Genomic DNA, 108929 nt, shown 5'->3' on the forward strand with positions numbered 1-108929 from the left:
TATAAAATACTTTATCAGAATTGACTCTTATAAGACAATGAAATTATGATTTTAATTGCAGTGGGTTTTTTTGTATGCTCCTTTTACTTTTTAAAATAACTTATTGAGAATTTCTTATATGCCAAAATCTTGATAAGTATTTTATATATGTTAATCCATTTAATCTTCATGAAACTATGATGCAGATATTATTTGCATTTTATAGTAGAGGAAAACCTATTACAATTTCTCAAAACTAATAAAAGATTCGACTAATATGATTCAAAATTAAACTTCTGATTCAGGACCTGAGCATCTTTACCACTGTGTTTTCCTGCCTCCCACACTGGTAAATCACAGTCAACCAAAGGCTTAGTGTGTTCAAAGTTCCTTAAATTCTCCCCAACATTTTATGGTGAACATTTTCAAAAAAAAAATGAAAAGTTGAAAGGGTTGTATAATGCACATGCATGTACTTAGAGTCAATATTTTACTACATTGGTTTCATTACAAATCTGTATAATTTATCTAGTATTTATCCATCTACCATTTCTGATGCATTTTAAAGTTAAGTTGCAGATATCAGTACTTGTCAGCCTTAAACACTTCAGCATGCTTATCATTAACCAAGATTGAATATGTTTACATTTTTAGTAAAATTTACATATGTGAAATGGAATGGACAAATCCTAAGCATACTATTTAAAGAGTTTTGAAAAACACACACATCTATGTGACCCGAAACCTCTTTGAAGATACAGAACACCATCACCCTCAGAAAGTCTGCTCATGCCCCTTCCTAGTTATTCCCTTACTCCCATTCCCAGAGGCAACAATAATTCTGATTTTTCCCCATAGGTTTGCCTGTTCTTAAATTTCATATAAATTGAATTATATAGTATATACTCTTTTGTGTAAGGCTTCTTTGACTCAACACAATGTTTTCGCTATTCGTCCATTCTGTTACTTGAATCAGTAGTTCATTCCTTTTCATTGCTGAGTAGTATTCCATTTTATGAATATAACATTTTCCCATTCTCCTATTGATAGATATCTGGGCTATTTCCAGTTTTTAGCTCTCTTCTGACATTTAATTAATATGTAGTCATAACTAGACTCTCTACACATTTAGTCTGCTTTTAATCTTTATGCTATTGTGCAGTGATTCAAAATAGGTTATCGAAGACTATGAACTTTACAAAATACCATTTCTCTATGTTTTTCACAATCCTGACTTTTATTCTTTCCTCAAATGCAGTCCTCTCTTGTAACTTAGTGTTCTAGAATTTGTTTCAGTGATATGAGAGAATACTAGTCATGTTGCTATATACACACCTAATAAACTTTCTGATTCATACATAAACCCCAGAACCAAAACAAATAAACAGAAAGTAAAACAAAATATATATATATATATCTTTGTGAGAAACTTAAATTATGTATTCTTAAATATTGTTTGAGCCCAAGGTACTTGGACACAAACTCTAAAAATAACTTGTATGACCTTTTCCACAAATATTGATCTTTATTTTCTCATTATAAGTTTTAACATAGAGTCATAGTTTGCTGACTCCCTCATTCTCATATCCTTTCATTCCTTAAGATCTTCCTTTAAATTGTATTCTACATTAGTTCTTTGTTTTGCATTCCTACTACCACACCCACATCTGAGGCCATTTTCCCTTACCTCTGGAGTACTATCATATCTCTCCCATTTTTATTCATATCCAGTCTTTCCCATGTCCACACTCTCATACCCAGCACCACTGATAAATCTTCCTAAAATCCTATTTCATCTTATTACGTACCAGCCAAAAATCCCGAGCAGCTCATCAGTACCTGTAAAGTTTTAGCTCCTAGCCTAACAAAGAGCTCCAGAATCCATCCTCGAATATGCTCTCCTTATTTCCTGTTTTTCTACATAAAACGATTGTTTCACTTACTTTTCACTAGACATGTCTTATGCATCTATTCTGATGCCCATGCTACTCTCACCATTTGGAACATTTTCTTCCTTGTCTTCTTTCTGCATCCTTTACGATCTCAGCTACAGCTTTATCTTCTTCATCAAGCTCTCCTTACTCCACCACCCCCCATCCTCTATAGTCAAGACGCCTCCTTTACCTGAAATAAAGTAGGGCATAAATAATAAATGTGTAATCCACAATGGTTTCTCTTTGGATTTCTTTAGCACTTGTCATCTATATCACTCATTTATCTTTTATTCTACACTGCTGTATATTATTTTTACATGTACTATATATCTCTTATCTCATCTATGTTATAGATTTCTTTAGTGATACATCTTTTTTACTTCTTTGTTTCTCCCACTATATCTACCCTAGAGCCTTACACATGGTAAGTGGTTAATACTTTTTTAGCTGAGTCACTTTTATAACTGAACTATAAAACAATTCTTGTTAAGACTTTCCCTTATGAGATGATCTCATAGGAAGTGTGTATATTCTTAAACTGTATAATCTCTCATACATAAATCATAAAAACATCAAATGCTCAAGAAATTTATATTTCTATCTTGTATTTTTTACAATGCTTGATATTATCACTGGTAGGTTGCAAAATGACCAAAAAGGGTTAATCAACCTGGAATAACTCATCTAAACTAACGAAAGATTTTCAACATGGATCTTGTCCTCCATTCATATCTTGTGAAGTACCCTGTTTTAGTTTCCTCAAAAATGTATTAAGTCCACATGTAAATTAAGAAATTTTGTCACAAAGATTTTAATAAATGCATACATAATTGGAAATAATCTTTTCTTAGAAATGTGCAATATTTTTTTAATATCGAGTTTATTCCTAAGAGTTATTACCATGAGCTTACTATTTATAATTTAGCTTTCTAGTTATAAATCACAAAGTTCCCACCTGGCTTGGAGTATATTTACATAAAAAAACAGCATAATATTAACCTACTAACATGACTCAAAAGAATATCCCCCATGAAATTCTCCTTCTCACCACTTCATTTAACTGTTGCTATTCATTGTAAAGTTATTAGTTTTCCCACACAATTGAAATGACTGAAACTGAGTGCCTCAGCCAAAACTGGAGTCTCACTGCCCTAGAGAGTCTGAGTTGTACAAATGATTATTTACACATGTTATATATAGCACATTGGTAAAGAAGGTATGCCAGGCAAGGTCAGTTGGTCAGTCCCTAAGACACTAATTATGCAAACTCAGCAAGATCTTCTTAGCCTACAGGGAGAGGTAGAATGTGTGTAAGAACACACTGTAGGATGCATGCCTGAGAGTTTGAATCAGGAATTATGATACATGATACTTTCACAAATTTCATTTAACACAGCAAACTTAACCTCTATAATAGAGAGTTTTTACCTATAAAATGGTATAGAATGACATTTGCCAAGCTGTATTTATAAGAACTTAGAATCTACTTTATGATATTTTGTTATAATATGCAACGAGAAATATTTAGCTTGGACATGATAAAGAGGTTTTAAAAGTAAAAATATTAACATATCAAAGCCAAGTTTTTATAGATAAACTCCACTTCATAGAGCTTAAAGAATAATTTTCTCTTTCAAAATGGATTAAGATTTTAGTCTCCTTCTATCTTTAGCACAGGGGTTAAAACTATATTTTTTCAACCATGAGTTGTGACCCATCAGTAGGCAGTGAAATCAATTTAGTGGGTCAATACCATCTATTTTTTTTTTATTGCAACAGAAGAGAATCAAATAGGAAATATAGGAGGCTCTTATGTGCTAACGGCAAGCATGATTTTCAGAAACTGGTTTCATTTGTTTTATATGTGTCTGTATATTCATTGTTAAAGTACATTTCTTAGTGTGGATCCTGGCCAAAAAAAAAAAAAGTAAAAACCACTCATTTAGAGAATTTCTCAAGAATCAGAATTTTTTTCTAGCATTATTTGACACTAATAAAAGGGCACAAGCTGACCATAACAATTTGGGGAATCTCTTAATTTTCTTCACAGTCACCAAAACTATCATAATTTATATTAGCATGCAAGGATAATTACCATTGGGCTTTGTTTCATTTTGTGGTAAGTCTACTTTTAAATTTATTTTTTTTGCACTTTTTAAAATATCAGGGCATGAAGGCATGCAGACACATAAATTGGACAACTATAACTTTTTCTCTAATGATAAAATGTACTACATAAAGACAACCTATGTAATAGTATTTGTAATATGCCACTAAAAAATCACTGAAGCAAAGTGACATTTTAAAATTCACAGTGGTAAAGAGAAAAGGAATTTTAGAAACAACTATTATTGCCTCTCCCAAACACTTAAACCATCTCATTTTTTAAACCCCTGTTCCCAAGTGATTTCACCTTGTCAATAAATTCAGCACTTAATTGGCAATAAGGTTTGCCTAGAGCAAATACAGAGTGACTAGATGAACCTAGGAGGAAAAAAGCAAGAAGAAAACTAAGAAGTATACTCGTCAGCCCTGGAAGGGGTATGTTTCAAGGACTGACAGAATAAATGTCGTCTTTTCGCCTTATAAGTAGGAAAAAAAAAAAAAAAGATGGCCATTTCATGGTAGGCAACAACCATGAAGAGAACCCAAAGCACCTGGAACTTCTCAACAGGCAGAGAAGGATCTTAAACAGCAGTGGTGGTAGGGTAAAGGCAATCACCCTGAGGATTAAGAGGGCATAGCTGGAGAATCTGGTTAGGAGGACCAGCCCACTTACTAAGACAAACTGAATACCTACGCAGCTGCCAACTTTAAACCAAAGATAGTACCCTGCATATGTTGTCCAAGGCCCAGAAGAGATTTATCCAGATTTTGAAATGATCTACCAGTAGTAGCTGAATCCCATGGGTAGAACAAGACAAGCTGGAATAAATTACACTCTCAAAGTGGGGTTGCCTCCGAAAAAGGAATGGAGAATTTTCCATCTGACCAGCTAGATCCAGGTATCTGATCTTTATGGACCTTTCACAGACCATAATCCACTCATCCTGGCTGCTTTCTATGCAAGAGTACTATCCTGAAGAACATCATTCATAGCTGAAACTAGGGATCCTAGATTTAGAGAACATGTGTACACTACCAATTAAGAAAAGCAGAATGACAGGGAAAATGTTCCTTTGAAGGATTTGGATCTAAGGAAGAGAGTATTATGGAATAGTTTATTGAGATAATTTGCTGTTTTTATTGGGGCAGGAAAATGAGACCTATTTGTGTTTTATATTTTGTTTTCTCTCCCTGATTTTAAGACAGTCATTCAGGTCTTCTTGTCTTGAACGAGATTAGGCAATCTTATTTGGCCAAAGCAGCAGTTTCCTGAAGAGAATATCTCTTCTTGCCTTTTGTTTTAGAAAGCCTAAAGTCAATGAGGGGATTCTCTGTTAGAGAAAAAGAAGAGAGGTGGTGTCTTTGAGGGATAAAGAGTTTGCAAAGGGTTCTTCCACTTCAAGAAAAATAGGAAAAAAATACGGAGAGAAAGAAAACCCACCATGACTAGGAAGAGGACAGAAGTCTGAAGTTTCAATGAAGTAGAATGGGAACCTAACTCACACTTCCCTCACAATTCCCCAGAGAGATAGCAAGATACAAGAAGAAAGACCTAGCCACAAGATAAGCCCAGAGAGGCTGATTCTTAGCTTCTGGCCTTAGCAAAGATTTCCATGTTCATGTATAGTATGGGCTTAGCAGAGACATCTGCCTCCAAGGGACCATTTAGGATTGCACAATCAGCACATGACTAGTAAGGAGTGTAGACTGAAAGACCCAGAGAAGCCTTCTTGAATATCCTGCTGCTTGTTTGGTGAGAGCTGGGAGGCACACTGGCCTCAATCTAATAACTGGTACTAACTTCACTATGAAGGGGAATTGGAGTCTGATTTAAAATTTACTTCAAGATGAAGGAAATATAACAGTTCTTCGCATGCCATCATATCTGATGCATCTATATACTTTGTAATGGTATAGATGAGTTTTTAAAAAAATCTGTTAAAATAGTAAATGGAATATAAAATTGTATATTTGTATCTGCATTTGAATCATTTTATTAAATTCCATACAGTGAACTAAAAATTTGAGCAGCTCTGTGGACTATATTTAAATAAAAGTTTTACAATACATAATATAGTCTCATCGATGTTTATGATGTACTGAGCTCATAAGTTTTACCACTCTGCATCACCAATGGCTTTTGCAAATACATAGTCTCTCCCTCCAAAACACATAACACCATCTTTCAAATAGAATTTCCATTTGTTCTTGCTTCGATGAATCTGCAGGGAGAAAAACAGTCTAAATTAATTAGTTTTAAAGTCAAAGGGTTATCTACATTTCTTTGCACATCACATGGGATTATTCTGACCCTGAATGGAAGTTTTTAAAAATAAGATCTCCTTAAGAGAGTTCATTCATTCGTTCAGCAAATATTTGAGGTTCCTGTGTGTATGATATAGTTTTCAACACTGGATATATATATCAATTTTAAAAAAGAAATGAATACTTTAAAAAAAAAAAACAGGAAAAATTGTCTTTGAAGAGTTTACATTTGAATAAGGATGGAGGAAACGGAAACCTGATAAATACATAAATTATGTAGAATATTAAAAGGAGATAACTGCTATAAAAAGAGAGCGAGGAATGGAAGATCACAAATACAGAGGTGGGGTTATGATTTTAAATATGAAAATTAGAGTGGGCCTGACTTATGAGGTAACATTTGAGCAAAGACTTGAAGAAGGCAAATGATAAACCCAGGAAGATACTGACTAGAAAGCATTCCAGGCAAAGGAACAGAAGCACAAAAGTCCTGAGAAGGGACATGCCTGGAATGCTCAAGCACAGCAAAAAATTCAATGTGTCTGCAAAGGAATAAAGAGAAGATGTAGTTAATATTATCACAAATTTTAAAAAGTACTTCATTTTGAAGAAAAAAGTCACTATAATAAAGCACTGAGCAAGGTCTGAAGATATTAGCTTATAATCTATTAGATTCTATTGGCTCTTCTTTGAACTCAATAAGTCAGCCTAGATAAAGATAAAATAAAAACCAGGAAATCCTACTACCACAAGAGGTAAGAAATTATAAAATAATACCTCTGGGTAAACCACAAGTGATTATGTATTTTAAAAACTGTATAAATGTGGAATCTGAAATCAAAGGTAAAAATTAAACCTAGTTGTTGACTGCAAATAGTCAAATCAAAAAAGAGAAGTCTATGACGAGTAGTCAGATGAATTTTGTAGAAGCATAAGAAAATACAAAGGATAAACCCCCTATTTTTGTGAAGAAAAAAGTCCTATTATGGAAAATTTCTTCTCAGAGTTTGAATCCCATATTTTCACTTGCATGTATCTTAAAAAGTCTCAACAGGAAGTAACAACAGAATCCTGAACTCAGCAAAGTTAATAAAATCAGACTAGAATTAGGAGAACAACAATAGCAACAACTCATCCCAGTAGCTTTATCAAGTTACTATATCAAGTGACTACATTTATTCTAAAATGCAAGGAAAATTCGATATTAGGAGTTTATTAATATAAAAACTATATTGCTAGACACAAGGGAACAAATAATATAATCACCTCCTATGATACTGGAAAAGCACTAGACAAAACTCACACATTTTTAATTTTTCAACTCAAAATAAGAATCAAAGACTATGTCCTACACATACATTCCTACCTCAGACCAAAAACCATTGACCTAGTGCTTAGTGAGAAAAATCCTAAAAGTGTTTGCACTAAGGTCAAGACATAGACAAGGATACCCACTGTTATCCAACTTTTCACTCCAGAGGTTCTAGCCAATGCAATTAGACAAGAGGAAGGTATAACTGATACCAGCCAAAGCAATTAGACAAGAAGTCGAGATATAAAAATTGAAAAGAATGAAATTTACAGATGCAATGACCACACTGTATGAAAAATATATGAAAAAAAAGTATGAAAAACCTAAGTTAATTTTTTAAGTGACTAAATAAGAATTCAGTATTGATACAAAATTAATATATAGAAATCTGTAGCCTTCATGTATATACATACAGTTAAGAGATATAGAGAAAGAGCCAACTTACCACAGCAACAAAAGATAAAATAGCTAGAAATAAATTTTAAAAATACTTGATTTACTGGCACTATTCAACACATTCTCCTGTTTGAAATATTTTCCTCACTTTGCTTCTAGAATACTCCTGGTTTTTCACCTAACTCTCTGGACACTCTTTAGTTTTCTTTATTGATTCCTCCTTAACTCTCTTATCTCTCAGTTTTAGAGTACAACAGGACTCTTCTTTCTGTCTATATTCACTTTCTTAGTAATCTTAACTAATCTCATGGCTTTAAATACCTTCTATATGCTGATGACACCCAAAATTTACATCTCCGGTTCACAACTCTCCCCTAAACTCCATATTTTCATTCAACTGCTTCAACATCTCTTCCTGAATGTCCAATAGATATTTCAACCAAGTTTAAAATTAGGACACTGGTCACCTCTCCTCCAAACCTCACAGTCTTCCTCATCTCAATGGGGAATGGCCATGCATTCTTCTAAGTGCTCAGGCCAAAAACCTTAGGGACATTCTTTATATCTCCTACTTAAAACCCATATTCAAATCCATCAGTAAATGTTAGTTCTATCTACAAAGCATTTTCATATTCCAACCACTTCTACTACCTCTACTACTACTACTACTCTTGTCTAAGCCACCATCCTCTCTCACCTGGATTAATGTGTCCCATAACTAGTTTCCCTGTTTTCACCCTTGTTCCCCTTCAGTCTATTATAAACATGGTAGCCAGAGTGGTCCCATTAAAAACATAAACCAGATGTCATTTCTCTGCTCAAAACTCTCCAATGACTTCCCATCCAAAAACTAAAGTACTTAAAATGAACTATAATATCCTGCTCTTCACTTCACTCATTGCTCTGACCTACTCACTGTTTCCTGAACACAAAGGTATTTGTCTACCTCAGGACTTACATATTTACTGTTCCCCTTATCTGAAATGCTTACATCCAAATACCCTCATGGCTCATTTTCTTACCTCCTTTTGAGCTTTACCCTATCATATTCTCAATAAGGCCTCCCCTGGACATTCTATCTAAAATTACAACCTACTCCTCAGCATTATTAAAATACCACATTCTATTAATTTAATGTGATCTCAATGAAAATACCAATGGGGTTGGTTTTGAAACAGACAAGTTGATTCTGAAGTCATTATGAAGAAATAAACAATAACATCCAGGAAAACTCTGAAAAAGAACATCTTGAAGAAGTACTAGCCCTACTAGATGTTAAAAACCTCAATAAGTAAGTCAAGGTAGTACAGGCCAAAGAACAAACCAATGGCATAAAACAGAAAATCAAGAAGTAGACCCAAATACATATAGAAATTTGGTAGATGATAAAGAAATCATTCTCTTATCAGTGCAGACAAGATAGACTTTTCAATAAATAATATTAGAAAAATTGGGTAACCGCCTAGGGAAAAAAGCTGGAACCATATGTCACATTCTAGACCAAGACAAAACAACAAATCGATCATTTATTCTAAAATATAAAGATTAATATTTTAGTCATGACAACACTACACATACCTAATAAAAGAAATAGACAAAAAAAAAAAGCCTTACATTTTAAAAAAGAAACCAAAGAAATCTTAGAAAAAAACATAGATGAATTCCTTCAAAATCTTGAGGCAAGAAAGAACTTTCTAGTCATAACTCAAATTTTAGAAGCAATAAAAATAAAGGCTGACAAATTCAATATCTTCATGAAAGACAGAAAAAGCACTGAAAGCAACTGAAGAAAAAGTATTTCTACACATACCAAGGGTAATTTTCCCCAAAATAATAGAGCTCTTAGAAATCAATAAATAAACCAATAATCCACTTTTTTTAAATAGACAAAGATTATGAACAAGCAATTCACATAAAAGTAAATATACTGTTACTCTCTTTAAAAAGACAAGGTGCAGAATACAGTGTCGTATATGCTACCTTTTAGGCTTGTACTTGAATCAAGAAACTCTATATTAAGAAACTAATATAACTGGTTATTTATACTCAAAGCAGGGACAGGGAGCTGATAGGAAGCACAAATGGTGATGGAGTGGGAACCAGACTTTTCATGGTATACCTTTATAGTGTTTTGTTGTTTTTAATGATATGTATACATTATCAATTTAAGAAAAACAAAACATTCACAAAGAGGGAGAGAGACAGAGATACTGTCCTACACACTTAACAATTATTCACTGTACTAACACCTAAGGGACAAAGCCAGCTATAAGCAAAAGTTTGTTAAACTGTCAAATGAAGATGCTACAACATTCAAATAGTTACACATTCAACTACAAACAGTGTCCTATTTATAGTATAAAATACTCCTATCTATAGTAAAAGGTTTTATTTCACCATTAATCTTCCCTATGATTACTTTAACCTTTATATTCTTAGACATTCCCTGGGCTTCTGAAATAACATGTCCATACACTTTAATTCTCACTCAGCATGTTAACCAGTGACCTTCATTTGACCTTTCCTGATAGCACATCTTAATACTTGCAGGTTTTCCCAAATTGTTAATTTATAAATTTTAAAGGTAAATTCCATATGCTAATCAAAGTCAAAAATGTACTTTAAAAAAAAAAGTGTCTCAAAGTTTAATGAGCATGCAAATCACCTGGGGGGGGTGGTCTTGTTAAAATGCACATTCTGATCCAGTAACCTGGGATAGGACTCAAAATTCCACATTTGTAACACTCTCCCAAGGAAACTGATACTACCAACCTTCAAAACACACTTAGTAAAGCTCTTTAAAGACTACTGAAAAGTCTTTCGGTTTACTTGAGTCCGACAATACTACTTGAAACAAGGTAAGCAATGACCAGAACTGGTAAGTTACTCTTTTATAAAAATTCACTATAACAGTGGTCCCTTCCACCCCACTTTGACCTTAAAGATACATTTTCTTTACTAGCTATCTTCTGACTTCATCCCTTATAAAAACTTTTCAATGGTTCTTCAATGCCCTGGTTTTCATTAAAATTCTTAGTGTTGTTCTTAAAATATTAACTAATTAGAGAGTACTCTCAGACAATTCGATTTGTTAACACTATACATGTAATATCACTTCTTCTACCTACACCTCAAGGTTGTTGTAAGAAGCAAAAGACAATGTATAAGAAAATACTTTGAAAAATACAAAGCACTATGTAATTAATTACAAGCTATTTCTGACAACAAAGTACAACAAAGGATATTCTATCCATAATGATCCAGAAAGTACTTTGTACTCTATGGAGCACACATATAATTTAGTGCCTTAAAATGTTTTCTTCACAGAAGGTAACACACTGTTTAAAAAAAGTAAAATAAGTTTCAAACTAAGAACGGTCCCTTTTCTATTACATGTTCCTTCCTATGCTTATGTTTACCAGAATCTAAATTGCCTTTTTCTATCTGTATATAATGTTACAGGGAAGAAAATAATCTTGTTTTTATAGAAAAATATTTATTTTTACAATTCAAAACACAATCCTCTGTTTCAGGTATATTGGAATTGTTACTGAAAAAAAGTCAAAGATGTAAATATGCATTAGTCATCGGGGAAATGCTAATCAAAAACTCAATGAGGTACTACTTCACACCCACTAGGGTGGCTAGAATCAAAAACCCAGATAATAAGTGTTAATGAGAACACAGAACAACCTAAACCATCATACACTGTTGGAGGGAATTAAAAATGATACAGCCACTTTGGAAAACAGTCTAGTAATTCAAACTATTATCACATGACCCAGAAGTTCCACTCCTAGGTATCCACCAAAAGAAATGAAAATATATGTTCAAATGAAAAGTTGTATACAAATGTTTATAGCATCATTCTCAAGAGCCAAAATGTGGAAACAACCCAAATGTCCATCAACAGATGAATGGAAAAACAAAATGTGGTATATCTACTCAAAAGACTAGTATTCAGCAATAAAAAGGAATGAAGACCTGTTACATGCTACAACATAGATGAAACTTTAAACACTGTATGAAGTAAAGAAGCCAGTCACAACAGACCACATATGACATGATTCCTTTCATAGGAAAATCCAGAATAGGAAAGTCTAAAGAGACAGAAAGTAGACTAGCGGTTCCTTAGGCCTGGGGATGGGGTTTCTTTTTGAGGTGATAGAAATAGCCTAAACTGACCATGTTATTGGTTACACATACCCATGAATATACTAAAAAACATTGAATTGCGTACTTTAAATAGGTAAATTGTGTAGTATATAAATTGCATCTCAAAACTTCTAAAATATAAATATGTAAATACACATGAATTAAGAATAAAAATTGACCATTCTACTACATAATCAGTTATAGTGTTCTTTTAAAAAGAAAAAAGTATTATATTTTAGTTGCTCAAGTTAAATTGCTACTAATTTCTAGGCTTGAAATTTGAGAGACACCTTCAACCCTCCCTTGTTGATCATTCTCTAATATCCAATTAATTGCCAAGTCCCACTGATTCTGCCATCATAACCTCTGACTCTTCCACAATCTACACTGCCATTCTTAGTCTGGTATCTGGTTACTTCATGTCTGCACTATCCTTGTTCTTACCATTTGCCTCTTCCAAATTAGAAAATACTGCCAGTTTTTAAACACAATCACAATTTTTCCAATAACATTCTTAGAAGGCTAATGTCCATCAAATCAAATCTGGATTTCTCCTTAGCAGGATTCTGGATTTTCCAATCTGCTCCCAACTCAGCCTCATTTCCTAATACATCCAAAGGAGAACACTTTAGTCAAGGCCGAGTTGTCCCTACACTGTTCCTTTTACATTCTACATGCATTCATTTCTCTGCCTTTTATCAGCCTATTCCACTCTGAATGCCACTCTCCACACTTATCTATATCTAGCAAATCATTCAAGACCTATTTCAAAACTCCACATCACCCACCAAAGATTTGTGGAGAACTCCAACTGAAAGTGATTTCTTGTATCTCAGCCATTTCTAGGACTTACTGTCCTGTGCCACATATCTTAGCCACTTATCTTAATATTTGATGTACCTGTCACAGATTTTAGCTTTTAGTTTATCTACCATCTTATTATACGCCACTCTATTATTCCACACAGAAATCTGGTTTCAATAATATTGTCACCTCCTTGAAACAAAGACTATCACTCTTTTTTTGTATCATTGAGACCACCAGCACAGTGTTAGATCCAAAATAACACCCGCAAAACTTACAGAATTAGCTATTTCAAGATTAATTTAACTATGAACTATAATTCTCCATATTTCCCATTATTTTACATGTAAAATTTCTACTATTAATGCAATTAATAAACCCAAAGTCTAAAAGGTGAATACAGTACCTTGTCATACTGACAGACGATTACATTATCTGTGTCAAACAGGTCTGGTGCATCCTGCTCACTAACATCATCTCCGGAATTTAAAGGGTCCTAATGATGAAAGATGGTTACATTAAGAAATTGAATCGTGCTTTGAATTTTTAAAAGATAGACATATGTAAATAAATGAAAAAGAAGAGACAGAATAGTAGTGTACTTAAAAGTCAAATAGCCTGAGTTTAAATCATAGCTCAGCCACTTAAAAACTACTGACCTTTGGCAAGTTACTAAAACTCCTCATGTCTCAGTTTTCTCATCTGAAAAATGAGGATAGTAACAAGACCCATAGGGCAGTGGGAATGTCAAATAACATAAGGCAATTAAGAATTAATATGGCATCTGGAACATATGTAAAGCTACCATAAATGACAGTTAATACTACTTACATGCTTCTTAATTACCATATTCCACAAATACTTCAGTGCATTTGTCAGAATTAGATCAGATATGTCTCTACTCTGACTGCCTTCTTTACCTCCACTCCCGTCCCCTAAACCTCCCATTATCTCTAGTTAAAACTAACAAATACAGTAGCTGAATCCTAAATTCTTAATAGCGGTTTAAATTACAGTTTAAAAGTTTAAATATTAGTGTACAAATAAGTCTCATTTTAAAACACAGAGTTAATCTTATTATTCCTCTTAACTCCAAAGTATATTAAAGTACAAATGTTATAAATTTACTAAAGAATTTGCAGTTCAAAAGTAATCTTCACCTCCTCCACAATGTCTATTTGAGGGTCTTCATTATCACTACTGTTGGCAGTTGAACCTCCATTTGATATACTGTCAGCTTCCTCAAGTACCTTCAGGTCTCCTCCATCAATAATCCCTAGAAATTCATTCTCATCCACATCTCTTGAACTTCCTATGTCATCATTGGAAGATGTATCACCAGTCCCATCTATTTGAATTATTTCATTAATATCATCATCAGTTCCCTGAATGCTTAAATCCATCTGAGAATTAGAATCCTAAAAAAAAAAAAAGAAATACAATAAAGTTTTTCAAGTAAAACAATGTGAATGAAGCACTGAATCACACATTACTTAAACATCTCACAAGTGATCACTTAAGATGTTTGTTTCCTGTAAGATGATGTTCCCTAATTTTGAATTTTAGAATACCCCGAGATTCCTAATAGGAATAATTTTTAAATTATAAAGTAAACCCACTTACAGTTACATGTTGACAGCAGATGAGTTCCCTGCTTTCAAATAATATTTACTAGTGTTTACATACCTTAAATTTGTATAGTACCCATTAGGTTTTAACTATTTCATATTATTTCAAACAGTAATTCGATGAAGTGAAAAGGACAAGTGACCTCATGCTCAATGGATAAATAAAAAATATAAAGGATTGTACTAGCTGAAATAAGCCAAATACAAAAAGACAAATATAAATCAAAATTGATATAACTGGAAAAAGCAGACAAACCCAAAATTATAGTTGAAGAATTCAACATTCCTTTCTCAGTAATCAATAGAAAAAGTAGACCGAAATTCTGTAAGGATGCAGAAGACCTGAACACAACTAATCAACTTAACCTAAGTGACATTCATAGAATGCTCCACCCAAAAATAGCCAAATGCACATTCTTTTCAAGTGCACACAGAATGTTCATCAAGATGGACCATATTCTGGACCACAAAACAAACCTTGGCAAATTTAACACAAACTATGTTCTATAAGCAGAGGAATTAAACCAAAAATCAATAATAGAAAGATCTGGAAAATCCCCAAATATTTAGAAATTAAAGAACACATTTCTAAATACCATGAGTCAAAAAGTCACAATGGAAATTAGATCATTTTAATTGAATGCAACCAAAACATAAAATTTCAAAACTTGTGAGATGTAGCAAAAGTAGTGCCTAAAGGGAAATCTACAGCATTACATTATAGTAGAAAAAAGCAAGTCTCAAATCAATGGTCTAAAATTCCACCTTAAGAAACTAGAAAGAGAAGACCAAATTAAGTTCATAGCGAACAAGGAAGTAATAAACATAAAATAAATAAATAAAGTTGAAAACAGAAAAAAAATTAAATCAATTAGACTCTTTGAAAAAGAGTTCATTCTTTGAAAAAAAAAATCAATACAATTGATAAGCCTCTAGCCAGACCAACAAAGGAAGAGAGGGAAAAAAAAAAGATAACATTAGGAATTAAAGAAGGGGTGTTGCCACAGATCCTGAAGACACTAGGAGGATAAGGAAATTGTCATTTGGGTTGCTATAACAAAATACCATAGACTGAGTAGCTTATAAACAATAGAAATTTACTTCTCATGAAGGCTAGGAAGTCCAAGATCAAAGTACCAGAAGATTTGATATCTGAGAACCCACTTTCTGCTTCATAGATGGTGCCTTCTCATTGTATCCTCACATGGCAGAGGACCTAGGGAGCACTGTAGGGTCTCTTTTATAGGGCCTCTAATCCCATTCATGAGGGCTCCAACCTCATGACTTAATCACCTCCCAAAAGCCTTGCCTCCTAATTACCATCAACTATGAGGGTTAGGATTTCAATATATGAATGAGGGGAGTGCATAAACATTCTGAGTGATATAAGTCAATAAAAAAATTAATTTTATGTTCATATAATAGCAATAAACAACTGGAAATTGACATTTTAAAACAGCACTATTTAAAGCAGCAAGAGAAAAGCAACTCATCATATACAAGAAGTCCTCAATAAGATAATAAGCAGATTTCTTAGTAGAAACATTGAACATCAAAAGGCAGTGGGATGATATAAAGTCTTGACAGAAAAGACTATCAACTGGGAATTCTATATCTGGCAAAATTGTCCTGCAAAATTAATTGAGAAATTAAAGGCATTCTCAGATGAAAGCTGAAGGAGTCATCACCACTAGACCTGCCCAATGATACTAAAGGGAGTCCTTTAATTTGAAATAAAGCTAGAGAGTAATTTGAAGCCATACAAAACTATAAAGTTCTCTAGTAAAGGTAAATACATGGACGAATATAAAAACCAGTATTATAATTTTAGTATGTAACTCTACATTTTATTCTATGAGGTTAAAAAGACAAATGCATAAAATAATTATTATAAATCTATATTAAGGTAATATGTAAAAGTATATTAAGGGGTATACAATATATAAGATAGAATTTGGGACATCGATAACAGAGTGGGGGAGGTAAAGCTGAAAGGAGTTTTAATATGAAATCTAAGTTGAGTTGATATCAGTTCAAATAGATTGTTATAACTTTAAGATGCTGTAAGTAATCCCCATGGTAACCATACAAAATAATCTATAGAACATACACAAAAGGAAATAAGGGAATCAAAATGTGTCACTATAAAAAATAAACTAAACACAAACGAAGGCGGTGAGAAGAAACGAGGGACAAAGAACCTAAAAGATGCACAGAAAACACATAACAAAATGGCAAGTGTAAGTCCTTCCTTATCAGTAATCATTATAAATGTAAATAGATTAAACCACCCAAGCAAAAGACACAAATTGACAGGATGGATAAAAAATGAGATCTAACTATATGCTGTCTACAAGAAACTCACTTTATATCCAAGGACACAATAGCCTCTAAAAAATCCATAGGTCAAAGAAGAAATTTAAAAAAAATCCAAAGAATAAAAATATTTCATCAAGATATAAAACATATCAAGACAAATGAAAACGAAAACACAAAAAACAAAACTTATGGCACGTAGCAAAAACAATGCTAAGAAAGAAATTTAGAACTGTAAACACTCATATTAAAAATGAAAAGGATTTCAAATTAACAACCTAAATTTACACCTTAAGAAACTAGAAAAGAACAAGTAAAGCCTAGAACTAGAAGAAAAGCAATAATAGCAATTAGGGCAGAGATAAACGAAGTAAAAATAGAAAAATAAGGAAAAAAAAAATCAACAAAACCGGGAGTTGGTTCTTTGAAAAAGTCAACAAAATTGATAAATTTTTGGCTAGACTGATGAAGAAAAAAAGAGATGACTCAAGTAACTAAAATCAGAAATGAAGAAACTTTACTACCAATTTTATAAACAAACAGATTTATAAGCGAATACTATGAATAATTATATACCAACACATTTGAAAACCTAGATGAAATAAACAAATTCCTAAAAAACACATAACCTAACAAGCCTGAATCACGAATAAATAGAAATTCTGTATAGACCTATAACCAGTAAGGGGATTGAGTCGGTAATCAAAAATATCTCAGCAAATAAACGTTCAGAACTAGATGGCTTCACTAGAATTCTACCAAATATTTAAAGAAAAATGAACACTGATTTAAAAAAAAAAATTCAACAAAACAATAACAGAATGCAACAGCACATTAAAAGGATTAAATACATGACTAAGAGGAATTTGTTCCTGAAATGCAAGGATGGTTCAACATGTGAAAAATAATGTAACAACACATTAACAAAATGAAGGGGGAAAAAAACACACAATCACCTCAACCAATACAGAAAAAGTATTTGACAAAATTCAACATCCTTACAAGATAAAAAGCACACTAAGACCATAAGGAAATTGCCTCAACATAATAAAGGCCATCTGTGAAAAGCTCTCAACAGCATATTCAAAATGGTGAAAAATTAAAAGTTTCTCCTCTAAGATCAGAAAAAAGGCAAGGATGCCCACTCTTACCACTTTTATTCAACATAGTACTGGATGTCCCAGCAAGGGCAATTAGGCAAGATAAAGAAATAAAAAACATCCAAATTAGAAAGGATGAGGTAAAATTACCTGTTTTGCAAATGACATGATCTTTTATGTACAAAGCCCTAGATTCCACAAAAAAAATTTTAGAACTAATGAATAAATTCGGCAAAGTTTCAGAATACAAATACACAAAAATCAGTTGCATTTCTATACATTAACAATTAATAACCTGAAAATAATTTTAAGAAAACAATTCCATTTGAGATAAAATAGAATAAAATACTTAGGAGAAAACATAACCAAGGAGGCAAAAGACTTGCTGACTGAACACTAAAACATTGCTAAAAGAAATTAAAGAAGACATAAACAAATGGGAAGACATTCTATGTCCATAGGTTAGAAAAATTTTGGTAAGATGTCAATACTACCTAAAGCTATCTAACAGATTCAGCGCTAAATCCTATCAAAATCCAAATGACATTGTTTATATAAGTAGGATAATCCACCTTAAAATTCATATGGAATTTCAAAAGAAGACACAAGTTGGAGGTCTCACATGACCTGATTTCAAAAATTACTAAAAAAAACTATATGAGTTAAAACAGCGTGGTATTGGCATAAAGAGAGACAATAGATTAATGAAATAGCCCCAAAATAAACCCCAAATATATGGACTAATGATTTTCAGCAAAAGTGATAAGACCATTCAACGAGAAAGAGACAGTAGTTTCAACAAATAGTGGTGCGGAAACTGAGAATCCACATGTAAAAACAATAAAGTTGGACCCTTAGTTGATATCACATATAGAAATTTACTCAAAATGGGTTAAAGACTTAACCATGAGAAAAAAATCATAGAAGAAAATCTTCATGACATTGGATTTGGGAATAATTTCTTAGATATGACACCAAAAGCACAGGCAAAAAACATTTGATAAAATGGGTTTCATCAAAATTAAAAACCTGTGTGCATCAAAGGGCACTATCAACAAGGTGAAAAGGCAAATCATAAAAGGGGAGAAATATTTGCAAATCATATATGTGATAAAGAGTTAACATCCAGAGTGTATAAAGAACTACAAACAATCTGATTGTAAAATGTGCTAAGGACTTGAATAGACATTTCTCTAAAATATACAAATGGCCAATAAGCACATGAAAAGATATTCAATATCACTAATCATTAGGGAACTGCAAATCAAAACAATAATTAGATACCACCTAACACCCATTAGGGCGGCAACTATCAAAGCAAAAAACAAAGTAGCAAGTGCTGGCAAGGATGTGGAGAGATTAGAACACTTGTGCATTGCTGGTGGGAATGTAAAATGGTGAAGCTGCTGTGAAAAACAATATGGTACTTCCTTAAAAAAGTAAAAATAGAATTGCCATATGACCTAGCAATTCCGCATCTGGCTGTATACACCAAATAATTGAAAGCAGGGATCAAAGAGATATTTGTACACCCCAGTTTATAGTAGCATTAGTCACAAGTGCCAAAAGGTATAAGTAACCCAAATGTCCATGAATGGAAAATGAATAAACAAAACATGGTAAATACATAAATAGAATGAAATATTTAACCTTAAAAAAGAAAATTCGGACTCACTACAACATGAAGATGGAAGACATTATTCTGTGTGAAAAAAGACACAAGAAGACAAATGCTGTCCAATTCTACTTATGTGAGATACCTAAAATAGTCAAATTTAGAGAGTCAAATTCATCAAGTAGAATGATGGCTGTCAGGGAAAAAGGGCGAGGGAGGAAAGGGGAGTTATTTATTAATGGGAATGGAGCTTCAATCTGGGAAAATGTTCTGGAGATGGATGATGGTGATAGTTACACAACGATGTGAATGCACTTACTGCTACAGAACTGTACAGTTAAAAATGGTTAAAATGGTAAATTTTTACAATAGAAAAAAAGGACAAAATCAATAGTGGTAACTGTCAGATGTGTAATAACACTGACACAGAGTGCTGGTAGCAGGAAAAATTGGCACACCTCTTTTGAAATATTTAGAACCATAGAAATTTTTACAGTTTTTCTCAATAATCCTACCTTTGAAATGTATTTTTAAAACTGTAAATGAAGCTTAAAAAAGGAATAAAGTTGTTCCTTATGGTGGTATTTTTAGTACTATTCATAATAGCACCCAAAACCATGAAATACTTAGATTAAAAAAAAAAAATTATCTGTATGTTGAGAACTATAAAACAATCAGAAAAGTCAAAGAACTAAATAAATTGACAATGCATTGTGAAGATATCCATTTTCTCCTTTTTGATCTATAGATCTAACACAACCCAAATCAGAGTCCCAGCAGCTTTTTTTGGTAAAAATTGACAAGCTCATTCAAACATTGATACAGAAAAGCAAGGGAATTTGAAAAACCAAAACAACTTTGAGAAAGAACAAAATTGACATACTCTCTGATGTTCAGACTTACCATAAAGCTACCATAATCAAGACAGTGTGGTACTAGTGCAAAGACACAGGAATTAATGAAACAGAGTGAAAGTCCACAAATAAACCTACACACATATGGTAAGTGATTTTCATTAAAAGTGCAGTGCTTTAGAAACTTACTATGCTTTAGACAATGCAAGTCCCTTCAACAAGTGATACTCAAACAAACAAACGCCCATCTGCAAAAAAAACAAAAACAAAAAATCCTAAATCCTAACCTTGCACTATATACAAAAATTACCTCAAAATGGACCATGGTATTAAATGTAAAATCTATAAAATTTTTAGAAGCATGAGATCTTTGCAACCTTTGGTTAGATAATATACATGAAGCAAAAATCAAGAGGAAAAAATAATAAATTAGACTTTATCAAAATCAAAAACTTCTCTCCAGAAGACAGTGAAGCAAGGATGTGAAACTACAAAACTTACACATGGCTAGTAGAAATGCAAATCCCACCATACACTGCTAGTGGAAATATGGCCACTTTGCAAATGAGTATGGCAGTTTCTTATAAGCCTACAGGTATCAAATGACCTAGAAATCACACTCCTAGGTATTTACTCAAAAGAAAATCTCAGTCCACAACAAAAACAACCTGCAGGTGACTGTTTTTAGGAGCTTTATTCACAAATGCCAAAATCTGCAAACAACCCAAATGTCCAAATGGTGAATGCATAACTGTGATACAACGAAATATACTGATATAAGCAACAACATGGATGAATCTCGAATGTATTATGCTAAAGGTATATATGATTCAATTTGTTAGACATTCTGGAAAAGCCAAGCCTATACCAAAAGTTAACAGAACAGTGAATGGACTGCCAGAGAACAGAGGTTGAGGGAGGGAATTGACTACAAATGGGCATGAGGGACTTTTTTGGAAAGTTCATACGGTTATTTGACTCCAACATCCTCTTCCAAGATGGTAATTTGACCAAAATAGCCAGCAGTTTTGCAGTAATATCCATCATTGATACTGTAGGACCATGAATAGAAAGATTTAAGTCTTTCATATGGCCAAACATCCACTACGTAGATCATCAATGAACTCCTCCAAGTCATTGAGAGGGTTTTAAATGTCTCCCAAATGATCAATTGAGCATTGTCCTTTGAAAAGGCTGAAAAATTCTGCATGAAAAAGAATTTAACATTTTGCCCACACTTTTTGACAGATGTCTTGAAAAAGACAATAATTCAATACCTTCGTACTAATGTATTTGAGTTTCATAGCAGCCAATGAGACTTCTTTTTGAATTATTGGCTGTATCTTAGCATTAATGCATGCCAATGTGCTGAAATAGATAGCAATGCTCTCTTTACTGAAACGGCAAAACCACATGTCGCCAAGCATCTCAGGAGCACCATCATTAATGTAGAGAGCACCAAATTCTGCTAAGGAAAAAAGAAACTTTTCATTATTACCAAGATGTTAATATCCATTTCCAAAAAGAAAAGTCTCATAACATAGGAAATTTTTGATGGTGCCAATGTGCAAATAATGATTAAAATCAGATGCTGGCTGCCCTGAGCAACACTAGTATTTTTATCTTGTAGAACGTTAAAGGAAAGTCACTGCTGATTCTTCTATTGATTCTGGCTGAATGTGAAGAAATGTCAACAGCTCTAGTGTGGACGGCATCATCTGACAAAGGCATTGCTTCAATTTTCTTTCTCTGTTCTAAAACAAACTAGCTCAATGATTTCCAAGATTCTCAGTATCACCATGGTCTTGTCAATTGTACATGGCTTCTGTAGCTGAATAGTAAATAAGCAAATGCATAGGATGCTGCAAAATAAAGCTTTGTTTGTCAAATCTAGCTTCCAACCTTCCCAATTTAAGCTATATTCTTAATGAAAGAACCATATTTTTCCAATGGCTGCTAAGGCCTAACGGAGCTTCATACCTATATGTGGGGATGAATATAAATCAAGAGAAACTGAAGCTATAACATAGTTTCTGTTCACATTATAAAACTAAACTATGTGAAATTCAGTTGTCTATAATCATGATATCAAGGCAAATCTCTAATTCTTAACAGAAATGTAACCCAGTTATCTACTATAACAGCATTAATGATTATATGTGACCTGACCATGCACGCTAGCATCCCATGCCACTCTACTCTTATTTGGCATGAAATATACCTTAACATATTATGACAAATACAAAAACTATGTTGTTAAGTTGGCTTTTTTCCTATAAAGAAAAACACCACATATCTGGTTTAAAACTCTCTGATTTAGAGATATTTAGGAGTGGCATATAGTGACTCAAAATATATTTGCCCAGTTAACTGCATTCTGAATTCAAATAACTATTGATATATATTATCTTTTAGAAGAATATCAGAATGGATTTGGAAGAAAATAAAAGCTCTTACTTGAAGTTATATATTCTCAATCCTCTGACTCTGTCCATTTTTCATTCATATACTGATTCTGAGCTAGATAAGTGGTTCTTAATCTTAACTACACATCACAATCACCTCAGAAAGCTCTTAAACACTAATGAGTGGACTCCACTCCAGAATGGGGTAGACCTGAACATTTTTTAATGCCTCAATGATTCTAATATTTAGCTAGAATTGAGAAGTACTGAGCCAAATAATCACAGAGACTGTTCTTCAAAAGCTTAAAGTCCAGTATATATTACTAGATACTAAGTATACAGATTAATGTACCCCTCAAAGCAAAAAGAACACTTTAGTGTATCTTAACTACATAACAGAAACATGCTTAAGGTGCTATAACACAGAAGAGATACATCCAATCTAGTAATGAAGGGGGAGGGGGAGGTAAAGAGGTATTAGAGTGAGATTTCTGAAGGAAGCGATAAATGGATAAGTAGGAATTAACCAGAGGAAAGGACAGTAGGGAGAAAATCCAGGCACCAAGCAGAGAGGATAACAGAAGCAAAAAGAGAGGTAGGAAACAAGGTTAACAGATTTGCTTACAGTCTGGTGTTCACATATTTAGGCATGAAATGAAGTACGAAACTGTGGTGGAGAAAGAGCATAGAGGTCCTTGCATGTCAGTGATGAGCTAAGCAGGCTGCATTTTGGATAAATCTCTGGTAGCCATGAGGAACAGAAATAATAGCTAACACGCAGTGTACTGCTGAGCACTTTGCGTTGATTATCTCATGTAATCCTCACACCACAACTCTGGTAGATATTAGTATCCTTATTTTACAGATGAGGAAACAGTAACTGTCCAAGTCACAGAGATAGAGAAGGGATTCAAAATAATTCTGATTCTTGAATCCTAAACCTTTAACCTTTAGAATGGATGGATTCGGAGGAATGGTTTGAGAAACAGTAAAATAAACTAGTTAGGTAACTATTATGTTATCCCAAATGAGAGGCAATTAGTGCACTGGCAGTAGGGATGAAGAGATACTTGGTTTTAAAAGTTATCAAAATCACATGATTCAGCCTTAAAAGGGAATGAAATTCTGACACATGCTACAACATAAAAGAACCTTAAAAATATTATGCTAAGTAGAATAAGTCAGTCCTAAAAAAACAAATATGGTATGATTCCACTTATGAGGTACCTAGAATAGTCAAATTCAGAGATAGAAAGTAGAAGTTACCAGGGACTAAATGGAGGGCGGTAGGGGGAAAGTTATTGTTTAATGAGTACAGAATTTCAGTTTGAAATGAAAATGTTCTGGAGGTGACAGTGGTGAGGGTCGTACAACAATGTGAATGTCCTTAATGCCACTGAACTGTACACCTAAAAATAGTTAAAATGTTAAATTTTATTATATATATTTGCCACATTTAAAAAATAATTTTTAAAATCACATGATATAAGGAGAATAAAGGGAAAGAAGAGCCAAATGCTAACTGTAGTCTTTAGCTTGGGACACCAGGAAGGCAGTGGCACCATGCACTATCTCTGATAAAAAACAAAGAATTACTGAGACATTCCAGTAGAACTGTCTAGAAGGCAAACAGACACAAAAATGAAGCCCAGAGGAGTAACAAGGTTGGAAGTGTAGTCAACAAACAGGTGGTTGTTAAAACCAAGATAATGCCTGAGACTACCCAGGGAAAACAAGGAGAGAAATGAGCTGAGGATAGACTCTTAGGAAACAGGAGGGGCAAAGAGGAGGAGCTCATGAAGATTAATGGATGCAGTAAGAAAGATAAATATTTAAAAGATAAGGCAGCAGAAATGACAATATTTGGAACTGGGGCAATGAAGATGGTTGGGGAGGGCATATAAGAGATAAAAAGAAATTAAAGAAGATATACTACCATACCCATTTCTCTGTTAATTCTATATTTGGAGTCCTAAGAAAGACATGAGTTTCTAGTTCCCTATGGCATTAAAAGATTAGAGAACAAAATTCCCACACTGAGAAAAAACTTAACATAGTCACCTACACTTTAAAATAGGAGAACATCAAAAATTGTCAGGAATATATTTTATGAAACAGTAAGAATGTTAAATTAACATAGAAACTTTAAGATCTCTGATAGTCTACACAGGAAAAGTAAACAATTATTGCTAATTGTAACTTGTTTTAAGCAATGAGAGCTTTTGAAAAGCTACTTATAAAAAAGATATAATTTTTTTGAAAATTATATCAGAATAAACTTTACTAGATTACGAACTATTTTATCCTAAAGTAATTTTTTAATTTTATAAATACTTTTGAATATTTGAATTTTTGTTTTAACCATAGATCTACTTTAACACTAACAAGTTGTATGAAAAGTTACTCATATATATCACATGTCCATAAAGCACAATAGCACTACTATACAGCTTCTTACGGTGCCAGAAGCTATTAAAAACTCTATATACATCTCTAATAATTCTAAAAATTATGAAGTTGATTTTATGCCAGGTTCACAGAAGATAATTTCAGAGAGAAATATTATATATCTTACTTATAAGTGGTAAATCTGGAATTTGAACCTATTTTGGCTCCAAAGCTTAAGTTCTCAACCACTATGCCCTAAACAATCCTTGATTAATCTCCCTTAATCTATTTCTCCATATCAGAACAAAGTACAAGTTGACATCTAATAAGTAACAGTAGAATAAGTCCTTGAATTATCAGTTTTTGAATCATCAAAAATCTGCAAAGTTCAGAGGCCAGAAGAAAAATGCCTCCAAAAGTTTTAAGTGATGAAAACAAAATACTTATTTTAAATGTAGTTATTTTACCTCAAAACCAAATGTTTTATAATGTGAGTTTAGCCTATACTTCTTACATTTTATATATTATGTAGAAAATGAAAAGAATAACTCTAAAAACATTTTAATCTGAATATACTAAAACTAAACTAGAAATAGACTTGCTAAAAGACTGAACGGGCTTCATCAAACACCTGAAATATTCTAATATAGGTTAAATAGTTTCTAATAGTCATTTTCTTTGTTGGCTATCCTTCACTATACCCTATAGCATTTCCCTTCTACCTAGGAAAATGTTAAGGTAGCACTTAACTATCCATTGCTACAGATTTGTGCAGCAGTTCTAGAGGACCACTAAACCACCAGCTACAGACACAAACCATTAATTGTACATGTCACTAAAAATTGTCTAAATAGAGTTAGCTGTAAGACATATTTGTAAAAAGAAAAAGTGAAATTTTTAATTTTACTATCCAAAATTCCCCATGAATCTTTCTGCCATCACTATTTCCTTGGAAATTAATAATTAAAATTTATTTTCAACATAGAAATTTAACTAGAAGCTATTTTTCAATGTTTGAATTCCAAAAGAAATTAACTAGTATTTTAGCAAACAAGGAGAAACAAGATATCTACTAGAAGATAATTCCTCAGGTAGGAAAAATTTTTATATGGGAGTTTAGGAAAATTAAGTAGAGCAAGAAAAAAATACTTTGGACCTCTTTCGTATATTAAGTGTGACAATGAATTAACCTCAAAATATTCATTTATTAGGATGGATTCTCACAATGTAAGGGAGAGGTAAAATGGATTACCTTAAAACAAATGCATTTTCTTTAAAAAAAATTCTAATTCATTAATTAAAATTAAAAATTTAGTCTACAACCATGCCACCCTGAACGAGCCCAATCCCGGCTCATCTCGGAAGCTAAGCAGGGTTGGGCCTGGTTAGCACTTGGACGGGAGACCACCTAGGAAGACCAGGTGCTATAGGCATAAAAAATAAAAAAATAAGGGATTGTAAAATGACAAGGTCCTTATAATCTGTGAGGTCAACCAAGGGTTGCCTCGCTTAAAAAAAAAAAAAAATTTAAAATGCTAACCATGAATACTTTATAACTGTTATAGTAAAAACAATCTTAAAAAATCTTGTAAAGGAAAATACAAAACATACACTTCTGAATAATCTTACACCTTAAAAAACTCAGGATGTCCATCACTGGCTACCGTTTATCCCCTAATACCATTAAATTAAACACAGAACTACCTTGTCCGAGACAGATAGGCTGCTTGGCTCCTCTACACGTCTTGGCTGCTTTACACAATCATATCCAAAAATCCTATTTTTAAGAACATGAAGCTGAACATCAGACATGTGCTGGTGCTGAGCCCCCTGAAGGCCTGGGGGCAGGGGCCCACCATGAAGATTTTGAGTCACGTTAGCTGAAACACGGAGCAAAGGCTCCCCGTTAGCAACTGTTTGAGAGACTTGTGGAGGAAAAACAACACCTGGAAGACTGATATACTGAGAGCCCTCTGGCTGACTCAGCAAAGCTTCAGACATTATTTTATGTTCATTTCCAGGAGTTACAAGTATATCACTGGTGGCATTTTCCAAAGGCTTCCTATCCATTGTCCCAGAATGAAGAATTGTGGGTTGTTGGAACACAGTTTCCATTCTCTGTGATTTTTCAGTAGTTGCTTGAAGAGAACATGGGTTCAATCGTGGAACACTGGTCTGTATTACTGAAGGTTGCCCAAGCTGTTGAAATACTTGAATTGGATGCTGAAGAATACTTGCTCTTCCAGAAGCCTGTGTCACCATAATTGGTACATTGACTTTATAAAGGTGACCTTTAAAAGGAGATATAAAAAAAAAAAGTCAAAACTGTAAGAATAGAATCCTAATCTCCTTTAAAATAAAATCTCACTCACAACAGGTCGGGGAAGAAATATATCTATATGTTAATAGTGGTTATCTCCAGGAGTTTCTTTTATCCTTCAGAGTTTTCGTATTTTCTACAATAAATATATATTACTTAATTTCCAAAATTAAATGTCTTGCTTTGACTCTAGCCTTTTCTCAATATTGCTTATATGGCACACTTTGAGATACATACAGGCCACCAATATTTACTCCATGAACCTTTCCCATTGTTTGATAAATTGCGGTGTTACCAACCCGAGTAGGGATTTTAATTAACAATCATGGAGAATATATTTCATATATTTAAAATAAAAGATACCATATAACCATTATAAGTCTGCCCAAAAAGAATTTAATAATTTCAAAAGTTACCAAATTTCTCCCCTTTCCCTTAATATAAAACTAAAAAGAAGAAATTTATCTTTTGAGCACTAGGTGCTTTTCTTAAAATTTGCAACAACCAAAGGAATAGGTAGGAGTCTCTTTCAAATCAAGAAAAATTACTTTGAAAAGCAGAACGTGGATAATCTCCAAACATTTTGGATATTCTTTCTATTATGCCGTATACTATCCAAAAGAAAGGAAGCAAAAGTTGATCAATTTTATCTTTAGTTTTTGTTGATTAGAACTAGCAGGAATGCAGATATGTTATTTTGTAGTTGTCAAGACTTACATAACTGACTTGAATTAGAGAAAACATATAAAGCATCTTATACAATGCTGGGAATGAAATACTAGACAAGCCAAGTACAGTTATCTTTCATGGTAGATTGCCTTCATAACAATAACTGCCATTTATTATTACTTTTAAAGTAAGCTTTATTAAAAGTTCCTATAACTTCAATAACTTCTGATATAAAGTTTATTAAAAATTATGAAAATTAACATCAAGCAGTCAATACCAATGCTAAAAACATTTTTAGGCTATACTCTTACCAGATGCAGTCTGTAGTGTCACATCTGCAGGAACATGAATAGGATAACCAGGAAAAGTAAAGTTTGCACTGGAGTTTGAGGCACCCTACATGACAAATTTATATGAGAAAGTTAGAAAAAAGCTTTACTTATATTTTTCCCTTATCTCGTGGGAGGTCAAAAAATATTTCAGGACAGCAATTTGATAACACAACATTACACCTGAGTTCTTTGAATAAAACGGCTTTTTTATATTTTATTTAAATTATCTCATTAAGGATAAAAGGAATTTTGTTCTATGGCTATTAGCAACGAAGCCATTAAGTCTTAAACAATATGAACACTGACTCATAAAACTTGCCTGGGCCACTGATATGTCAAATATAAGAACCACAGCTGTTATAGGAGATCTCTAGTTTGTATGTTGATCACGAATGGTATTTTAAAGTAGACAATACAATAGTGTATAATTTTTACTTTGGAATTATTAAAACTTAGGGTTTCAATTTTTTTTAAATACTAAATCAAAAGACAAAGAAACATTTGGCCTATCAGACCTGCAAAAATTTAAAAGATTAATAATACTCAATGTGGGTAAGGACATGATAAAAATCAATTCTCTCAGCCCACTGCTTGTATGAGCATATATGTTACAATTCTTTTGGAGGGCAATTTTTCAATATATACCATGCATGATCTTCGACCCAGAAATGCTACTTCTAGAAATTCATCCTGATTATCACACAAATACACAAAGACATATCTACAAATATAATCAATGGAATGTTATATTAGAAAAAAAAAACTAATAATAATTTGAATGTCCATCAATAAAAGATTGGTTAAACTCTGATACATCCACTAAGGCTAATCAATATTTAGCTGGCACTGAAAAGGTCCATTTATATTACTAAGTTGAAAAAAAAAGAAATTACAGAAACAGTATAGAGAATTCTACTTTTACCCTGAAAATTAATATCACTTCCATGAAAGAAATCTAGATGTAGATATATCAAACAATGATAACAGTTATCTTTGGGGTATAATACTGCAAGGCTCTTTTACTTCCTACTTTATAAATTTGTTTGTTTTTACTTTTTAAAGGTACATTATTTCTTTAATCAGGACAAAAGGTATTTTCAAGAATTTCAAAGACAGATATTTCTTCATTGGTCTCCTATCAAAAGCAGTACCATTCTTCCCAAAAATCCTGGAAGGGGTGTGGAGGTGTGGTTGTTTGTTTTTAAGAAGAAATGGAAATAAGTAGACCCTTTTACCCTAGAAAGGTAACTCGAGCAGAAAGAACATGAAAAACAGTTAGTAGATTATATACCATCAGTGCCACAGAAGAAAGGTAAAAAAGTGCTATTTTTCTCCACCCAAAAACTACTCAATTTTCAATATGTAAGTTTTAATTTTACTTTCTGCCCCCCAAAACCTAGGTGGGGAGAATCTATTCTTTAACCTTTCTTACACAAAAGTAAAAAATGACCAAAATATTCCATTTAAATCAAAATAACTATGATGTACCTCAACTCTGGGGGGAAAAAAATCAAGAAAAAAAACATGACATTGAAATAATAGGATCCAAATATATAACATTATACAGTGTATTAAAATGCCATACAATGTAACTTCAGAAATTTCCTAATGTTGGCAGTCTGGGCAGATGCTAACAACTGCTCTGGAAGATAGGAAAAGCTGGTAAAGAAAATGTCAATTCTAGAACTCCTGAGCTTTTGCAACATCTATGTTACAGAAGCTATTCCTGTCTCCCCATCTTTTATCACATCTTTTCCTATTCAACTGGAAGATTAGGAATTATATCTATGCCCAGCCTTATGCCACCATTCACTAAAAGTGGGGCATGTTTTTGAAATATATCTTTAAAAAGCTACATACCAGTTCTGCTGTGGTAAAACTTGGAAGAGTTCTACCAGCAGGAATAACTAACGATGCTGCATAGAAAACAAAATAGTTACACATTTATTAGAATTTACCAATTTAATAAAATTGCTAAGTATAGCTTATTTTTTAAAATGATTTCTATCACTAACATGTTTGACCATGGCGAATTCTAAATTTCTTGATTCCAAAAGAGGTGAAAGTATTTAACTATATTTTCTCCAACAACTTTAAAGATGTTACAACTAACTTATTTTAAATACTAAAAGAAAGTATCTCATTGTAATCAAGTATGCTGTACTATAGAAATCCATAATGAAATACCTAGGTTGTCTTTAGTAAGTCAACGTCACACTAAATCTCCATCAAATTTTTTCACAGGGGAGAAAAAGGAATATTTGCTAAAGTGCCCATTTCCAAGTGACCATACTAATGAGCAAAAATACATAACCCAACATTAACCATTCTAAATTTTATAGATTCAAAACAAATTTCAATTTATTCATTTTATGAAAAATTTTTTGCATTCCTTTAGCCAAGTAAACACAGCTACATAGTTTTAGAAATAATAAATAAGAACATGTCTCCCAATCTCTTTGCATGAAACAGGGATGACTGCAAAGAAAAATCTAAGAACAAATTCTTAGGAGATCAACTCAACCTCCATCAATGCTGCAATCTCATATAACAATTTTCTATGCTAATTATACCTTCATTTATAATACATCTAAAAGGCTAGCCAAATTGTTGTAAATGTAATCATTAAAAATCAGTCTAAAAAACAAATAGTAACTACAGTAGGAGGATCTCAGTTGACCAATGTAACCTTAAACCTTACCTCAAGGTTCATTTTACCTAGCTGACCATGACTGTTAGAATATCATCTTGCCTTTAATAAAAAACAAGAATGTTTTAACATGTTTATGCAGCACATATATATTAAATGTAATATTTATAATGGCCTTTTCTACATACTGCATTAAGGAAAATTTCCCAAAGATCTGTTTCTGACACTAGAATGGTTCCATCATATACAACAAACAGCTCAGAAGAGCAAATATTTTTTAAAATAACCATTCTTCCCACATTAAGACAACAGAAGTGAGGCTACAGAGATTGATGGTTAATGAAGCACAAAATTATTTTTATCCTCTGTTCATCTATGGCTTTGCTTATTAACAGCATTCTTTTAGAAAGACTAAATTAGAAAGAATTGGAGTGGCAGGAACACAATGATATTAGTCTTAATTAGGTGAAGTGAGCAAAGCTCAAGCTGGTATGGTACAGCTTAAGCCATAGCCTGAGAGGAAACAAAAATCTGTTAACACACTGTCTGAAGCAATTAAATGAATTTCTCAAGGAAAGATAACAACAATGCTCTTCTTTTAAAGACCTTGCAATAAATCCTAAAGGATAATTCTCTATACTTACATAAATCAAACAGAGCTATAAGAGTTTTAAGAGTTTCTTTATAGTCATGGGAATAAAAGCATGAACTAAGTTTTATAGTGAAGTTTCAGCAGTTCCTACTTAATTTTAATACTAAATTTGCAAGTGACATGCACTATTTATTTATATTCACAAACTATATATATCAATTTATGTGCCTAAAACACATTTTTTAAAATAATCAAGATGGTTTTGATAACCAATTAGTTTTAACTGAATACATGTTTTTATTTAAACAAAGTGTCAGAACTTTTGGTCTTCATCTATATATTCTAGAAATATTAAATTTCACAAACAGGCTTTAGAAAAAATTCAATCCTACAAACATATTTAAGAAATTTTATAAAAATTTGTCATTAACAACATTCATATTTATAAGTGTATTTTTCCCCACACACCAAAAAGTCTTTAGGCAGTTAATGGTTTCACAATTTTTGGTCCTGCTTTGAACCATTCCAAATCTCAATATAAGTCACATGATTCAAGAGGTGCAAAGAGGTCAATTTTTTCTTTGTGACTACTCATCAGCAATATGGATGTCTCCTGATGACCAAACTGAATACTCTAGCTCAAATCACCTCAAGAACCAACAGCACTGCTGAAATTTTCACCAGGAAAATTCTGGTGAAAATGTAAGTTCAAGAATAAATAGACATATAGTTTGTACTTGAACTTTAGTAGTTTTAATGCTCAAAGATAAAAGTCACCACAAACTTATGCTCCTGTTATTCCCTTTCTTCCTCCCACGATGACTGATGGTTTCATCAAAAAGGCCATGTGACATGAAGACCAAATAGCATAAGCTGATTTGAATTGCCTTAGAAATAAGGCAATCAGAGACTAAGTGACTACATGTCCCAGTTTGCCAATGACAGTCCTAATTTACACCTGTTTTTCTAAGGTTACTAAGAGAATTCCATTTCTCTCTCAAAGTGGATTATAGACAAAACTCAGAATTGACAACACAATATTCCGGGAGAAAAACTAAAGTGGAAGTCTACCACCATCCGAATTCAAGACTTACTATAAAACTGCAGCAATCAAGACAGTGCGGTATTAGAGAAAGAAAAGACAAATAGATCAATGAAACAGAATAAAGATCCCAGAAATGGACCTCAACTGATCTTTAACAAAGGAGTAAAGGCAATACAATGGAGCAAAGATAGCCTCTTCAACAAATGGTGCTGGGACAACTGGACATCACACACACACAAATGAATCTAGACACAGACCTTATACCCTTCATAAAAATTAACTCAAAATAAATCATACACCCAACTGTAAAATGCAAAACTATAAAACTCCTGGAAGATAATATAGGAGAAAACCTAGATGACCATGAGTCTGGCGATGACTTTTTAGATACAACACCAAAGCCACGATCCACGAAAGAAATAATTGATAAGCTGGACTTCATAAATTAAAAACTACTTTGCAAAAGACAATGTCAGGAGAATGAGAAGACATAACACAAATTGGGAGAAAATGTCCGCAAAAGACATATCTGATAGGGTACTGTTATCCAAAATACACAAAGAACTCTTAAAACTCAACAAGAAAACAACTCAATTAAAAAAATAGGCCAAACACCTTAACAGATGCTTCACTAAAGAAGATATACAGACAGAAAATAAGCGTATAAAAAGATGCTCCACATCATACATTATTAGGGAAATGCAAATTAAAACAAAAGGATACCACGATGCACCTATCAGAATGGTCAAAATTCAGAACGCTGACAATACCAAAATACTGGTGATACTGTGGAGCAACAGCAAGTCTCGTACATTACTGATGGGACTGCAAAATGGTACAGCCACTTTAGAAGACAGGTGGTGTTTTTTTTTTTAATGAAAGTAAACATACTCTTACCATAAAAATGCAGCAATCATGTTTCTTGGGATTTACCCAACGGAGCTGAAAACTTATTTCCACATAAAAACCTGTACGCAAATGTTTATAGCAGCTTTATTCATAATTGTCAAAATTTAGCAGCAACCAAGATGTCCTTCAGTATGTGAATGGATAAATAAACTGTGGTACATCCAGACAATGGAATATTATTCATTGCTGAAAAGAAATGAGTTATCAAGTCATGAAGACATGAAGGAACCTTAGTTATATTACTAAAAGGAGACAATCCGAAAAAGCTATATACTGTCTATGGCCATGCCACCCTGAACAAGCCCGATCTCATCTGATCTTGGAAGCTAAGCAGGGTCGGGCCTGGTTAGTACTTGGATGGGAGACCACCTAGGAAGATTAGGTGCTGTAGGCATAAAAAATAAAAAAATAAGGGATTGTAAACTGACAAGGTCCTTGCAATCTATGAGGTCAACCAAGGGTTGCCTCTCCTAAAAAAAATGAAAAGGCTCCATACTATATGATTCCAACTATAATTTATCCTGAAAAGGCAAAACTATGGAAAGATTAGTGATTGCCAGAAGTTGGTGTAGAGGAGATGGATAAATTAAGAGGCACACAGAAGATTTGGGGGGCAATGAAAATACTCTGTAGGATACCGAAATGATGGATACCCAGCATTACAAAGTTACCCAAACCCACAGAATGTACAACACCAAGAGTGATAATATAAAGTATAGAATCTGGTGGTCAATGCAGGTTCATCCATTGTAACAAATGTACCACTCTAGTGGGAGATGTTGATACTGGGAGAAACCATGCATGAATAGGGGCAAAGGGTATATAGGAAATCTCTGTACCTTCTCTCAATTTTGTTGTGAACCTGAAGTTCTGAAAAACTTAAGTCTTAAAAAGGTAGATTATAATTATATATAATCATCCTAAGAATAGACCACTAGTTCTCAAAGTGTAGTGTGCAAACCCCTGGGGAGTCCTTGAGGCCCTTTCAGGGTATTCACAAGGTTAAACTATTTTTATAATACCAAGATGCCTTTTTCATTTCTCACTATTTTTTTCCTTTTTTGTTGATACACTGATGGCACAAAGCAGTGATGAGTAAAACTGAAGGCACCTTGGCATGCATTAAGGCAGTACAAACCTTAATAGTGGTCATTGTATTTATTCTCCATTGCCGCTTGCTTACAGCAAGAAGGAAAAAAAGACAAACAGCAACAACAAAACTGTTTCACTTAAAAAGTTCCTTAAAGAATCCATAAAGAATTATTTTTCTTAAATTTCAATATTCAAGTATACTTTCTTTTAATATTCTGTGTGATGAAATAGGAACAAACATAAAGCATTCCTGAGGCAGACAGAATTACAAAGAAGTATAAGGAAAAGCATTGGTCCTATTGTTTAAGTTGGTAGTTGATCTAGTCTTTTTTTTTTTTCAAGAAACACTATTATTTGAAAGAATAACTGACAAAAACTATGGATAAACTAAGTTATTCAGACTTAGTTCATTAAAAAAAAAAAGTCTGCTAAATACCTAAGTGTGCCCATCACTTTAAGGAAAACAAACCAACAGTATTTGTTTGGCAATGATAAAATTCAAGTCTTCAAGCAAAAATTAGAAATTTGGAAACTTTATATCTACCAAAGTGAGCTTGATAACTTTTCAATACTTTTATGAAGAGATATGACTTTTTATTTTGTATAACAATGTGTCAACTGCATAACTCAGTAAACCAATATTTTCTAAATAACCATGTTACAAAATTACACATGGGTTAAAGTCTTTCAAAGTGCAAGATACACCAGTGAACTTGAACATTACAAAAAGTTCATTGGTTTCAGATTCCACCTTGCGCTACCTCTCAGAAACTACCACTTGTTGAGTTTTAGTGTAATATTAAATTATCTAAAAACACTTAAAATACTCCTCCTTTTCCAATTATCTATCTGTAGGAGGCTAGAATTTCCTCATATACCTTAGCCAAAACTACATATCACAACAGATTGAATTTAGAAATAGACATGAGAATATGGCTGTCTTTTTATTAAGCCAGACACCATCGAGATTTGCAAAAAAGTATGAATGTCACTGTTCTTACTGAATAGTTTTTGTTCTGAAAAATAGTTACTTTTAACAAATATGTTATTTTGTTAACATCATTTTTTAAATTAATAAACCATCTTTTAAATTTATCAACTTTAATTTCTGATATAGTAAACATACTTACAACCCACATAAAAGGTCTTTGAGATCCTCAATTTTTAAGAATGTAAAGGGGTCTTGAGACCAAAAAACAAGTTGACAACTATAGATACAAGAAATTATTAAACAAATGGATAAGACAGTCAAAAATATATATATAATAGGGCAAAACAAGTTTTAAAAGTGGAAGAAAGATAAATGACTTATTCCATTGTAGATTTAAGATTAAGATAACAAGATCTGAACTTATCGAGAGATAAAAAGGTTGCAGAAGCTAGTTTATTTTAATCAAGCTTTTAAAAGTATACAAGGAGATAACATAATTAAGAAGTACATCAATTTTACGAGACTATATGCTTTAAGAATCTTATTGCAGAATACCTAGAAAGAGGGATAAGAACAAGGCCATAATGCATTTTTAAAGGATATATATACTTCCTCTTAAATCATTTCATTAAAAATGATGTAGAATAGAATGGGAAAAAAAACTCTCATTAAAATGTAATTATTTCTATTATTCTAACTTCTAAAACAGAGAATAATAAAGTGCTGAATGAAAGCCAACTAGATCTATTAGTTGCAAGACTATTTTGTGATTTAAATCACTGGGAATATCACCATCTTGCGGCAAAATCAAGTATTGCAATTTTGAATGACGAACCTGAGAAACATTAACTGTGCTTTTAATAAGATAGTCAAGAATTTTACTCCTTACACCTCCCCACCTGCCACTCTCCAAGCCACGCTAAGTAAAAAATTTTCAAGTTCTTTAATAAAGAAAAACATTCAAAAGAATGTTACTTAAATAAATAAAAGAGATGCCCTAATTAAAAAGTTAAAAAATGAAAACATAGCCAAAAACCCAACAACTGACAGAAAATGTTTCAATGTGTCAACATAATAATTAAAACTTCCATGGTTAATTCTTATAGAGAAGAGTTATACTTTATAAGCATAGCATTAGATAAAAGTTGGTAATTCAATATTCATTGTTAATTTATTTATATGTTATAACTGCTGCCACGCTTAAATTCTCTCATTTTGTTAACAGATGAGGTGCTAGCCACCTTACTATTTTTCTCTTCACCTTGGCCCACGTGATTTTCATATGAATTTTCCCAAGTATGCAATGAACAATCTAGTTAGTACCGACAATCTAATCCAAAATCTACCCCTACCTCTTATAAACATTAATCTACTGAATTTCAGCTTAACTCAATAAAACCTATTTGTGTGTCTGCCTGTACGCCTGGGTGTAGTCATATACATATACACACACATTAGAGTAGCATAAAGATTATAAGAATCAGAGGAGAAAAGAATAAAGTCTAGAAAGATAGGTTTATCTTTCATTAGCTAGTCTTTTCCAGTTTAAATTGATACACATAATACGGACAAATATTTCCCTTAAAAGCAGAGGTCTAGATTCAATTAGTCCAAGAATAAAGATAGAGCACATATGGTCATTTCTGGCCATCACTGTATATATGCAAAACAGTGAGGTAATCTGAATAATCTCCACATTCTTGTTAACTCTCCTTTTTGCTTACAATACAATAACAGATATGAAGTAAAGAGAGAAAGCAAGAGAAAGAGAGAGTGCACAAATATGCAAGCACCTGTCTTTCCCTCTGCTTCTTTAGCAAAGGCAGCTGGATTATTCCTTGCCTTGAGCCAATCAAGTCCTCTGAAATAACCAATGTATACTCCCAATAGCCCATATAACTTGTTCCTCTGAAGAAAGGCTTTGTCACCTTTGTGGATTTCAATATTTGAAAAAACTAGTTTGAATAACCTAATTTTTTTGTCAATAATTACATGGTGTGACTGTTTTCATTTAATGATTTTGAGGTCAGAGTACTCTCACCTTAAAAACATTACCCTAATTCAAAACTACCACCAAATAAGAATTTGTTCTGAATATCCAGATGGTACAAATTTACTAACTGTATCCAACCTGTTGAGGATTGCAATGTTTGATGCAAGCTGTGTGGCAACTGAAGGGTGAACAGAGGTGAATGGACACTATTTCTGAAGAAGTCTTCTGTTGCTTTAGACTGCAAAACCTTTGTTTCCCAAAGCTGCAGAGAAAAAAAAAAAAGTTTACTTTTTTAAAAAAGCTAAAGTAAAACATTATAATATTTCCTTTCTTTTTTTTTTTTTTACTTTCTAAATATTAAACTGTCAGCTGATAGCACAACGAATGGATAAATACTAAAGTATAATTAAGGGGTTAGGACTATAATTTATCAGTTTTCTAAGCTGAAAAAAAAAAGAGAGAGAAACTTGTATTGTCTACAAACCTGCTTCAAGTCTTTTAAAACTTGTTCCTCTATACCTTCTTCAGCAAATAGATCTCGCACTCCTTCAATTACATCTTCAATTACAGATCTGTAGAGTTTAGGCTACATAAAAGTAATTGTTAACGTTTTAAATTCTCAAGTTTGAATGTATTTAGCTTTAAAAGACATGCAGTATACACTTTCCAATCTTATTAAAAGAAAAAAAAAAACCACCAAAAGGATTTTTACTAAGTGCATCCTACTTCTAGTATGTATAGTCCTGACCCTAAATTTTTACCTATCTACAAGGCTGAATTACAGGACTATAATAAAATATAAGATAATAATCTCATCAAGATATATGGTTACTGTTGTTATTTGTCTTTTGTGTCAGTATTTAACTTCCTCAATCTTTTTAAAAAGGAAAATTAATTTAAGGCAGGTAGAAATGAACCTGTTTTCAATTTACCTTTTTCTCAAAGAGGCCAAATGACCTTTTTAGAGTTCACTATATTATTTCCATAAATGTAAATACATTCCGAGCCATAAGATTGGGGCAAGCACTTACAACAGAGTAACCAAAGCCTGTCCTTCCTCTGAAATACACATAGTCCAAAAATATATTCTGAGCCATTGTCAAGTAAAAATACAATTGCATCAAAATGGATTTCCTAACAGCAATTGAGGACATTAATGAATCTTACTCTTCCACAATCTGCATATTGCAGAGACTAAGCAACATCCTAAAATGTTTCCTCATAAAAACATGCCATCACAATAATATTAGGCAGATTTCTACCCAGATTAAACATTGGTCCATATCAATAAAAAATAGCCCGGTGAAATAAACTCAGTCCTACAAATCCATGTAAATTGCACTCCACTCCACCCCACCACCCAGTCTAAAAATGGCAATGCTAAGTGTACTAACACTGACCTAGTGGAAGTTCCACTGATAAAACATGGCAAAACAGGAATTTAGTTGAGTTGCTCCAATTTCAAATTGCTTAATCAGACCAAAATGAAAATTGTGCAATTCTAGGAATGCTTTTTCATACTAACCAGTAAATACTCTAAATACTCCTGCTCATGCCAAGAATAGCTAGGTTTTAAACTAATCTTTCTAAAGATCCAGGGTAAGTCTATGAATAGGCCAATTAGTTACATTTAAATAATACATTCTTCCCAAACATATCTATTAAGATTAAGTGCCTCAGATTAGTTGCTTCTTCTAAAACAGTTTACCCTGATAAAGGCATGCTAAATTGATGCTTCTGTGTTAGTCCCAGCAGCTAAAGAGAAAAACTCCTAGGGCGAAAAACATCTTTAAGATCTGGCCTCAGAGTACAACAGCAGTCATCAAAAATAACCCATTAGAACAGGTTTTCAAAAGCAAAATAGGCAATAAACATACTTTCTCTTCTAGGACTACATACAGTTAGACTTTATATTCTTTCCCTGTTATCTTTATAAAAACTATGTGTAGTCCAAAAAACCACTTTAACCTTTTCACTATTTAAGAGGAAACACATACACACACATGTACACTCTCCTTGGAGTTCACCATCATATAAAATGGTAAGCTTATATTCAGGCATAAGTATTTGACATATATTTAAACACATTAACATCAGAAAATGAATACACGTTAAAATAATATCTCTAAAAATGGACCCTTTTATGCTGTGTGTGTGTGTGTGTGTGTGTGTATACATACTTGGAACCCACAAAATAATACAGATCTGGACAAGCACATTGCCTTTCACCAATGTGAACCCTTTTGAGATGGAACTGAAAGTGTATCCTTGATTTTTCTTTAATTCAGGTTTTTAAGATTGATAGGAGGGTCTCGCGAGTGCCATTTTGCTTATCTTTCTCATTATGAGGCTTAGGAATCCCTTATGGATAGAAGAGTATTATTTGTGTGTTTTATTCCAACTGTACACTTAAGCATTAAGATGCTAAAGGATGGGAAAACGGCGGGGGTGGGGGTGGGTAAGGTAAAACTATGTGGTGGGGTAACATGAAATATCACATCACCTGTTATCTCGTGTGAATAATACAGCTTAGAATCAACAATAACCAAACTAAAATTCAGAATTACAACTAGAGTACGACTGAATTCGGTAATTTTCTAAGCACATAGGAAACGCGGAGGATTAAGGTGAGTTCCATACCTAACCACCTTCTAAACGTATTCTAGACAACCTGTTTGGGTGAGGAGTGAGAAGAGGAGGGAGACTTGTTCTTCCCGTGGGAGCCGGGCCCAACCTCCACCTGAGCTACTGACCCTCATTAGCTTCCTCAAACCCATAAAACAGCCAGAGCCCCTGAGGGAGAGGGTTTCTCAAAGTCTGTGAAGGGCCAAGAAGAAAAAGGGTGTGCAGAACTCGGCTGTCCTGAACCCCGGACCAGAGCTCTCTATACACTGAGCCCAAGCCGAGAGGCCAGGCTGGTCTTCCTTACCACGGAGTTGACATAGGCCATGACGGTGCCCGCAGCTCCTTGCGCCTGCGCACCACGCAGTACGCCGCTGAGGGCCACTGTCCGCCCGCTTTGAACGTCGGTGCACGTTGCTTGCGCAACAACGTAAGGACGCGGGAGGGGGCGGGGCAGAGGAGAGAAAGGTTAATGATTTGAACAAGGTTAAGTGGAGACAGCGATGCCAGAATGGGAAGAGGTTGTTAGCTTCAGCAAAGAGACAGGCTAAAACGGGATGGTTAAATCCGGTCTAACGAGCTCACATGGTTAGGGGCTATTCACATGACCCCTGAAGAACCTTTATTTTCTCAATCTATGAAATAATCTATGAAATCTATGAAATAAAGACTAAGAAACTAGGGAGGGGTGATGCCGTGATAGATGCCAGGTCACTTTCAACTTTGGAGGGAGTTGGGCCAGGAAAGAAGGGAGACTGGTGATAATCTGTTCTCTCCTGCCGATTTTCATTCCTCCCAGTCCACCCCACTCACAGCTGAACTCCGGTAAAAATAAAATGAGAGCCAAATGTGGAACAGCAACATCAGCATCAACTGGGAACCTGTTAAAATGCAAATTATTGGGTACAACTCCAGACCTACTGAATCAAACTCTGGGGACAGGGCCCAGCCTTCTGTAACTTTAACATACTCTCCGGGTGATTCCGATGGGAAATTAAATGAGGCTATCCCAAAACAAAGATTCTCAGCTTTGGATGCACATTGAAATCACCTATAGAACTTAATAAAGGTTTGGCACCTGAGTTGCACCCCAGATAATCCGATGGTATCCTGAAGCCAAAGTGGAGAACCACATAAAGTCAGCACCCTAGTACCACCCAGGCTTTTTTCTTCCTCAGACAGAAATCACCATCTCTTGACCTACAATAATTCCTTTCCTCCCCTGAAGGGTAGAGCATCTATGGGCATATCTTGCCTAGGGCTGAAGATAGATGTAAACACAGATAAACTTCAGGGTCAAAAAAGGGAAGTAGTCTTCTATTGCCACTACCCAGCCTTTCTAACCTGCAGATAGGTCCTGGCCTACCCAGATGGCTAAATTATTTAATGATTAAAAATCTTGTTAGGTTTAAAATTGGCTGTTTATTTATTCATTTGTGCATATATGTTCAATAGAGCTAGTTATCTGTATTTGCCTCGGTCAGGTACCTTATGATTTGTGGATTTCAAGCAGCTGATTTATATGAAGCCCTTTAGAAGACTTTCCTAAATTGAAAACTATCTGAAATTTCTTTTACAAAAAGTCAAGAATTTTGCATAGAAATTTTTAATGATTGTATCTCTACCTGGCAATTTACTACTAGAAGTATTCAAAGTGACTAATCTTTCACCCAAAATAGAAAAGCTAAAAGCAGTCATTGATTCCTACTGATATTATAAAATCCAATTAAATTATTCAAGCTGGGAAATAAGAAAGCCAAAAGGTCTCTTGTTTTCCAGCTTTTTTCTTAAACAAGATTTAAAACTTTATTCCGCAAGGCATAGGATTAGTAATCACCTTTTTGTGATTACATACTGTTTTATATTACTTCATTATATATTTTATCCTTCTAGGGCTATAATATAGACCATACATACTTTTGAAATTTAGACTTTGGTACCCAAAAAAGTATGACTAAGAGTTGAACTGATATTGCTTAGTATACTTAGTAGATTCAGGTTACAAAGAGGTTATGTTACTTTGGCACAGCAATGTCAGCAACTTTCCATTTGTCTCTTGTGGTCTATCTAGATGGTAACTAGTAGACTCAGATGTAATGTCTTCTCAATAATAGACAATGAATGGTTTTGAGAAGAGATATACTTGCTCCCACATTCTAGGTGAATTCAAGTTGCAAACCTGTGATAGCTGCTTGGATGGCCCCCCAACGATCCTCATCTCTTGGCACTTACAAACTTGTGTTGTGCTCTCCTACATTGTACCATGGTTTTTCTCGGTGACTGATATAAAGCAGAAGTGATGGTGTATCACTTATGTAAATAGATTGTGAATGACTGTGGCTTCTTTCTCTGGAATTTCTTCTGATCACATACTTTGGGAAAAGACAGCTGTCATGTTATGAGGACACTCAGGCGCTCAGGTAGACTATGGAGAGGCCCATGTGGCAAGGAACTGAGACTCCAGCCCATGGTTAGCAAGGATCAGAAGCCTGTAGGCAATCATATTAGTAACCTTGGAAATTGATCCTTCCTCATTTGGGTTATCAGATTATTTCAGCCCTGACTGATAGGTTGACTGCCTCTTTTTGAGAGAACTTGAAGCAGAACCACCCTCTAGGGATATTCCAAATTTTCAATCCTCAGACACTGTATGAGACAGTAAATATTTGTCATTTTAAGTGGATAAGTTTGGGGGTAATGTGATATATACCATGAGATAACTAACGCAGGGTCCATTCTGTGATCGGACTGTGACTAGTGAAGGCTTGGTGTTCCCTCACTGTGATCTCAACATTTAAATTTTCTTGAATACCTCCACAATCACAAGAGCTTTTGAAAAGTATGTAAAGGAATCTGTATGGACTATAGACTATTTATTATTTAATAGCATTGACTCCAGATTATCATCAAACAAGCAGATTGTTATAGGCATGTAATGGTCACATTTCTTTTGTTAATTTTTCAAACTCAGAAAGTGTGTTGCATGCACAAAACACTCTTGATGCTAAAATTGAAAATTTAAGATCCCAAAGCTTCCATGAAGCAGTTTTACAGTGACTATTTTTTGTTAGTAAATATAAGAGGAATGCTGAGCTTAGGTCTTTGAGTAAACAGTTCTTTGAAATTACACCTAAGGAAAAGCATAAAGCTCTTCCCATCACAGTGCAGAGCATCAGATTTTCATTTCCTCCTGCTTTGTTTAGAGGCTACAATATATATTTAATATATCATTTAGAATCAATACCAGTTTTGTAACATTTAAGCAAATCTTAATAATCAGATTAATTTCTTTGCATTCTGTATGTTCTCATTACTTTTGCCTGGAGGTTTCAGTGATACTACTCCAAAAGTAAAGAAACAATTTCACTTTGCTTATTGTGAGAAAAGGACATATATACATGAAGTCCTCTCTTTGAATAAGAATGTCTTTTTTAAAAAAATGTATTTTAGAGACAGCCCATTATCTTTTACATGTTAAATTTTACAATCAAATACAGGGCACTTCAGTAACTGTATAGACTCCAAATAATATATTTATCAGTAATGAAAAATACAAGTTAGTCTATGAGCATATGGCTTACGGCAGAAAATATTCATAATTAGTTTCTGAACATTTTGCAACCAATACACTAAACTCAGCAGTATTGTTTCTCTGCCTGTTTCATCCTTCACATCTTCCAGGAAATGAAAATCCAGATAATCTCTGCCTCACCTTGTAATTTTGAAATGGTTACAATGTTGATAGTTCTGTTTATTTATAGTCTGCACTTTTGTAACATTTTCCATTTTCTAATACAACTCTAAAATCAACTTACGTTATTTGAACATCAGATATTGTTCCACCATGATGACTCCCTTCCCCCAACCCTAACAGGATTTCAGTTAAAATGACCTTGTGATACAACGCTATGGCCAACTGGTGACTGTATCATAAAGTGGAACATTATTAATGATCAAATTACTGCCTATTTCAAAATATTTTAATATTAGAGAGATGTATACATTGTGTACATATAAAAATTAGTGATTATAATTAACTCACAGAAACTATGGAAGATGACTTCAAACACAATTTTTCCCATGGCTACTTTTTCAACATTTTCATCAGAGTCTTGATAAAGATTCAATAATTTCTTAGCTAACATATTATTCCTTTTTCATTTCTTTAATTGTAATGTGTATAATCATACATGAACATGGAGTATTAGCAAGGATAATGTCCATTGTCTCCAGTTAATTTTCCAACCTAAATTTCTACTTAGAAAAAGAAGATAGAGGTAGAGACCAATAAATTGAACTTAAGACTAGGACCTTGAGAGAACCAACCAGCTTTGTTCTTACAATAACCGTACTTTTTTCCTAATTTTCTCATTTTATGAGGTAAATGGCAGCATCTTGAATATTCTATATCTTAGGTTATCTTAGGTGCCTCAAATATCAGAAGAGGCAGGAATAATATGGAGTAGACACTTCCCCCTATTTCTTCCACTAAGTAGAGCTAAAAACCCTAGATATTATATATAAAACAAATATAAGATGACTTTGAAAGGTGGAGAGATGAGCACAGACAAATTAGGGACCTCGCAACCCAAAGAATGCTATAGCAGTTAATTTCTTGGTTTTCTTTTTGCTTCGCATATACTGGACTGGGTACTGTATACTGTATACTGAAGCTGACAACCTAGAAACATCAATGGCCACAGACAAGAAAAAGAACAAAAGCCTTTCTCTCTAGCCACAGGACTAGGAAAGGGGAAGCAAAGGCAGAAAACTTTAGACAATAATTGCTCTACTCCAGTCAAACACCACAGAAAGAACTGCCCCCCCACCACCACTACCTCTGTCAGCAAAGGCAGGGTAGGGAGTTTAGACTTCTACTCTTCTCCAGCTGCAGTGGGGTATAGTCATCCCCATGATGTCACTGGGATGCAATGCCTGGACTTGTACTCCACCCGGCTATAATCAGGCATCCACACCACCTGCTGGGGTGGTGTTAGAGAAGGCCAAGACTTTCATTTTTGCCAGGTATAGTGAGACCACCCCCTTGCAGTGTCAGTGGAGGCCACATGATAAGTAACAAGGTACTCTTCCTGGTCTCAGCCAAGATGATGTCAGTGGAAGCCTGGTGAGGGGCCTGAGCTCTCACCCTACCCAACAGTAATGAGGATCCCCTCCCTCCCCTAGGGCGTCTACAGAGGCTGAGTAGGGGAATTTGTCCCTTGGCAATAGCAAGATGGTCCACTCACTATCGCCCACTGGCCTGGTGTCAGAAGACACCTGTTAAAACAGAAGATTTAAATAATATCCAGAGTCTCATAATAACCAAAATGTCCAGGATGCAATTGAAAATCATTTGTCATACCAAGAACCAGGAAAATCTCAACTTGAATGAGAAAAAAATCAATAGACACCAACACAAAGATGACTAAGATGTTGGAATTATCTGACAAAGATTTTAAAGCAGCCTTCATAAAACTGCTTCGACTAACAATTAAGCAAACAATTTAATGAACACTTTAAAGGAACAAAACAATACAGTCTCCACTAAGAAATAAAAGATATAAAGAACCAAATGGAAATTTTATAACTGAAAAAATACAATAACCAAAAGTAAAAATTCAATGGACGGACTTGTTATGCGTTGAATTATCTCCCCCCAAAAAGGTATGCTGAAGTCCTAACACCCAGTACCTCAGAATGTGATCTCATTTGGAATTAGGATCATTGCAGATGTAATTAGTTGAGATGAGGTCCTATTGGAATAGGGTGGGCCTCCAATCCATATGAGAAAAGGACAAAGACACACAGAAAAACAGCAATGTGACAACAGAGACAGGGATTAGAGTGATGCATCTATAAGCCAAAGGACACCAAAGATTGCCCGCAAACACCAGAAGCTAGAGGAGGCAAGGAAGAAATTCTCTCCTACAGGTTCCACAGGGAGTATGGCTCTGTCAACACCTTGATTTCAAACTTCTAGCCAAACTTCAAACTTGAGACAATAAATTCCTGTTATTTAAACTTACCCATTTTATGGTAGTTTGTCATGGTAGCCCTCGGAAGCTAAGACAGGGCTCAACAGCAAAAGGCAGACAATGAAGGAAAGAATCACTAAACTTGAAGACTGAACAACAGAAAATTGAACAATTTGAACAACAGAATGAAAAACAGACAATTCAAATATAAGTAGATTTCTCATCAGGAACCACGGAGGCCAGAAGGAAGTGGCTTGAAAGAAAAGAATGCTCAACTCAGAATCCCATACTCGGTGAAAATATCCTTCAGAAAAAAAGGGAGGGGCAGAAAAGGGAAGATCCAAACATTCGCAGATGAAAGAAAACTAAGATAATTTATCACTAGCAAAACTACCCTAAAAGAGTGGCTGAAAGAAGTTCTTGAAATAGAAAGGAAATGATTAAAAAAAAAAAAAAAAAAGGAGTATCAGGAAGAAAGGAAGAAGAATAAAAAGTAAAAACATGGGTAAATATAACAGATTTTTCTTCTCTTAGTTTTCTAGTGTGTTTTACAGTTGAAGCAAAAATTGAAACATTGCCTCATGTGGTTCTTAAATTCTATTATCAGTGCAGGAGGATAAAGGAAGGTAAGGTTTCTTCAATTCAGTGGAACTGGTAAAGATGTTGACCGTGATGTTATGTATGTATAATGTAACACCTAGAGCAACCACAGAAAAAAGCTACACAAAGAAATGCACTAAAAAATACTACAGATAAATCGAAATGGTTCTAAAAACATTTACCACTAAAAAATACTACAGATAAATCGAAATGGTTCTAAAAACATTTTCTTTTTCCTGCCCTCCCATTGGTTAATTGGTACAATTAACCAATGGGAGGGCAGGAAAAAGAAAAGAGAAATAAAGAACAGAGGGAACTAACAGAAAACAAAAAGACAGGCACAAACCAGTGTTGTCAAAGGTGCGAAGAAAGTGGAAAATGATGCAGCTACTTTGCAAAACAGTTCGGCAGTTTCTTGAAAATTCATATATACATGTATCATATATGACTCAGCAATGCTACTCATAACCCAGGAGAAATGAAAACATATGTTCACACAAATACTTGTACATGGATGTTCATAGTAGCACTGCTGATAATAGCGAAAAAGGAGGGGAAACCCAAATATCCATCAACTGATAAATGGGTGAATAAAATGTGGAATAGCCATACAATGGAACGCAATACTATGTGACAATAAAAAGGTTCTGGTTCACGCATGAACCTGGATGAACATAGATGAACCTCAAAAATATTATACTAAGTGAAAGAAGCCAGAGACAAAGGGCCTATGTTGTATAATTCTATTTATAGAAAAATGTCCAGAAAAGATAAATCTCTAGAGACAGAAATTAGATTAGATGAGAATAAGGAGTGACTGAAAATGGGCTTGTGGGATCTTTGGGGGAAGATGAAAATGTTCTGAAATTGATTGTGGTGATAGTTGTACAAATTGTGTAAATATACTAAAACCATTGTATACGTAAGTGAGTTTTATGGCATATAAATTAGTCCTCAACAAAGCTGTTAAAAGATGTCAGAGGAGGCTCTCTTCTTTAGGGTAAACCTAATTTTTTTAATTGTAGGAAAATACGCATAACATGAAATTTGTCATCTTAACCATTTTTAAGTGTGTAGTTCAGTGGCATCAGGTACATTCACATTGTTTTGCAACCATCGCCACCATCTGCCTCCATAACTCTTTTCATCTTGCAGAACTGAAACTCTGTACTCATTAGACAATAACTCAATGTCCATTTTAATTTAGGGTTACATTTCATCCTTTTGGACAGGTCAAGGAAATGAAGCACCTGGTATTGTTTCAAATGCAGAAAAATACCTTCTACAGCTACCTATTGGGTCAAAATACTTTTACCAAAACAGATACTCTCATTTCACAACCAGAAATAACACCGACTTTATCAAATGTTGGGTGTTTAATGACAAAATACAATCCCTGCTGTACGGTAGATGCTAAAAGGCTAAAGGTGCTCGCTCTTCACTTCCAGCAGCTTTCACAAACAGAATTAAATCAAATTTAAAACAAATGTTTTAACCTTTTCAACTCCTTGAAGTATGTACGTGTTTGTTAAGAAAAAGTATATTTGTAATTATAAGTATGATAGATTTAAAATTTTTTAAGGACCGAGGCTGTGTATAATTCATCCTTACATGTCTCCTGAGTTCCTAGCATAGTATCTCCAATATGAAAAGCATTCATTAAATAATATTGACTTGAATTTATTGTTAAACTGCTCTAAATGGAATTTCTAGCCTATTTGTGGTGGAAAAGTTAGGGGCTAATTAGGAGAAGTAGTACTTTAATCTAAATTCACTCTATCATTTACTCATTCATTCAATATTTTTTATTCAACATACAGGTCATAAGCTCTAGCTAAGGGATCAGCACCATAGCATTGACATTGATACTACCGTCACCTGTCACCACCTCTGTATTGGGGCCTCTTCCTTGAATAGGGGAAATCGCTGTGGGCAAAGCCACCTCAGTCAAAATCCCAGCTGAGGAGGAGGGAAAGAAAAATTCAAAAGCGATTACAATATAATGTATAACGGGATTAGTGCTAAAATTTATTTATGAGGAGCACCGAACCCTGAATAGGGGGAGTCAGGGAAGGCTTCCTGTAGCGGGAGCCCTAAACTGAAATCTGTGGAATGAGTAGGGGACAGAGGAAGGGGGCCAGGAAGAGTGTTCTAGGGAGAGGGCTAGAAACGAGAGCTTGGCACATGAGAGAGAACATGGTGGGTTTGAGGAAACACAAGCAGTTCGGTTTGGCCAGAGGAGAGAGAAGCAGGCAAGTGTGGCAGAGCTAAGCCTGGCTGGCAGGTACGTGCCAGATTACTGACTATAGCACGGAGCGTGGATTAGAGGAAAGCCAGGCTGGAAGGAGAGAAGTGGTTAGAAGTCTGTAGGGTAAAGAAGAATAAGCAGCCCTCCTTGAAAAGCCTGCAGCAGAAGCAAAGTCCACAGGGAAGAACAAGAAGATCTAAGTTGCTGACATATATCCTTTCTTGGCACTCAATCAAATAAGGCAAACAGGAAAAGAGGGGGAAGATCCCAACAGAGTTGAGGAGGTTTAGTGGGAAGGGGATGGAGCATCCACCGATGGAAGAAAAGGCAATAAAAAGAGGACGACAAACATCATCCTGTTCACAGTTTTACCCAAAGCCACTTCTGGTCCCAGTGTGAGTTTAATATAGAATCTGTCCTTTTCCACAATGAGTACTTAGCAAAGCCTTTGAAAAGTGTTTCAGAACGCCTCAAAATTATCCACTGGAGAGGCAGGCTCTTGGCATTTAACAATGCCACTGTTCAAAGACGCTCTTTCCTTGTCCTTTTTATGGCACTTGAGGACCTTTTGGTGAAATTCTCTCTGAGCAGTGTGAAAATATCAAAATAAAACCCTACAGAAAAGGGCAAGCACTGCAACTGGATGCCATCTCTCAAACTCCACACAGCCGCTCACAGATCTGCAGCATCTCTCGCAGAGATGAGAAGCAGAAAAAGGGACTAAAATTCTAGTGTTCACAATCAGGTTTCCCAAATCGGAACATTTATTCTCTGAATTAATAACCTCAGTTCCAAAAACACAGGTGTGTCTTCATTTGGGTCGGTATAGTTGATATTCAAGCATTAGTAAAGAGCCCATAAATTGAAAGACAAGGCCAAATATTTAAGAAAATAAAATTAAAGTCAGTCATAAAGGGTCCTTAAAGGGAGTCCACAGACACCCACCCTCTGTGGGAGAGTGAAAAGTCTCTGAGTTCAATTCCATTTCTGAAAAAGAAACTAAGAAGTAATACGTTAGATATATAGATCTGCCTTCGTCAGTACCTATAAACTCTGCCTTCCCTCCTATTGCAATGGGTGAACTTTTCATGCCCTTATCTAAATCAGCCTCACTGCTAGCACCTCTGATCTCATCCTTTCATCTACTGAGAGATTTAGCCCTAGCAATTTTCTCTCTCCCAGTCTTCTGCATCATCAGTTTTCCTTTGACTACTGGATCTCCGCCAACATGCAGATAGCCACCATTCAGTGGCATGCAAGGATGGGGGAAGGGCCAGTCATTCCCGAGTGTAGGTAATAATGTCAGGCATTGTTTATAGAGAATGTCTATACAATAATGAAATGAACTAAAAGTCAGTCTGCTTTCCATAATCACCACGTGCTGGCAGCTCTAAGAAATGTGAGATAAAATGTGCCCCCCCACACCCCAGATTTTTATTAGCAGTGTTCTAAACAATTGCTGCAATTATTATTGAGTTTTAATAATGCATATGTAAGCTTCAAATCAGCATATTTTAATTTCTTAGCATTTAATAAACATTGTCTTCTACATAGATGTTAATTTGGAAAACTACTGGTTATACAGCTGAACCCAGGACATACGGGGATTCAGATATACATATTCATTTTGGGAATTCATAATGGCCCAGAATCAAACTTGCTTCAGGTACAATTGTCTCCAGTCCCTTTAGTGCTACATATTTCTGAGCTTAAACCATAGATTCAAAATAAACAATTGTAAAGATGAAGAAATAGAACTTGAGTTCTGTCATGCTATTTGGAGTTGCTATTTATGTCTTTAAATTTAAAAAAGTAAAATAGAGTGTAAATAGCAAGATGTAATATTTTTGCTTGCTTAGTTTTGTTTGGTTACTTTACAAATGAAAGAGTTATTGTATTTGAGTAATAATATCTTTAAAATTAAAGTTTATTCTTTTTAACCATTATTTTAAAACTAAAGAAGAAAGCAAGAAAATAAAACATTACCAGATGCTTAAAGTATATTTTTTGCAGATATTTTTATTTTATTAAAATTCACTTACTAGTTACTGGACGACTATTTACCTAGAATGTTATTACATCAAACTGTAACAAAGAACCAAAGTACGAATTGTTAGGTAAACATTAAAAGATTTAATAAATAGTTCTGTGGTTTTTTTTCATCCTGCAGGAACTTGCAGGAATTTGCAGGTGTTAGCAAGTTTGTGAAACCAGCAACTAGTTCATAATTACTCTGAATTGCATAACAAAATCTAAAGTGAGGTTTCCATACCAACGTGAAATGACATTGACCGATGGAGCTCAACCACGAAAAAATTGAAAAGCAAAACAAGAGGTGATTGAAGCAATGGCTGAATTTATTTTTAAATATGCAATGCCTTCAATACCACACATATAGTAATGAAAATTCTGAAGAAAGGCACATCCAAAGCACCTGTGATAGAAGCAATGCAAAATTCAGATGACATGGGACTGAAAGATCACAAAGACCCATTTTCTATAAGCACTGATAATGTCAACAGGAAGGAAATTTTTAGCAAGAGTCAACATCCATAAGATTTTTTAAAATGTAGGAGAGACACTAGAAAAGGCCAAGACTAAAACTCTGGTCTTAAGTGAGAGAAGACTGTTAAGAAGATCTCATCTTCGCCAGCTAGTGTCCCAGTGTTTGCATTTACGACAAAATTCCTCAAAAAAGCCATCAACTCACTGTCTTCACACCCACTTGAATTGCCTGTCAAGGTCTTCAAAGATTTCCATGTTACTAAACTCAAGGGTCAATTCTTAGTTCTCCTCTTATCCTATCAGCAACATTTGAGGCAGCCGATTACACTTAACGCTAGCTAGCTACTCATCTTGTCTCCTTTATTGAATCCTCCTCCTTTTCCTGACCTGTAAACGTCAGAGTTCAAAGCCTCAGTTCTCACTCCTACTCTTTATATTCACTCCCAGGTGATCTCATCCAGTCTTACAGCTTCAAGTACTTACATCTCTAAACACTGTTATCTCTACCCCAGCCCTCTTTCCAATTATATCTCCAATTGCTACTTGCTGTCTCCACTTGGATATGTATGTAGTAGGCATCTTAAAATTAACACATCCAAACCTGCTTTCTACAACAGTCTTCCCTTTCTCCATAATAGACAGTTCCTTTTGTTCAGGCAAAAATTTCTAAGTCATTTCTGGTTCCCTTCTTTCCCTCACACTGGAATCCAATCCAAGCCATCAGCATACTCTATTAGTACTGTATTTCAAACAGGTTCTGAGTCCAAGCATTTTTTATCTCCCATCACCACTACTAGCTACCATCACCTCTCCACCTTGGTTCTTGCAATAACTTCCTATCTGCTCTCTCTCTGCTTGTCACTGACCCCCTTCTATGTCCACAGGATCATCTTAACATGTAATTCAGTTCATGTCACTCCTCTGCACAAACCCTTCTAGTGGTTCCCATCTGACTCAGAGTAAAATCTAAAGTCCTACATAGCCTACAGAGCCCTAGGTGATCTGCTTCCCTCACCTACTCACAAGCTCTCTGATGTCTCCCCCAACCACCCTCCTGTTCTCACTGCTCCTGCCACCAAGTAGCTACCTGCCCTCCTTGGTGTTTCTCTGCTCGGCTAAGTGCACCCCGACTTCAGCACCGTGGCACTAGCAGTTCTCTCTGCTGGACACACTCTTCTCTGGAAGATCTTGGTGACTTGTCTCCTCACGTCTTTCAGGTCTCTGCTACAATGTCATCTCACTAGAAAGGATTTCCCAGACTGACCTATCTAAAACAGCATTCTTCTGCCACTCTGTTGCTTTTTTCTCCCTGCATTGCAATGATCACAAGTCGATGTCTGTTTATCGTCTGGCTTCCTCCACTATTACATATCCTCTACAAGAACAGGAATCTACTGTTTTGTAACTGCTTATCCTTGGCGCCTAGAAAAACGCTGGCACATAGTAGGCATGTAATAAACATTATAATCAACAAGAAAATTCATTGGACAATGGTCACATGGCATTTTGAGGTGATTCGAAGTACCACTTAAGTCAGCCAATGTCTTCAGCAAGCATCTGTACTTTGGAGTGTGGAAGACACCTCATGTGTTTAGCCACATCCATAAACTTACTCATGCTATAAGATTTTTGGAACTATATTGTTCTAACAGTCTTTATAAAAAAATGACAACAGCCACCCAGAAAGATTTCTGAGGAAAAGATAGAGCCTTTCTTGAAAAGACAATGCCCACTACTGGTTTCTGAGGACTAGACAAGGTGAAGGCCCATCCCTGGGTCAAGGTGGCATGGAATACTCTCCTGAAAGAGCATGCATTTGCTTGTTGTTATCTAAGAAATTCAAAGTACAATCCTGGGCTGGAGCTTTTTAGAGATCACATTGACTTTGACACATGTAACTGAATGCTCACAAGTCAAACAAGATGGATTCATTGTATTTTATAAATCTTTTAAAGTAGGCAGATTTAGAGTTTATTAACTCTCATTAGAAAAATTTGTTCGAAATCTGTTGAGACGAAAGCCTCTATTTTTCTGCTTCTAGTACTTAAAACTGTTTAGAGATAAGCATGGTATTTAAATCTTTGAGATGTATAAAATTGTATTCAACAGCATTTTTAGACAAGGCATTAAGAATACTTTAAAATGTTTGTTCACTGCATCAATTTTAATTATACGCCACTGGACTCACAATACTTTGAAATGCTTTACAAAATGCCCCCGTGATGTTATATTAATCATAATACAAACGAGCACCACCAAATTCAAAAGCTGTTTCTAACGCCGTGTAGCAACTTGCGTGTGAGCGCCCTCTTCTGTTCCCAGAGTATACCGCAAAGTGCATTACATGGAATTCACGGCAATTCTGGGTACAAAATGGGCTTTTCAGGAAAATGCTAACGCACACGTTCATATTATTTAAATAAGCTATCCTTCCACTTGAGGTTTGGAAGGCTGTTCTGGAGCAGATACAGGAGGGGGATATGAGCGAAATTTTTCAATCCCGGAGATCTAATGGCGATTTGCATTTCCCCAAGGAAGTCTCATAAAAACAAATGTTAATCTTTTAAAACACAGACTTCAGATGGTGAGCACACAATAGAGTATCCAGATGTCACATATGAAGTTGTACACCTGAAATTTATATGTTATTAACCAATGTTATCACACTAATTTAAAAAATAAGGCAAATAGTCCGTTTTCCTTTTCCTTACAGATGGAACATGATTTTAAAGCCATATTACCTACATCTTTTATCTAAATTATTTTTTTGAAACTCAACTATTTGTTTGACCAGCAAATCTGTCTTGCTTTGAAAATTAATTTATAGTTAAATTCGTATTTAGATGCCAGATCTAAGTAGGAACTTTTAAATACATTTATAACAAGAAAAACTTTTTGTTTCACATATTCTAAGGAAATATGCAGGTAATTAGGTTGAGCCCCATGAAATTGCCATCAAGAATGGTTAAATACTGGCCATTTCATATGGTCCAATCAAATACACTCACTCCTGAGCTTTAGGACCCTGGGTAAGGACACAGATGGGCGTTGGAGTAGAGTAGCTGCAGAGAATCAGAAGGAACTAAGAGAGACAGTAAAATCTAGTGGAACCACTGTGCGTCTACACAAAGAGGACAGGGCAGTCTAGCTTGTGCTGAAACAAAACAGGAAGAATTGATGGGTGAGAATGTGAGGGATTTTATTACAGATATAATCAGTTTATGCCACTTAATCCTTTTGTTGTTCCTGAATAACTAGAACCAAGCCCCATCAATTCCAGTAGTGGCTAAAACAGTGCTTAATGATCTACACCTCTATGAAGTTTTATTTCCTGATGTTTTGAAATTTAATAGCTAGATAAAAATTGATTTCAACACATGGCAGTGAGGGGAGCAGAGTCTACCACTCCAAAATGTTTTTTGGTTTGGGGGGGGCATATTAATTACTTTAAGTCAGTTATTTTTAAAAAGCGAAAGGCTCAGGAAGAAACTTTGACCTTCTCCCTAACTGCCTAAAAGAATTTAGATAGGGGATCTGCTCCAGGAAGAGAGCTATCATCATAGATAACTATAGTCTGATATGAAGTGTGACAGACAGGGATCTAGCAAGGCACATTAGATCAAAGTCCTGTGTCCATTGTTAAAGATGGCCCAGCAAACATTTGTTTACCAAACATGTGCTTTTCATCTCCATGTGAATTGCCTTCCTCCTCACTGAAGTGCCAAACCACAACCTCACCCCTTCTTTATCCTTACCTGTCCTTGGTTCCCCTACTCTTAAGGAACCCCCAAATGTACATATGTAATAAACTTGGTTATTTCCTTCCGTTAATTTGTCTCATGTTAATTTGATTATACCAGCCAGAACAATTTAGAAAGGTAGAGAAAAAATTATTCTCCCTCTCCTATCACAGCAGCTTTCTTTTAAAAAGGGTAGGTGAGGAAGTTGTTAGGTTAATATTAGAGCTGGTTTATCTTCATAGCTTTTATGGCCTCTCAACACACACTTTATCTAAAATATATTCTGCACAACTGTATAAAAATAATTTTCTAAACTTTTTAAGAATTGTTTTAAATGCGTATGTATAATCATATGTATAATACTAGTCGGCAAAGCCTGAAAATTCCTTAGAATTCTCCTGTAGACAAGGTCTGTCCTGTTGTCAGAAAAAACTGTGAATGACTTTAAAAAGTAGGTGTCCTCTCGAGCTTATTTACTTATCCAGGTTATCAATACCTTTCGGTCTTTTAGTTATTTTTCAACTCTGTAAATTTTAGAAAATGGATAATGTACATAATCCTAGTCTATTCAAATGCAAATTAATTGTGTGGTGGTAGGAGCAATTGATTATTATTGCCCTATAGATAGATCCATTTTGCATCTATTTGTAAATTCATTTCAGAATTCCTTATCTCCTGTATGTCTCTCTGCTCGTTGAATTCTCCTTGGAACCAGCTGTAACTCTTAACAATTCCATTGTTAGTTAATGAATTAAAACCTTGGGCAGATACTCACATTATTTCTTATATCCTCTTTTGAAAGCCATCCTTTAACATCAGAAATTATAGTTTGGTAGTGTTATTTTTCCAGGATGTGCCAAGATGCCATGTTTACTGACTCCTTAATAGTAAAGCAGTACACATTCGCCTGACAGAGTCAATTGTTTAAGATTACTGAAATTGATTTCGCACCTTAAAAAAAAATAGCCCCAGACTTTGCGAAAGAAGATATAAGTCCATCATACAGCAAGAATCATTGGAAATACATCTTTAATTTTAAAAACCCAATATGCAATCTACCAAATAGTTTGTTACACGATTATTAAGGCTCAATCTGTTTTATATTTGTATTGATATGACATAGAATCATATTTTAAGGTATAATAATATTTAATCATTATTAAGGAAGGCCTTCTAACTGCATTTATAAGAAAGGGGTCGCATCATAAGCACAGTTCCAGAATAAAGGGAACTAAATCCTAGAACTGTCTAATATATAAATCAGGTATAAAAATTCCAGCATTTATTTATATGCTGGAAAGTATCTGTTTTCATACCTTTTTAAGTGGATAAACTATTTATATTCTCATAGGGAAAAAAAAGTCCCTAAATTCTGATCTGTACAATTGATCAGGTAACCATCAAGCTATGAATTCATTTACACAATTGATATGATACTTTGACTGGTAAGGCAACCAGACCTGAACAATAAGAACAGGAAAACTAGTCAGAAACTGGTCAAGTCCTTAGAAGCCTGCTCTGTGTCAATCAAATGGCTGACCTCCAAACTGTCAAACTCAGGAAGGGTTGATCTAAATTACCTATATTAAGATGCTAGAAAAGCGTAGTTCCTCCTTTACTCACTTCCTCCTCTCTTTTCGACCTTAAAAGCAGGGGTTTTTGTTATCATAGTTATTATCCTGAAGATCATCATTTACTTTCTAGCAAAGGAGATTCCACTTAATTTGTAATTCTAAGTGGACCCTACCTGATTTTTCACTTACAGGACCATGGTCACATTTGACCTTCTGCCATTTCTGAGGTCAGAAGAATTGTATTTAAAAAAACCTCTCCTCCCTACACTGAATGTTAATTTAACACTAAGTAATGAATATTTAAGGATCCTAATAGATGTGCAAATTAACAATTATGCCGTAGTACCCCGCTGTTAATGCTATCAACCTTTACATTGCTGCAGAAACTCAATTTGGGCTTAGTCAGTGTTTTGTTACTAATTCCAGCGCTGAATCTTGAGATGCTCCTGAAGGCTGGGTGGCTGGTAAATAAATGACCAGCAGTGAGGTAGCCACAGATGCGGGGTAACCTGTGAAGCATGAGGAGAGATTAATTGAACCCTTTGCTGAAATTATTTTGAGGTGTAAATATTCATTAAGTTCATCTGAATCCGACTCTGTATTCTTTATGGGCAGGATTCCATAAAACAGATTTGAAAGTAATGGCAGTAATTAACCCAGCTGCCTTCCCTGGAATTGTGCAGCAGCATCAGCTCCAGCCCGCCTCCATATTTATGATGAGCGGACTGAAGTCACTTCAGAATGTGCCACACCAAATAATGGGGAAAGACGGTGGAATTTTTTTTAAATGACACACACAGAGATTTGCCCTCCTATACATCAACAGTGAGTCTCAAGCATATGATATTATGAGCAATGCATCAAGTGGAGTTAAAATGAACAATACCAATTCATTTTAACAGTCAACTTTTGCGTTCTTTGCCGTTACAGCAAAATAATGAAAAGCAATAAAATCTGCTGATTTATACAAACCATCATAAATGTTTGTTTTAATGTTTTTGGAACAGATTACAATGAACGGAATACAATATTAAATAAAACATAAGACATAAACTCTCGGCCGACAAATAAATGTTGTTTGGAAGAACATTATTATATGACTCAACACAAATCTAGTAAATAGAGAAAAATACCTCCTAATCATATTTAAGATTCAACATAAATTGAAGGTGTATTAATATCATATGAGGACTAAAAAATATCCAGAAAATAGGTTACACATTTTTAAAGTTTAATCTTTTGCTGTAAATATTGAAAGGAAGTTATAAACAGAATTATAACTGCTAACACCAGACTTTTCATTAGAAAACAAACACTTACCTGACTTTGAAAAATAAAAATGTTACCTCTTAGAAATCCAGGTAAAACAATCTAGTATCTTTAATTCTGTTCATCTTTTAAAGAAAAATACTCTAAATTTAAAGTATTAGCATAAATAGGATGATAGCAGAACTAGCATAAAATAATCGTAATATGACTTAGACTTCAAGAGTCTTGTGTTAATTACAAATAACACTTTATCAAAATACAGTATCTTAGAGTCTGTACTTTTGGGAAACAATATTCATGAACTTTAAAAATCATCTTTAATGCACATAAATATTTTAACTAGCATCCAATACTGGGATTCCATTTTAAAAGGAAATTCTCCAAGCAAAATGCAATATGTCTTAGTGACTCGTACTAAAATATGTATATCAACAGAAATAACTTCTTTGCAATACACACCAGAATACAAATATATTTTTTAAATGATAATACCATGGGGGAAAGACAGGTACCAGACATAGCTGATGATAACTCACCAATGTGGTAAGAGGACAGGAAGATAAATAATTAAAAATCACAGATACTTCCACGACTCCATTTTAGCCTGTGGTTTCCGCATCATTCTACACCTAGCCACACTTCAGAGATGAGCAAGAGGGAAAATTAAGTATTCGGGTCTATGTTTCCTTTGTTTCACCTTCCGGTACGGGTGCTAACATACCAAGAAGAGACAGGGACTAGAGGATAATAAATATGGCATCTGGGTGAGCCAGAGTGCAAAACAATCAGCCACCGAGTAACCAAAAATCAAAAACACTTTAGCCAAGCTAGTGGTTGGGTCAATTTCAGTAGGAAGCAAAACATCACGCAAATTATAGATACATTTTAGATCAAACCCATGGGGTGCAAACATATCAAAAGCATAAAATATAGATTATTTGGTTTTAGGTCTAAGCTTCTCTAAACAGAACCAATGGATCTGTCTTAAGCCCTCTCTTCAGAAGTCATTTCCACTATACAATAGCAGAACCATGTGTGGTTTCTGTGAATTACATATTTGAAAAGTGGGTCATTGTCATTAACTCTTGCTACTCCTACTGGGTTACGCAGGCACCAGCTTTTTCTGGGTCTTCTCCATCGATTTTAATCCACTTCTTTTCTATTTCAACCTGTTATGCAAAAGCAAAACATGGACAGCATTAACAAAGGCAACACAGCACTAACACCTGTTCAGTTCTACCTCATACATGAGGCAAGGGCTAGAGCCACCTCATCCTTGGACACAGACACAGCCTGTCTACCCTCTCATGTTAGTTCCATAGTGAGGCACTCTGCTGTCCTTTTGGGCAACAAACCCTCCCCACCCGCGGGATCTTCCTTCCCTCTAGCGTCAAATCTTGAAGAGAACTGAAACTCTCCTCTCTTCTAAGTCAAACATAGGTTTTAGAAATGTATACAGAATACCTATGTTGATAAGACATTTAGAGATCTGGCTAAACATGTGATCAATTATACCCCCATATCATATATCCAGGCTTTAGCCCACTTAACATTTATAACACCCCCAAAATCATCTCTTTAATAAACTAAAACAAACTAGTTTACAAACTAGTAAACTGAGCCGAACCAACTGCCTACGCCTCATCTTTTTCATCGCAACGTAAGCATTAAGTGGCCTTCCTGGAACACTCTCGATAAGGAAGCCCTCCCTCACTCTCTGTCCCATTACCCCATTTTATTCTCTTCTTAGAACCTGTCGCTATTTGAAATCATATTATTTACTTATTTATTTATTTATTTATTTATCTATCTATCTATTTATTTATTTATTCATTCATTCATTCATTCAAGTGGAGGAACTAGTTATTTCTTGTTCCTCCACTTGAAGGTAAGCTTCATGAGGACAGAGACCTGTCTCTTACTCACTCCTGTGTCCCTGGCATCTAGATCAGCACCTGTCACATTAAAATTGTTCAATAAATATTTATTAAGTGGAAGATAATATTTCAAAACCGACTGCCACCAAGTACAGATCAACTAGTAAATGCTATCAAAGTGAAAGAGACTTTATTATATAATTTTGAGCTGTCCTCTAAACCTATGTGAAATTGGCACATCCCGAGAAAAGGAAAATAGGTATGAATGAAGTTTCCATGTGCATTTGACCCACATTTCAGTCACACATATTTATACACCTAGTGCTACAAGTCGGGTTTCCTAAGAAACAAGCTCTGAGATGGAGACTGATGTGCAGTTTACTGTGGAGTGCTGTTGGGGTCAACACCTGTTGGGGAGGGGAGGGGAGGGAAAGAAGCAGAATGGGAAGAAGGAGAAGTTGGGCTGCAATCCAGTCACAATAAAAGCTTCAGCAGACACCTAGAGAGAGCTGAAGCTAGGATGGCCCTGCAGAGTTATCCCGAGCTGAGGAAAAAGGGTCTTTATATCCCTATATCCATTAGTCGCTGGACCAAGGCAGTTTTCTTCAGCCAGGGCAATTCCCAGCTGCTGGGGGTAATAAGTGCTTTGGTCCCCAAGGGGCTATACGGGACAGCAGCCACCCATCATTAACTTTAGCTATAGAAAAAATAATCAATGGACCCAAACACATAGACTTCTAAACAGATGGTTCAAAATAAACATATTACTGTATTATAGAACCACCAGTTGGTGTTTATGATGTCTTATATAATCATACTATTTTTTAATATAAATAAATGAGTAGAAAATCTGAATGGCACTAACCATAACTGAGATTCAAGTAACATGAGATTTTAAAATGGTATTAGAAAGTATAAAATGCAACTCATGTGCAAGAAAAAAGGAAACTATATAAATTCTAAACTGAATCAACTGCTTGTCATTTGCTGTTTAATTTTTGTGATTTTTGAAATATTTTCTAATTAAATAATACATTTGTAAACAGAACCACTAATGTCACCATTTCAAGATATTACAGGAAATGTGTGGCAGAGGTTGTCTCTGTATTTACTATCTTTGAAGCTGAGAAGAAAAGCCAGTTTAGAGACAGGTGCTAGTACACGTCACTCTTTAATTCATCTGGCCCAAGAATGCAGAAGCACTCATGGCAAACATTTATTCAAGTTGTTATAACAGAGTAACTCAGCATTTCCCAAGGGGTGCTTCACAGAATACTATTCCAGAAGATATGGATAGGTGTTTTACATGCACATATATATGCCCCAAAGGCAAGATGCTATAATCAATGAGTTGGGCAAAACAGGGTTAACAAGTTTCTTTAATGCAGGACTTCTCAGAACCTTCATTTAACATTAATTTAGTGTATGGCATTCCTGAACTTATTTTTTCTTGGCTCATTATATGGGACCCTTGTTCCACAGACAATTGGGCAATGCTATTCTAATATAATTTATATTATAAATATGCTTCTGAAAGGTGAATTCATTTCTGATGCCATGTTTTTCATTAAGATCTGAATTAAGTACATGGCACTGTGTGCTCAGGTGCCTAATGTTCTCTAGGATTGAGGGGGAAGAACTAGGCTCACTGATGACCTTCAGGTTTGGATGGTCAGGCTCTTTTAGGTCAAATACACACACTCATACACATACATGGTCACTTAAGAGGGCAAAGCAAATATTCAAAGTCAGATCAAGTCCCAGCTCTAGAAGCCCCACCTTGAGCCAGTCGGCTTTAGGAGGTACCTGAATGTTGTAGCAAGCTCGCTGATGAACGTGTTTCTGTGGTTGGACATCACTCTCCACCCCCAGAGACCTGACCTCTGTCCTTGAGGCACAGGTGTCAAGCATCCCAAACTGAACAGTAGCAAATGGATACCAATCAGAGGGAATTTCTTGATCTGATCCAAGTTCTAGTTTGTATGACAAACAATGCGGATGATCAGGACCTTGAAGAAAAAAAATCAAATTGTCAAAGTCTTTCAATGGCCCTTAAACATTTCTCTTGAATCTAAGAGGCACCGATCCCTCTCTTTAACAATGAATTCCATCAGCACTATGGCAGTGTGAATCCCATTTGAACAAAATACCATCTAAATTCCCAATTCTGCAATAACTAGGGGGAAATCTATCTGCATTTTTTAAGTACTAGCTTTAAAATAAGTACAACTTTATTACTATATACATGAATATATTAACTCCTAAAAATGTTTTCTATTAGTATATTGTTTCCTTAATTAAGAGATAAGTGATATATATTAAGTATCATTATTTAGCTACAATGTGCATAGGATCTGTAAAAAAAACTTTCTTAATAGACTGAATAAGCTCTTACATTAACTCTTAATTTATTCATTTTCTTACTACTTCTTTGGACAGTTAATGCAAAGGTAAACTTCAACCTAAATTAAGTCACATTATAAAAAATTCTTATTTTTTAAAGTTAATGAAATTTTACTACTTTTCAGAAAATATTCTAGGCCAAGAATTCCTTCTTTCAGCAGAATGGATTATATTTTAGTATATTAATTTTCACTCATCTTCCTTAAAGCTTTGAGTGGAACAGATGCACAGTGCAGAGATGGGCATATTGGCTTTCAATGTTTCAATCTATTTATTTTCATTTAATTCAATTTGCTATTTATTGAGCATCTACTCTATGCCAGGCCAGGCTCTGTGCCAGACCAAGAAATGTCAAATATATGCAAAGATTTTAAAGTATGGTCATGTACTCTGTTTGTGTGTGTGTGTGTGTGTGTGTGTGTGTGTGTGTGTGTGTGTGTGTGAAGTAAAAAATATTTTTATTGTAATCACTGTATTAACTTTATAAATGTTCCATGATTCTGTTGCATTGTCCACAGCATCTACATATCCAATGCAGCTATCTTTACTTAAATAAATGTATGAGGTGAGAGTAATTTCAAAAGCTAGAATTAAATTACTGTAGCACTGACATAGTTTCAGAAAGAACATTTCCATCAGAATATAGCTTTAGGCACAGAAACAAGAGTTTAAAGGATTTCACTTAATTCTTAAAAGATAAATTGCCTTTCATTCTTTACAACCTGTTTCTTGTAGAGAAACTAATAGAATTCTAAGACTGTAAAAGGCCTTGAGAAGTCATCAATCAATTAACCAACAGAGGCTCATTATCCATCCCTAACACTTACATGTAGGGTAGGACAATGGTGGCCTCTGAGGTGCTCTAAGCTACCCAGATCACTACAGGCAAGTGATAACTTTATTCACACACACACACACACATACCCAGGAGAGATTCCACAATCCATTACCCTTTCTAGTCTTCTGCCTGCAGTGAGGACACAGTAAGCTCATTTAAACTTAATTCAGGTCCTCTTATGTCCTCTATGGCACAGTGGTTAAGAACACAAACACTGGACCAGATTGCCCAGAGTCTAATCCCAGCTCTGCTTACTTAACAGTTGTGCAATCCTAGGCAAGTTACTTGATCTCTCTGAGCCTCAGTTTCCCCATCTGAAAATAGGAATGAAGATGATAATAATAACATGAACCTTATAGGATTGTTGTAAGGATAAAACAAAGCAGTCAGTACACCTAGAGCATTAAAGCCATGCATGGTACACGATAGGAGTGTAGATATAAGTGCAGGACATACATGATCACTTTGCAAAGCACTATGTGATTATAAATCCAATATTATTGATTACCATAATTTTGCTAATGAAGGGACTGTGAATTCTACACTTTTAAAGCTGAAAATAATATTGGATATGATGTAATTTGATATTCACATTTTAAAGGAAGAAACTTCTTGGAACTTTTTGCAAAATTATCCAATTGAAGACCTATAAAATTACAAGATCTAGTACTCTAAAGGTATCAGAAATAAAACATTTCTACCTGCTTTTCTAAAAAAAAAAAAAATGATAAAAGATAAAGGAGTGCATTAAGTTTTCTGACATTCTTCCCAGCTTTTAAAAACTCGCAATATTCTACAATGCTTAATAACACACCCCCTTCCCTTTAGACTTTGATCTCCATGATGAAAGGATCATGTCTGTCCCTTGGACAATGTCTGGTACATTTGGGCTCAAAAGATATTTGCTGAATTTACAAATAAATGAATAAAAGATAGAGAAAAACTGTTATTTAATCTCAGTACTGACCAGCAGGGGGCACTCTCAGGCTTTGGTAATTGTTATTCTCGGAACAAAGTTCTCAGCACAGGGAATGCAAATGACAAAATCTACTTAGGTCTTGTCCATACCTGGGCCCTCTTGAACCAAAATATTTCACATCTGAAACTGAATTGTTGAGAGTTGGAGGGTACAAATGGAAGGAGGATGACACAAGTGGAGGAGGAGAGAGCAACGAGTGTGCTGATGACAGAGAGCAAGGAAAAAAAGTAAAGCCAAATTAAATTTTAAAATTGGTAAAATTGGAAGGTAGAGATATATATTCATTAATTGACCTTCCACCTCTCCCACTCCCCTTTCTACTTCTGTGCCACCATCTGCACCTCCTCCGGCTAACTAGTGTTCTCATTCCTCCTCTTTCTCTTCCTTTCCCTCTCCATCCACCTCTTTTTACTCTCCTCCACTCCTCCCACCCCTTTAGGCCCCACCAAAGCCTGTCCTCAGGAAAGGCTCCTCTATTCCTCTGCTGTCATTCACACCTTAGTCTGAACGAACCACCTGAGCTACCTGCCCAAGGCCAACCTTTGCTGTAAAATGAAAGACTTGCCCACTGTTAAAGGAATATTAAATGTTGACATGCTAGTAGAAGAGACATTTAAGGGGCCAGCAGCCCCTCCTACCTCCCCTGAAATCATATATAAGTAAAAAAGAAGTCTATCCTGATCCCAAAAATCCACAGGAAAAATAAATTTTAAAAATGTTTAAATTAGTACCTGGTAAACTAGTTCATATATTCTCTTTCATTGTCCATATTTAAAAAAAAATTTTTTTTTAAGAAACTAGTTTGAAATGGGTAATGTTTTAAAGACTTTTAAAAAAACAGTCTCTATAAACACTCAATTGATTTAAAAATCATATAGAAAAATAAAGATGCATTCTAAGACCCTGTTACTCTAAATGTGGTCCGTGGGCCTGCAGCACTGACCTGAGAATGAGTGAGAAACACTGTAGGAGGGGAGTGCCCACCTGCTGAACCAGAATCTACATTTTAACAAGGTGATTCCTGTGCACACAAAAGTTTGAGAAGCACCGACTTAGGACAAAGATTTCCTCTCTGCCCCAACCTCACTGTTTCTCCTCTAAAAGCAAATTGCCAGGTACCCTCTCACCCTCTGCGTCACCCTCCTCCACTCCCACAACGTGAAGCCAAGACAGGACCACACAATCCCAGCCCCCTTCAGAGCCACTCCATGCCACCCAGACTCTACTTGACACAGCCTCACTCCACTGCCTGTTCCAGGGGCCTCTTCTTTGCACACAGATTTCATCTAAACAAAGCAGCTTTGATCCCGAAGGATTTATTCAGTAAAGTATCACTGTATAATTGACTGGAATGTTTGTAAAATATTGTTCTGTGTGGGCCTGGTGCTATTAAAGTCCTCAAAAGGAATTCCTGAAGGCCAAGATCAAGTCTGGCAGCCTCTCTGGGGATACTCACTCTTATAATTGTTCTCAGTGAGCTCAACTGCTAGTAAATACGGTGAGAGAGCAATAACAGAGCTCTAGAAGACACAGGGACACAGAGCGGGTAGGGATGATCTCTGCCTAGAGGACCATAACAGCTTCCATAGGAGGTACCAGGTCAGTAGTTCTCAACCTTGGCTTCCTGAGAGCCTTGTATAAATGTTCATACCTGGGCCTCCCTTGCCCCAGTCATGGTTGGGACAGGGCCTAAATATGCTCAGAAGGTCTCCCTTCCTACCAGCCACCTGTGCGCATACAATCGACTCCTGAATCTCTCCTCTCCAATGAAGGCCTGACTTTCTCAAACAAGGTATGACTGTCACAGACAGAGTGCCTGAAAACACTTTGGAAACCCTGTTGACAAACCACACCCCAACGCATGGTTCCCAAGTCCTTCCTATGCTGGTTTCCCCTCCCACCATACCCTTGGTCCTAAAATTAGGCACGATCTCCTGCCTACACAGCTGTGTCTCTGCTGTTTCTATCCTTGATGGACTCCTACTGATTCTTCCATGCCAAGCTTAACCAATCCCTCCTCCACAGAGCCTTCCTGAGTACCCCCAGTGGTTTATCACTCCTTTCTGAGATCCCTATTACATGTACATGCCTGGAATAGAGCACATTTCCACAGCACATTTGGAGAACAGCTTCTGGATTTGTCTCACCTACTAAGACTGTTACATTTCTGGATAGCAGGGATCATGTTTGCCTTTGTATCTCCCAAGGGCCCAGCACTGGGTGTCTGTGGAATGAATGAGGTTAATTAGGGGATCTAAGCTATGAGCCCTCTTGTCAATAAATTCCTGTTGACTGAATCAATTAACTATACATCAGCTCACAACAGTGTTATAAACTGGATCATTTTCACAAGCTTTATAGGATGTTCCCCTTCCAAAATCTGAAAAATAAGTGTAGCAGCCATGGAAGAGTTGCCAGAGTGCCTGCTCTGAGGCAGAGCAGCCTTGGAACGGGCTGTTTAAGAGCCTGAATCCCTGCCTCTCTGAGAAGCCAGCACGCTGAACCCTTTTGTGCTCCTCTCTCAGGAACATAATTATTACTGCAAATCTATGCAAATCTATGCAAAAGCCATGTTTGGCCTTTTGTTCCAATCTTAGTGACCATCTCTAGGACCGAAGGAAAATGACAGGGGTCAGGTCACCAGCCAGACCTCAGGGGAGATCTAGGGACCCAGGTCCAGACTGCCTTCCTCTCTTCTCCCTTTCAGTTTAGCAAAATAAAAGGCAATGATATTCCGATTTTCATAACTCCTCTCTCCTAAAAGTAGCACAAATGATTTTTAGAATAGATCATTTGGAAGCTTGTGCTCAAAACCTCAAAACTTGTTTTTCTGGGATAAAGATAATCTGCAAATGGTTTTAACTTGCTTCTCCAGCACAGTTATAAAAAGCAGGAAACATTACCTCTGTGGATTATGTCATGACAGACATTCCCACCACACTAGAGTTGACCAGGAGGCGCCATCAGAGGCCATGCACTGTGACCAAGCTATTCCACCCCCACCTCACCCTGCCCTGAGCTTGAGCTGCCCTCACTACTCCTTGGGACTAAAACCGTAACTAATGTGATTCATGAGAACTTTGCAGAGCTGAATTTGGCATTGATGGAGAACAGTGGGGGGTATCATGGAGGTCTACTGTTAGGGTGGGGGGCTTACCTTCTGAACAGGGGCCCGGGGCTCCTCAGACACCTGGCTGTCTCTCTTGCCTGCTGGACCCTGTCCATAGCCCAAGCTACAATCAGTTCACAGATGTTAAGCCAGCAAACTGCAAGTCAGAGGCAAGGTGGTGCTGTACCCTCCAGGGCGCGGTCCATGCCGCTGCTCCCCATGTTCACTGTAGTTTGGAACTCGCTCCTCCTGCCCCAGGACTGTGAGGGGCCCAGAGAGCATGGCTCTCAAGCCAGGCCACACATTAGGTTCACCTCGGGGGCTCTCAAAACATATGGATGCCTGGGCCCCTCCCCCAGAGATTCTGATTTAATTGGTTAAAGTGGAGCCTAAAACATCAGGAATATTTAAAAGCTCTCAGGCTATTCTAACATACAGCCAGGTTTGAGAAACACTGGTACAGGGCCACCTTGAATTAAAAATACTTCCTCTGAAGTCCATAGCCTGGACAGTCCTATGATGAAATTAAGTTTTCCTGAAGGACCAGACTAGCTGTGAGCTTTTAGGAAGTAGGGCTCTGATCTTATCTTTAGCCCCAGCTCCTGATGGGGCACTTGGTGTACAATAAGGGCTTAGTAAAGATCTGGTTGAATCAATTAATGCATCAACTCATACCCCCTAAATCTGCCCCCAATCTAGCTCGACAGCCCAGTGTTCTGCTAGAAATAATAAAACTAAATCAGGGAGCAGTCTTAATTTCAAAAAATTTTTGCTCCATTATATTACACCCACTATCAACTTACTTCTCTAAAATAAATGTGGTACTAGGACTCTTTTCAAAGCTCTGAACATCTAGGTTAATTGTTTTCTTTGCAAACACTTAAAAAATTAACTGAATTTTTAATGCTTACGTTGTATCTACCTAATTCTGAAATGACTAGTTGACATGGACAAATTGGTCAACTCAGCAAAGAAATCAATTTGGGTAAAAACGAAAAGCAGTCTTAATTCAAAAAGCAGGGAGCAAAAACCTAAGGAGGAAGTAGTACTAGTTGAGAACACTAAAATGCCCAGGTAGACCAACAGGTGGCAGATCTTTAAAGGTTAATTAGGGAATCTAAGCTATGTGAGCAATATTTTTAATATTTGAGGTTGACAACTGATGTGTAGAAGTCAACTACACATTTTCCTTCAGTGCCACCATCTACAACAAAATCCTGGCCTAGGATGGTATTTACGATACTTAGAAAAAAAAATGTAAGCTAAACTTATACCTGGTGGAAACAGGTATAAGAGGATGAAATAAATTAGCTGTGGGACGAAATAGTCCCTCGCCCCCCCACAATATATAAGCATGGCTTCAGCGGACAGAAGTCACCATCCGTCTCAGCCTGGTTTCCACCCAAGGAGGAGGGTGGAAACTCTGAAGCTATGTCACACGAAAATCAACCTGGGGTGCTGAATATTTACTTGAATGTTTATCAGGAAGCCGGTCTATCTTCCATACCACGGCCCGGTAGGCACTCTCATATTTTGCTGACCCCACAGTGACCTGTATGACAGGCTCACATTCAGGTTCATGTAAATTTCCCAGACATGCCCGGCGGTTCATTTTGGCTTTCAGGGACTTCTGCCTCTGGAGGTTCATGGTCCAGAGGGCCTTGATCCACTGCGATGGGACAGGAAAGTGTATCATTACGTTGTCGCAAGACCTCAAGGAACTGGTGTGGGGTGGTCTCTGTGCCCATGGGGTCATGTTTACAAAGGCCTGGAGCTCCACATATGCTCCCTGGACAACCACGACAGACTTCAGAGAAAAGGGAAGATCTTCCCCATTGTACAAAGTCTTGAAACGCATCAGCTCAAAACGGCAGGCATCCAGAGGAACAAACTTAATGATTCTTGATTGCTCAAATTCTTGTGCTTTCACACACTTATGAAAACAGTAGTCAAGAATATCGATCCCCTTCTTTTCTGGGTCTTTTTCAAAATACTGTTCATTTCGCTTCTGCAGCTCAAGATCATTCAATGTTAAAAAGCATTCCGCGTTGCCATTCACAAAGCAGAGGCAACAGATTTGAGTTATCACAGCACTTTCAACCAATTTTCCTTCTTCTTTAGTGATTTTACCCCAAAAGTTGTCCACAATGTCCAGGGAAATTTCCTGTTCCTCGTAGCTCCTCTTTGGTTTTGAAACAGCTGGCAGCTTCATCAGCTCTTCCTCTACAGTAGTCAGAAAGTCGAGGAAGTCATGGTGCTCTGTGGACCCCAACTTCAGCATCTGTTCTGTGTCTGGCTCGTGGACTACTTCTGTCTTAGAATGGTATTTTCTTTTTTCTGTGTAAGACACATGTTCAATCTTCACAGTATGGATTTTTCCTGCCACACTGAAATTCTCGAGTTTGGGTTCAGAAAGCCTGCAATGTGGATCGAGCTGTAACTCTCTAAATGGTTTTTCTAACCCCTTCTCATAATACATTTGTAAAATTCCTCCAGGTAAGACTTTTAAGAAAATTGGTCCCCACTGACGAGAAGACATCATGTTCTTCTTCTCAGGAATTCTCAGCATGAAAGACCACCCTGTTTTGGGCCGGCTCCTGAAGAGCGTGTGGGGAACAAAGGAAGAGGCAGTGTCTCCGGCATACAGACGTGGCATAGACAAATTTCTAAATGATTCTTCATTCTCAGCTGATTGGAGATGCTCAAGCTTCTCACAGATGTAGTTGAGTGAACACTGATTTAAGCTTTTTTGATCAATGGGCATCTCTTTGTCTCTCGGCAGCAACGTTTTTCTGCTTCCTGGAGGGTCAAAGGTGAACTGGGAAGCACTGCCTTCATCTTTCCAAAATGGACTTGAAAAGGCACAATCCTCCCGAAAATACTGAAACTGGAGAGCATCGCTTCTAGCCTGAGGAGGGGTAATTTCATCTGCAAGATTGACTTTGGGAGCTGGATGTGTACACGAGTGGTCATCAGGTAAGGAAGCAGGGGGTAAACAGGTTGGTTTAGCAGGCAACACGGAAGAATCTGCACCTGGTGCTATGAGGGGACTGTTTGAAGATAATTCTGGAATAGGATAAAGCACGTGAGTCCCTGCTTTAGAGATGCCAGGAAAACCTGGGAAGTCTTTGGTCGGTGTAGAGAGAGGAGAGTTACTTGGAGGTCCTGGACTGAAGTAAAAGTCTACAATGGGAGAGGAGAGAGGGGTACTGCCAGTGGAGGAAGATCCACTGGGAAATTCCTTAGGACCGGAAAGGTTCAGCTTAAGTCCGTTGGGTCTACAGATGCCTTGATTCTCGAGAGGGAAATTCTTTGACTTTTGAGAAGACTGGAAAGCAGTGTCGTCATCAAATGTGACCCAGTTGCCTGGGTTTGTAGAACACATCTTTGAAATCAGATTGTGATCTTGTCAATGAAACAGATATGTTGTCTCTGTTAAAGGAGAAAGAGAAAATAAGAATATGAAATGAGGGGGAAAATTCAAGTTACTAGAGGTCTTTAGTTCTGAGGAAAAAAGCACCCAGATTTCTAGGTTAACTGAGTCAAAGTCATAGACGCAGAATGTCGAATGGTGGTTACCAGGGGCTCAGGGAGCAGAAAAAGGGGTGTTGCTGTGCAACAGGTGTAGAGTTTTGATCATGCAAGACGGAAAAGTTCTAGAAATCTGTTGTATGACAATGTGCATATAGTTTACAATACTGTACACTTAAAATTTTGTTAAGAGGGTTTTAAGAATTATTCTTATCACCACTAAAAGAAAAACCTTCAAAATTTTTAAATCAATTCAAAAAGACTTTATTTGAATAATTACTATGTAGCTAGACCTTGTTAGTGCTATAGAAAACACAACAGAAGATAAAAACCCAATTTATAATGAACTTGTCATCCACTGACAGCCCCAAAACATGCATGAGGTTTACAGTTCAGAAGCATTTTCAAATTCATGATCTCATTTATCAAAACCACCCTAGGAGGTGCATATCATTAGTCCCGTTTCATAGCAGAGATGACTCAGGTTTAGCATCATTGCCTAAAGTCACCCGACTGGTAAGAGGCAGAACTAGAATTTTTTTTTTTAATAACAGCTTTATTCACACACATAAAATTCGCACATTCTTTTTAAAACAATTCAGCGATACTTAGTACATTCACACAGTTGTACAACTATAACCACCATCCAATTCCGGAACATTCTAATTACTCCAGAAATAAACCCTGCACCTACTAGTAGTCATTCCCCATTCTTCCTATCCCCTGGCAACCACTAATTTACTTCATTTTTCTATGAATTTGCCTCGTCTGGACATTTCATATAAATAGAATCTACAATATATAGCCTCTTCTGTCTGGCTTCTTTCAGTCAGCATGTGTTTTCAGAGCCCATCCATGTTGTAGTATGCATCGGTATTTCATTCTTTTTTGTGGCTGAATAATATGTCATGGTGAGGCTATCCCATATTTTGTTCACTTATTCATTAGCTGAGGGACATTCGGTTTGTTTATTTTTATTTTTATTTTTTTACAAATAATACTGCTATAAGCATTTGTGTATAAGATTCTGTGTGATTGTTTCTCTCGGGTATATACCTAGGCTTGGAAAGAACCAGAATTTGAACACAGGTCATTTCATGTCAATCTAATATAACCTAAATTATTGAAATTATTCTAATGACAACAGAGGCAATGAGCTATAAGGGCCACAGCACGGACCCGGGGTTGGGTACCCAACTTCTGGGCACAGCTCTGGCACTCACTCCAGACATTCAGTGATTAGACTGGAATCGTCTCTGAGTTTTTTCTGACTCTACAGCAATTCTATGGTGGTTGACATCCAGCTGAAATTTTTTTCAAAAGCAGAAATTGTGCTACCGCTGGGGTTTTTTGACCAAACCTCCAAACTGAAAGTAAAACTTCATGAGATCTACTGATGGGAAAACTCAAACCCTGCTGGAATAAAGGCCACGAGAAAGGCATATTTTCTCCCTTCTTGTGGATAATGAAGGCTCAACCAATCAATCATTCAGGCTTGGAAAAGAGCCAACACAGAGAGGGCGAGAGGGCCTGGGGCTCCACTGGGGACAGGGCAGCTAGTGTTGTCATTTGCTAAATCAGCACATTCTTGAGGGCACAAAACCCACAAGGGAGCAGCAGCGCAGGCCAGCTGGCTCTCTCTAGGGGGCATTTCACTGTCACTGTCCTGGGGCTGCAGCTGCCATAAAGCACTTTGTTTTCAGGGCAGGAAGAGCAGTGTTTCAAGGGACCGCCAGAAGCCTTAGAGTCTGGAAATCTGCAGCAATACTTCTTGACCCATTTCACTTCACCCTCTTCAGAAGGAATCCAGCCAAAATAACTCTTCATATAGGGTGAGAGATTATGTAAATATTTACTTTTGTTGAGTTTATTAAAAAGAAAGAAAAAGAAAACCAAGAGAAGAAATAATTCAGCTTCAGACTGACTCCTGATCTAAACCAAACATTTTGCCTCATCTGTTTTCCACTGGTAGCTTCAAAATATGAAACAGTCACACATTGGTTTCTTCAGTTTTTGCTTACTGTGGAGAAAAGTGATATCCATAAACCAGATAAAGAAATGAATCCCATTACATTTTAAGTGACCGCTGAACTTGAGAAAGCACACCTTGCAAAAAATCTAACTTTAATGCAAAAATCTATGCAAAACACACTCTTCCTCCTACACAGGCCTCTTCCATATGAGGCGCTCAACAAACGCAATGTAAGTGTAATTCGACCAAACAGAATCCTGTATTGTGCCCAACGGGAACCCAAACCTCTGTCCCTGTTTAAACAGTAAAACTTAGATGCCACTCTGCAGTGAGAGGCTAAGACTCCAGACCCTGTGGTCACGGGCAGGTTTGTTTCCCCGCTATGCTCCTCTTTCTCTTCTCTATCCCTCTTGCTGCTCTTCCTTATCAATCCTTTTTATACTCGTTTCCATTTCTCTCTTACCTCTATCTGATCTCATCTTTCTATTCTAGTCTCAAAGCAGCAACTAGTCAGTTTTTCCCAAAGTCAACGACTAGAAGCAATTCCATCCAGCATTTTTCATCTCTTTCCTTCCCTCCTAACCCATCCCCACCCCCAGTAGGAAAAGGGGCCACATCCTGTCCAGAGCCCTGGTCTGTCCAAGGCCACCTGGGTCTCAGAGAGGGATGAGAAAGCTCAGAGTCGAGAGGTCTAGAATGTGTCTTCTTTTAGTCATCTGCAACTTCATCCCCATCTTCTTTAAGACACATGAGAGTATTCAAGCAGCAACACCTATTTAACCTCAGTATTTTTTTTTCTGCACTCAAATGGGATAGGCCTCCCTCCCAGAGGGCCGAGTCCTCCCATTTACAGAGTCCTTTCATAGGCAACATCTCACTTAGATTTTACGACAATCCAGACTGGACCACAGCATTTGAACGCCTTCTCGAAAGTCCAGGATCCAATTAGTACAGAGCTGGAAACCCAGGAGTCCAGCTGCCTTCCTCTGAAGCAAAAATTCCTCTGGCTCAATTCCCTGGCTTTTTCCTCAAATGTGAATTCCATCACACCCTACATGCCCCAGTCCTTTCAGAGGTCTGTTTTCGGTCAATCTGGATTATCCTGCCAACTCCTAGAAAATAATTCCAGACAAAATTCAGAGACAGGGCAAGAAATCAATCTCTGAGTTTGAAGGTTTCCAGGGGAGTGTTTGCTTCCCCTTAAGACTTAGACATTCTTTTCGGCTGCCTATTTTCAAAGCTGTTTCAGAATACATTGAACTCAAGATCAAATTGAAAGTAAATGCACATGCCAGCTCACACTGGGAATAACAAGGATCTAGGCAGACCATGGTTTCCAACCTCTCGCCTCAACACATGTGACAGATGGCATTTGACAGCCTAGCATATTCTCTTGGATGTTCACAGAGTTTAACAACCCCCCAAAATATTTAGGTAAGCCCTAAAACAATTAATTATCCCCACCATGCAAAATGTCAAATCGGCAAAAGAAGGCCCCAGGCCCTAGTCAACAGAGAAAGGCTTCACTTACACACAATTCCTACATTCCATCCCTTTCTTCCACTCAAGAAATACTGGAATCCTTAAAGAGTATTACAGAGATTACAATAAATTTATTCTAAATTGTTTTAAAAAGAAAATCTTTCACAAATAGTCACGTCTTAAATACTAAAAATATTGCAAATTACTTGCTGTAAGCCTTATGCATAAGAAGCACTGGCATGGAAAAGTGGTCTCACCAAAAAGAATTTGGGAACAAAACTCTCAAGTTATTGTAGGAAAAAATCATATATTCTTTGAGAGTCAGAGTGAGGCTTTTTCAGGGAGGGATCATGTCTCATTCAATAGGGCATCTTCCACATTGCTCCAAATGTGCTCCAAATGACAAAAGTAAATTTTCAACTGAATAATTTTAAATGGTCTATTCAGTTTTCCATAAAATAAATCTCTATGCTACCTTCCCCAGTTCAAAGAACCACTGAATTTTAGGGTTAGGCATAAACTGGAAGTATTCTGTTCAACTAACCACACCAACATTTATCAAGTATTTACTATGTGCTCATGGCAAGCTAAGGGCTATATGTGCATGATCTCATTTAATCCTCACAACTCCATCAAATAATAACACATTTTGTAGAAGAGGAAAATAGGCTCAGAGAGGTTAAGCTACTTGTCTAAAGTCACCCAGCCAGTAAGAGGCATACCTGAACTGTGACCAGATCTGCCTGATCCCAAAGGCCACGCTCAATGCCACCCACCACCCCAGAGGGTCCCAAGAGATCCGATGACTGGCTGATGTCCGTGTCTTAACTGCCACTTTTAAGTACTTTTCACCACTCAGCCCTTTACTAAGGAGAGAGCTCCAGAGTAGGAGCCACCCCTTCCTGCAGCCAGAAACACTCTAGACTAGAAGGATTTGGTTCTCACCTGAGAGAAGCCTATTTCTCCACAAAGCTCACCACACGTATCTGCCGCTGGACACCCCAGGCTGTGGGAAAGGCAAGCTCTGAGACAGTGTTCCCCATGAATGCTCAAGAACAACAACAGCTCAGTATCAATTTGGGTCAATTCTGAGAATGGCTTTCATCACTCGGCCTGCCCTACTTCTGGCCCTTCTCAACTGCATCAACTGGCCAGCCCACCCTCAGGGATGAACAATCTTCCAGACTTGCTGCCCAATAAATGCATATAGGTGCCACCCGCTCTTCTCGTGGCTATCTTGGTAGACTGTCTAATTCCCCAAACGTTGTATAACTCCCTGCATCATCCCTCCTCCCATGCCATCCCCTACCTGCCTCTATTCTTAAAGGTCTACTCCTGCTGTTCTTTGGTTTTCCTTTGCTTTTCTCCAGAAACTATTCAAATAAAATATAAATATGAACTTCTACTTTTATCTGCAGATTGTCAAAATCCAATAGGATGCACTTGGTTGTTGAATCAGCATTCCAGGTTATCTGCAACTGAAGACTGTCCCTATCTCAGAGTGTTTTCTGTGGAGATCAACTCCCTCTAGGATGATCTGCAGGGTCTGGCTTCTCTGTACCTGCCAGACACTGGGGAAGGACTGATGCTGAAGGGACATTTAGCAGAGAGAACTCAGGGAAGCATCACAGACACTAAGCAGTAGCCTCCGGGTATCAGCCCCTCCCGAGCTATCGTTGTCGAGCTGACTCCTACTCAAGCCTCATAAACACATCTGGACCCTCAGGGACACCCTCGCCTTTGCACAGGGCTGAATTTAGTCTTTTATGCCTTTGACTTTATGCTCTATAACAATGCTGCATAATCTAGAGAAAGAATGTCTTCATGTCAGTATCTATGTGGTTTCATTGGCTGTCACCCAAGTAAGGAATTCTCCAACTCACCCCAGGGCTGGACTCTTCAACTGCCACATTGAAACTAGATGGGAGTTGCATTTGCAAAGCCTCCTTCTTGTTCTATATAGTTGGACCACTGAAATCTAAGTACCTTCCTTGCTCTTCTGGGTCGTATACTTTGGAAACAAAGGCAAAGTCAAGGGCAGGCCAGTGTGCAAAATGTATCCAGGAAGAATTTTTTTAAAGGTTTGCTATAAAAGTGTTGAAAATATTATTCATGTAGAATGTTTCCCTTTAAGGGGAAACTAAAAGTTTGGAACAAAAAGGAATCATAAGACAACACGAAACCCTAAGTAAAGTGAAAACACTTGTAGAGCACACACTCGCCGTGGGTTACAAAAGTGCCCACTGCATGTACTGCATGTATTATTTGCACACATGCTCTGCAGCCCACCATATTTAATCACAAACATGTGTGGTATTTAGTTCAGCTATGTGACAGGAAATACCATTTGTAAAACATTAAAGCACAGCAAAACCTATCCAAGCCTTCAAATATTGTCTGTGCTGGTTCCAACTTAGCTCCCCAAACCCACTCTTCCCCTGTGGCATTTAACCTCTACTTTTCCAGGATGAATTTGGGTCCCAGCTATTATTTTAACCTTGATAATCTGCTCATTTCCTAAATTTAGAGTGTAATATGAACAGATACCAACTCAGACGGGCTAGTCCCAGATGATCTCTACATGAAGAAAGAAAAGATTTAAGGCTAGGCGGGCATTCTGATTTCCAAATTTTATTCTTCTCACCAGGACATTTTTATGGAGTATCCAATACCATGCCACGTCACTGTCATAGATGCTATGGAAATTTGCTAAATGGAGGTCTCTGAGCCTCAATTTTTTCATCTGTAAAATGGTGATATTTGCCTCATTTGTAAATTGCCCCATAATACATAGTCTATACAGTGTTCTTTTCTCTTTCTCTCTCTCCCGTTTCCCCTCTCCCATTCTAGCCTTCCTTTCCCTAGTCAGAAAGAAATTAGAGCCCAGATTCTGGAGTTTGCTTTTCATCAGGTCAACTTGCTACAAATCCTTTTCTAAAACTGTCTCCCTTTGGCCTGGCTCATGATCACGCATGCCACTACCCTGCCTTCTAGATGTGATCTATTCCTATCGCAGTCCTATCCTTGTGGCTGAGCCCTGCTCAAGGCTCCTGCTTAAAGACAGCATCCCCCAAAGTGTAGAGAAGTTAACAAACAGTGTGGGGAAAAAGGCCCATGGTCAAACACATGCAGCTTTCTTCATGGAAAAGACCTAGGTGGAGTGTGTGCTTCAGAACATTCTGGAACATGCTATTCTAAGATAAAGTTCTTGGGGCTAGGCAACATACAGTCCACTTTTAACTCTGGATAGCTTGGCCTTTTTGTCCTGTTGCCAGCTTCTCTGTTCTGACCATGAGGACCAGTTTCTTTGGTTTAGTAGAGTCTCGGCTTCACTCTCAGGACGAGCAGCAGCCACAGGTTCCCTCCCCCAGGATACCGGCATCATCACAGGAGGACATGCCCCCTTCGCTTTCCCTGACAGAGGACCAGAGCTTCCAGACAGGCCACGAGCTCTTGCCTTTGACTTCGGCATGCAAAGGCTTTGCTCCCCAAGGCATCCTCTGGGCATTGAGGGCGGCATCTGGCAGCTCCCTTCACTGCCCCTCTGACTATCAGCACTAAAGCCTCCCACCCCTGGTCCCAGGCCCTCCTGGCCAGAGCAGGGAGACCATCAGGCGGCTCAGACCCTCTCACGGGATGGGGCTCTGGAATGCTGCAGGATGCCCAGTGCTCGTTCTGCCTGGTCTCTCCCCAACCTCCCCACGTCCAGCACCAGGTCATCGACCCTTCACGGGCCTCTGGGACCCTCCTCAGTTCCCCGCTACAAAGGGTCAGGGAGGGAACTCCGTAGGACTATGGAACCAGGGTCAGCCTCTTGTGTGCGACTTGAATGAGCGGTGCGGAACCCTTGGGTTGCTCTTTTAAAGAAAAGTGAGCACCCTGTACACTCCACAGCCAAGTCTTGCCCAGGTTATGAAGAAAGCAAACTACCTTAATCGGGGCCCTATTTGTACTGGACACAGCTGGGACTCATGGTCTCAACTGGCCATCTGCCTGGCCTAAAGGTCTGGTCTCCATCCTTAGGACCTGGAGGTGGCAGGATGGGGAGCTTTGGAGCCATGATTAAGAGGAAGCCCTCCCCCATGGGTGTCCATCCTCTTTTTCACAGCAATCAACCCACAGAGATAGAACAGCACAGATGTCTACTGTGCAGACTTTCACGCCAAAGTCACCTGGCCTCTCATCTCAGTTCCTGCACTTATTGGCCCTGAGCCATGTTGCTTAACATCTTTCGGACTCAACTTCCGCATGTATAAAGTGAAAATAAATAAGACCTACTTCCTAAAGACCAAATACATTAATACTAAATTAATAAGTAAGATGCTATATTGTAGGCACTCGAAAAATGGTAGCATAGCGCTTAAAGGGAAGGGTTCTTGAATCTGCATTGATCATTCTACAATTTGGAGGGCTCAAGAAGCAGGTTGGGCCAGACCTGCAGGGGATGCTGCCAAGAGTCCTGGGGTGCCTGTCCAATCCTGAACTGTTCTCTTGTTCTTCAGCAAGAGAAAATCAAGGTGCAAGCTGGTGTGTGCTGAACCAAGGTGTGAAATGAAAGACATTACTTAATCAAGCAAGTCAGCACAGCACCTGGAGATGTCAAACGTAATCAGAGAAAAAGACAGCTCAAAAGTGACAAAGTCCCTTTCTACATGTGACTGACATGTAAGGTGAAAACCTGAAAACCTGGGACCACACTTGTCATCCACAATCCAGATTCGGCATCGCTCTATATCACAACGGGAATGACTCACTCCCCGGGGGACCTCTGGCAATGTCTGAAGACATTTTTAGTTGTCTTTAGGGAATACTATTAGCATTTAGTAGGTGGAGGCCAGGAATGCTACTAAACATCCTACAATGCACAGGACAGCTCCCACAACAAAGAATTATTCAGCCCTAAATAGCACAAGTGCCACGGTTGAAAAATCCTGCTCTACGCTGAGGTCAGTGAGCTGAGTGTCGTGAGCAGTGTCCACCCTTCTGTGTGTGTCTACTTTGTAGACAATAAATTGGAGACTTATGTTCAGCAACTTGCCTGAGATGGCACAACCAGAAAAAGGTACTAATTATCAGTTCTGAACCCTGTCTCAGGCCCAAATCTCATGCTCTTTCCGCTACGTCACAGACTACCGGGATGGGAATCAGAACAGGAGAGAGCACAGATAAAGGAATATTTTAAAAGAAGACTTGACAGGACTTGACCACCAAATGTGATCTAGAAAATATGGGAAAAGGGAGAGTGTGGCACTTAGAAAAGCAGAGACAGAGGCAGGAAGAGGAGCAGGTCGACCACAGGTCGGTCAGGTCTGAGATACCTCTAGCAAGGGGCTAGGAATACAAGACGGTATGTAGAGAAAACCAGGGGCTACAGATGTAGAGCTGGGGGTCATTCTCAGAGCTGTGGAGGGTGGGGACAAGACAGACAGATGACCTCTGGGTTTGGTAATTTCGTCAACAGTGACAGTGTTGGGGGCAACTTCGGCAGCAGGTGGGGGTGAGGGCAGGCTGCCAGTCTGGAAGCAAAGGAAGCATGGATGCTGGAGCTTGTGGACAGAGGCTGGGCTCAGCTGTCCATGTCTTGGCCACCCCACCCCCAGCCCCTGGTCCCTAGGTTTCTGCTCTCTCTGGGGCTCTGCTGTTTCCTGGGTGGACTGATTTCTGGCAGCCCTAGTAACAGCCTGCCCTTCATACCGTATCTACTTTATCTCAGGAGCATGAAAGGGCTGCAAGCCTTCTTATTCTCTGAACAATCCAGCCCACCCGTGGCTGGGAAAAGGAGGCAGACGAGGGAGCCTTCGTGCAGGCAAGGGCCTGCAAACAAGACCTGCTTTCAGGGCTGCCTTCTGGGATTTATATTCCCGTGGGTTCTCCAGTGGAAAGAGCAAGGCGCTCACAGAAATGAGGAAGGTCATTATCTTCTTAGGGGCCCCCAGGGCTAGGCTGGGGTACAGGGCCCTGTGGTTGTTAGATGGCAGCTCCTGGATTTTGATTCTAAATTTTCGCAGGAAATCATGAAAATGAGGTGGGGTACAGGGGCTTGGCTCAGATCACACGTTTCAAACATGCAAATCCTCCATCCTCTCTTCCCTGCAGGCCCACAGGCCCTCCTGAAGAATAAGCAGCAAGTCCTGGAAGTTTAAAGAACTATAAAGAGGATCTCTCTCTAACCTTAAATATTTGGGGGGAGGGGGGTGGAACCAAAATTGGCCACTTTGTTATGAAAATTGGTCAAGTAATTTATCTTAATTACCATGTAATTGCTTTTAGAGTTTTGAAAGGATGCGATAGTTAAATGGCCCAGAAAGAATATTTAAGGCTTTAAAATGTGATTGCTTCCTGCACACCCATGGTGCTGCAAGGAGACTGGAATGGCCCTTACGAGAAGTTAAGGACCATCATCTGCCGGAGAGTCTCCTAGGATCTCCGTGGTTGGATGCTGGGCTTTGGGGAAGGTCTTCCAGATATTCTCGTACCCATTCCTGTGTCACACACCCCCTGCTCATTCCTTCAGCAAATAGTTACAGTATCTTCTAAGTGCTGGGACCTAGGTGAAGGTACCATGCAGACCACAGGGATGAGTAAGACTTGATTCACTGGTCACGTGGTGGAGAAAGAGAGTTTAGAAGTTAGACTTGTGTGTAAATCCCAGCCCTGCCACTGACTAGCTGAGACATGGGGCAAAGTTACTTTAATTCTATGAACCTCAGTTTCTTTGGTGTGAAACAGGATACTAGTAGTCAACTTTTAGGGTTTGCTGTGGGCTAAAATGTATTCCCCCCAATTCAGTCGTAACCCCCAGCACCTCAGTAGGGCCTCTGAAGAGATATTTAAGTTAAAATGCGGCCCTGAGACGGTGTGACTGGTGTCTCTATAAGAGGTTAGGACACACCGACACCAGGCAGGTGAACACACAGAAAATGCTATGGGAGGGCAACCATCTGCAAGCCAAGGAAACAGGCCTCAGAAGAAACCAAACCTGCCAACGCCTTGATCTTGGACTTCTAGCTTCCAAATCTGTGAGAAACACATTTCTGTTGCGTGAGTTGCCCAGCCTGTGGTATTTTGTCATGGAGGCCTGAGCAAACCAAGACAGGGTTCTTGTGCATACTAAATAAAGTAACATCTGTAAAACAGCAAATACGGGGGGAGATCATAGAGGCTGTTGTTACCATAGATTCCTGCTCTGAAGGTCCTTAAAACCTGGTAGAAAAGACCAGAGTAAACAACAAATGACAAATTGTGCTCGTCTCCTGTGCTGAAGTGCACTGGGAGGTTTGGAGAGGACAATCCTGGCTCATGGGCAGAGAGGGACATGGGGAGGGGGCTTCTGCTTGGGCGGAGACGGAGGCAGTGGATCTGGCATCAGTGATCACACGGTTTGCTCACGTTTCTCTGCACTGGGTCATGTGCCAGTTAACACCAGCATAAGGGGATTTTTCCCACCTGGCTTCCATTCCCGCCACTCTAAGCAGACACAAAGTCCAGTTCTGCACACGTGGATCATCACTATGGCAGGTCTCTTCCTTGGCTGCCCGAACTGGGCTGCAAGCCACAGAGACAACCTCAGAAGTGATCAGGGCTGTGTGTGTACCCCAAATCAAATGCATTTTGGTTTATCTGTGGCCAGTCCTAGGCTGTTGCTGACCACCAAGCTCATCTGGAAATGTCCACGCCATTGTGAATACAGAGGCAGGAACCACTGCCTTACAGAGAAAAACACATGTTTGCTTTGTTCCTGGCCACTCCCGGGAATTCCATGAATGTATATAAGTATAAATACATAACAACTTGAGCAATTCCAAAAATAGAGAAAGATTTTAAAAATCATTTACTGAGGTCCTATTTACAAACCAAATTTAGAAGACCAACATTTACTTGGGCTCTTAATTTGAAATGTCGATTATCACACAAAAAAATAACATTTGTATCTCTTAATCTACAGGGAGTGTGTGCAAAATATTTGTGAATTTTATTGCATTTCAGAGGCCAATAAAGGCTTTAATGAAGAATTTTACACTTAGAGCAAAGTCTGATTACAAACATTCTTTAAGTGGATGCAAATGAATAGATGTGCCAACTGACATTCTCAGCAATGGGCATTAGCTTATATTTAAACTTACGCATCTCTAAGTCTCAACCTGAGGCAACTGAGCCTATGACCTCCACCATCCTGACTCTGAGTCCCCATTTAAATGAGTAAAATTCCCAGCCTCCTCACGGAAGACCCCAGGTGCCTCTGCATAGCCCTGCCCAGAGAGACCCACGAGCTCCTGACATATCCAGCCCAGCACCACAAGGGGCTCACGTGGCCGCTAAGATGCCGGCAAGTCTCCCACGGGACACCGCCCAAGGCTCTGCTCTCTCACACACCCACTCCTCCACCAGACCTTCGGATTACTACTCACAGCACACAAAGGTCCCTCTGGGTGAGGTCCCACAGCTGTTTGCCCAGCCTGGGAGCCAGGAAGCCAGCCTTTGAGATTTTGTTCCAGTTCTGCTTCTCTCTGGCTCTGTAAGTTAAAACAAGTCACTGCTGGTAAGTGGTTTCCAAGGTCCCTTCAAACTAACAATCTATGAAGACGAATTCTCCTTGCAAAGAGTCATGTGCCTCCCTGAAGACCTTTTCCTACCTAAACTTGTGAGGATGCCTGCGACGATGCTTCAGGTGAGGCGGCTTTAAAAGATGGCTGCACGATAACCCTCATCTCAAGCTCTTCTGAAATGTCACCTTGTGCTCCCCATCCCTCACTGAAGGGGGGCTTGATTTCCCCTCACCTTGAATCTGGGAGGGCCTGCTCTGATCAATATGTAGTGGCAGAAGTAACACTGTGACAGTTTTAGGTATAGGCCTGAACTGACCTAGAAGTTGTCATTTCCTGCTTGTCAGAACTCTGAGCCACAACATAAAAAACCAGGCTATAGCTTCTCTGTCCAACTTCTCTTCTGGACAGAGAAGCCACGTGGAGGAGCCACACTTAGGCACCACCTCAGACGTGGGCCACTTGAGCTTTCAGTGATTCCAGCTCCAGTCACCATGTGATTAAAATTAGATGAGAGACCCTAATCAAGAACCATCCAGCTGACCAGTCAACCCACAAAATCAATAAAGATAATATTAAGTTGTGGTTTTAAGCCTCCGCATTTTTTGTGCGGTAAAATATAAAGATAAAATTTACCCTTTTAACCATTTTTAAGTGTACGGTTTTGCAGCATTAAGTACATTCACATTGCTGTGCAACCCTCCCCACCATCCATCTCCAGAATTCTTTCATCTTCCCACACTGCAACTCGGTATCCATTAAACCCTAACTCCCCTAACGCCTCCTTCCCTCAGCCCCCCGAAATCACCACTCTACTCTGTTTCTATGAATCTGACTACTCTAAGTACTTCATATAAGTGGAATCATTCAATATTTGTCCTTTATATGATTGGCTTACTTCCCTTAGCATAATGTCACCAAGGATCACCCATGTTGAAGCCTGTGCCAGAATATCCTTCCGTTTTAAGACTGAAAAATATTCCACTGCGCGTATACATCACATTCTGTTTACCTGTTTGCCCATCAGTGAAAACCTCTATGTTTGGAGTGGTTGTTCCATAGTAATAGATAATTGGGGCAGTGGCAATGCAGAGCAAGGCTCCCAGAGCAGACACCGGGACCCGGTGAGTGGCAGAAATGCAGAGCACCAGGGCATGAACTCCCACAGTAGGTGACTGGCCAGGAATCTAGGTTGGAGTTCCAACAGCACTGTCACAGCATGATAGGTGTCTCCTGGGGCCTCCATTCTAGGCAGGGAGCAGCCCCACAGCAGGGACTGGCAGGATCTTGTTCATGCCTGGGTGCCCTGCCCTGGCACAAGCCAACAGGCCCAAAAAATGTTTGATGAATAGGTGAAAAATATACCTGATGCTGAAGCCAGGTTCTGACTCATCCCAGAGCTTCTTATAGGCACCCTGTAGGGCAAGAACTGTGCCAAGAAAAGCATAAGGGAGCAGCTGCTTCTGCCTAGAAAGGAGGAGGCGGCAGCAGCAGGGCATTCTGGCAGGGAAAAATCACAGCCGAGCCCAGGATCTCCATCAAGCACCTACCCTGACCTAGGCAGCCCAGCAGGGGCTTCATCTGGAAATGAGGAGGCCTGATTAAGGATATGCCGAGCATCAGGCTGAGCCAACAGGATGAGGCCTCTCCAGGATCAGCCTTGCTCAGCTTGTTGGGCCCAACGTTCAGGGCTCAGGGTGGCAGAGCCTCAGGTGCCCATTACAGGGACAGGGGCAGGACTTACAGGGGCTCAGCCATTGGCCATAATTAATATAGGCCATGGGGCATAATAAAGGGGACTTGAGCTGTGAGCTGAGTCACATATTTGAACCCTGGGAGCTTTGGGACAGCAACCTTCCTTCATTGCCGGAGGCCCCAAGTTGGCTGCATTATGACCCCAGCTCTCTCATCCATAACCCCTTTACCAAGGAAACCCAGCCCATCACATAACTAGGGTGCCCGGCACAGGTCAGGATGCACAAGAGCACAGACATTAATTCCAAATCTAAGAAGAGGGCTTGCTCCTGGCTGACTTAAAGAGTGACTGCCAACCATACAAATGCCCACTTGGGCGCTTAGCAAAAAGGGCTCAAGTTGTGTTTCAACTCTGTATTTAGGTTTTCCTGTCTCTAAAGATAAAGTGAAACCTTGAGTAACAACTCGAAAGGTGTTTTCCTCTATTTCTCTTCAAAGCAGGAACTGCTTGTCATGTGGAAAGCAGTTAGAAGCACCAGTAAAAAGAACTCAGAAAACATGGATTTTGTACTTGGCTCAGCTTCGAAGTAACTATGGCACTTTGAGCAAACCCATTACCCTCTTTAGGCCTCAGTTTCTTAATCGATAAATGGAGGAAAATACCCTGTATTTCCACTGGTTATGTACATTAATAAGAATAAATATATGTGAGATGATATAGAGATATATACACACACATATGAGGTCTTCATAACAAAAACTATAAATAAGTTAGAGATTTATTTATGGTCAGTAGGCGTTTGTTGATATTTGCTGAATAAATGGCCGAATAACCCAAGATTATAATAAGACTCACATTTGGGGATAGCAGGTCCCCCTCCACATTTCTGAATCCCTAGCTTGTGTACCTACCAGATCTTAGAAGGCCACTTCTCTCTCTAGGAGGCCAAGCCCAGCATGCCCATGTCTTAACAACCAACTCACCAAGCCTGTACACTTCTCTCCCATCTGGCCTTATACTCTCCCAACCTCGGGAGCCGGCCCCCACTGTCCCTGCCCCAGCCCCTGGCCCAGCTCCCACCTTCAAACATGGCAAGAGACTATTTCTTGAGCAAACTGCTAAATCTAGAATCCTGGGTCTTGCCTTTGACATCAGATGGAAATAACTCATTCCTTTTTCCTGGTTTTCCTGAAGCATGACCCACAAGGAAGATTATAGACCAAGAGCTAGCTTTTTTGCATAGGGCCTCCTCCCCACCAACTCAGATCTGGACCCCACCTATGACCTTCACCTGCAAAATTAGGCTCACATGGGCTGTTCCACCTCAAAGGGCTCTGGGGAGCATCGTATAAAGAGACAGATTCAAAAGTTTCTTCGAAAAATAGGAAGCACTTTATAAATTCTTTTGCTCTCGCCACTCTTGTTAGTTTACTTCAGTGTGGGCTGAGACTATGAATCTCTAGAGGCCTGGGATTGGCCCTTGGTGAATTATTTTGGTACAATGGCCACACATACAGAGAAAAGCTTACTGTTCTTTGTGACTCCAGCGCTACAAGTAAACGTGGTGTGATCTCCAGGACAAGGGACAGGGGGTGGTGGGGAGAGTCAGAAAACTGGGTTCCGGAGTCCTTTGCTCTGCCAGTATATTAAGTGCATCACTTAACCTTTCTGGCCATTTTTCTTCATATGCACAATGAGCTGACAAGCCGCCCACATTCCTATTCACCCGGATACCAGGAAGGCAAAGAATTTGAAGAGAAAAACACTGAAGAGAAAAAACAAGTAGAAGTGTTGTATTATTCAGTGGGCATGGAGAGTTGAGAAGAGATGAACAAGAAAAATAAAAGCGGGAAAAAAAAGAGCGAGAAAGCATTTGGGGTGAAACGTGAGGCTCTTGAGAAGACAAGGACGGAATGCCATGAAACTGTCCCCCAAGTACAGAAAGTGTTCCCCAAGCCTCAGAATCACTGTCTAGATTAGATTTACCACAAAGAGATCTGAAATTCAACTCTAGCCAAGAAAATGAAGTCTATCTATCACCTGAGGCGGCATGAGCACATACCAGAGGAAGCCGAGACACACTGTTCTTTGCTTTTATAGCGCAACTCATACTGAGATGATAAATGAGTAATTAATAGATCCACTACCTATAAAAAGTGTTTAACATCCCTAGAGAGGCCCTGGTCACACCACATCCTGGCCCATGAGGTCCAATCCAGGGTTCTTCGCTTTAAGGGGGGCATTTAAAGACTAAAAAGTTCCAAAAGGCTGATCCCCAGGACAGTAGGGTGTGCTGAGATCACATCACAAAAGGAAGGGCTATGAAATCTGAAAGCATTAACCTAAATAGGATTTGGGGAGGACATGAGAAGCAAAGGGTCTCCTAGAAGCAGAAAAAAACTTTAAACATTTAGTGCAACCTGCACAAGTGAGCCCTGATCAATCTCTGGTGAGGAATTATCAGCTGTGCATAAACACTTCCAGGAGTGGAGACCTCAGTACTTTATAAGCAACTTCATCTCATTATCATTTGGACAGAATTAAACTCTTCTCCCTCCTATTAACCACAAATTAACTTCCTCCTGGCTTCCATCTGTATTACAGGGGGCTGCAGACTAAGTTTAAACACCTCTTCACCTACTCATCCTTCAGACAACGGAAGCTGGTCTTGATGACGTGCACTGGGTCTTCCCAAAGACTCTCCTGAGAGGTCACTTCTCAGCATACCCCTGAAAGCACACTGTCCAGCTCCCTTCCAGCTTTGACCTCAGACTGCCATGGGACACTGACTACCTGGCTCACAGCATGGGCTCACCTTGCCCATGCCACCCAGCCTGCTTTTGCTTTCCAACTAGGTTTTGGCCTTCTGCCGCAGTTTGAGCAAACTCTGGTCCATCTCTTGGTCTCAGCTTTGCTGTTCTGCCCAGTGCTGGAGGGCTTGTCATGAATATGCTCCATGATGAAGGCAAAAAATGAATCTCAAATTCATGCCACTAACGACAGCTGGAAATCAGCCGGTCGTTTGACTTCGGGCCTTCTACTAAAGACTGAATCTAAAATGTTCGATAGACATTAAATATATTTCTAACATCTCATTTGACAGATGAGGAAACCGAGGTCCAAAGAAATAAAATGATTCACTCAGGAAACATAGCCGAGAAAATGAACATGAACGCTATCTTTGATTTTTCCAGCCCACATTCTACTGTAGTTAAGAGGAAGCGAGGCCACATTATAGCTCTCTTCTTAGGACATTTTGGAGTAAATTTTTTAGAGTTTGTATGTATGTGCATTTTATTCTTTCTTTGACTCAATAGACATTCACTAAGCACCTACTATGTGCTTTGTAAATACTCTAAGATTTAAAGTAAGCTTCCTATAAGGATCTACGTCTTGGTGTGTGTGTGTGAACACACAACCCGTGAATCAATTCTTTCAGCATGCACACAGTCACTCAACAATGGTAACTTAGTACCTTTAACACTATGCTGCACGCTGGTGCAAGTGGAAAACAGGCAGAGTTCATCACCCCAGGGCATTTTCTGTCCAGCACGAACAGTTCTCAAATGTTATGTTAATGTGATAAAGCCAAATGCAGGATTTTATGGTACTTAATTAAGCCAGATAATTAAGACAGGTGACAGTGGCAGTGGCGGTGTCCACTACTGCGGTAGGAGAAATAAAGCTGCTGGTTCTGGTAGTCTGAAAAGACTTCAGGAAGCATAGGCTTCTGAGCTGAATTGAATCTTGAAGGCTGATAGGAATCGATCAGGCAGAACAGAATAGAGAGAGGTGTGTGTGCAAAGACAGGGAGACAGGAGAGAGCCTGATTCTGCAGGAAGATGGGCGTGGCAAGAGCCAGGAGTTAACATGGGCGACACAGCAAAAGAGGCAGACAGGTGAGTACAGTAAGTACAGAAGCCCTTCTGTATCATGCTAAGAATTTGATTTTATTGTAAAGGCAATAGGATTCTGTAAAAGAATTTAGAGAGAGAATAAACAGGATCAGATAAGAACTTTAGAAAGAAAGCTCTGACAGTGGAGGGTGAACTGGAAGGTGGTGAGGCCACAGGCAGGGAAACCAGAAGGAAGCTATGCCAGGAACACAGGAAAGAAACCAAGGCTGAACCTGATGGTTCCTGCCCCACACACTTTGTTTTAAAGTCTGAAATATAAAAAGAGAAGAGATTGTTTTTCATGTGCATCTCTCCTAACATGGGGCAATTTCCCCAAAGCTTTGCAGAACTATTCATCATTCTCCACAGTGACTTGATGGCACTAGAAAAGTGGTATCAGCCAGAGCATCATAACCAATGGTGATGTGTAGGAGCCTCAAACACAGCAGACACTCAGTAAGTGGTGGCTATGTGCATGAGCCACATATATCGAAAGGGGATGGGGATAGACAAGCCCGAAACAAAGTAAGAATAGGGTCCCAGAAGCACGAATAAGCCCAAGCAAGGCAACAAGTCAGAAACAAGACAAACAAAAGTTCCAGGAGGGGACAAGTTAAAGGAACCAGTACCCCACAAGAGGGTGAGCACAGACAGACTAGGAAAACAATAAAAGAGCCAACACCTTTCTCAGGTGGTGAGATCCTGTGCATCTCCATCGCCATCACGCCGCCATCTCCACCTCCGGAGACAGAGTGCAGCTGGGATAGCTCAAGCAGTGCCCTCGTGAGAATCCGGCAAAGGCCAAAGGCAGTGGTGTTTGCAGCAGGGTTCCCACCCACGACTGGCCAAAGCCTGTGTGTGCGTGTAGAAGGGCATGTGTGAGCAGTTAAGTCGGAACATCTGGTGGGAGAAGGGAATGTGTGGGTGGGGATGAGGCAGATCCTGACAAGCAGGGGCCGTTTAAAGATGGGTAAACCCCATCACGTGTGCTACAGAGCCATTCTCACTGGGAGTTTATAGTCAGTCGAAAGAAGAATGATAGAGCATAAGGTCAGAAACCTACAATCACAATTTCCTTCCTTAAGGAGGAAAAATGTTCATGTAGGCAAGTTTGAGCCTTCTTAGAACTGAAGGATTCTGACACTATCACCCAGTTCCCAGGAAAGCCTGATTTTTTTACCAAGATAACTTTTCTGAAAACCAGGAGCACCCAACTGCAATGTGCTACTTAGAATGACCCCAACTAGCACCTTCCACTGAATCCACAGCTAGCACCTTCCACTGAATCCACAGCTAGCAAAAGAACCAGCAATTTTCACGAAATGCATGAGGTTCTGCTTCAAGCCACAAACGAGCAACAGGCCTGGAGCTGCATTAGGGGAGGTTTTTGGTTGTAAAGACATAAGATTAAAACATTTCTCTATGTTTGTATTAATGCTAAACTGAGGCCAACAAGAGCAATGTTTGTTGCATCAATTACCATCTTCTAGGCCTTCCAAATTGGCCTTGAATATGAGTTACCGTGAGCTAGGGAAAAAAATGTTCAAAGGAATGAACAGAGGCCAATGTGTCAGCCCTGTCTCTGAATTTTTGGGCTGTGGCTGTTTTAAATTAGATTCTCAGTGCTGCTTCCACAAAACTCTTGGCTTAGCTCTGCAATGGAAAAGTTATTTTTGTTCTCCAAGCCAGAGATATTTATATGGAGGCACATCCATAATTCCAATTATGATTTATTTTCATGATGCTCTTTTCTTCTACTTAAGAACAGTCATAGCAGATAAGTCACTTGCAAAAAGCTCTGGGCCAAGTACAGAATCCACAGAGCCCAGATAAATGATTGTTGTAAAATAGGCAGATTTTAGGTCTTGGGAAATCCTTAAGAAATACCTTCAGTTCTTCGGCCCACTGTGGCTGCCTCTTTGTCAGTTCCCTACCCCCACCCACCCCCCAATCACACAGGGCCTTCGTGATCCCTTCTGGTGTAACCTAGTCCCCAGAAATAGTTCTATCTGTTGTTTACTCCTTATATTTGCTCTCTGGAGTCTTTGCATTTAAAATATTAGTTTCAATAGTGAAATAAAGGGTTTTCATCTTCTTAAAGTAATGAGTACCAACAAATAAAGCAAAAAGATGTTTCTGGTTATGAGGAGAATGGTTCTTAAATAACTACAGAGTAATGCCATAGAATGGTTTATCAGTAGGCTGGAAGGGCTACTGAGAAGTGCTATAGGTATAAAGCACATAAAAGCTTTAAAGGAATCCATCCAAGAGAAATTTAAATCAACTACCAAGAAAACATAAGATGTTAGGAGGTGTACCCATGGCCTCTTCCTAGAGGTCTCTGATTAGACCTTCTGAAGTACAATCTTAGTTTGAAAGAAACACGGCAGGGGATGACAGGTGACTAACATTTGTGAGCATTACATATGCCAAGCACTTGGCCTATATCATTTCCTGTTATCTCATTTAATCTTCAGAACAATTTTTAAGGGTAGGTTTTATTATTACCATTATAGGAAAGGAAACAGCCTCAGAGATGTGAAGTAACTTGCCCGAGGCCACTGCTATGGTCTGAATGTCTGAGTCCCCAAAAATTCATGTTGAAATCCTAACCCCCAAGGTGATTAGGTCATGAGGGTGGAGCTTTCATGAATGGGATTAGTGCCCTTATAAGAAAAGGCCACAGAGAGCTACCTCGCCACCCGCTCCCCCACCCCCGACCACCACCATATAAGCACACACAGAGAAGACGGTCATTGCAATCCATAAGAGGGTCCTCACCAGAACCATGCCAGCACCCTCATCTTAGACTTCCAGTCTTTGGAACTGTGAGAAATCTACCCAGTCTGTGGTACTTTGTTATAGCAACCACAGTACTAGTTAGTGGTAAAGCCTGGATTCAAATCCAGATCTGCCTGACTCCAAAGTCCACTGTTTTTCCATTACCACAAAGGGCTGATATGAGGGCCAGTGGAGAAGGCCAAGGATGATTGCAGGCTTGGTTTCCTTAAAAGAATAAGGTTTGTGGAAGGATATGGGAAAGATCTATGTGTAGATTTCTTTATAAATTGTGAACAGGCTTTGCTGATATCAATCAACATTCCCAGAGATGCTGTCGGTCACAAGGGAAGAATCAATTGTTCAATGTAAACCCTTCTGCACTGTTAGAGACTCAAGTAAACACACATGCCAGGGAAGAGAGAACATCATCTCCCTGAACAAAGGGAACAGGAACCTGTCTACAGAGGCTTTTCTTTTCCACATGGGTGTAAGTTAGGATACTGTTTTGTCACTGAGAATCTAAAGGACAGCATTTGGGGACTGGAGCAGTGTTTGGGAAATTCAGATCTCTTCTGAACTGAGAACATGTGGCCCCATAGTGAACAAGACACCACTCCATGAGTGCAGAGTCCTCTGTGACAGTGGTGTTAGCACACAGAACTTTCAGGGCCTCTTCTCTGCTGCATTTACTCAGCAGCAGTGCATTTCACAGCCAGGGGCTAATGCATATGCATTTGCTCACTTGTATTCTATTTTACATATAATGAAATAAAATAAACTTTAAAATTAATAGTTAAAAACTTCAGTCAATATGGTGGATTGAGTTGCCACAAGAAATAACTCCCCCTTCTAATCCAAACACTTGAAAACACTGAAAATATAACAATAAAAATATTATATAAAGCATAGATAACATAGAAATGTCCAGATACCAGAAGTAAAGAGGGAAATCAAAGTTAGATTGATGAGTAGGAACTGAAGCCAAAGGGCTCTTGGAACAATCCAGACCAGGTAGAAGCCTGAAGGGCTGGGGGCTGAGATTTTAATGACATGCATGCAATGAGGGGAGTCCAGGTAATGGCCACCTTATGCCAGAAGCTGTTAGTGAAGCACTTACATAAAAGTGGAGGTCATAAAGGGCCGCTTCATTCCTGAAACAGGTCGAGAGAAACATCACTGGCCAATCTGAGGAAACCACAAGAAAGCTTATCATCTGCTCGAGCAAAGAACAGAAAACGACCTTAAACAACGCAAGAACAAGGTTTAAATATATACTTTCAGATCATACAGAAACTGTATGCCAAGAAATTAACTATTTAAAAAATACAACAGAATTTATGTCTTTCAAAACAGTTGGCAGAAAAACAGAAATATATAAAACTTGATCAATCTAAAACTATGAAAAAAGGAATAAAAGAAGCAACAAAACTATGAAAAAAGGAATAAAAGAAGCAACAAAAATGGTAAATAGGAAATATAAGAACTTAAGATGGCAGAAAGAGGCCAAATATACATAATTGCAAAGAACATAAAAGTTTAAACTTGATTATTTAAAGGGACAGATTTTCATGTTATAATAATAAAGAAAATGAAGCTATGCACTGTTTCTAAGATTCACATTTAAAGTAAAATTATACAGAGAAGAAAGAAGGATATACAAAGACATCCAAGGAAAATAGTAACCAAGATGAAGCATGTATAGCAATATTAATATCACACAAAATAGAATTTAGGCCAAAAGCTTTAATAGACATAAAAGAGGATAGTACATGCATATGTAATAAATCCACCCAAAAGAAATAAGAATCATAAACTTGCACTAACACTGATGGATTACAAGGAGAAACTGACACATCTACAATCGCAGTGGGAGATTTTAATATTCCTTTCTGAGAAACTGAAGGGAACTCAGAACGCAGGCCAAAAAATCAGGAATAAGATGAGAAATTTTAAAAAGTTAATTAGTTTGACCCATTAGATTGATATAGAATTCTATAGCCATTAAAGGTACAGAATGGGGAATATAGTCAATAATATTGTAATAACAATGTATAGTGCCAAGTGGGTACTCAACTAATTGGGGATTGCTTCATAAATTATATAATTGTCTAACTGCTATGCCGTATACCTGAAAATAATAAAATAATATTGACTGTCAACTCTAATTGAAAAATAAAATTAAAAAAAAGAATTCTGCATCCATCAGGCAGTAAATATATTTTTCTTTTAAAGCAATATTTGGAAAATTATTTATGTAATAGGACACAAAGGCAGTCCTAACAAAGAATTGTTATACAGACCATGCATGCCCTTTTCAAAATACAACTAAATTAGAAATCAAGAATAATTTAAACAAAATAAAAAAAATGTTTTTTAAAAAGTTGAAGATGTAAATTAAATAAATCCATGGGTTGAAAAGGAAATAACAGAAGCACAAAATGTTTAGAGCTAAGTGGTAATGAAAGAACACATCATGATGTAGCTAAAGCAGTTACTTAGAGGTAACTTTATAGCCTTAAAGTGCATTTATTGAAAAGCAAAAAAATAAATAAGCTAGGAGTCAATTCAAGTAGCTAGAAATGAAAAGAATAAAGTAAATAAGAGAAAAAAGATAAAAGCCAAAAAGTATACATAAGAAAGAAGTCGTTTATACTAAAAAACTAAGTAGACCTCTATATTAAGAAAATGAGAGATGGCACAAATAAATAATATTAAGAATAAAAAGGAAACATATACAGACAATATTATTAAAAACCACAAAAGAAAATTATGAATAACTTTATGCTAAAAAATCTGAGAACACATGAAATGGAGCAGCTAAACAATCATCAAAACGGAATCAAAAAGGAACAGAAACCCAAATTCATCCATAAACATTAATGAAATTGAATTGTCAAAAACCTGACACACGTACCCTTTATAAACGGTTCAGATGATTTTACAATAAATTGTACCAAACTTTTAAGGAACAGATACTGTTTAAGAAAAATATACATGAAAGAGGAAAAGCTACTCAACTTCTTTTATGGGGCTAATATAAACTTGACATCAAACAATATAAGAATAATATTTTTTAAAGAGAAAATTATAGACCAGTTGTTTCACTTATGAGCATTTGCAAAAATCCTAAATAAAGTACTAGCAAATTATATCCCATAGAATAAAAGAACATATCTGTGTGTGTGTCTATCTGTATATATGTACACAAGTATGTCTCAACAAAATTAAATATACTCATATTATTTATCACATTATATTAAGCAAGAAAAACGTATGCTCATCTCATATAATTCACATAAAAACAGTAAGGCATTACATAAAATCAACACTCAGTCACGATAAAATTTTTAATTTGTTAAAAAATCTTAATACAGAGAAAGTCCTTAATTTAATAAAGAATATACACCAAAACCTTAAGCAAACTTCATGCTTAATGGAGAAACTTTCAGAGTACTCATTAAAAACAGTAAGAAGACAAGGATGCCTGTTATCACTGTTACTATTAAACACTATACTGGACAATTTACCCTATGCAATGATACAAGAAAAAGATATGAGCTAGAAGGAATAGAAAAGACAAATTATTGTTTTATAATTGTCTATCTAGAAAATTCAAGAATATCTATATACAGATTCTTAGCTCTAATAAGAGAATTCAACTGGGATGCTAGATACAAGAACAAAATTCAAAATCAGGAATATCTCTATGGGTCAGCAAATAATCAATATGAAAATGTAATAAGAAAAAATAATTAAAATATCAACCAAACCTACAGGAAAAAAAAATACAGCAAATCATTCACTTGAATAAAAGAAGACCCAATATTGTAAAGGTGTCAGTTCTCCTGGAATATAAATTGAACACAATTTTAATAAAAACCCCAACAGGATTGTGTGTGTGTGTGTGCAACCAGACTAACATTTAGATGACTAATAAAATCCAAGAAAGCCAAAAAATTCTGAAAAAATATGATAGTTAACAATTATTGTGTTTCCTTAAATGGCAGGCACTATTCTAACATTTGCATACATTATCTCCTCACAAATAGCCTTGAAGTGGATACTACTATCTCTTGTAGAGATGAGGAGACTGAGAGACATTAGATAATTTGCCCAAAGTTACCTGGCACTCTTAGGTAGCAACAGATGCAGGAATGTAATGGTATAGCATCTTCCAAGTACTGAAGGGAAATAACCATGACTCCAGAATTCTACAATCGGCCAAACTCTCACTTGTAACAGTAAATTAAAGGCATTTTCAGGAATACGAATACTTTAAAGTTTACCAAAGACCTTTTTGTTGACATGAAGAAAAATGAACTCAGAAGGAAGGAGTGGGGTGTCAGAAATAGTAGCCTCCAAAATGCACTGAATGAATAAAACAAAACAACGTAAAGTAGGTGAGAAAATTGAGACTCAAGCAAAAGTGTAGGTAGGAAATATAAGGTGTATAATAATATTAGTAATTGAAAAACAGAGGCCACAAACTCCAATACTTATGCTAGAAGTGGGCCACTTAGTTGGCTCTGTGCTTCCTTTTGGCCAAATAAGAAATGGGAAACATCAACCAAAGGATTCACAGCATCCACAAGACCAAATAAACAAGTTGCTCACCAGAACTTTTCTTGGCACTGAAACCAGAAAGATAATTCTCACATGGGTAAGTGGCTACAGAATCTGGACATTGGTCCAAATATGATAATTCGAGAAAGAAGTCCTTCACTCTTAAATTTTTTTTCAACAAGGTGATTTAGAAGCATCAGCCTTTTAGCAGTTTCTTCCTTGAAGAATAGGTGAGCTAAAGTCTCCTTCTTAAAGCACGTTACCTGAATAACTGGATGTTTTAGAAAAGCCCATCCTTCTGAGATCTTTACACACATTTCCAGGAGACAATGGATAAGGTGACCTCTGGAGGCCTGGTTGCCTGCGTGAGTACATGGTGGTACAAGATGTGCACATTTTTTCCCCAGAGCCCCCCTAGAATCACGTTGAATATTTCTGCTTCCACTAAAGCAGTTCATCTTACCATTGCCAATGCATGGGATCACCCACACAGTCAGGCTTCTAAAAAAGTTTATTATTGTGTTTTCACAGTAATAAGCATTGAGAAGCAATAAGCTTTCCTCTTTCTCCTTCCTGTTCCATGGTAAATCCTTGACCTTTCTACTCTGACATTCCATGTAACACATAAGTAAATGGGAGCCTGGGAGCTTTCCCTGGCTCCTTCCACCCATCGCATTCCCCTGACAATGCCAAGAACAAGGTAAGCCCATGTTGGCAGAACAAGAAGATAAAATTTGCCTAATCTACTTTAAAATCTTGCCTTCTTCCAGGACTGCTCCAGAATCCCGTGGGTTCCTGGAATTCCAACCTGGCTGGGAAGCCTCAGAAGAATTGTGGGTACAGCTGGCTCCCAAGGGAAGGTGAGATGCCTCTGGCTAAGTCTGGAGAAATTCCAAGGACTTCCAAAGAGAAATGACAGAGGGAGACAGGAGAGATGGGAGACAGAGACATTTTACAATTAATCAAAATATCGATTCTTACTAAAGCACAACATACTTTCCCTTCCTTTTCTATTTTTCTTATAATTAAAATAATAACAATGCATGTGCAGGGAGATGGTAGACAGTGGAATTGAGATGCATAGACTGTGGCCTCTGACCCAAACTCAAGATTTGATTTTAGCACATAGTGGCTATGCAACCTTGGCAAGTTATCCCTCTGATTCCTCTATTATGAGAATAATAGTATCTACTCGACTTTTAAAATGAAATACCATATGTATACGCTTTATACTCAATAAATCTTAGCTATTACTATTGTAAAAAAGTTGAGAAATACAGGCAAGCACAAATAAAATCAAAAGCACCTATAATGCCACCATCCATTTGGATGCATATAATTCCAATATTTTTGGATGTACTTTCAAAGAGTGAGATTGCAGTGTTTTCTATTTCATAACTTGCTTTATTAACATTTAACATCATACCCTAAGCATGTTCTTTGTAATTCAGTATTCTTGTATAACATGATTTTAAAAGGCCACATCCTTTTCCTTTGGGTTTACTTCTTAATGACCCCTGCCCTCCTTCCTCTCTGCAGGCCCCACACTTCATGTATTTACAACTCATCTTGACACATCCAGAAAATTGGCTGCTTTTCATTGGCTCACTGGGGATGCAACCTTTAGTCTCACCATCCAGAACACCTGTTCCTTAGGTAAGAGAAACACTGCTAGCCCTTATTATATCCCCAACATACACAGCTGCCTATCTGGGGCTGCAGAGCAAACCCTTGTGATTGATGGCAAACCCCCCAGTTTAACAAGATTCTATAAGGTGGTGCACAAGCTAAACAAGGCAGAAGGTGATTTCTCTCCAAAAAGCGTAAGGCTGACTTCTGGGGAATTAAATACACTATTAAAAATTCTCAGGAAGAGGAAGAAACTGAAGATTTTTATGAGTGTATTGTTTTCTAAGCAACAGGGCCAAACAAGTTCAAAATTTAAGTGATTTCTTTTTGAATGGAAGTCCCAGCACTTCCTTATCAGTGACATTTTGAGACCACAGTAAAACTTTACTAATTTATACACATGGGGAACTGTCAAACTGAATCAGCAGAGAAAAATGAATTATATTCTTTTAAAATAACTTTATTTTCAATGAAATTCATTTTTTAAAAAAATCTTTATTTCCAAATAGTTCAATAAGTTGACCTGTTTTGATGGTTGTTCAGAACCTGATCTAATACATGTTACAACCACTTTTTTTTTTTTTTTTTGGTACAGAAATCGGAATAGCTGAAGTTCTTGAGAAGTGTGTTCTCCCTAAAAACAATAAAATTTCAACAGCCCCCTATGATCCTGCTCACTCCTTAGAAAAGCTTTTTCTTCCTAGGTCATGCAGAAGCAAACCCCAGCTCAGGCTACTGCCTATAGCTCCATTTCTGTGTGGGTGGGCAGAGGCTTGCAATACCAACACAGATAAATCCATAATAATAATAATAATAATAATAATAATAATAATAATAACAACAACAACAACATTATTATTATTATTATTATTATTATAAACCCTGCAGATTCCTTTATTATGATTATAAACTCTGCAGATTCCAGACTTGATCTGTCCAGACCCATCTGAGATTCAACAAGCTCTAAGCACCCAGAGAACTAGGCCAGTCATGGAAACATTGATTCCACCATAATGAGAACAGACATAAAACCACACAAATGAACTAAACATTCTTCCACCCAATCAGAGTCAAGTTGAAGCGACAGCCTCAGGAATAAAGTTAAGTGAGGCAGTCTTTTCTTTTTGATCCTGCTCCCTTATAAAGCCTTTTCCATTGCCTTGTTTTCACCAACTCCTGTTTATGAGGAAGTGGGAGTGGGGGAGTTGGGAGAGAGATGGAGAGCTAGCAGGAGGGGAGAAAAATGCAGAGGGAGTATGCCAGGCTGAGGAATGCCAACAAACACTGCGGTTTCTGTTAGGAAAATTAAAACTTCTAGCCTGGGGGAGGCCATAATGGTCTGTGTTGGGGTAGTCTGAGAACAAGCTTTCCCCAGCTCGCAGCTCCCACAAAAATGGTTATGTGTGGAATGAAGTCTTTACTTTCCAAAGATCAGGTTCTGCACAGTATTTTTAGCAAGCATTCTTTTTATCTTCTTTTTCTTTATTATTTTTTCTTGGGTTCTTTTTTCCCTCCCAGAATTGAAAAGGCTAATTACACGAAGTATCATTATTATTGGAAGAAAGCAGAGGTTGGAGAGGTTTCAAAAAAGATCCCCAACCAACGGAAATAGTAAAATCCTAAGAAGGAATACACAGTATTTAATTTCCTCTTGGACCCACGAGGTACAGTTTGTGGGTCCAGGAACCCAACACCAAATCCCAGGGACCGTCATTCCTGCAGGAAATGTTTGGGCAAGTGTGGAGGTCGCTGTGGCCGAGGCCCCTTGCACTGGGTCATCGCCTTCTGGGGCTACAGCGGACACCCGTTGACACCAGCTGTAGCCGGAGCCTGGGGGACACGAGACTTCCACAGAAAGGGGGGTGGGGAGGCAGCAGCATGAAAAACAGGAGCCACGAAGAAAGAAGGTGGGAGTTGGGGAAGTGGAAAGGTCCAGAGCCCCTGAGAAAGGCTGAAGGAAGGTGGGAGGCTTGTAACCCAGGTTGGGGAGGCCGGACCGCGTTTGGGTTTGTACGTGCCCCCACCCTCCGCCCCGGAACTGAGTCTAGATTCTTTTCCTTGCTCTTTGAGTTTTCCTACTCTTTAGGACAAGACCCAGGACCCAGGTCGCAGAAGCCCCAGAGCTGAGGTGTGGAGGGGAACCCCGTCGGGGACACCCCGCGGGCCCAGAGCAGCTTTGGGGCAGCGAGGGCGGTGTGGGGCAGACGGGGCACAACGCGCCCGACGCGGGTCAGCCAGGGAGATGCCAGCGTCGTCCCGGGCCACCCACGCGCCTGCAAACTTCCCCCCGCCTGCCCTGAAGAGCAGGCTCCTTATGTCTCCCAGTCTGTTCCCTGGGGCCGGTCACTTACGAGTAGCGCCTCTGACTCCGACTCTGGCCGCCGCCATCCACACCGGGAGGAGGGGTGGGAGGAAAAGGGAGAGAGGCGGGGGAGAGGGGGGCGGAGGCAGAGACGGGGCTGAGGGGGAGGGCCCAGAGCCCACTGGCGTGGAGGGGAGGGGATTCTCCTGTCCCTACCCCACCCTCTGCTCCATCCCCTGCCAGATCCCCCGCTTCTCTCCTCACTCCCTTCCAGGCCTTGATCCCTCAAAGTTTTTCGATTCTCCATTCTCTTCCTTCCCTGGAGTCTCCAGCCACCAAAGGAGGGGGTGGATGATACCTCCAGCAAGAGCGTGTGTGTTGCGGGGGGGTGGGGGATGTTTATGACTTGCATTTAGATGCCCCCTTGAAGCAGATGGCTGCGAGCCTTGGCAGGTCTGAAGCAGACCTGAACGCCCTAGGACCTTGTCTTCATCTCTGAGTGCTAAGATGATGGGCTGGGGGAGTGGAGGGTGGTACTTTGTGGTCCTGTGTTGCTTCATTGAGTTTTTTGTTGTCAGTGGTGCTGGTGGTTAGTTGGTTTTGTTTTCTCTTGCATTAGACGAACTAAAGTATTATTTTTGAAGCCTCTATTGAGTGCCTCCTCTTCTCTCTTCAGGTGGGACCAGCCCTGGTCTCACGGTAAGGTGAAAAGGTAGATGAAACCTCACTTTTTGGGGTGAGTCCATACTCAGGAGGAGGTACTGGATGGTTTAGGTGAAGGGTTAAGCTCCATGGATGAGGCAGCAGGTAAATATTTACAGATGCTTCCTGTGTGCTGCCTGCAGAGTGTGAAAGAGAAGAGGAGTTGTCCTCCAGGGAGAGGTTAAAGGGTGGCTGCTAGTCCCTCCCTGCTAACAGGTAGCAACTCTGGGCAAAGTCACTTGGCATCTCAGCCTCTTCTGAAAGTGAGACTGCCTCACTGGGTGTGAATCAGAATGAAAAGGGAAGATTTGGCCTATGCCTTTTATCCTGGAGGGATACCCAGTCCAAGGATGGGAGGCTTGAACAGGTTTGAAAAGACTCAGAGGGGAGAAACGAGAGCATTGCGGGCCTTGGGTCACCGTGCTTTGGAGGCTGGCAAGACTGGAAGCTTTAGGAAAGGTGAGAGATGTTTGGATAGGAAGGTGTAACGACACAAAGAAGACGAAAGGAAATCCATGAAAGATTTTAAGCAAAGGAATATTTTGACCCAAGTAGTGGTGTCCTATTCACTTTTGTATTCCCAGAGCCTGGCATACAGTAGGTACCAGTCCTTGTGGCCTCAAAATGATGACTGAGGAATATTGGTGTAATAGTCTGAAAGATGAACTACCTGGAAAGAGAGGGCCTGGGCCCAAGGAGAGGAGTTAGCAGGCCCTAGTGAACATCTCAACTTAAAGTACTCTGCCTGGATGGTAGAAAGGAAATGAGGGAATTCCGATTGAACACTTGTGTTTACATAGCAGTGTGATTGTCTTTTAAATACTCTCGGGTGTAGTCTTGTTTTTGACTTTGGAGTTCCTTGGTGAAACGGAAAAGATATTCAGTATCCTAGTCAATCCCCAGCCAGTGTCAAGAACCTGCGCTGAGGGCTATGTAGAAGGAAACATTCAGAGAAAGCACAGGACTGCCTGAAATTACACAGCCAGATTCTAGTTAGAATTTTATTCTCCAATGAAATCCTAATATGATTATTCTTAAGACACCCTAAACAAACAGAAAAGGGCACCGGGTCCTCCTCACTTCCCCATTTCCTCCAGCTACCTTCCCCAGTGATGGTCAAACGTGGAGGAAGGGCAGGAGGGAGTCTTGAGAATTCAGACTCTTCAATGAAATCAGACAAGTAATGGGCCCAAGTCAGCCTTCTTATAAGGAGCTGAGAGAGGTGTAGAGCAAGCATAAAAGAAGAAGGAGGTTGAGGAAGGGAAGAAAAAGAGGTGCCTTGACCTCAGGCATTCTGGCTAAAGCTCCAAATAAAACCTCCTATGTCTTATGCCCAGTCAGTGAGCCTCCAGGGAGGCAGCCCATCTCAGAAAATGCCACAGGTAACTGGAAAAAGGACTGACTCATATAAGAAACACCAATACACTTGATGAATAGCAATCATCATTGCATTTAAGTAAAGTTCCGAGTGTTTCTTTTTAATTCTTACATCTTTGAATAAGCAGTATGGCCTTGATTAGTAGGATGAAATCCTACTTGATTAATGGATGAAATCTCTTTTGGAAACTTTGACACTTTTAAAAAGCAAATAGGCCCATAATTTTCTAAAGAGCAAACACAGTTGAAGACCATTTATTTTTTGCAAGGGATAGCGCCTCACCCCTTTCTGTGTGGCTCAGCATAACCCCAAAGGTTGCCACTTTCATGAATGCAGATTTATTTCTTGTAACTCCACCATATATTTCCAAAGGACCCTTTCTGGTACTGTCCCTTTGTATCAAAATCTGCTGGTAAACACCTCAGCCTGGCCTTAATCGCTAAGCCACCAAAGCTCTTCATCGCCAGCTGTGACCTCATTTTACTCCAGTTGCTATTCTTTTCCTTGCTTTATACTAAGGAGACTCTCAGATGATTTTTTTTTTCTTTTTTCTTTTTTATTAACAGATTTCCCCCTCCTAGCAGGCTTTTCACAGAAAGCATCTAGAACTTCCACAGTTTAACCAAGGGACCCCAAAATGTCTATAGATAAGACCCAGTAGATTAATGTGGAATTCCTCAAAACTAAATCAGTTGAAGCTGTCAGGAGCAATTAATATAAATTCAAACCAGTTTGCAGAAATGCCCGATGTGAAAGAAGGCGTGGCTGGGAAAAGTGAGGACTTCAGATTTAGGACAAGCTCAGCCCTAAAGTCTTGAAAAGAACCTTCCTCTCTAAAAACTTTACAATAGTCTCTATTTATACTGCAACATTCATTGAAGACAAGGCTTCTGGAAAACCATATTCAAAAAAGACCATGGTGGTGGATGGCTTCAAAATAGTAAAATAAAACAGGAAAAAAGTAAAAGTGAAACAGGGGGTGGGGGGATCATCATTTTAGGTGTAGGATACAATCTGCCCTGGTATCTGAAGCACACACTGTTTTTAAACATTTTTTTTTTTCCATGAAGAAACCTGAATACTCTTCAGATAGAAATTTACAGACATAAATAAAAAGCCCTATCTTCACTGAGAATGCAAACCAAAATCAACGATATATAGGGGGATAATCAAGAATGGCCCACGATTGGCTATCCTCTGTCCTGGAAATGGGGCACTCTTAGGTGTGGCTTGAGCTACACTAACCATTGCTACAGTTGGCCAGTCCCTTGGCCTGCTCCCTAAAATGTATCCAATTGGCATTTACTGAACACCTACTATGTACAAGACATTCTGCTACACATTGCAGAGGGAAGTGGGTAAGTATAAGGCATGGTTCCTGTCTCACATAGCTGTAGCTGCCTTTGGCAGATGGCACACATGAAAATAATGACATGAGATATGTTGACAGTATAATACAACAGAAAAAGTATTCTAAAGAAATACAGGAAAGCTGAAAAGAGGGAGAATATTCTTAAGCAGCTGAGCAAGATTTAAATGAGTGGCATTTTGTTCTTTGCTAGTTAACTGAACTGTGTTGATTCTATTCTTGGACCTATGTGGTATCACCTCCTGGATATTCTACTGATGTTTAGGGAGCAGTGAGGTTGAGTTCAGAGATTACATTAAAGCTCCTGAAAAAATAAACACAAGGATTCTAAGTGTGTATGAAGGGGGCCTTTTGAGGCCCCTACACCCTGCAAACCAAACAATAGCCTCCAGCATGTTTTCACCTAGGAGTCAATTCTTCTAATCCTCTCCTTAGGAAAACAGTTATTCTGATGCTCTATAACCTTTTCTTTCAACTATTTGGAAGAGTTATAATGGGTTTTCCTGCTCTAATGCTTTGACTGACAGTTAGTTTCCTAATTTGGAGCTAATTACTAAACAGCTTAAAAATTTAAGGCACGGACAACCAACCACTTACTGACAAGCTTTCCATTTATCACCATGATGTTTGAGGACATGGCCTTTAGCCGAGAACAGAAGCTTCCTATTTTATCACAGAACAGACCAGTCCTTGTCAGTGTGGCTCTGCCAGATGGTTTCTTAGCCATCATCAACTAAGTTGCTATCCTCAAATGTTAAAGTTATAGCGTTTGAAGCCCTTCAAGAGCTGGGAGCAATTTCCAGGGTTAATGCAGCAAAACACAAAACTATAAACTGCACATTTTTTTCTGAGGATTTTTCTTACGAAGACGACTTTAATTCATGGTCATTTGGAGAGGGCCTTTTGCTCAACTTTTTTGGTCATTTTCTTAGCTAATTGGTTCTTCATTTTAGTTATTTTTTTCCTCACATTTTTGTTTGGAAATAGTGCAGCTGTTTTTGTTTTGTTTTACTGGATGGTGAGCTGGGAAAGTGGTCATGTTAAAAAGAATCTGTTAGCTTAATTGATAGAGTTAATTTCTTACCAAAAGCAATGGAGAAAGCAGTTTTATTAGTTTTGAAAAATGAGCAGTATTGCTTGTAAAAACATAATGGGGAGAGGTGTATAAAAATGCTACCACAAGACACATGCAATTTATCACAGTTTCTCAAGCTGTGCCTGGAAGGTTTTATCCCTTTACCCAGTCCTGCTATAGAACATAATGTGAACAGTGCCCCCTGGAGTTGTGCAGCCAGCTAACCTACATCTCATCCTATTAAAGAACCCTTTTTGTTCTCATTTGGAATTTCGTATGATCCCAATTTTGATTAAAAACAAACATTTGATATATGCATGAAAAAAGAGCAGGAATAAACAAAAATGTTAATAGTTGAATCTCCACAAAGAGAGATGTGGGCTTTTGATACTTTTCCTCATTTTCTAAATTTTCAACAATGAACATGTAGTATATAGTCAAGAAAAAGTAGGAAATATCATTTCAATAAGTTCTGAAAATCTCTGCTTTTCCAAGAAGCAATCCAGGACTACTTACAAGTCCTTTTTCTTTTTTTCTTTCACTCCTATGTAGACTTCAGCCAACTATCTGAGTCCCTACTCTGCCTAGACTGGGAATGAACTCTTTTTTCCTCTCCATGCCACAGAGGACTTCACAGAATAGACAAGTCTTTGAGAGGTGGGCTGCAATGGCAAGTAGAGGGACAAGGCACTCACTGGAAGGGCTCATGAAGTGAGAGAGGGCTATCTGAAGAGTGGGAGGCGCCAGATGTCTAAGATGAGGAGGAAGGAAGGTCCCAAGACGGGAGCAGTACTGCTGGCCTAGAGATCAACGAGACAGCCTGAAGCAAGTCAAAGGGCTCTAGGAGAGACTTCTTGAAGAAAATGAAGTTAGCTGAACACCCAATTGAATTGGACCATGCTCAGAGGGGAGTTATACACCTGGTAGAGAATTTAGGAATAACTTAGTGGTAAGTACCATAGAAAACATAGTAAGCAAATTTTTTAAAAAGACAATTATTAACTCTAGGGAAAAATGAAAAGTTATACAAGAAAGGAAAAGTAATAGTAAATTACATGACTCAGTTATCAACAGCATTTGAATAATCATAATAAAGAATATACTGACTATTGATCTAATCAGAATGTTGATGAAGAGAAGACAGGGAGAGAGAAAGTATGTATATGAGTGGTGGGAGAGGGGGAAGCAGATGAAACACAGGAAAATCCTCATCTTCCAAATGTGAAGTCAATTGATAATGCCCAACAGAAAAGCACAAGTAACATGCTATTCGGAAATAGGGAGACAGATACCAAAACAGTGAATACAAGTAGTTTCTTCTGTGGAACATGAAATGAGGGGGAAGGATCAAGGGACTGTTTTTGTTGTTTTGCCTTGTTTGTTTCTTCTCTGTATATTAGAACAGCTTGTCTCAAACTAAGTTCTTAACTTTGGTAAAAATACAGACATTTGATTTTTTTTAAAGTTATAGCCTCCGTGTATTATCTCTCGCTTGCTGTTCTGAGACAGGATGAACAACACTTGAGTTTGTAATTATGCATTTACTTGGTCACTTTGTTGTCTCACTAGCAGGCTATAAGCTTTCAAGGGCAGCCAGCATGTCTATTTTATCACAATCTCTTCAAGACTGAGCACACAGCAGGCACCCAACACACATTTATTGAATGAATGATGAAATGGGTAAGGGAGATTTAGAAGTCAGCACTCACCATCTTTACAAAGGTATGCATAACCAAAGATTTACAGGCAAAATGGCCCGATATGTGGGAATTGCTTTAAAATACTCTAGGAAAAAAGAAGTATGAAAACAAGATAGACAAAATGTTCATAACAGGTGATGGGGAGATATGGATTGGAACTCATCTCTCTACTTTTGTGTGTTAGAAAATTCCTTTAAAAAAAGAGAAATAACAATTTGTACAGAAAGAAGACTAGAAGGAAGGGGTAGCATTACAACATAAATAGATTAAATTCAGAGTTCAGCAATTAGGAAGGTTTGTATAACAAGGAATATGTAAATAAAAATGAGGGGTCAGAGAAGAAAAAGCATGCCAAAGGCAAACATTATGCAAGGCCATTAGCCCAAGAAGCTAACTAACTAAAAGCTGACTGAAAGAAGGGGTTTAGGGTACTTAATGAAGACATGGAAAGGCAAAGTTGAATGAAGTACTGGAGTTACTGAGAAATGTAATATTTTATCTTCCAAAGATATAATACCTGCAGGAATAGAACTGAAAAGGCTCATACTGCAGTATGAATAATCCAGGCTCTGGAATCAGACTAGCGCAGATTTGAATCCTTATTCTAACTCAACATGTACTAGCTGTGTGACCGTGAACAATTGCTTTCCTAAGCCTCAGTTTTCTCTCTGTAACGTGAGTATAGTAATAACGCAAAAGAGAAATAATTATTAGCGATATAAAGGAAAGAGTACACATCAAGTCTTACCCATGCCTGACTTACAGGAAATGGTTAATAAATGGTACTTGTTATATGCCTTAGGAAGTAATTCTGCCAAGAGAGCAAAGATCTTACCAGTTAAGTTAAAAAGGGACAATTTTTCCAGGACACCAACTGCCCCCTTTACAGTCCTGTCCTGTCCCTGAGCTCTAGGAAACCTCCCAGGATGCACTGACCCTTACAGAATGGCCAAGTAGTCCACAAGTTCTGCCTGTGGGTCTGTGGGGCCAGACGCCGTGCAGGGCAATAGGGACAGCTGGTCTGGGAGCTCTGACAGCTCAGAGCCAGTGGGAGATATAAGTCAAAGCAAAGAGAGAAAAGATCTCAAGATTCACATTGTCTCTAAAAGAAAAACTGCCTCATCACTCAGGAAAAGTAAGTCTTTTCATAACGCAGGGTCTGAGAGTTTTCATAAAGCGAAAGAAAACACTGGGTGCATGGACGAGAAAGCGAGCGAAGGTCAGCTACATACGTCTCACACACACACGCTACTAGATGGTGCTCAGCAGGCAACAAGGAGACATGTGAAGGCTTTCCATCAGGAAGATGTCCCTGCAGAGATATATTTTAGAAAGATGCTCTGGTAAAAGGCGGGGAGGTCTGAATTACAGACAAATGATCAGTCCAGACAGTAAGTAGCCAGGGCTCAATTTAAAGCATCAAGTAAGGAGCAGTTAGAATTGGGAGATACTACAAAGGCAGAAAGACTCCATAAAACAAGATAATAAGGTGTATGAGGCGAGAAGGAATCAAAGTTGATTCCCAGGTGTTCAGCTTAAGTTACAACTAGGTGGAAGCTAGTTGCTACTCCCTCAGTCTTCTCTCCCAGTCAAGCCTGTTCAGGCCAAAATCCTTAGCTTCTCCTTTTACGCCTCCTTCTCTCATACTCCACATCCCATCCAATCAACATTCACTCAACAAATATCCACTGTATGCCAGGCAGTGTTCTAGGTACAGGGAATACAACAGTGAACAGATCCAACCAAAACTCCTGCCTTCATGGAGCTGTGTCTTTTAGAGGTAGAAACAGGGAATAAGATAAACAGGCAAAACATATTCTCTTTTAGATTATGGTAAGTATTAAGGAGCAAAATAAAGCAGACAAGAATAATAGAAGTATAGAGAAAAGGAGTTGGCAATTTTAGATAAATCTGTCAGCAAATCCTATCAACCCTTTCTTCAAATAAGTCCAGAAACAGACTTCACACAACTTCCACTGCCACTAGCATGGTCTAGTCCACCATCATCTTTCAGTAGCCTCCTAACCAGACTCTGCTTCCACCATTGCTCCCCTACAATCTATTCTCAACACAACAGCTAACAATTCCATTGTCATAAGTCAGATGAACATTTGTTTGTCCCAAGACCTCCAGAGGAGGAATAGAAAAAGACTAAAAATGCCAAAAGGACTGTCAGGAAACACTGAAGGCCTGGCAGAGGCTGGAAACCCCAAATTTAAGATGGAGCTAATCGACAAGGTTATTTGATGTCTCCCTCACAGTGCTTGGGGGCCTAGGTACAGCTGCAGCGAAACTGCTGTTTCAGCTGATAGAGAACTGGAAATGGGCAGGTCAAAGAACACGAAAAGGACAAAGAGTCCAGGGACTTGAAGGGCCGGGAAGGATGGGACTGAGCTGACTCACCAAAGATCCCCAAGGCAGAATCCAAATACTTTCATTACTGTAATACTGAGCATAACAACCAGAGTCTCTCTTGTAGCGGGCAGCGGAAGACTTGGGCAGAGACCAAGGAGTTGGCTTATGTGCTGAGCTCAGAGAGAAGCTGGTGGTAAGCTCTCAGGCAAACCAGAATAAAGCATTTTGGAGGATCATTAGCAACTGCCTAAAGAAGAGGCCCGAGAATTAGCAACTGCCTAAAGAAGAGGCCCGAGGGAGATGGAACTGCAGGAAGGGAGGTAGGGAGAAAGGGGTTTCTGGAATATCTCAGCTAACCTGGGGACTCAGACATGGGGTGAAATGGGCCCGCACAAGCAACTCAGAAGAAAGGAGCAATATATTTAG

General features: G+C 38.0%; 2 protein-coding genes, 1 non-coding gene and 1 pseudogene across 7 annotated transcripts; 2 read left to right on the forward strand and 2 right to left on the reverse strand.

Moving 5' to 3' along the window:
* Nucleotides 1–5987: 5987 nt before the first annotated feature.
* GTF2A1L (general transcription factor IIA subunit 1 like) lies at nt 5988–40740 on the reverse strand. Its single transcript, XM_039887206.1, has 8 exons — nt 40720–40740; nt 37929–38052; nt 30439–30494; nt 28558–28642; nt 26962–27548; nt 14112–14369; nt 13358–13447; nt 5988–6241 (listed from the first exon to the last, which is right to left on the reverse strand). Exons 1-8 carry the CDS (start codon nt 40738–40740, stop codon nt 6134–6136), a joined length of 1329 nt encoding a protein of 442 aa, XP_039743140.1. The 3' UTR covers nt 5988–6133.
* Nucleotides 26572–26690, forward strand: LOC120622655 (uncharacterized; annotated as a pseudogene).
* Nucleotides 34050–34168, forward strand: LOC120622624 (5S ribosomal RNA). Its single transcript, XR_005658499.1, has one exon. It is a non-coding gene; the product is annotated as a 5S ribosomal RNA (ribosomal RNA).
* A 14425-nt stretch (nt 40741–55165) lies between the features above and the next one.
* STON1 (stonin 1) lies at nt 55166–100074 on the reverse strand. 5 transcript variants are annotated; one of them, XM_039887200.1, is made up of 5 exons: nt 99974–100074; nt 82923–83027; nt 69000–70961; nt 62007–62209; nt 55166–59492 (listed from the first exon to the last, which is right to left on the reverse strand). In XM_039887200.1, exons 3-5 carry the CDS (start codon nt 70912–70914, stop codon nt 59418–59420), a joined length of 2193 nt encoding a protein of 730 aa, XP_039743134.1. In that variant the 5' UTR covers nt 70915–70961; nt 82923–83027; nt 99974–100074; the 3' UTR covers nt 55166–59417. The 5 variants fall into 5 exon arrangements, with proteins under 5 accessions (XP_039743134.1, XP_039743139.1, XP_039743136.1 ...); XM_039887205.1 differs by lacking the exon at nt 82923–83027 and adding an exon at nt 96754–96892 and having other exon boundaries at nt 99974–100043; XM_039887202.1 differs by lacking the exon at nt 99974–100074 and adding an exon at nt 89332–89832.
* Nucleotides 100075–108929: the final 8855 nt, after the last annotated feature.

The sequence above is a fragment of the Pteropus medius genome, unplaced genomic scaffold, assembly GCF_902729225.1.
Source record: "Pteropus medius unplaced genomic scaffold, Ma_sr-lr_union100, whole genome shotgun sequence".
NCBI lineage: Eukaryota > Metazoa > Chordata > Mammalia > Chiroptera > Pteropodidae > Pteropus > Pteropus medius.

Coding starts and splice junctions, on each gene's coding strand:
- GTF2A1L (XM_039887206.1), bottom strand. CDS start 40,740: ATGGCCTATGTCAACTCCGTG. Junction 38,053..40,719: donor TGGCCTATGTCAACTCCGTG/GTAAGGAAGACC, acceptor TTTTCTCTGCAG/CTTTGGGAAACAAAGGTTTT. Junction 28,643..30,438: donor GTTTTACCACAGCAGAACTG/GTATGTAGCTTT, acceptor TTTGTCATGTAG/GGTGCCTCAAACTCCAGTGC.
- STON1 (XM_039887200.1), bottom strand. CDS start 70,914: ATGTGTTCTACAAACCCAGGCAACTGGGTCACATTTGATGACGACACT. Junction 62,210..68,999: donor GCTTCCTGATAAACATTCAA/GTAAATATTCAG, acceptor TTTTTCTTCAAG/GTCCTGATCATCCGCATTGT. Junction 59,493..62,006: donor GAGCTTGCTACAACATTCAG/GTACCTCCTAAA, acceptor TTTGCATAACAG/GTTGAAATAGAAAAGAAGTG.